The sequence below is a fragment of the Acomys russatus genome, chromosome 19, assembly GCF_903995435.1.
Source record: "Acomys russatus chromosome 19, mAcoRus1.1, whole genome shotgun sequence".
Taxonomy (NCBI): Eukaryota; Metazoa; Chordata; class Mammalia; order Rodentia; family Muridae; genus Acomys; species Acomys russatus.
Window position 1 is genome coordinate 3,480,383 of NC_067155.1, and position 104,041 is coordinate 3,584,423.

The following is a 104,041-nucleotide window of genomic DNA, read 5'->3' on the forward strand; positions in this document are numbered from 1 at the left end:
CCTTGGCTATCCTGAACTCACTTTGTAGTTTTTTAAGATTTCTTTCTCTGCCAGGCATTATAGATGGTTGTGAACCACCATGTGGTTGCTGGGAATTGAACTCTGGACCTTTGGAAGAGCAGAGCAGACAGTGCTCTTAACCACTGAGCCATCTCTCCAGCCCCAGATCCCAATCTTAACTGCAACTGCAGCGGGCCTTGCATAGGGCTATAACCTACAAGGAAAAGGTGACTAACTCTTCAACTTTAAAGAGCAGTTCGCTTCGCGGAGACGAAAGTGCGAATGTATTTGGCCTACAGAGGCTCCCGTAGCGAGGGGGCGGAGCCCGGAAGGGAGCAGGATGGCGGCTGTGCACAGTGACAGCGACGAGGACCTGGTCAGCTATGGGACCGGCCTGGAACTTCTGGAGGAAGGTGCGGGTCCGATGTCCGGCGGAGTCTGCGGGGCGCAGGGTGGGAGGCCAGCACATGGGCGCCAGAGACAGCTCGACGGGGCTTGCTCGCTGTGGGCACAGGGAACCCGCTGGGGAGGCGTGTGCACCGTGTTCTCGGGGGCAGAGAAGGACAGGGAGGGGTGGGAGATGCAAGAATGACTAAGCAACTTGGGTGTGATGGAGGGTGGTCAGGCAGTCTCTGGCCACGAGGGAACATTTGCACTTACCTTGATAGTTAAAAAAAAATTCAGCCCCGGGAGATCTAGGGAGAAACGCTTGAGATAGGAAATCCCTAAAGTAGGAGCCAGTTTAGCAGTCGAGGGACGGTCAGGATAAGTGGATGGCACTTGCAATGGTAAGGACGTGTGTGTGAGTGTGTATGTGAGTGTGTGTGCGCGCACGCAGCTGTGGATGGACCCTAGGGCCTCCTGCTTGCTAGGCTAGCTGAGCTACATACCAAGCCTCAAGGTTTTTTGAGACAAGGTCTCTCTGTGTAGCCTTGGCTGTCCTGGACTCGCTCTGTAGACCAGGCTGGCCTCGAACTCACAGAGATCCGCCTGCCTCTGCCTTCTGAGTGCTGGGATTATAGGTTTGCCTGTCACACATCACATATGTCTTAGTTCGTTTGAGACAGTCTCGTGTAGCCAGACGAGCCTCAAACTTTTGAGTAGCTAAGACTGACCTCGATCTCCTGCCTCCACCTCCCAAGTGCCAAGATGACAGGCATGTGCTCTGTGTGGTGCTGAGGCCGAAACTCAGGCTTTTGAGCATGTTAGGCACGCGTTCTACAACTGAGCTCTATCCCCAGTGTGAGCAGTTGTAATCATTGGAAATGCTTGCCAGATCCCGGCTCTCCCCTTACCCTCTGCTGACCAAAGAGAGAGAAAGGCTAGTCTCTGGACAAGTTTTTGTATGTTTGAAGGTTGCTCGCGTGTTTCCTCAGAGAAGTCTGTTTTATACTCACCACCCTCACTTCTGTAAAAAATTCAGTTTGAAATTCCCTCCCTGCAACCCTAATTGTAGAGTTGTCTCTGAGGAGGGCAGACTGTGAGATGGCGCAGGGCTGTCACAGCTATGACCCTAATTCTAGGCTGTTTCTTCAGTACAACTAAGGTCACATCAGTTTTCTTGGCAAACACAATGCCTTATGGATATAAAGAATCAGGTGATAAGCCTCCCGAGTGCTGGGCTTAGTTTTATTATTTCTGCATATGTATGATTATATGTGGGGAGGGCTGCCAAAAGAGGATGTTAGATCTCTTTTTTTTAAAAAAAAAATATTTATTTATTATGTATACAGTGCACATTAGGTCACATTATAGATAGTTGTGAGCCAACATGTAGTTACTGGGAATTGAACTCAGGACCTCTGGAAAAGCAGTCAGTGCTCTTTACCGCTGAGCCATCTCTCCAGCCCCCGGATGTTAGATCTCTTGAGCTTTATTTACAGGCCGTTGTGTTGTCTGATGTGGCTACTAGGATCCAAATTCAGGTCCTTTGGAAAAGCCGAAAGTGCTCTCCCCGCCCCTTGGTTTTTTTGAGACAGGGTTTCTCTGTGTAGCCTTGGCTGTCCTGGACTCGCTTTGTAGACCAGGCAGGCCTCGAACTCCCAGCAATCCACCTGCCTCAGCCTCCCGAGTACTGGGATTAAAGCCGTGTGCCACCACGCCCGGCCTGAGCTCTTGATTGGTGAGCCATCTCTCCAGCCTCTCTGGAAATACTTGGTAACTTCAGCTTTAGAAGTTTGGGGACTTCCTCCCTCTTTCCTCACTTCCCTTCCATGGAACCCAGCGCCTTCCGCGTGCAGATTTCACTAACACTGAGCTACATTATGGTCCCCATACAGTGCTCTCCAAATACTTTGAAGTTCCTGCCTGCGTTTTTACGGCCCAGCTAGACCAGTAATCACTCTTATTCTGACTTTCAAGTTGCACTGTCAGGTCAGATAAATTTAATTAAAACCCTAATGAAAATTGCTGGTCCCAGCTGGGCATGGTGACACATGCCTGTAATTCCAGCACTGGGGGAGGCAGAGGCAGGCGGATCTCTCAGTTCGAGGCCAGCCTGGTCTACAAAGTGAGTCCAGGACAGTCAAGGCCACACAGAGAAACTCTGTCTCAAAAAAAAAAAAAAAAGAAAGAAAAAGAAAAAGAAAAAAATCAAAACAACAACAACAACAACAAAACCAAACCAAAACAAAAAACCCAAAGCCAAAACCAAAATAACAACAACAAAAATGGCCCTGACAGCAGGATTATTATTTAAGTATTAGCTGGGGAGTTTAGCGACTGTGATGGGGAAGGAAGAAACCCACAGGACTTTTCTACTCTTCCTTAGACAATGTCACCTCATTTTCCAGTTCTCAGCTCCAGCCCCCCTGGACAGACTCATTTTAGGGCTATTATCCTTCTCCTCTGTGCTTCTGACTATGATGCTCAAACCTACCTCGGCGTCTCCCAATGCACACAGCCTGTCACAGACCCTGCAAGCGCCACGCACGGTCAAAGGCCTTGTACGGTCAGCCTTTTCTTCTGCCTCCGTCCCGCACTTCTCCCTGCTCCTCTCCTTTAACTGAACTGCCTTAAGATAGCTGCCATGTTGTGTTTTGGTTTGGTTTGTGGGGAGGGGGATTAAATCAGGGCTCTGTGCATGCTAAGCATTCGTTAGTCTAGTTAGGATCCCTCTCTGCCCCAAGCCCAGTCCCGCCTTATCAGACCTCCCATTTGCAGATGGAAGCTAATGCTTCTGTTGCGGCTTTACCTGCAGCTAACAAGATCCTGCTCCTTCTGGGGCCCTTCACACCGGGAGACCACGCGCGCGCGCGGGTCTCTGCGGGCTCTGTCTTTTGGCTTTTTCTGTCAGGGTCTAGAAGCAGGCTTCTTCCATGGGCGAGGCTTCTGGGCACTTCCGGTGGAGGAATACGTAAGGAACAACTTGGGCGGGAGCTCTAGCTGGGGAGAGAGAGTTGAAATCTCCCGCAGCTTTTGTGCTATTAGCTGTGGACCTCGGGCGCTTACTTAATAAGCACCCTTTACCAAGGTATGCTCAACGAAGCAACTTATAGGCCGCCCCCGATACGGGAGGAAGTGGCTGTTATTAGTGGCGGTGATTACAGTCGGCCCGTGCTAAAGTGCCACCTCCTCTCTGGAGTTTTCCCATCACCCTGGATAGAGATGGCACCATCTCCTCAGGAGTCCCGTGGGCCCAGGTGGTGGCTCTCATCACCTGCCGCCACCAGTCCCACTTAGCTGTCTGCAGATGTTAATCTCTCCTTCCAGATGAAGAAGGCTGCAGGAATTGCACCCAGCGCTGGCAGGAAAGCCCTCCCTCGCCTTAGCTCAGGGCTTCTCAGCCGCAGGCGATGGGCAAGAGGGGGCAGGGGAGCAGGTCTGCCACAGATGCTGCTAAACACCCCACGGCACTCAGGGCATCTCCCCACGAGCAAAGGATCCCACAGAACAACCTGTCAGTAGTGCTGAGACTGAGAAATCTGGCCAAGCCAGGGATCGTGCCTGGCACACACCAGTTAATGGAGTGCGGTGCACTAAGTTTTTCAGATGTGGAGAAAATTGGGGTTGGGGGTGTAAGTCACTTGGCAGAATGCTTTTCCCGGCGTGCCTGAAGCCATGTTATCCCCAGAACCACATAGAGCCAGCCTGGCGGCTCATGTCTGCAATCGCAGAGCGCAGGAGGTGGAGTTGGAAGGGTCAGAAGTTCAAGGTCATCCTTGGCTACATAGTAAGTGTGAGGCTTGGGGTTCATCCTGGGTACACGGGACCCCGGTTTTGTTTTTGTTCTTGTTGTTTTGCTTTTTAAAGAGAAGAAAACAAAATGGTGAAAACCCTGCATTGTGAGGCCCTGGTAGTTGTAGCTCAGTGTTTTAAAGTAAAAAAGGCACCATGGCTAGTATTAGCTGAGCCTTGCTATGGTAAGGCTTTGGGCGTGACTTGTTTCTTGACGCTGAGAGTGGAGCCTGCCCGGCATCTTGCATGGGAGGCAGATGCTCCTCCAATCTGTTACTCAGTGAGACCTACCACAAGAAGATGGCTTCCATCATCGAGCTAGCTTCACAGTTTTTTTTTTGTTGTTGTTGTTGGTTTTTTTTTGTTTTTTTTTTTTTTTAGCTTCACAGTTTTAAAAGCCAAGCTCTACAGAGATTACGTCCTTTGCCCAAGAACACAAAACGCATAGGTTGTGCCACAGGAGGACGTGACCTCAGGTTACCTGGTCTCTTAGTATAGCTCTCTTTACTTGGTAGGGAAATTGGGACATGGTGGAGCAGCTTGTGAGACAGCATCTCCTGTTAGCCCAGGCTGACCTCAAACTCTGCAGTCCTGGTACCTTAGTCTCCCAAGTGCTGGGATTAAAGGCATGCACCACCATGCCTGACTTTTTCCTTTTTTTTTTTTTTAAACTTAAAATTTTTAAAAATTTTAATATTTAAAAATGATTGTGCTGGGGCTGGAGAGATGGCTCAGTGGTTAAGAGCACTGGCTGCTCTTCCAGGGGTCCTGAGTTCAATTCCCAGCAACCACATGGTGGCTCACAGCCATCTGTAATGGAATCTGATTCCCTCTTCTGGTGTATACAAAAACAGAGCATTCATATACATAAAACAAATAAATAAAAATCTTTTAAAAATGATATACACACACACATACATCCATACTTTTTTTTGTCATACATACGTTTGCCTTTATTGGAAACAGCAGGCAGACGGATAAGTGTAGCAATGGTAAAAAATTAATTTACAAAAGCAGGGACTTTGTGAGCTTCCTGGTGGGTACCCTTGCGGACTCAGACATAGATGCTGACCCAGAGCAGGAGGAACAGGACTGCAAAGCCCATGAGGAGTGAGGCCACCAAGGAGACGAGGAGCTCTTTGTAGATGTCGCGTGTGTACTTGGTGGAGGTGACCTCGTAAACAAAGAACCAGGCGATAAAGAACAGCCGGGGTCACCGGGCTGGTACACCTACTCATGGCCTCGACCTCCATTTTGCCCTGCACTGGATAAACCACCGCTCTGCCACCGGAAGATTATGTTTATATTACGTCAAAGCTTTAACCTGAAAACTCTGCCCTTCCTCAGCTCTCTCAGGAATGACTTTTTCATTAATTAATTTTGTTAAAAGATAATAAGAATCGGTTTAATTGATGAAGTCATGGCTATCCTGGTCCTTAGGAGATACCTCACTCGTGAACAGAATGCTAAGAGCAAGAGTGGCAGCGCCAGCTAGCAACTTAAAAGTGTTTCCTGTGTGGTCCTCCTGCGGAGTTCCTCACAAGCGTTGTCTAACTTGCACACACAACTTTGAAATGCCTAGTGGCTTGTTTGTTTCTTTTTCTTTTCTTTTCTTTCTTTCTTTCTTTTTTTTTTTTTTTTGTGGTTTTTAGAGACAAGGTTTCTCGGTGTAGCCTTGGCTGTCCTACAACTCGCTCTGTAGATCAGGTTGGCCTCCCTGAGTGCTGGGACTAAAGGCGTGTGCCACCACCGCCTGGCGGTTCGTTTGTTTCTGCCATCGGGTCTTTAGTGCAGTCAGCCCTCCCTGTCTTACCTTCAGGAGTGCATGGAGCACACACATGCGCAGTCAGACGTTACTACTGTGAATGCCGGGGCCGCGAAGGCATAGAGAGGCTCAGCTGACTGAAGTCCACACTAGTAAGAGTGCAGTTAGCGTTGGAGGGCACGGAGCACTGTGACTAATCTCAGGCCCCTAACTGACCACAAACCTGCCTCCTGCTCCAAACAGTTGTGGATAACAGGTATGTGCCACCACACCTCCTCGATTCTTTCTACATCTTTTTTTTTTTTTTTAAGATTTATTTATTTATTATGCATACAGTGTTCTGCCTGTATGTGTGCCTACACACCAGAAAAGAGCTCCAGATCTCACTATAGATGGTTGTGAGCCACCATGTGGTCGCTGGGAATTGAACTCAGGACCTTTGGAAGAGCAGCCAGTGCTCTTAACCACTGAGCCATCCCTCCAGCCCGATTAAGGAAACCTGAAGGAAAAGGGTGCTAACTGAAGGGAGTATTGTAGAGTCGGAGATGTTCTAGAAGAGACACAGACGTGTCCCTTTTCAGGATTGGGGGTGTAACTCAGGGTGACTATATAGCTCTGGCTGGCCTTACGTAGATAGCTCTGGCCTTGAATTCATAAACACCCTCCTGCCCCTGCCTCCTAGGTGCTGGGATTAAAAGTGTGTGCCACCATGCCCAGGTCCAGTATAATTTTAGAAGTATAAGCTGGGCGGTAGCACTTGGGAGGCAGAGGCAGGTGGAGCGCTGTGAGTTCGAGGCCAGCCTGGTCGATAAGTCGAGTCCAGGACAGCCAAGGCTAACACAAAGAAACCTTGTCTCGAAAAACCAAAAAAAAAGCCGGGTGTGGTGGCGCATGCCTTTAATCCCAGCACTCGGGAGGCAGAGGCAGGCAGATCGCTGTGAGTTCGAGGCCAGCCTGGTCTACAAAGTGAGTCCAGGATGGCCAAGGCTACACAGAGAAACCCTGTCTCGAAAAACCAAAAAAAAAAAAAAAAAAAAAAAAAAACCAAAAAAAAAAAAAAAAAAAAAAAACCCAAACCAACCCCCCCCCCAAAATATATATATTTGTATTTGTGTATATATGGGGTGATGTGCTATATGGACTGGGGGTCCGTGTGGGGTGTCCTCTGTTGCCCTCTACTTCACCTCAGCTCTGCCTCCTCCTCCAGCGCTGGGCTTGGAGAGGTCCACACTGGATTTTACACAGGTGCTAGGATCTACACAGCAAACATGCCCTAATTTGGCTTTTGTGATTACACTTAGGAAAAGCAGACCATTTTTATCTTGTGTGTGTTCATGTGTATGTGTGTGAGTGTGACCACGCATGTCCCATGGCATGAATGTGGTGGACAGGATGACGTCGGGTGTCAGTCTTGGCCCTCCACTTCCTTTGAGATGGGGATTCTCTGGCTGGGGCTCCTGTGCACACCGGGCTATCTGGTGCGTGGGCTTGCGGGGATTTTCCTGTGCCTCCCTGCCATCTTGCAGGAGGAATGTTGGGGCTGCACACATGAGCTCCTGCATCTGGCTTTATGTGCGTGCATTAACTACTTCTCTGTTGCTGTGATAGAATACCATCAGAGTCCATATGGTGGGGGTGGGCCAGGGCATGGCAGCAGACTGCCAAAGCACGAGCCAAGAGATCACATATCAGTAGCAAACACAAGCAGGGTGAGTAAACCGGAAGTGGGGTGAGTTTATGAACTTTCAAAGCCTGCCCCAGTGATGGACTTCCTCCAGCAAGGCCACGCCCACCCCCAGCCCCAGACCAGGGTTTCTCTGTGTAGCCCAGCGTGTCCTGGAACTAGCTCTGTAGACCAGGCTGGCCTCGAACTCACAGGGATCCACTTGCCCCTGCCTCCCGAGTGCTGGGATTAAAGGAGTGTGTTTTAAAGGTTCCAAAACCTCCCTGAATAGTGCCACCACCTAGGGATTTGATACTTGAATGCCTGACCTGTCGGAGGGGTAGGGGTGTGGTGGGGAGGGGGAATGGAGGGGTGGGGCACAACTCACCACAGTGAGTTCTGGGGATCTGAACGTGGGCTCCCACGCCTGTATGGAAGGAGTCTACCCCCTGAGCCATCCCTCCAGCATATTCCTTAGCTTCCAAAACCATTTTATAAACTATAAGCTACTAAAGTCTTAGAACAGCGACTTCAATGAAATGGTTATACACAGAGTTATAAGTGAGAAACAATTCACTATGTTTAAGAAATACCATTTTTGGGCTGGAGGGATGGCTCAGCAGTTAAGAGCACTGTCTGTCCTTCCAGAGGTTCCAAGTTCAATTCCCAGCAACCACATGGTGGCTCACAACCATCTATAATGAGATTTGGTGCCCTCTTCTGGCTTGCAGGTGTACATGCAGGCAGAGCACTATATACATTAAAAAAAAAAAAACACCAAAACACATTTTCCCTAAATTCTTTCTAACTCATCGTATCCCTCTCTCTTTTTTTCATTCACTTTTTTTCCCCAGGTGAAAGACCAAAGAAACCCACCCCTCTTCAGGAGCAGACTGTCAGAGATGAGAAAGGAAGGTATAAGCGCTTTCACGGCGCCTTCAGTGGCGGCTTCTCTGCAGGCTACTTCAATACGGTCGGCTCGAAGGAAGGTAGGCACCTGTGGAAGCCAGAGGGCTGCTCAGACGTGTGCTCAAGCTCCCCCTCCTGGGTCCTGTTGTGTGACCAGGTCTCACCACGTAGCTCAGGCCTGCCTGGAACTCAGATCCTCCTGCCTCAGCCTCCTGAGTGCTGGGGTGACAGGCGTGAGCCTCCACGTCCAGATCTCCTCTTGCCTTGACAAAATAAAATTGTGGAAACATCTTGGTGTACACTCCGTAGGACACAGGACTAGGTGCTGTTGGCTGCAGCCTGAAAGCGAAGAGCTTTTCTTCCACTCAGTGGAGGGTGGAGAGACTCCAGCAGGGTGACTAAAGCCAGACCGTGACTGCCATCTCATTTTTGCTTTGCCCTAAGTACCCTCAGGCCGACTCCCAGCTAACCACTGACCTCCTCTGACTCATCCTCAAAGGGCAGGTGTCACAGGTGTTTGAAGATGAGGCACCTGGGGTCACAGAGGTCATGTAGCACCAGAACTGCCCAGGAGTCACCTGACACAGCGCTGCACACCAGCTGCTGCTTGCTCGTGACCTGGAAACAAATAAAATGTCGCACTATATAGTATAATCAATTCTATAATTAAAGGAATACATGTTGTTCTCTCATCTTTCTTTTTCTTTGTTTCTTTTTTGTTTTTATTGTTGTTTTGTTTGTTTTTTGAGTCAGGGTTTCTCTGTGTAGCCTTGGCTGTCCTGAAACTCACTCTGCAGACCAGGCTGGCCTTGAACTCAGATCCACCTGCCTCTGTTTCCCCAGTGCTGGGATTAAAGGGGTTCTCTTTTTTTTTTTTGAGACAAGGTCTCACTATATAGACCAGGCTAACCCAGAACTTGCTATGTAGAACTTCCTGTAGGCCGTAGATCCATCTGTACCGCCCAGTTACCTGAACTTTTTTTTCCCTGAGAAGCTGGGGCTAGAGCCCAGGACCTCACTGCAGGCTAAAGCAGGCTTCTACCACCGAGCTATAGCCCTCGTCTGGGCTGCCCAGGGAGTTCTAGGCTGGCCAGGCCTCGATGATGAGAGTCCATCTCACTGAACAGACAAGAAATGAAATACCGTCTGGGATCATAATAGTGTAAATTCCTCTCCTTTCAGGATGGACGCCCTCTACCTTCGTGTCTTCAAGACAGAACAGGGCGGACAAATCTGCTCTTGGGCCTGAAGATTTCATGGATGAAGAGGTGGGTCAGGCCTTGACGCTGTGTCCTTGGTTGTGGCACCTTCTACACTTTCTGGCCTGTGCCGACGCTCTGTCTCTGAGGTGTTTGCCCTGGTGGCTTCTCCATCACTCAGATGTCTGTCCTGGGAACAGAGGGACAGCTTCTGAAGTCAGGAATGTCACGTAAAGGCAAATGTACTTGGAAAACTCCAGTTGTCCCTAACTCAGCATCCTGTGGTTTTTCACAGTGACCCTGAAGCATCCTGTGGTTTAAGGGACAGTGAGCTGGCTAAAATTCAACTCCCATGAACTTAAGACTTAGGCATGGAAAAAAAAAAGACTTAGGCATGGATTCACCCAAGAGCACAGCCAGTCATGTACATTACACCAAGCTGTAAGCTACCAGGAGGAGGAAAATGAGGCCTTTAAAACCAAAAACCAACCCTTCCCTCCTCCGAAAACAAAACAAAACAAAACCAAAAAATACTCCCCTAGGTCTTGCCATGTAGCTTAGGCTGGCTCTGAACTTGCAACCCTCCTCTTCCAGCCTCCCCTAGCTCTAGGACCACGGGCAAGTGCCACCACATATGACTTCTCTCCCTCTTTAAATTTTTATTATTAGTGCGTATGGGAGTTTTGTCTGCACACCAGAAGAGGGTATTAGATTGCAGTTATAGATGGTTGTGAGCTGCTGGATGGGTGCTGGGAATTGAACCCAGGACCTCTGGAAGAACAGCCAGTGATCTTAATCACTTTCCAGCCCCTAGACCTCTCTCTCTCTCTCTCTCTTTCTCTCTCTCTTTCTTTACATATCTATAGGAAACTGATCCCTTTATTTAAAACTTTGCTGTGTGTGTTAGTACAAGTGGATTTGTTGTGGGTGGTAGAGCAAGTACATGTGTTGTGTGTGTGTTAGTACAAGTGATGTGTGCGTTATTATATGTGCATTTTTGTGTGTGTTTGTATATGTGTGTTAGTACAAGTGCATTTGTATTTGGTGTGTGTGTATATAAATGAACTAATTCTGTTTAATTTTCTTCTTTGGAGGATCTTAGTGAATTCGGAATTGCGCCTAAAGCAATTGTTACCACAGATGATTTTGCTTCCAAAACCAAAGACAGAATACGGGAGAAAGCCAGGCAGCTGGCAGCTGCTGCAGCCCCTATTCCTGGGGCGACACTGCTGGATGACCTCATCGCACCAGCCAAGTGAGACGGGCTTTATTTCTGGCACCAATGTTTTGCATGTGTGTGGGGCTATCTTTCTCAGGGAGAGATGCTGTCTGACTGGAAATCTACGTGAAAAAGGGGTTTCACCCAGAATGTCTCCCTTTGTCATTGCAATGGAAGGCTGTCAGGAATTGGGGTGGCTTTCCTCCCTCGCCTTTCTCACAGCTCTTGTGGCTTCTACCCGGCCTGCACCCTCCCTTTCCCTCCCCCCTCCCTCCTTCCCTCTCTTCCCCCTCCCCCTTCCCCATCTTCTCCCCCTTCTCCCTCCCTCCTCTCTCCCTCCCTCCCTCCCTCCTTCCCTCTCTCTCTTCCATCCTCATCCCTGTCTCCTTTTTCTGTCTCCTCACCCTCAGCTTAAGGACGGTTTTATTAGAGTTTAAAGATACATCCCCCTCCCCACAGCAAGGTGTAGGGCTCAGCGGGAGAGAATAGGGAAGCCACGCCCTGAGAGGTAGCTTGGATGGCGCGCGCGCGCACGCACACACACACACACACACACACACACACACACACACACACACACACGGCAGGAGGGGAGCCTAGGGGAGCCTTCTAGAAAGAACAAGGAAGACCAAAATGTTGGAGAGGCCCAAAGTGCTCAGGAGAGAACGCTCAGAGGAGAGAAGAAAAGAAGTTAAGCTTTTCCGATTAAGTAGGCAGACTGACGAAGCTGCATGGCTGTCACCCAGCTTTGGATTTCTGTCTACTTTGTCCCATGCTCCTGGGTATGTGGCTGGATCAGACTTTCCTGGTGTCCCTGGGCCACACCTCCTTGACAAGGACTCTGCACTGCCAAGAGTCTCTACAGGCCCAGCTCAAAGGCCCAAAGAGGCACACATGTGTCTCCCCTACTTTGGATGTGCTCCCAGGCCCAGGCAGCTGTGGCTGGCCCGCCGGCTTGTGCCATTGTCCTAGAGACGAGCACAGACAAGATGCAGACAAGGCGGAGGAGCCAGGTCACAGCTGGTCGCTAACGTGTAGTCACTGTCGGTGTTTGCACGTCCCGTCTAGGTTGTCTGTTGGCTTCGAACTGCTAAGAAAGATGGGTTGGAAGGAAGGACAAGGAGTCGGTCCTCGAGTGAAAAGAAAGCCGCGCCGACAGAAGCCGGGTGAGCCTCACTGTGGCCACTGCTATAGTGCACGTTTGGTTGATTGGTTTAGTATTTTGTGTGAGACAGGATCAAAGTCTGCCATTCAGGCTGCCTGGGACTCCTTGTGTAGCCCAGGCTAGCCTCTCAAACACATGATTCTACTGCTTCAGCTACCTGAGTGCTGGGATTTATAGTAATGTGCCCTGTCCTTTAACTACAGCATAGTTTACCTTTGTTTGTTTGTTTTTCGAGACAGGGTTTCTCTGTGTAGCCTTAACTGTCCTGGACTCGCTTTGTAGACCAGGCTGGCCTCAAACTCACAGTGATCTGCCTGCCTCTGCCTCCCTGAGTGCTGGGATTAAAGGCGTGTGCCACCACAGCTCGATCTATAGTTTATCTTTTTAATTTGTAAATTTTTTGTTTTGTTTTGTTTTTTGAGACAGGATTTCTCTTTGTAGCCTTGGATGTCCTCGAACTCACTCTGTGGACCAGGCTGGCCTCGAACTCACAGAGATCCATCTGCCTCTGCCTCCCAAGTGCTGGGATTAAAGGTGTGCACCACCCACCACTAACTGACATACAGCATAGTTTTAAAAATAGGGTTTATTTATTAGTAGCTGGGCATGGTAGCACATTCCTTTAATCCCAGCACTTGGGATGCCGAGGCAGGTGGATCTCTGTGAGTTGAAGTCCAGCTTGGTCTACACAGTTCCAGGACAGTACTATACAGTGAGACCCTTCCTCAATTATTTCATTTTTGTATATGTGTGTTTTTCTGGTGATTCTGTGAGTGCCACGTTATGCAGGAGCCATGGGAGGCCAGAGGAGATCCTTAGAGCCCTTGGACCTGGAATCAACAGATAGTTTTGAGCTACCATGTGGGTTCTGGGAATAGAACCCACGTCCCCTGCATGAGTAACAAGGGCTTTTAGCCACTGAGCTGCCTCTCCAGCCCCACAGCATCGTTTTGAAAGCTGCATATGCCTAGAAATAGACTGCTGAATCAGGTGGCATACACACATCACGTAACTTCTGGAACCAGGTCCACACCCTGATGGAGAGCGAGGCTCTGCCTCAGTGGCTTGGCTCAGTGGGTCAAGGTGCTTGCTGCCAAGCCCAACTGCCTGCTGCCTTCCAGCCACACCTTAGCTGAATCAGAGGCGCAGTTCAACGCCATTACTTCCCCCTCCTCCTCCTCCTTACTTATTTCTCTGTATTGGGGATTGAACGTGGGGCTTTAGCTACACTCTCCTCCCAGTGTAACATGATGATTTTCTGTTCTTTCCTTGCCCCCTGTGTCCCCAGACTGTGAGTAAACTCTAGTAGTTTCCTTTGGGCCCATGCAGTACATTGTTGGACAACAGGTGGGTCAGGCTCGTCATCCACCTGCGACGCTAAGGCGACAACACCTTTACAAGTGTGCCTCCGAGCAGTGTCAGTGACTTGGGGTTTCTTCTTAGTTGCTCATGACTAACGCCCTCGGGATCTCTCTTGTAGATCCTGGTGTTAAGATCTATGGCTGTGCGTTGCCGCCTGGAGGCTCTGAAGGGTCCGAGGTAGGTTACGGTCCCGTGTGCTACGTCAGGATGCAAGTAAAGCTCAGTGGTAGAGCCTCGCGTGTGCAGAGCCTTGGCTTTGATTTCTCCCACTGACGGACAATAGCAAACTGCCAGGCAGTGATTACCAGTGCTTACTGGTGATTAAGTCCTGGGCAGGCTGAGGCAGAAAGAAAAGTCTCAAGGTCTAGACGAGCCTGAGCCATAGAGTGAGATATAGTGGGATGGCTCAGTGGGGAAAGGTGCTTGCTGCCAAGCCTGACTGTCTGAGTGCAATCCCTGCGACCTGTGATAAAAGGAGAGAACCAGCCTTTACTCCCAGCACTCGCACTTGGGAGGCAGAGCAGGCGGATCGCTGTGAGTTCGACGCCAGCCTGGTCTACAAAGTGAGTCCAGGACAGGACAGCTAAGGCTACATAGAGAAACCTTGTCTCCAAAAAAAAAAAAAAAAAAAAAAAAGGGTGGGGGGGGGTGGGGGTAGGGAGAACTAGCTCCCATAAATTGTCCTTTAACTGCTACATACACTGCATGGCGTGGCTGCCCGTGTGCACACACAATTACACACACACACACACACACACACAAATAAATAAATAAATAGGGTAATACAAATACAGTGCAGTAACAACAAAGACCCAGACAGACAAAACACCCAAGCAAACAGATAGATAGATAAGTAAATAGCAAGGTCATAAGCAACTTTAGAAATCTGCTAGATTCTGCTGTCATAAACTGTCCATACCCTAAAGGTGTCCTTACTATGATGGCTGATATAGTCAATGACAGGCTAGCTCCATTAATAGCCTAACTCTCTTCTTATTTATTGGGTGACTGACTGATCAGTTGAGACGAGGTCTCACTATGACTCACTATGGCTGATCTGGAACTCACTCTGTAGACCAGGCTGGCCTTGAGCTCACAGAGATCCACCTGCCTCTGCCTCCTGAGTGCTGGGATTAAAGTTATGCGCCACCATGCCCCGCCTGCTTCTACAGATTTATGTTTTGTGGTGGATTTTAAAACTATGGCCTTGCATGCTAAGCATGTGCCGTACCTTTGAGCCACACTCTTGCCGTTGTTTAGATTTCTTTAATTTTTTTTTTATTTAGTGTATTTGTGCATGTGCCTGCAAGTCTGTCTGTGTATGCAGGTGCCCACCAAGGGCAGAGGAGGGTGTCAGACGCCCTGGAACAGAGTTAAAGCAATTGTGAGCTGCCTGATGTTGGTGCTGGGAACTGAACCCAGGTCCTCTGCAAAAGCAGCGCATGCTCTTAACGGCTGAGCCGCCTCTCCAGCCTGTTTGGAACAGCGGTTCTCAACCAGTGGGTCAAGACTGGGGCTCGAACAACCCTTTCATAGGGGTGGCATATCACACATTTACATTATGATTTGTAACACTAGCAACATTATAGTCACAAAGTAGTTTTAACTAGTGTTAATAGTAAGTAGTATTTATTTATTTTTTTCTTTTTTCTTTTGTTTTTTTTTTCCGAGACAAAGTCTCTCTGTGTGGCCTTGGCTGTCCTGGACTCACTTTGTAGACCAGGCTGGCCTCGAACTCACAGCGATCTGCCTACCTCTGCCTCCCGAGTGCTGGGATTACAGGCATGCGCCACCACGCCCGGCTGGTAGTATTTAACAAAGAAATAATTTTGTAGCTGGGGGTCAGCACAACACGAGGAACTGTGTTAAAGGGTCACAGCGTTAGGAAGGTTGAGAACCACTGATCTAGAGTCTCACTATGACGTTGCTTTTGTTAGTATTGTTTCTTCCGGGATGGGATCTGGCCATTCACGGCAGCGGAAATGGGAGCTTGGCAACTGTTATGTTTGGAATTAATCACTGACCTCTAAACGAATTGACACCCATGGTGACTCACCTTCCCTCCTCATCAAACATTTGAAATAGGATGAACAGGATGACTACTTGCCCGACAGTGTGACTTTTGCTCCTAAAGACGTCATGCCTGTGGATTTTACACCTAAAGATAACGTACACGGGCTGGCCTACCAGGGCCTGGACCCCCGCCAAGCTCTGTTCGGCACTCCAGGAGAACACTTTAATCTTTTTGGTGGAGCATCCGAGGGGACCAGCCATCTTCTTGGAGACGTTGGACTGAGTAAAGGAAGAAAATTGGGCATTTCTGGTCAGGTAAAAGTTTCTTACTGTAAAAGCAGAAACACGGATAAATACGGACACTTCCCATGTGAGATTAGCCCAGGGCAGACACTTAGTTCTTCAGTGAGGTCTTTGAAGTTCTGTCCCGTCTCCCCACAACCCTCTCTTTCTCTTTGTCTCTCTCTCCCTTTATCTTTCTTTTTTTTGTCTGCCTCTCTCTGCCTGCCTGCCTGCCTGTCTCTCTTTCAGTGCTGGGCTTGCCTAGTAGTGTATGTAAGGCCCCAGGTTCAAGCCCCCTCACTGGAAGAGAAAGAAACAGAGTGAGAAAACGTCTCTCGGGGCGTTACATACACCGGGCAGGTACTCTTCCATATGCCAAGCCCCAGACTCTGTTTCCCCAAAGGTCCTTCCTGAAGGGCACCTGTGATGCTTGCCTTCCTAATCCTAACGGTGGTGCCCAAGAGCCTGTGCCTAGTTCTCGGTGGAACCCCATGTTCCAAGCCTGGCGAGGCCAAGCAGAAAAGCCCCTTTCCAATGCTTTGATTTGGTCTAATTACAATCTGGGCCCGGCAGGGTGGCCCAATAGATAAATAAAGCTGCTTAGCGCTGAGCTAAATTTCCTCTTGCTACGAGCCCCTGGGTCATTTGACCTAGAGGTTTTTGTACTTTTGGAAAGATAGGGAGCTTTCAATTGCCCACCTCCTCAGATGGATTCACAGGTTCCTAAAAAGAAAGCGGGCCAGCGTGGGGTTACACATCTTTAATTCCTATACTTGGGAGGTAGAGCCAAGTGCATCTCTGTAAATTCCAGGTCAGCCTGGGCTACATAGTGAGATATTATCTCAAAGGGAAGAAAAAAAAAATGGTTGGTTACTTTGTTTCATTGCCTTTTCTTTCTTTGCATGGCTTTCCTATCCTTCCAACAAAAAATAAACTTACTGCAAGCTGTTTCTCACAAAGTCTCCAGACCTTGGTCACACTGACCAGACAGACAGATGTATCGGCCATTCTCTTGTCAGCGTCCTGTTCCTATGTGTTTGGTGCCACGTGCTGTTCCTCATGTCTCTGGCCGTGCTTGTGCTGGGGCTGGGGTGTGTGCCTATGCGAGAGGGGCATTCGCTTCCGGTCACTGCGTGCCTGTACACCCAAGGCTCTTCTACCCTGGGGCTCCATTCACCTCTCTCTCAGTGATCCACAAGCGCTATGAGTCTGCTGGGTCCTTTCCTCAACGCAGCCCAGCCCTGCAGCGCAGGCAGACCCTCCAGCCTGTGAGCTCTGTCTGAAACCATGTGTTCTGCAGGCTTTCGGTGTGGGTGCCCTGGAAGAGGAAGACGATGACATCTACGCCACAGAGACTCTATCCAAGTATGACACTGTGCTGAAGGACGAGGAGCCTGGGGACGGCCTCTATGGCTGGACAGCTCCCAAACAGTACAGAAACCAGAAAGGTACCTGCTGTAGTACTGGCTGTCGGGCCTCAGGGAGAACGGGCTGAGGGTCTGGTGCTGGAGTAACAGACTCTGTAGAGTTATCAAAGATACTGAAAGGGGCTGAGAGACATCAGGGGTTAGGGGTACTGGCTGCTCTTGCAGGGCCCTGAGTTCGGTTCCCAGCACTCACATGGTGGCTCACCGCAGTATGTAACTCCAGTTCCAGGGGCTCTCGGGCTCGCTCTCTTCTGGCCGTCACAGGCACCAGGCACACACATGGTGCACATATATACATCTAGGCAAAACAGTCACGCGCATCAAATAAAACTGAATAACTTAAAAAAACATGAGGGTGCTGGGGGGTGGTGGCGCACGCCTTTAATCCCAGCACTCGGGAGGCAGAGGCAGGTGGATCGCTGTGAGTTCAAGGCCAGCCTGGTCTACAGAGTGAGTCCAGGACAGCCAAGGATACACAGAGAAACCCTGTCTCGAAAAAACAAAACAAAAAACAAAAAACCATGAGGGTGAGAAACATTGGAAGCTGGTAGAGTGGCTTGTTCTTGTAATCCTAGCACTTGGAAAGCTGAGGCAGGAGGATTGCCCTGAGTATGAGGCTCGCCTGGGTTATACAGTGAAGCCTAGGCTTACCTGCCCTGCAGTGTATAGGATATAAGAAAGCAGTTGGTTGTAAGCCACAGGTAAAGCCAGCAGTGGGGGTGGGGATGCACCAGGGAGCTGGAGAGGCTTGGGGCAGGCAAGGAATGAATCCGTGGCCTGGTGCCATGCCGTGGTCAGACGGCAGTGGGGACTCAGAGTTCAGGGAACTGGTAGGTGGCCAGATTCAGCCGATTTAAACAGCAGCTCAGAGGACCAGGTCTGGGAACATGTGACAAGGCCAAGAGCCCTTAGCACAGCAGAGCTTGGCTTAACCTGTCTCCCGCTTCAGGCCTCACATGGGGCTCTTGTCTGCAGTCAGACATGGTCTCCCACCTCACTGTTTTCGTAGTTAAGGTCTAACTCTGTAGCCCAGGCTGGTCTCACAGCTGGACTCCTTCTGCCTCTGCCTCCCAGGCGCAGGAATTACAGATGTGATTATTATCATCGCTGGTGTCTCTCAACACAACTGGAACTCATGCCAGAGTCCGTGACGGTTCAGATCCCATGGTTGAGCTGGCATCCTAGCCTCGCTTTCTAGAAATGGTGCAGGAAGTGGACAGGGTGGAAACCTGGGAGCGTCTCATACAGAGTCAGTCAGCACAGTGGCCCTAGACTCAGTCCCGGTCCCCTCCCCTCGCCCAAAAGATAGATAATTTCACAGATTATAAAATAGAAGTGTTGCTGGGCACGGTGGTGCATGCCTTTAATCCCAGCACTCGGGAGGCAGAGGCAGGTGGATCTCTGTGAGTTCGAGGCCAGCCTGGTCTACAAAGCAAGTCCAGGACAGCCAAGGCTACACAGAGAAACCCTGTCTTGGGAAAAAAAGTGTTATTGTATTATAATTAATAGTTGTGTGCTGATTATTTTTCTCTTTTTCTTTTTCGAGACAGGATTTCACTGTGTTATCTTGGGCTGTCCTGGACTCGCTTTGTAGACCAGGCTGGCCTCAAACTCACAGCAATTCACCTGCCTCTGTTTCCCGAGTGCTGGGATTAGTGTGCTGATTTTTTTATGTTACATAGCTAATGTGTTGATACCATCAACAGTGTGCCATGTTGATTATATAATACTGGAAAGTACTAATTACTAATTGAGCGTACTCTAGAAACTGATGGGAGAATGGAATTGATAGTCGTTATCTTAATTATATCAGTAACCCTAGTAGTTCATGTCAATCAGCTACATTACCAACATACCACTCTCTGCCTTACAGTGGTTGGTGGTTCGCAGTAACATGTACACTAGTCTGCTTTCCCAGGCAAACCTTTCACTTTGCCTGAATAGAGTGCCTTTGTGCTGCTGATGGGTGCTGCAGGAATCCTCAGCCGAGCCTTCCTGTGATGGGAGCTCCTGTCGCACAACCAGCTCTTCCCTCCTGCCACAAACCCTTTCCCGGGGCCACAAACCCTGCAGGGCTATGAGTTTGGGGCTGGCCTATTTGCCTCTTTTTTTAATTTTTTGTTTTATTTATTTCTTTTGGTTTCCTGAGACAGGGTTTCTCTGTGGAGCCCTGGCTATCTGGGAACTCACTCTATAGACCAGGCTGGCCCAGAACAGAGATCCACCTGCCTCTACCTCCCAAGTACTGGGATTAAAGGCGTGCACCACCACATTCAGCTAGTCTCTTTTTTAAATTTGCATATATATATATATATAATTTTCTCTGAGACAGGTTCTAATGTTTGCTAGCCTTGGCTGTCCTGGACTCTCTTTGTAGACCAGGCTAGCCTTGAACTCACAGCAATCTGCCAGCCTCTGCCTCCCGAGTGCTGGGATTAAAGCCGTGTACCACCATGCCTGGCTTCCTGCACATATTCTTTTCTTTTCATTTTATCCAATCTCTGCAGTTGACTTTAAAATTTTTTTCTTTCAGCAATTAGTGAGGCTGAAATGACTCTTATGTGCACCCCTCTGCAGAATGTCTTGCCAAGGGCCTTTGTCACAGTTGCGTGTGCTGCTGGACAGTCCCCTGCTCAAGTCAGAGGGCGTTGGTCACTCGGTTTCCTTCGTTTGTGGTCTTTATCTATCTACTGTTAGCATTTCTTTTGCAGCAATACGTTGTCCTAGGGTGAGATCACAGCTGACCTGGTTGTGTTGCCTGGGAGCCGTATTTGGGCTGTTGCTAAGGAAACTAGGAGACAGCCACCCTGGGGGCCCTGTGTGAGAAATGACCTTTGCAGTTGGGACTTTTCCTTTGACACTCTGGTGGGCTCTTCTTGAGAACTTTCACTCCACAGAGCTCCCCAGGTCGCTTTCTTTGGTGGGGAAGGAGGGACAGCTTTGTGGGGTTATTTTAGCTCGTGCTTTTAGAGGTTGCAAGCCAGTCCTTGGGCTCCTGGCGAGGTGACACATCATGGCGGTAGGCGCCTGTGCAGCTGCTGTCATCTGAGGTCCTTGCTTTGAAGCATGCATGCTGGGTGCTTGTCCCTGGGACGCAGCTGTCTGGGTGGCAGCGCGGGGCAGTTTGGGCCGAGCCTCACTGTGTCAACAAAAGTGTGAGGGCTTGAATGCCATTGTGTCCCCTAATGTCCCTTCCCAGTGAGGTCACCCGGGGTGCTGTTTATGTTCTGGAGGATAAGAAGTCTTTTGTCTCACTGTAATCATCTCAATTTCCGGAATTAATCAGTGATGTCATTTTGTAGAAGCAGAGAGAGATCTCCGATATGTTGGCAAAATTCTGGAAGGATTTTCGTTGGCTTCTAAACCTTTATCTTCAAAGAAGGTAAGAAAATCTTTACATTAAAATTATTTTCCTGGTCTGGTTGCTATAGTGTTTTTAAAAAAAATTTATATATTTTTATTTTAATATTTATAATATTAAGTAATTAATTGAGCTATATCAATGCACTTATGGAAATTTGATATTTCTTTATGCATATTCTCCTGTTAATAATTTTTTTTAGAAGAAATCTCAATGTGATGGTACAGGGTCTGTAATCCTAGCTCTTGGGAAACTGAGGCAGGAGAATCATATTCCGAGCCATTCCGGGAAACTGACTAAGACCCTGTTTTAGAAAGCGGGAGGAGGGCTTCACACAGCTCAGCCAGGAAAGTACTCAAGACATGAGTTCAGTTCCCAAGCCTATGTCAGAAAAGCCGCTGTGCTGCTGAACTTGTCGTCCGGTGTGCGGAGGCAGGAAAGGGAAACTTCCAGACGGGCACAGGACACGGAAAAATTCTTCCTTAGAAAAAAAAAGGTGCGGGCCGGAGATACGCTGGCTCAGCAGTTACAAACACTCATACTGCTCTTCCAGAGGACCCAGGTTCGAGTCCCAGCACCCACATGGCAGCTCACAGCTGTAACTCCAGTTTCAGGGGATCCCGTCCCCTCTTGTGGCTTCTTCTTCTGGCTCTAGACATACATGTGGTGGTGCACAGACATACATACAGGCAAGACACGTACATGCAAGTACTTCCCCGGCAAAGGCGATTTAGGGAACTGCAAACTCCTGGCTCTGCTGGTAAGGACGGGACACAGACGCGGCTATGGTGGAAGGTTCTCAGGCCGGCGCTGGCACCTGGGACCGAGCACTTCTGCTGAGGTTCAGAGGCGGCCTGCTTCCCACTTCCAGGGAACCTCTAGTTCTAGAAGGCAATGTTCAAGCAACTGCTAATCTATGCTTGTTATACCAAGAGCAAGGAGACCGTTCAGTGGCTACTTAAATACTGAGTAGATGGTACTCACCTTTAATCCCAGCACTCAGGAGGCAGAGGCAGGCGGATCCTGCCTGAGTTTGAGACCAGCCTGGTCTACAGAGTGAGTTTAAGGACAGCCAGGGCTACATAGTGTAATTCTGTTTCCGAAAAGGGGCTGGGAATGTGGCTCAGCAGTAGAGACTGTGTTCAGTATGTGCAAGGTCCATCACCCCCAAATAACAGCGACACTCTTGCTTTCCTCTTAACTTTGCTGTTCTGCAGTCACTAATGACTTCAGGATCATAATCCTGAGTTTTCACAGATGTATGTACACTTGAGTTTTGTCAGCTTTCCCCTCTGTCTCTTACGCTGAGGTTTGAGTGGAAGGCCGAATGCATGCTCAGCAAGCACTTTACCACTGAGCGACACCCTAGTCTGTCTTTGTTACTTTGTTCTGTTGTTGTTGGGGTTACTAAGGATTGATCCCAGGGTCTTGTGACTGCTGTGCAAATACTGTAACTGAGCCACATCCTCCGCTCTACTCAGTGCCTGAATTAAAAAATACCTCGAAGCGGGGCGGTGCACGCATTTAATCCCAGCACTCGGGAGGCAGAGGCTCGTGAATCGCTGTGAGTTTGAGGCCAGCCTGGTCTACAAAGTGAGTCCAGGACAGCCAAGGCTACACAGAGAAACCCTGTCTCGAAAAACACCAAACCAAACCAAACCAAACCAACCAAACAAACAAAAAACCCTTGCATAAAGAGGTACAGTTGGGGTGGGAGGCTCAGTGTTTACGAGTACTTGAATTTGGGTCCTAGCACCCACAAATACCCATAACTCGAGCTCCTAGGGGTCCACGTCCTCATCTGGCCTCTGGCACACCTGCACACATGTGCACAAACGCTTACACAACAGATACCCACATTCACAAGTAAAACAAAACAAAACAAAAAAAGGTCTGAAGTCTCACTCTGGAAGTGAACCATAGCCTGAACATAGAATATTTTTTCCCCTGAGACAGGGTTTTTCTGTGTAGCCTTAGCTGTCCTGGACCAGGCTGGCCTCGAACTCACAGAGATCTGCCTGCCTCTGCCTCCCGAGTGCTGGGAGAGTTTTGGTTTTAAAACTACCTAATTTCAAGGTTTTGTTTTTTTTTTTAATTTTCGAAGTGTTAAATCAAACACTTGTAAATGTTTTGTCTTACAGTGGGCTGGGTCTGCACGTGGGGCAGGACACTGTGCTGTACCTTCCATATTTAGTGTTCCCATCCTGGGAAACATAAATATCAGCAGGGGTGATGTTGGCAGTGTGAGCCCATCGGGACAGTACTTCTGGGGACAGTATTTCCGGTGTGCGTCAGGGGCCAGGCTGCTGCAGCCCCTCCCGGCCGTGGCCCCGGGAGGGGCGGGGCAGGCTTCATGGCGCTGAAATCATGGTTCTTTTCTTTATTGAGCCTTTGTGGTCTTGCAGCCTGCATTTCCTGACTTTGATTTTGTCTGGTTTTGTTAAGATGTACCCACCCCCTCAGCTGCCCAGAGACTACCGGCCAGTGCACTATTTCAGACCCGTGGTCGCCCCGACGTCCGAGAATGCTCACTTACTTCAGGTGTTGTCGGAGTCGGCTGGGAAAGCGGGAGCAGACGTGGCGGCTGCGCACAGTAGGCACCAGCTGAACGCCTCCAAGCGCGGGGAGTTGCTGGGAGAGGCGCCTGTTCAAGGTGTGTGCCCGGAGGAGGAGGCAATGCACAGCTGTATCTCCCGCTGATGTGTATGGATGCAGTTTGTGTTCTTAAACCGCAGGAGCAGTGCCGTGTGTTGTAAACAGCGTATACAGGTGTACACAGAGTTTGTTTATTATTATAACTCGGTGAATTGTTCTTTTCTGCCCCTCCCCCCTACCCCCCTTTAAAGCCTCATGTAGCCCAAGACGGCCATAAATTAATAATGTAGCCAAGGATGGTTTTGAACTCTTGGTCCTGCTGCCTCTGCCACACAAATGTCTCAGTTACAGGAGTGCCTCTCAGGTTATTTGTTTTGTCTAAATATTTGTTATTTAAGTTTAATCCCAACATTTGGGAGGCAGAGGCTGTGAGTTCAAAGCCAGCCTGGTCTACAAATTGAGTTTCAGGACAGCCAGGGCTATAAAGAGAAGCTTGTCTTGAAAAACAGCAACAAAAATAGTGTGTTTGTGTGTGTGTGTGTCTGTGTGTCTGTGTCTGTGTCTGTGTGTGTGTGTAGATCAGAAAAGGCTGTTGGATCCCCGGGGGCTGAAGCTGTAGTTGGTTCTGAGCTGCCTGTGTGCACATTGGGTGTCTACAGGAGTGACTACTGAGCCACCGCTCCATCCCCACTTTTTATTTATTTAATTTAATTTTTGTTTTTGGTTTTTCGAGACAGGGTTTCTCTATGCTATCTTGTCCATCCTGGACTCGCTTTGTAGACCAGGCTGGCCTCGAACTCACAGCCATCCGCCTGCCTCTGAGTGCTGGGATTATGGGCATGCGCCACCACCACCGCCTGGTTCTCATCCTCACTTTTAAAAACACATTCTCATCATTCATTCATTCATTTATTCATTCGTTTGTTTATTTTGAGACATGGTCTTTCTACATAGTCCTGGCTATCCTGGAGCTTGCTGTGTAGCCCAGGCTAGCTTTATTTTTTTTTATTTTTATTTATTTATTTAATTTTTTTTTTGGTTTTTCGAGACAGGGTTTCTCTGTGTAGCCTTGGCCATCATGGACTCGCTTTGTAGACCAGGCTGGCCTCGAACTCACAGCGATCCGCCTGCCTCTGCCTCCCGAGTGCTGGGATTAAAGGCGTGCGCCACCACGCCCGGCCCAGGCTAGCTTTAAATTCACAGAGATCCTCTTGCCTCTGCCTCCGGAGTGCTGCTGTGCCTGGCCCCCCCTCTTTTGTGTTTGTTTGTTTGGTTTTTTTTTTTTTGAGATGGGTTCTCACTAGGTACACCCCACTAGCCTAGAATGATTATTTGTTCAATCAGCCTCTTTAGTCCTGGGGTTATAAGCATGCACTGCCTCATTATGCTCCTTCACATCCTTAAAGATGCTTTATTATGCTCTGTGTGTGTGTGTGTGTGTGTGTGTGTGTGTGTGTGTGTGTGTGTGTATGTGTGTGTCTACATGTATGAACCACGGTGCCTGTATGGAAATCAGAGGGCAAGTTTTGTTTTTTGGTTTTACCAGACAGGGTCTCTCTGTGTAGCCTTGGCCATCCTGGACTCACTTTGTAGACCAGGCTGGCCTCGAACTCACAGCGATCTCCCTGCCTCTGCCTCCTGAGTGCTGGGATTAAAGGCGTGTGCCACCATGCTGCTGTTTGCTTTTTGAGACAAGACCTTAGTCTGTAGCCCAGGCTGGCTCTGAACTCATGCCAGTCTTGCCGCAGCCCTCCCCACCCCAAATGCCAGAATGGCCTGCGCGCTCCATCGCTGTTCTTTGCAGCTGTCCTCTGATATCTCAGTAGGGACAGGAGGGCCCTTACCTGCATCGTCCCTCAAAGCCTGGGCCACTGCCTGCTGTGGAGCTGATGCCCAGTGAGTGTGTGTGATATGAGTGCTCAGTGGGAGGCCCATGGAAGCCATGACTACAGCCACCTGCGGTCCAGAGGCCTCATCCTGGGCGTGGAGCACAAGGCTCTCCGTCTTCCAGCCATTCGCTCTACCTCGGAGTTGTACTCATAGCCACCTCCTTTTTAATCAACCATCCCATTGTTGTGTAAATATATAGTTCATGGGACATATAGATATTGATGAAACAGTAACATAACCCTTATCTCTGATTATATACACTCTGTGATAGTGACTGTGTATACCAAAAAGGTAAATCTGTTTTTCAGTTTTTTGGTTATTGCTTTTCTTTAGGGCCAGCTACCTCAGTGTTGGAGTTTCTGTCCCAAAAAGACAAAGAAAGAATCAAAGAAACGAAGCAGGCAACGGACCTGAAAGCGGCGCAAGCCAAGGCCAGGAGTCTGGCCCAGAGCGCTGCAGGCAACAGAGAGCAGGTCTCCACACCGGGCCCCAGCCACAGCTCATGGCACCTGGCCCTGGGCGCCGGGACAGCCAGCCCACGAGCCAGCAACTTCAAGCCTTTTGCCAAAGACCCAGAAAAGCAGAGACGATATGAAGAGTACTTGACGCACATGAAGAAGGGTCAGAAAGGTGGGTGCAGCCTCTCTGTGCTTCTCCCAGGTCGAAATGCCCTGAACCCTAGCACACAGCCTTCCCTAACCCCAGTTCTGGGGGATCCAATATGTTCAGGGTGCACAAACATGCTTGCAGGCAAAAACTTCATAAGGTAAAATAAACCTGAAAAAAGCAGAAACATCTTATTTTATGTATTTTTTTAAATTTTAATTTATTTAGGGGCTGGAGAGATGGCTCAGCAGTTAAGAGCAATGTCTGCTCTTCCAGAGGTGCTGAGTTCAATTCCCAGCAACCACAAGATGGCTCACAACCTTCTATAAAGTGATCTGATGCCCTCTTCTGGCCGGCAAGTGTACACGCAAATCGAGCACTGTATACATAATAATTAATAAATAAATCTTTTTTAAATTTTTATTTATTTATTATGTATATAGTGTTCTGCCTGCATGTAGCCTGCAGGGCAGAAGAGGGCACCAGATCTCGTTACATATGGTTGTGAGCCACCATGTGGTTGCTGGGAATCCTACTCAGGACCTCTGGAAACCAGTGCTCTTAACCTCCAAGCCACCTCTCTAGAGCAGGAGAAACATCTTGTGACAGAAAGAGTAAGTAATATTGACTGGAGGTAGCATCCAGAGCCCTCCACCTCCATAAACCCAAGGGTCTTGGAGGAAGTACGTGCACAGCACAGTAGTGTCTTACTTGATGCGTTCCCTCAAGCACCATGCTCCCCTGGGGTGAAACAATGCCTTGTTTCCCTCACCACAGATGCTCTGGACCGGTGCCTGGACCCCAGCATGACTGAGTGGGAGCGGAGCCGAGAGCGGGAAGAGTTTGCTCGCGCAGCCCAGCTGTATGTGTCATCCAACTCTACCCTGTCCTCCAGGTTCACGCACGCCAAAGAGGAGGATGACTCAGACCAGGTGGAAGTTCCTCGGGACCAAGAGGTCTGTCGCCGTCACGCGCCTTCCTGGTGAAGTTCACTTTGCATTTCTGCAGTTGTAGGGATTGAGTTGAACCCAGGCTTTCACACACGTTATATACATGGTCTACCCATCAGCCTGCACTCCCAAGCTCTCCAGGCAATTTTATTTATCAATTTCTTTTATTTGTGTATGTGTATTTATGTGGATGCGTGCACTGTGTGTTCAGGGACATGTGCATGTGTGTGTGCATACATGTACATTGTAGAAATCATGGGTCAACATAGAATGTCTTTCTCAGTTACTCTGTAACTTATTTTAATTTTTGAGACAAGGTCTCAGCTGGGCGTGGTAGCCCATGCCTTTAATCCCAGCACTTGGGAGGCAGAGGCAGGCGGATCTCTGTGAGTTCGAGGCCAGCCTGGTCTACAGAGTGAGTCCAGGACAGCCAAGGCTACACAGAGAAACCCTGTCTTGAAAAACCAAAAAAAAAAAAAAAAAAAAAAGAGAGAGAGAGAGAGAGAAAGACAAGTCTCATGTAGGCAAGCAGCCTGGAACTCTTGTTCTCCCTGCCTCAGGCATCCAAGTGCTGGGCTTACAGGTGTGAGCCGCCACACCTGCGCTCACCTTCCTGTTTTGAGACTGGGTCTGTCCCTGGGCCAGGAGCTCACTGACTCAGCTAGGTGGGCCAGCCGGCGAGCTGCAGGGGTCCCCCCCTCCTCTCCCCCAGCTGGGATTCCAGACACAGGCTCTTGCACCCAGCATTGACGTGTGTCCTTGGGATCTGAATTGAGGCCCTCAGGGTTACGTGTCAAGCTGACTGAGTCATCTCCCCCAGCCCCTCCTAGTGACTGCAAAATTTAAAACGCCATGTACGTAAGTCTTACATCAGCGAGAAGGTCAAAACCTAGCGTAGGAGAGTAAAATGTGATGTTTCCTTCTTAGTTCTTTAAGCACCCCAAACCCTTCGATAGCTCAAGACCTGTGTTTGTTTGTTTGTTTTTGATGGATATGCAAGGGAATGAAGTTCAGCATTTTACTTTTTTGTTGGTTTTGTTTGTTTTTCAAGACAGGGTCTCTCTGTGTAGCCTTGACTGTCCTAGACTCACTTTGTAGACCAGGCTGGCCTCGAACTCACAGAGATCGCCTTTCTGCCTCCCAGTGCTGGGATAAGAAATTCAGCATGAAAAAAAAACCCATATATTTATATTTATTTTATATACATGAGTGTTTTACCTTCATGTTTTGTGTGTGTGTGTGTGTGTGTGTGTCATGTGTGTGCCTGGTGCCCTCAGAGACCAGAAGGTATTCGATTCCCTGGAACTAAAGTGACAGATGGTTGAGCCATCCTGGTGTTGGGAATCAAACCTGGGTCTTCTGGAAGAGCAGCCAGTACTGAGCCATTGCTCCAGCCCTGGCGTTTTTTATTTTCATTGTTTGGAGCCGTGGTCTTGCCATATAGACCAGGCTGGTTTGGAATTCGCTAGGGGGCAAGGATGACTCATAAGAGTGTCTCCTGGCATAATTTAAAAAATAATTTTAGTGTGCCGGGCATGGTGGTGCATGCCTGTAATCCCAGCACTCAGGAGGCAGAGGAAGGAGGATCTCTGTGAGTTCGAGGCCAGCCTGGTCTACAGAGAGAGTTCCAGGACAGCCAAGGATACACAGAGACACCCTGTCTCAAAAATCAAAACAAAACCCAAAAATAAACAAGAAAACCCTTCAGCAATGTGTATATTGACATGTGAGTAATTGCATGTGAGCGCAGGTGCCCACGGAGCCCAGACAGGGTTTGGGTCCCCTGGATCTGGATGGACAGGCAGTTGTAAGCTGCTGGACTCCGTTGAAAACAGAAGCCGGCTCCTGTGCGAGACTGTGCTGCCTTAACTGCCGAGCCGTCTCCAGCCTGAAGGGCGACACCTTTAACATAAAAGGCCGATGAGGTCAGTTCTCTGACAACACCACACAGAACGCCTCTGTCTTCCTAGAATGACGTCAGTGACAAGCAGTCGGCTGTGAAGATGAAGATGTTTGGGAAACTCACCCGAGACACGTTTGAGTGGCACCCGGACAAGCTTCTGTGTAAGAGGTTCAACGTCCCCGACCCGTATCCAGGGTGAGTTGGGTCAGCCTGCCCCTACAGCAGTAAAACCTAGAACCACTCCATTAAAGCTCATATAAGGGGAGCGATTCTTAGATTTATTTTATGTGCTTTGCCTGCATGTGTGTCTGTGCAGCCTGCGCTTGCCTGGCATCCTTAGGGCATGGGAGAGGGCATCGGTTCCCCTGGGCCTGGAGTTCTAGATGCTTGCAAGCTGCTGTGGGGGTGCTGGAGCTGAGGCTGGGGCCTCTGCAAGAGCAACAGGTGCTCTTAACCACTGAGCCATCATCTCTCCAGCTCCCTTGAAGCTCATTTTATATGCCCTCACAGTCCCTTTTTCTAGAGGAACTTAACTTCTAACTGTTGGGAGTGGCAAATTTTGCATATTTACTTTACCTACCTTTCTTGTTTCTTTCTTTCTTTCTTGTATTTTTGTTCATGTGTATGTACCTCTGTATGCGTATGTGATGATTCAAGGTGGACAAAACAGTGTCAGATCTGCAGGTAGTTGTGAGCCACAGGACATGGGTGCTGGGAACCCAACCTGGTCCTCTGGAGGAGCAGTAAGCACTCCTAACTGCTGAGCCATCTCTCCCGCCAGCACCCCCCCTTAACTGCTGAGCCATCTCTCCCACCAGCACCCCCCTTAACTGCTGAGCCATCTCTCCCGCCAGCACCCCCCACTTAACTGCTGAGCCATCTCTCCCACCAGCACCCCCCCTTAACTGCTGAGCCATCTCTCCCGCCAGCACCCCCCCTTAACTGCTGAGTCATCTCTCCTGCCAGCACCCCCCCTCTTAACTGCTGAGCCATCTCTCCTGCCAGCACCCCCCCTCTTAACTGCTGAGCCATTTCTCCTGCCAGCACCCCCCCTCTTAACTGCTGAGCCATCTCTCTCGCCAGCACCCCCCCTTAACTGCTGAGCCATCTCTCCTGCCAGCACCCCCCTCTTAACTGCTGAACCATCTCTCCCGCCAGCACCCCCCCTCTTAACTGCTGAGCCATCTCTCCTGCCAGCACCCCCCCTCTTAACTGCTGAGCCATCTCTCCTGCCAGCAACCCCCTCCTAACTTCTGAGCCACCTCTCTCGCCAGCACCCCCCCCTTAACTGCTGAGCCATCTCTCCCACCAGCACCCCCCCTTAACTGCTGAGCCATCTCTCCCACCAGCACCCCCCCCCTTAACTGCTGAGCCATCTCTCCTGCCAGCCCCCCCTTAACTGTTGAGCCATCTCTCCCGGCCCCCCCCCCCCCCCCCGGTCCCCCGTATTTTGATTCATAGGTCTGTGCTTGCCACATATATTTTGACTTTATTGCAGCCTCTTAATCCATTTGTAAAATACAAATACAGGTAAACTTTAATCCATGTCTTAATGACTTCATGGGCCGTCTTTTTAATGTTGCTCACACATTTTACTTTAAACATGTTATTCACAGCTGGACATAGGGGCGCCTGCCTTTGATCCTACCACTTTTTAATTTTTTCTTTTTGACTTTTTGTTTTTTGTTTTTGTTTTTGTTTTTCAAGACAGAGTTTCTCTGTGTTAGCCTTGGCTGTCCTGGATTTGCTTTGTAGACCAGGCTGGCCTCGAACTCACAGCGATCTGCCTGCCTCTGCCTACCGAGTGCTGGGATTAAAAGTGTGCATGCGCCACTATGCTCAGCCGATCCTAGCACTTTCAAGGCAGAGGCCAGAGGATCTCTGTAAGACTGAGGCCAGTCTGGTCCACAGTGGGAAATCCAGGACAGCCAGGCACTGGGGAGATATTGTGTCAAACAACAACAAAACATGTTTGTGTTTCTTTTCCCTTCGAGTGTCTGGGAATGTGCTAGGACCAAACACAGGGCCTTGGCACACACTAATCAAGCTCTCTGTCACTGGGCTGCCTCCTCTGCCTGACGCCTGTGTTTAAATTCTCATTATAAAATGTCAGAGACGAGGCCGGGCGTGGTGGCGCACGCCTTTAATCCCAGCATTCGGGAGGCAGAGGCAGGTGAATCGCCGTGAGTTCGAGGCCAGTCTGGTCTACAAAGCGAGTCCAGGACAGCCAAGGCTACACAGAGAAACCCTGTCTCGAAAAAAAAAAAAAAAAAAAAGAAAATGTCAGAGATGGCTCAGTGGTTCAGAGCACTGGCTGCTCTCACAGAGGACCAGGTTTGATTCCCAGCACCCACATGGCTGCTCACAACCAACTGTAACTCCAGTTCCAGGGGATCTGATGCCCTCGTCTGACCTTGGGACCATAAAATGATTAAATCAATTAAGAAACACAAGTTTAGCGTCTTCTTATTTGATTAAAAAACACTCTCAGAAAGCATATACTGTAGAATTACCTTGTCTGGAAAATTTAGTTACATTCTTTAGTGGTGGAACTTTCCTTTAGTGTAAAGTCATTTTTGAAGTTAAAAGTTTTAGTTCTTATTCCTTTTTTTTTTTTTTTTTAAGACAATGTCTCACTGTGTATCCCTACTTGGCCTGGAACTTTCTGTGTAGACCAGGCTGTCCCTTAACCCTCAGAGATCCACCCATTTCTGCCTCTTGTGCGGTGGGATTAAAGGCTTGTGGCACCATGCCCGACAGTCCTGACTAATAGAAAAATCTCTAGGGTTCTGAAGTCAGGCAGTCTGCCTCCCTGAACCACTCTAAGAAGGAAAAAATGTCTTGAGACCCTGTGGCCCCAGGAGAGCCACTGAGAGAAAGTGAGCCTCATAGAAAACGAGCTCCTCCGAGCTATTGTTATTAAAATCTCATCTTTCTTCCTTCTTACCCTGCACCCCAGCTCAACCATAGTCGGCTTACCCAGAGTAAAGCGGGACAAATACTCCGTCTTCAACTTCCTGACCCTCCCAGAGCCAGCCCCTCTGCCCGCTGCTCCAGGACCCAGTGAAAAAGCCCCGCAGCAACAGCAACGGGCTCCGGACAGTGAGTACAGCCCCCTGGGACCTATGTACTGACCAGGTCTCAGCCCGTCTTCAGCTAGAAGATCCGAGTAAGGGGTAGTTCAGCCCTAGGTGTGAGCGCAATGCAGATTCCCCCTCCACCCCCCACCCCGCTTAAGAATTGCTCATACTGGGCTGCGGGGTGGGAGTGGGGGCTGGAGAGATGGCTCAGTGGTTAAGAGCACTGCCTGTTCTTCCAAAGGACCTGGGTTCAATTCCCAGCACCCACAAGGCAGCTCACAGCTGTCTGTAACCCTTTAGAGATCTGACACCCTCACACTAACACACATAAATTAAAATTAAATAAAAAATATTTTTTAAAATTGCTCATACCCGAGCATCAGCGCCCGGCAGAGCAGGCGCTTAGGCCTGTCTGCACCTGCCGCATCCCCAGTACTTTGTGCAGCGCCTGGTCCCTCCAAGGTGTAGCGAGGTGCAGAGCAAAAGAAAGTCCCGTCTTGAAGACCTTGCCTTCTGTTCGCTAATCCCAGGATTCTGTCGGGTTCCTGCCTTTCAGAATCCAGGAAGCCATCACGATGGGACACATCCAAACAGGAGAAGAAAGAGGATTCTATTAGTGAGTTTTTAAGTCAGGCTAGATCAAAAGTTGGACCACCGAGACAAGAGTCCAGCGCCCTAGGAAACAAAGAGCAGATTCCGGAGCCACGTCCGGAGCCACGCCTGGAGCCACGCCCAGACAAGGTATGGGGGCCACTGCTGTCTCTGTGGGGAACTGTGGCCCCGCCCTTGTCTATGTGTTTGCTTTGTTTGTTTGTTTGTTTTTGAGACTGGGTTATATGTGATATGTTCTCTACTTCGTAGCCCGGGTGAGCAAACCTTTGCTGTGCAGAGCAGTGTGGTAAGAAGACAAGGCTCCGCCAGGTGGTGGTGGCCCAGGTCTATAATCCCAGCACTCGGGAGGCAGAGGCAGGTGGATCGCTGTGAGTTCGAGGCCAGCCTGGTCTACAAAGCGAATCCAGGACAGCCAAGGCTACACAGAGAAACCGTGTCTTGAAAAACCAAAAAAAAAAAAAAAAAAAAAAAAAAAGAAAGAAAAAGAAAAAAAAGTCAAGGCTCTGTGGGGCAGACAGCCTCTGCTACACCCCCACCCCACCCCCCTTATTTAGGGATAACCATTTTCCAGAACAGCTTTGTTTATGGAAGCAAACAGCAGATTTGTCCCACAGGCTTTACCTGGCTGGTGCCCATTAGGCGGATCCACAACACAATCAAAGCTCTAACTATGTGAGAAAAGACTATAGGCTTCCGTCTAAGCTCTCGCTTAGCATAAACCATAGAAACCAAAGCCGATGTATTCACATGCGCAGGTAAAACTTTCCAAATAATAAGTGTTCGTTTTGAGGAGAAAATATACCCTGCAGTCCTCTGCTTTTTTTTACTTTGCATTTTGCACATATGTAGGTCAGAGGGCATTCTATGAGGCTGGCCTCTCTCCATGTGGGGCTCAGGGACTGAACTCAGGTCAGCAGGCTGGGCAGCAAGCACCTTTGCCCTCTGAACCATCTCCTGAGCCTGATTTGCCCTTTGAGATAAGACTGTGTAGAAAGGCTGGCCCTGAACTCTTCATCTTCCTGCCTCAGTTTCCCAATGCTGGGAAGACAGACATGTGACCACCACGCCCAGCTCAATCTTTTTACTTTAATGTGTCAATATCATTATTTTTAAAGTGAGTTTCTTGTAAATAGCATGTTCTTGTGTGTTATTTAAGATATTTTTTGGTAATCTTACATTTTGAGTACTTACATTAGCATGATTTTTGTTTTTGTTTTTGTTTTTGTTTTTGACTCAGTTGTCCATTTATCATATATGTAATTTCTTTTCCTTTTTTCATATTCAATTCTGGTTTTGTTTTGCTTTAAAAAAATTTTTCCAGTCAGGGTTTCTTTTTTTTTTTTTTTTTTTTTTTTTTTTTTGTTTTTTCGAGACAGGGTTTCTCTGTGTAGCCTTGGCCATCCTGGACTCACTTTGTAGACCAGGCTGGCTTTGAACTCACAGCGATCCGCCTGCCTCTGCCTCCCGAGTGCTGGGATTAAAGGCGTGCGCCACCACGCCCGGCTCCAGTCAGGGTTTCTCTGTGTAGCCTTGGCTGTCCTGGACTTGCTTTGTAGACCAGGCTGGCCTTGAACTCACAGTGATCCTCCTGCCTCTGCCTCCCGAGTGCTGGGATTAAAGGCGTGCGCCTCTACGTCTGGCTCACTCCTGGTTTTGGAGGCAGTCTCATGTTGCACAGGCTGGCTCCAATACCCTGTGTAGCCAAGACTCCAATTTCTAATCCTCCTGCCTCCAACTCTTGAGTGCTCAAATTCCAAGTGAGGACCACCATACCTGGCCTGTGTTCATACTCTCTCTTTTAAAAAAAAAATCTATTCATCTTTATTTTATGTGCACTGATATTTCTTAACCACTGATTCATCTCTCTACCCCCTGTGTTTACTCTCTTTTCCCTTTTCTTTCTCTTCTCCTGCTTTCTCTTTTAAAGACATATTTTTTTCCTGAGACAGAGTTTCTCTGTGTAGTCCTGTGTGTCCTGGACTCACTTTGAAAGACATTTATTTAATGTATATGAGTACCTTAGGTGCATGCACACCTGCGGGCCAGAAAAGGGCACCAGATCACATTATAGATGGTTGTGAGCCACCATGTGGTTTTGGGAATTGAACTCAGGACCCCTAGAAGAGCAGATGGCGCTCTTAACCACTGAGCCATCTCTGCAGCCTTTCTCCTGCCTTCTTCTGAATTATTTGAGTAATTATTAGTATACCACTTTACCTATTTGTTATTATTATTTATTTTTTACTTTTCTTTATGTATATTTGTATGTGTACGTATATGCTACACATATGCTGAGACCCATAGAGGTGAGGTGGGGACACCAGATCTCTAGAGCTGGGGTTCCAGGCAATTGTGAGCCGCCCTATTGGTGCTGGGAACTGAACTCAGGTCAGCTGCACAGCCAAGGGCTCTTACCTGCTGAACTCTCTTTCCAGCACCAATTTATTGGATTTTGTTTGTTTGTTTTCGAGACAGGGTTTCTCTGTGTAGCCTTGACTGTCTGGACTCACTTTGTAGACCAGGCTGGCCTTGAACTCACAGAGATCCGCCTGCCTCTGCCTCCCCAGTGCTAGAATTAAAGGCGTGCGCCACCACCACCCCGCTGCAATTTATTGTTTTTAAAACTCTGTCTCTTAGTATATTTCTTTTGTTTGTTTGTTTTGTTTTTTGAGACAGGGTTTCTCTGTGTAGCTCCAATTGTCCTGGAATTCGCTCTGTAGACCAAGATGGGCTCGAACTCACAGCGATCCGCCTGCCTCAGCCTCCTGAGTGCTGGGATTAAAGGTGTGTGCCACCACTGCATGGCTTTCTCAGTGTTTCTTAGGATTTGCTCTGGGGAGTATAGTATCTGCATCTTCTCAGAGTCTTGTGAGAATTACTGCTTCACCACTGGACATACCGCTGCCTTCTTCTTCTTCTTCTTTTGTGTTTTTTCGAGACACGGGTTTCTCTGTGTAGCCTTGGCTGTCCTGAACTCACTCTGTAGACCAGGTGCCTTGAACTCACAGTGATCTGCCTTCCTCTGCCTCCCGAGTGCTGGGATTAAAGGAGTGCGCCACCACGCCCGGCTTGTTCCCCCCCCTTTTTAAAAGATTTGTTTATTTATTATATATACAGTGTTTTGCCTGCATGCCAGAAGAGGGCACCAGATTTCATTACAAATGGTTGTGAGCCACCATGTGGTTTCTGGGAATTGAACTCAGGACCTCTGGAAGAATAGTCAGTGCTCTTAACCGCTGAGCCGTCTCTCTAGCCCCTTGTGCCCTCTTTTATTTTTTTTAATTAATTAATAAATTTATTTATTTTTTAATTTTTTTGTGCCCTCTTTAATGTGTACTGTGTTTTCCGTGTACACACGCTGAAAACTATCCCATGATGCCATGTTTGTTTTCAGCCGTTACGCATATGTAAAGAAGCCAATGGAGATCCCAGCATTTTGCTTACTGAGCTGTTTACTATTTCTATTCCTTCTCCCTCCCCGAGGCCCCGTGTTTCCCTCCCCGTCCCTCCTGAGGACCCACCCCGAGCATGCTTTTCAGGGCAGGTGGGACAGTTTATCCCCTCACATTTCTCACCTCGGAATGGCATGTATTTTGTCTTTATTTCTGAGAATTGCTTGTTTTTGTTAGGTACACAATTTTTGCTGACAATCCTTGGGAAGCTGTAGCTGTAGCTCCTCAGCTCACGCTGCAGAGCCGGGCTTGAACCCAGAGCCTCATACATGCTAAGCACGCGCGCTGCCACTGAGCTGTGCTCAGACCCTGCTTGTTTGTCCATTCCTTTCATGTGTTAGTTTTCCATTGATGAGAGACTAACAATACATGAAGAGAGTCTCATTTCTCTGGACTCACGGTTTCAGACGGTTCAGCCTATGGCCCCTCCCTCTCTGACCCTGGGTGTCATGCAGTGGGAGTTCATGGGACAGGCGGCTCGCCTCCCGGCAGCCAGGAAACAGAAAGGAGGGGGAAGAACGGGGTTGGGGCGGGTGAGGTGAGGGAGAGACAAGGAAAGGGGTGTGGGAGAGATGTGGGGAGGTCCAGAATAAGAGAAAACCTCCCAGGATCCACTTCTTCCAGCTGCGTGACAGACCCTAAACTTTCTACCAGTTTTCAAAATAGCATCAGTAGCTGGAACTAAGCATTGAACACCAATAGGGGGTGTTTCTCATTCAAACCATGGTGGCCCTGGGACTCTATGACAGAATCATTAAGACCTTTTGATAGCATCCCACAAGTTTCTGTTTATTTTTGTTTGGTTTGGTTTGGTTTTGGTTTTTTTGAGACAGGGTTTCTCTGTGTAACCCTGGCTGTTCTGGACTCCTTTTGTAGACGAGGCTGGCCTTGAACTCATAGAGATCCCCCTGCTTCTGCCTGTCCACATGCTGGGATTACAGGTGTGCGCCACCACACCTGGCTTGTTTATTTGTATTAATCGCCCTCTTTTTTTTTTATTTTTTTATTTTTTTCTCCCTCCTTTTTCTCTCCTTTGGTTCAAGTGGTGCATTTTTCTGAGCTGTTTTCAAGTTAGTAGAAACTTTGCAGTGTTGTGGTCACTCTGCTCCGGAGTAAGACAGTGAACTCTGTTCCTTGGGGTGCAGGCCTCTGCTGCGTTGCCCAGCTCCCGGGGCCACACAGGCCTCTAGCCTCCTGCTTCCTGTGGATGAGGTTATAAAGACAGACCACAGAACTCCATCACCAGCTCAGCAACGACTCCACACCCTCTGGTTTTTTTTTCTTTTTTTCTTCTTTCTTTTTTCTTTTTTCTTTTGGTGTTTTGACACAGCATTTCTCTGTGTAGCCTTGGCTGTCCTGGACTCACTTTGTAGACCAGGCTGGCCTCGAACTCACAGCGATCTACCTGCCTCTGCCTCCTGAGTGCTGGGATTAAAGGCGTGCGCCACCACGCCCGGCTGACCTTTTGATTCTTATATTTTCTATCTCTAAAATAACTATTTCCCTTTATTTCTTTGAAAGACGTTGTTGTTGTTGTTAAGACAGGGTTTATCTATGAGGCCTCGGCTGTCCTGGACTCATTGTAGACCAGACTCATGTTGAACTCACTGATATCCTCCTGCCTCTGCCTGTCTGAGTGCTGGGATAAAAGGCATGTGCCACCACACCCCACTTCTTGAAAGAGTTTAATGAAACTTTTTCATTTATTTCACCTTATTCTTGGAACACAGTTCTAGTGACTACCTACAGAAGCGAGTGCAGTGGCACACACCTTCAATCCCAGTACTCAGGAAGCCGAGGCAGGCAGATAGCTGTGAGTTTGTAGGAATTCTGGGCCATCCAGGGCTATAGAGAGAGCTTCTCTTGTCTTTAAAAAAAAAAAAAAAAAAAAAAGAATATCTGATAAATCCAACATTTTTGTCATTTCAGTATCTGTTTTTCATGTTGTGGTCTCCTCAGTTGTGCATAACTGCTCTGGTTTCAGCTCTGTTGCTGTGACACACGCAGCATGAAGGAGGAAAGGGTTTGTTTGGCTGACACTTCCGGTCTGTCCACTGTTGAGGGGACACTAGCCACGCCCACCACCGAGAGCAGAGAGAGTCAATGCAGCCCAGCTTGCTCACTGCCCTGTGGTTGGCTGGCGTTTTCTGCTCCTACACAGTCAGGGCTGTTGGAGAGCAGGCTGTCTCCTTCACACCTTTGCTCTGAGCTCACTGAACTGGGCTTGTGCCAAGTCACCGCCTCCTCCTCCTGGCCGTCTCAATGCTCATCCTAAGCAATGGCCAAGGGAGGCCTGTGGCGTTTTAACCCTGTGTCCCGGCTTCCTTCTTGCTGTGTGGAGAGGGCACCAGTGCTCTCCTCAGCACTCCCCCACTGCTTTTATTTGCTTTTCTGAGAAAGAATCTCCACTCTGTGGCTCAGGCTGGCTTCAAATGTGCAATCCCCCTGTCTCCACCAGTGCTGGGGACTGCATTGTGCCACTACAACTGGCTTCTTGATTAACTTAGTATTGGACACTGAAGGCCTGCATGGACTCTCGAAACTCCGTGGAGGCATTGTTTGCAGCTTCATCTCTCCGGGACCTCTGTAGGTCTGTTAATTACCAGTCTCCAAGAAGCATATTCTAGAAGGAGCCCACAAGGGGAAAGTGCTACATGCTTAATGAGACACTGGTGGTGGATCCTTTTATTTGTTTTTAAGATCTATTTATTTGTTATGTATATAGTGTTCGTCTGCATGTGCACCTGCAGGCCAGAAGAGGGCACCAGATCACATTATACATGGTTGTGAGCCACCATGTGGTTGCTGGGAATTGAACTCAGGGCCTTTGGAAGAGCAGGCAGTGCTTTTAACCTCTGAGCCATCTCTCCAGTCCCCTGAGCCGTTTTTTTTTAAATGTGTCTTACCTGCATGCCCATCTGTGCACCACATGCCTTGGTGCCTGCTGAGGTCAGAAGAGGACCTCTGATCCCCAGGAACTGGAGTTAAAGATGGATGTGAGCCTCCATGTGAGTGCTGGGAATCGAACCCAGGTCTTCTGGAGGAGCAGCTAATGCTCGTAAGCACTGAGCCATCTGTCCATACCCCTAAAGCCGGTCTTAATTACGTTCTCCTGGGTGCGGGTGTGTTTCAAAGCATTGAGTCCCTTCCCTCCTGACTCATTTCTCTGTTAATGCAGACTGAAGACAAAGATGTGGCCGCACAGGCGGGTGGGGAAGGGGGCCGCCCTTCCATGGATTTATTCAAAGCCATCTTTGCCAGTTCCTCTGATGAAAAGTCCTCCTCCTCAGAGGAAGAACAAGATGACAGCGAGGAAAGTCAAGAGCACGCTGAGGAGGCCAGCTCTAAGCATTCCCAGGAGGCAGCTGTGGAGGAGACTTCTGTGGCCCATGGTAAGGCCGCCTCCCTGACTTGGGTGCTAAGGTGCAGACTTGTTTGTGGTGAGACAGGCTCTCAGGAAGTCTGACCTTGACCTTACTGCTGCTGGCTTGCAACCTCCCATCCTCCTCCCAGGTCCCGGGGCTGCAGGGGTATGCCACATTGGCTCTGCACCCTTAAACTAGGACAATTGACAATGCACACATGCACACCTAGGCCAGAGATCACACTCTCTCTCTCTTGGTTTCTCAAGACAAGGTTTTTCTGTGTAATAGCCCTGGCTGTCCTGGAACTCTCTTTGTAGGCTAGGCTGGCCTCAAACTCACAGACTCCAGATCAGTCTCGAGTTCAATTCCTAGTATCCACATGGCTGCTCACAGCTGTCTGATGCCATCTGCTGGTGTGCGGAGAGAGAGAGAGAGAGAGAGAGAGAGAGAGAGAGAGAGAGAGAGAAAGAAACAGAGAGAGAGAGAGAGAGAGAGAGAGAGAGAGACAGAGAGAGACTGATCTCATGCTGGGCGTGGTGGCGCACGCCTTTAATCCCAGCACTTTGGAGGCAGAGGCAGGCAGATTTATGAGTTTGAGGCCAGCCTGGTCTACAAAGTGAGCTTTTTTTAAAGCCCTCCCCTCTCTCTGTGTCTTTCTGCGTACCAGAGGACGGCATCAGACATAATGTGAGCAGCCATGTGGGTACTGGGACTTGAACCCAGGACCTTCTGAAGAGCAGTGAGTGCTCTTAACCACTGAACTATCTCTCCAGCTCCCTACCTTGCTTTTTGAGGTGAAGTCTCACCAGAACCAGGGACTCATTAAGTTGCTAAACAGCCTGGCTATCAAGTCACAGATACCCCCCCCCCATGTCTCCTGGCATGGAAATTACAAGCACATGCCACCACTTGGCTTTTTGTGTGGGTTCTGGGCTCAAACCCAGGTGCTCTTGCTTGTGCGGCAGGCATTTGGGGACTGAGCAATCTCTCGTGCCCTTTGTCATTCTATTTTAATTTGTGTGAGCAGAGTCTTAGGTGTTGGGCCTTTTAAAATCTAGTTTAATAAATAAATATATATTTTTTAAAAGATTTGTTTATTTATTTATTTATTATGTACACAGTGCTTTGCCTGCATGTACACCTGCAGGCCAGAAGAGGGCACCAGATCTCATTCTAGATGGTTGTGAGCCACCATGTGGTTGCTGGGAATTGAACTCATGACCTCTGGAAGAACAGACAGTGCTCTTAACCTCTGAGCCATCTCTCCAGCCCTCTGATGTATATTATAAGGATAGTTGTGTTTGATAATGTTGATTTCCCAATTTAGCTTAGTTAAGAATTGAAAAAGTATAATTTTTCTTTAAGGTGTTTTGTTTTTTGTTTATTTTTTTGGGTTGGGGATAGAACTCAGTATCTTGATTGCACAAGATCTTTTCTCTACCTGGTTGGTGGAGGTGTTAGGCTTCTGGAAATGTGTTTGGTCCCGAGGTATGTGAGGATGTTGAGGTTCTACTGTAGGGAAGGGAGTATGCTTCGGTCGGCTCTAGAAGGCCTGGCCTGACACACTAACCCTTGGGAAGAGGGTCTGCTCTCACTTCCTGGACTCCACACTTGCCCACAAGTCTGGCTTGCTTGTTCCATGCACCACCTTGTGTGGCCCAGACATAAAAAGAGAGGCCACCTGAGGTAGGAGAACTTTGGGATGCTGGAGCTGTGCCAGTTTCCATCCGCGTCTCCAGAGGCTCTCTCTGCCCTTGTCTGTCTCTCTGTCCCTGTCCTCTGTCTGTGGTACACCTGAGTATAAATCCTTTTTTTTTTTTTTTTTTTTTGGTTTTTCGAGACAGGGTTTCTCTGTGTAACCTTGGCCATCCTGGACTCACTTTGTAGACCAGGCTGGCCTTGAACTCACAGCGATCCGCCTGCCTCTGCCTCCCGAGTGCTGGGATTAAAGGCGTGCGCCACCACGCCCGGCCTGAGTATAAATCCTGAAGGCCCTTAACCAGGGTGTCACACAAGGATATGATACAGTATTTATTTTTAGAGGATTGCAATATTGGTTCCTGTTTTTTCCCCCTGTGGGCAAAACCATTATTGCTTTTAATTATAAAGTCATGTATACTTGAAGTTTAAACCTAGGCTGGGCATAGTGGTACATGCTTTAAACCTCAGCACTTGGCAGAGGCAGGTGGCCCTCGGGCAGTTAAAGGACAGCCTTGTCTACATAGTTCCAGGACAGCTAACACTGAGCCCCTGTTCCCCCCAAAAATGTTTTTTAAAAAAAGTATAGGGCTGGCAATATAGCTCAGTGATACAGTGCCTGCCTCCTATGTACAGGGAACTGGCTTCAATCCCCAGCACCACATAAACTATATGGGGCCCAGAACTGGATGCACTCAGTTACATAGTTAGTTCCAGATTACCCTGGCCTACGTAAGATTGTTTCAAAAAAATGAAAGCCAAAAATGGTATAGAAAGGTGGAAAACGTGTAAAACAACCACTCTTCGCACTTTGCTGCGTGCTGTCCATTTCATGCCTGCTGTGTCTGAACATGGAATAGTCTGTTTACCTTTTCTGAGTAGCTGGCTTAGAATGAAAAGATTTCTGTGGTTTCACCTTTTTCCTCTGTGGTTAGTATATTTCCCTTGAGGTGGCGGGGTGGGACATAGTCTGCCCTCTCTGTTGGCAAGTTTGTATCTTCTCAGATGGGCTACAGTTGCCTCACGTGGGCGACCTGTCAAGCCGCCGTTTTGTGGGGTCTAGTGTGGCTGAGCCCCCAGTCTTAGCCTTCCTGATGGGGTGGGAAGGTGTCCAGGAAACCCACAACTCCGGGGCCTGGGAAGGTAGCCCAGCTCTGAAGTGGGCCAGTGTCCTAAGGGAAGGGTGTCCTAAGACACCAGAGCCCAGGAAATACACAGCCCTGAGAGGAGGCGTCCTGAGCAGAGGTGTTACAGCTCTGGGGATGGGGTGGGGGGTCACCCCAACCCCTGAGGAGCTGAGGAGCCTAAGTTCACTCCTTTGCTTCTTCTCTTCTGGGCTTCTTGGCTTCTTCCAATGAGAGAGTCACAGCAGGGAGTAAATCTCTTTAAGAGAGATTTATTGGAGGGACGAATCCAGAAGAGGAGGGGTGAATCCAGGAGTGGCTGCTTCTGCTCCTGGGAGAAGGCAGCAGAGAAGTGGGCAGACACAGCCTTTATACAGGAGACTTTAGGGGGAGGAGCTTTCTGGGGCAGAGATCTCCAGAGTGAGGATTGGTGAGATATCAAGTCCTGAGTATTAAATGTAATGTTAATCCCAGCACTCGGGTTCGAGGTCAGCCTGGTCTACGGAGTGAGTCCAGGACAGTCAAGGCTACACAGAGAAATCCTGTCTCGAAAAACCAAACAAAAGCCCCAAAATCAAGTCCTGAGTTTTGGGGGAAGCTTAGGGATTGGTGGGTTTTTTGCTCAGCCTTTTTACCTAAAATTACCATAAATCTGGGAGGGGTCCCACTGAGGGCTGGGGATAGCCAGTGTGGCCAGTTTGACAGTTGAGAGGTGTGAGGGAGGGGCCTGTTAGTTCCTGCCCTGAGGGATTTACACAGACTTGAACTCTAAACAAAACAACTTTCCTTAACTAAACTATGAACTCATACTTAATGGGTCAGATTTCTAGTTCTGATCCCCACCCCCCCCCCCCCCCACCCCGCCCCAGTGTCACACTGTGTAAAGCTCCGTGACTCAGGGGAATGGCTAATTTATACATTGTTGCCACAGAGATCACAGAGATGGTGCCGGTTCTCACAGACTGGCTCAAGCTGACACGCCTCCCTCCCTGGGTTCATACCCCGAGGCCTGAGGTGCTGCTGCTTTCTCTGTGGCATCTAGGTTTCTCCACGTCTCTGATCTCAGGTCCTTGTGCTGTGGAGATTTAGCCTCAGCTGCTACGGAACCCTGAGGTGTAGAGAGGCCAGCAGCACACCCCGAAGATGCGAGCACCCCTTCCAGGGACCACAGGGTGCGGCACCCGGGGGCGCTGAAGAGGCGACACCCAGGGAAAGACTGAGGGGGAGCCCAGAGGCAAACTTGAAGCTGCCCAGCCTGGCTGCTGGAGCTCCTCAGCAGCGGGGCGTGGGGTAGGGGGACGGACACTGGGATGGGGAGCAGGGGGAGGTGGGGGTGATACTTTCCTGCAGCGCATACAAAGGGAGTCTGGCAGGAAGGGCTTTCCCTGAGGTGAACAGCCAGCACCCAGTACCAGTGGCTTTGAACATGGCCATTACCATGTGCTCAGCACTGGCTGTTTCCACGGAGTGATGAAAGGTCACTGTTGGTGAACATGGCCATTACCATGTGCTCAGCACTGGCTGTTTCCACGGAGTGATGAAAGGTCACTGTTGGTGGCAAAAGACGCCAAGACCCAAGCGCATCAGCGTGAGGCAGATGGATGAAATCAATCCGCTGGTGTTTTTCAGCTGCCGAGCCGGAGCCGCGTGAGCCAGCAGCCCCCTTCCCCATCCAAAAGGTGCACATCGATGAACGAGAGGAGTTTGGGCCTCGGCTGCCTCCCGTCTTCTGTCCCAGTGAGTCCAGAGCACATGTCTGTAGGCCACCCCTGCAAGGGAACCGGGCAGCAGCGTCCCTCCCACACGTCTACCTGTCCCCGCACCCACCAAGTGTTCACACGGTTCTGATTTACAGTCACAACCTGCAGTGCACTGAGCGCCCAAGGGACAGTGTTTCTTTACACTATCGAAGCTCTAAGTCCCTTTCCTTCTCAGCGTTGAGGTGTTAATGTCACAATTCTAAGCATCTTAAATGTTGTCATTTTACAGGCTGCTATGACACAATAGCCCTAGCACTCAGGACACTGAGGCAGAAGATCACAAGGTTGAGGCTAGTTAAGCCCTGCCTTTAATCCCAGCACTCGGGAGGCAGAGGCAGGAGGATCACTGTGAGTTCGAGGACAGCCTGGTCTACAAAGTGAGTCCAGGACAGCCAAGGGTACACAGAGAAACCCTGTCTTGAAAAACCAAAAAAATCACTTTTGGAAATGAAGGACTAAATGTCAGGCATGGTGGCGTACGCCTTTAATTCCAGCACTTGAGAGGCAGAGGCAGGTGGATCTCTGTGAGTTCGAGGTCAGCCTAACTTAGAGTTTCAAGACTGTCAGGGCTACCTTCTCTCAGAAAAAGAAAGGTTTTGAGGGCCAGGCTAAAATGATAGAGTGGCCCAGTTAGATAAGCCGCAGCGGGTCCCTCTGCCCGCCGGGGTGTTCCCTATAGCAGTCCCACCCAAACACTGGCTCTGCTGCACACCCCAGCCAGCGAGGAGGGACTCTCTCTCTCTCTCTCTCTCTCTCTCTCTCTCTCTCTCTCTCTCTCTCTCTCTCTCACTCTCTCTCAGCTTAGGTTCATGGTTGCTTGCCTCCAGGTTGCTGTTAGCACTTGCTAGCTGAAGGATTCTATGGTTCACTTATGCCCATTTCCCAGAGTGCCCTCAACATCTATAAAACAGTGAATAATAGTAGCTTGGTGGTGCATGGGTTATTTAGGGGATGTGGGTTTTCAAAAAGTAGCATTAAAAAAAAAAAAAAACAACTTTGGGGAGGTGAAAAGTTGAAATATCCAACTAGCAGTAAGATCAGAAAGTTGCAGAGCGCTTAAAATGGTTAGTCCTCGCTTTCTCCCCATCGCTCATGTGTGTATTACACCTTCTCTCCCAGATACGCGCCAGACGCTCGACATACCTCACAAAGCAAAACCTAAGAAGAGCAAAGACAAACACAAGAGCAAGAAGGAGCACAGAAGGCGGAGAGAGAAGGTGAGCGGCTCCCTCGAGGGTCCTGGAGAGCCCCAGAGAGAGGAGCTCCTGGCCACCGGGCTGGGCACATGCTAGCTTTGTTTTTCTCCCCAGAAACTTTATTTTCTTTTAGAGCAGCAAACTTTGAGTAGTTGAACTGAAAGAAAGGGAGGGGGGAAGGAAGGAAATCAATCTATGCCCTGTCTATCCATCTATCCATCTATCCATCCATCCATCTATCCATCCATCTATCCATCCATCCATCCACCCATCCATCCATCCATCCATCCATCCATCCGTTCATCCATCCATCCATTCATCCATCCATGCTTCCACCCATCTATACATCTAATGTAGGATTTGGGGCTGGAGAAATGACTCAGTGGTTAAGCGCACGGTTGTTTTTGCAGAGCGCCTGGCTTTGGTTTCTGGTACCTGGTTTATAACTGTCTGCACCAGTTCCAGGGCATCTGATGCCCTCTTCTGGCTCCCACAAGGCACTGCAGGCATGTGGTGCACAAGACATACACACAAACTGGGTAGTGGTGGCGCACGCCTTTAATCCCAGCACTTGGGAGGCAGAGGCAGGCGGATCACTGTGAGTTCGAGGCCAGCCTGGTCTACAAAGTGAGTCCAGGACAGCCAAGGCTACACAGAGAAACCTTGTCTCAAAAAACAAAACAAAAAAAAAAAAGACATACACACAAGCAGAACACCCATACACATAAAAATAAAGAAAAAAATTTAAAGGATTTGATGTACCTTATAGCAAAGGTTAAACATTAAATAAGTAATAAAACTGTCCCCAATCACCTCATTTTACCACAGACTAAACTCTTGGTCCTTAGTGGCCATTTGAAGGGAAGGAAACTTGAGAAGAAGGCGTGGATTGCAGTAGAAGTCTCCTCTCTTGTTCTCCTGGTGTTATTATGGCTTAGAACCTACAGTCTTGCTGGTGTTAGTGGCAGGTACCCGTGTGTCCCAGCCTAGCAGCAGAGTGAGCAAGAAGCCGCGGCACTCATGGCTACAGGAGAAAGGCAGGCCTGAGGATGGAGTGAACGTTCACAGCCAGTGTTAGAAAACCAAATCCATGTGTTGTTACTCTGGCTCCTCCGTGACTTCTTTCTTCTCTCTGCCGTGCCCCATGCTCACCCTGCCACGTAGTTTCAAAGGTATTCAACAAACTAGCCAGGTGCATAGGAGGATGGGGGCAGAGAGTCATGGGGCTGCCCTGCCTGCATCTATGTGCCTCTGCTGTGTCTACTGTTGACAGGTTGGGGATACCAACATGTACACAGTTTTAACGTGTCACAGCTGCTAGCACCATTAGGCCAAAGCACACTCCAAAGGATAGTTTTAAAGCTTTTGAATAAAATTATAAAAAAAAGTTTTGTAGGCCGGGCATGGTGGCACACACCTTTAATCCCAGCACTCAGGAGCCAGAGCCAGGTGGATCTATGTGAGTTCAAGGCCAGCGTGGTCTACAAAGTGACTCCAGGCCAGCCAAGACTACACAGAGAAACCCTGTCTCAAAAAAAAAAAAAAAACAAAAAAAAAAAAAAAAAAAGAGGAACTTTGTTTTTTAATAGTTCCAGCAACTAAACACATGCTTGATGTAGAATTTTTATTTTGTTTTTTTTTTTTTTAAATATTTATTTCTTTATTATTATATATACAGTGTTCTGCCTGCATGTATACCCACACACCTGGAGAGATCACCAGATCTCATTATAGATGGTTGTGAGCCACCATGTGGTTTCTGGGAATTGAACTCAGGACCTTTGGAAGAACAGTCAGTGCTCTTAACCTCTGAGCCATTTCTCCAGCCCTTATTTTGTTTTTATATATGACAAAGTGCTACTTTTTTGAGCCAAGTTCCTAGCCCTTCTCAGGCTAAGCATTTTGCTGCTGAGAAATACCTCACTGGGGATTCTAGGCAGGGGCTCTACCACTGAGCCATACCCCAGCCCCTCACTAGGAGATTCTAGGCAGATGCTCTCCACTGAGCCACGCCCCAGCCCCTCACTGGGGGATTCTAGTTAGGAGCTCTACTGCTGAGCCACACCCCAGCCCCTCACTTGGGGATTCTAGGCAGGGGCTCTACCATTGAGCCACACCCCAGCCCCTCACTGGGGGATTCTAGGCAGGGGCTCTACCACTGAGCCACACCCCCAGCCCCTCACTGGGGGATTCTAGGCAGGGGCTCTACCACTGAGCCACACCCCCAGCCACTCACTGGGGGATTCTAGGCAGGGGCTCTACCACTGAGCCACACCCCAGCCCCTCAGTGGGGCATTCTAGGCAGGAGCTCTACCAATAAATTCTACCCCACACTCCTGGGTTAGCTGTGTGTGTGTGTTTTCATGTATGTAAAGCTGTGTGTGCTTGAATGTATATATGGAGGTCCGAGGTCAACATCAAGCATCAGACTCAATCATTCTCCACCTTTGTTTGTTTGTTTGTTTTTGTTTTTTTGAGACAGGTCTTTCAATATAGCCCTGGCTATCCTATAATTTACTCTGTAGACCAAGCTAGCCTTGAGCTTGCAGAAATCCCCCTGCCTCTGCTTTCTCAGTGCTGTAATTAAAGGTACATGCCATCATACCTAGCCCCTCAACCTTGTTTTCTGTGACAGGCTCTCTCATTGAACCTGGAGCCTGCTGCTGCTGGACTGGGCAATAGGCCTGCGCCACCACACCTGTTGTTTAAGGCTCGGCTCGAGCTTGGTCAGTCAGCAAGACTTTCACCCTCTGAGCTCCTCCCAGCCCCCACCCCTCTTCCTTTCATCGAGCCAGTGAGGGACAAGCCTATTGTTGCTCTCACTTTCTAACCCTCCTTTTTCTTCTTTTTTTCTAGAAAAAGAAACACAAGAAGCACAAACACAAAAGTAAACAAAAAAACAAGAAACCAGAAAAAAGTAGCAGTTCTGAGAGCACGGACAGCAGCGACAGCGGGAGCGAGGAAGGAGGGACTGCAGACCTGTCCCCCCAGGAGCTGCTGAGGCGGTAGGCCCCAGGGGAGGGTGGGCTGGGATGGTAGGCCCGCGGTGGGGTGGGGGAGTTGGAACGGTAGCCCCCCCAGGGCTGGCTGGGCGGGCTGGGATGATAGGCTGGGTGGTGGTGGTGGGAGGGGTTGGGGAGGGGGGGACTGGGGCAGTAGGCCCAGGAGGGTGGGCTGGTCTGGTCTTCTCAAAGGCTTTTTGAGTTTTCAGTATGCTTGCTTTGAACAGTGTCAGAAATGAGACATTTGACTTGGGGTGGTGGCACTCACCTGTTACCCCAGCTCTTGGGAGACAGAGGCAGGAGGATTTCAAATTTGGGGACAATATGGGCCACATGGTGTGACAATATGTCTCAAAACCCCAAAGTGGGGGGTAGAATAGAAACAAAGAGAGAGAGAAAAAAGGCTTCAGGCCCAACAGCGAAGGCTTCCTTCCCCATGTGAACCTTCCCTACCAACTCTCAAGACTGCTGTACACACACACACACGTACACACACATATGCACAGTCAGATGTATGTGCATATTCACACAGAAGTTGAAGTTATTTTTATATAACTGTTTTTGTTTCTCTTAGCTTCTTTCTTAAGCTGGCTATCACACAAATAATTGAGACTCTTTTATATTTGCTTTAAAATAGCTTTACAACACAATCTTGAGGAGTTTATGTCTGTTCTTAACCCTCTGTGCTGTTTTGCCTTCCTCCCAGCAAACATCCCAGTGCTACTTGCACTTTGTAGCTTTCCTCGGCTCCAGCTCCGTCCTCCTGATCTTGCTTGCACCTCTACCCAAGCTCCATTCTCCCCCTCTTCCTCCTCCCCTGACCAGCAGGAAGTCCAGCCCTATTCTCTCTCCTGCTCAGCAATTGGCTGTAAGCTGCTTTGTTGACATACCAGGGAACAATTGGGGAGCAGTGTTTACCCAACATTGAGACAGAAATCAGAGTTTAAACTACACAGTTACCTTATTCCTAAACACACATGCACATACAGTCACACACACAGACACACACACACGTGCACACAATCATAGATATACATGTAATCATATACACAACACAATCTTAAAACCACTACTACATATGTAAACCATCAGGAACACACATGCATAATCACATACATGCATGCACTTACACACATAGAAGCACAGTCATTCAAACACATACAACAAACACACATGCAGTCATAGATACATGCAATTACTTACGTATATTAAGTACACATTACTGTCCTCTTTTAATTTAATTTTATTTTTTTGGTTTTTCAAGACAAGGTTTCTTTTCTCTGTGTAGCCTTGGCTGTCCTAGGCTCACTTTGTAGACCAGGCTGGCTCCCAACTCACAGCGATCCACCTGCCTCTGCCTCTCAAGTGCTGGAATTAAAGGCGTGTGCTACTATGTCCAGCTGCTGTCCTTTAAAAAAATTTTTTTCTGTCCATTTTTAATATATATATTTCAAAGATTGATTTATGTGTATGAGTGTTTGCCTGCTTGTTTGTGTATACACACACACACACATCTATCTGTCTGTCTGTCTGTCTATCTATCTATCTATCTATCCATCCTATCTATTGTGTGCATGCAATGCAAACAGAGGCCAGGAGGGGGCGGAGGATCCCTTGGAGCTAGAGTTACAGTGATTGTGAGCTCAGTGCCAGCACCGCAACCTGAACCCAGATCCTCTGCAAGCGTAGCAAGTGCAGGGAACTGCCCACCCATCTCTCCAGCTTCCTCTCCCACCCCCCTTTTCAGACTATAACACGCATGGCCTCTACTCCAGTTCCCAGTAGAGTTCTTGCTACCCTCTGAGAGCTCATGAGCACAGTCCCTTCCTTTCTGTTTGCATTCTGGTCTGTAAAGCTCTCCTTGCAGCCTGCTAGGCTTTCTCGATCTGGCGGCTCCGAGCTCTTCCTAAACTAGTTCTAAAGGCCTGTGAGCCCCACGGTAAGGAGCCTCACTTCTTGGTAGCAGTTTTCTGTTACTTTTTTGTTTTGTTTTTCAAGACAGGGTTTCTCTGTTGTAGCCTTGGCTGTCCTGGACTCGATTTATAAAGCAGGCTGGCCTCAAACTCACAGCGATACCCCCTGCCTCTGCCTCCTAGGTGACTGCAAATTCAGCCAAGTTAACAGTGGGAATTAGCCATCACTCCCGTTGATTGGCTCCGCTCACACCCGGTATCATCCTCTTAGCTGGGCTGACCTGGGATTCACTGTGTAGCTCAGGCTGACCTGAAAGCCACTAGTGACTCTCCTGTCTTGCCCTCTAGAATTCTGGGATTGCAGATGTGAGCCAACAACCCTGGCTCCGGTATTATCTTGACCAGGGCTGCACTGCTGTGGGAGACTTGCTCCTGCCCAGGGGTCACATGGATGGAAGCTCCTCAGTGGGAGTGTGTTAGGGTAGACAGAAAACACAGGCAGGTGGCTGTGTGCTGACTGACATGAAAAAGTTATGTAACCCTGTGAACGGTTTGGCGGTACACTTGAGAGGTGGAGGCAGGAGGGTCAGGAGTTCAAAGTCATCCTGACCTGCATAGCAAGTGTGAGGTCAACCTGAGCTACAGGAAATCTTATCACAAACAAACAAACAAAGACAAGGGAGAGACCTGAGTGGCAGTGTATGTAGTAAGTACTGTTGGTGTGGAAGACTCACCCTGAGGCCTCAAGATAGCTCTAAATGCACCTGTGCTTTCAACCACCTAACAAACCCAGGATAAGCAACTGTAAAGAGAAAAGGCACCGCTGGGGCTCTCAGTTCAGAGTGTCCATTCCATGCTCAGATGTCCCATTTGATGGGGCCCAGGAGACCACCACACACCACGGTGGGGAGGTGGACCAGGACAGAAAGGAAGAGCCTGGGGTCCCACTGTCTGTTTTAAGAGCTAAAAAGCCTCCTCAGGTGACCTAAGGCCTCCCACTGTGTCCCACCAGAGAGCCCCTTGTGGGAGGGCCTCACCCCTGCTGTGTGGGTTCTGGAGGGCAAACACAGGTCACACTTGGGAGCAAGTGCTCTCACCTTCTGAGCCATCTTGTCACTCTTCTCTTGTCCTTTTAAAAGATAATATCTTACTATTTAGGCCAGCCGGCCTTGAGCTCAGTCCTCTGTCAGACCCCTCACTACTAGGATTATCAATGTACACAACCATGCTCCCCCCACCCCCTAGCTCCTGTTAGACTTTAGTTGTATTGAAAGAAATCATGTTTAATTCACCCATGTGTAGCCGGGCGTGGGTGCACGCCTATAATCCCAGCACTCGGGAGGCAGAGGCAGGTGGATTGCTGTGAGTTCGAGGCCAGCCTGGTCTACAAAGCGGGTCCAGGACAGCGAAGGCTACACAGAGAAACCCTGTCTCAAAAAAAAAAAAAAAATTCACCCGTGTGTGCTTTCCCCCTCTGTATTTGCAGCTAGCATGCATGCCAGCACTGTACCACTGAGCCATCTCCCCAAGCCCTAATGGAATTGCATGAGCTCTCAATGCCTGGCTTAGGAGATGCTTCTGTGTTACCTAGGTAACAGCAGCTGGTTGGTCCTCTGCTGTGCCCTGTCCTTTATGTAAATGAAACATGGAGGGTTGCCTGCCCTTCCCTTGGTTTGCTCCCAGTGAAGCCCGATTCTGAATGGAGTAGCCATGGATTTCCTTTGCAGTTGTCTCTTCTTTTTTCCTATCTTTTTGTGATAAGATCTAGCACATTCTGGCCTGGAACCTGTGATCTTCCTGTCTTAGCCTCCTGAGTGCTGGGATTACAGGCATGTACAGCCATGCCAGCACCTCCTTAATTGTGTTATCAAACTGAAGTTTCCAACTGATGGCTCCAAAGCTTTGGGCCCTGCAGTGAACACGTTTTTGTTCCTTTCCAAAAGTCATGTGACAGATGAGGTGAGTGTATGGAGCTGGCATCAGAAGTCGCTGTTAGAAATGAGTCCTGGCTGGGTGGTGGTGGCACATGCCTTTAATCCCAGCACTTAGGAGGCAGAGGCAGGTCGATTGCTGTGAGTTCAAGGCCAGCCTGGTCTACAAAGTGAGTCCAGGACAGCCAAGGCTACACAGAGAAACCCTGTCTCGAAAAACCAAAAAAAAAGACTGGAGAGATGGCTCAGCGGTTAAGAGCACTGACTGCTCTTCCAAAGGTCCTGAGTTCAATTCCCAGCAACCACATGGTGGCTCTCAGCCATCTATAACGAGATCTGGTGCCCTCTTCTGGTGTGCAGAACACTGTATCCATACAAAATAAATAAATAAATAAACTTTTAAAAAAGAAAAAGAAAGAAAGAAATTAGTCCTAGATCGATCAATTGTGGTGGCAAACACCTTTAATCCCAGCACTTGAGGCAGACATAGGCAGATCTCTGTGGGTTCGAGGCCAGCCTGGTCTACAAAGTAAGTCCAGGATAACCAAGGCTACACAGAAAAACCCTGTCTAGAAAAAAAAGAAAGAAATTGGTCCTGAGGCAAAATGTGGGTCAGCAGGTCTTTCTGTGTGCCCTGGAAATAATGGAAGGAACCGTTTAAAATGAGCATTAAGCAGCTAGAGAGATGGGGAGCAGCACAGCAAGCAGCTCACTGCTGCCTAGAACTCCATTTCTCTGGGATGAGCCGTCCTCATCTGGACACTGAGAGAACACCTGCACTCATATGCATGCGCGCGCGCGCACACACACACACACACACACACACACACACACACACACACACACAAAATGTAGAAGTGATTATATTAAATCTTAGAAAAGAAAATAAGGATTGAGGCCAGGAGTGGAGACTCACTTGTAATCCCAGCACTTGGGACGCGGCAGGAAAGGCTGCTGGGCATGGGAGGCCAGCCTGGGCTAAGTGTGGAGATGTGGCACTGAGTGTCTGATTCCCGTCTCTCTTCCTCTCTCCTGTTTCCTTCTGCAGACTCAAGTGTCTCCCGCTAAGGAGGCAGTAACGGAGCCCTGCCCTGGCCCATCTCAGACTGGAGTGTCCATGACAGAAGAGCATTGATTTCCCCAGCTCATACATTGTACAGACTGTATTTATATGTAAATTCCTGCTGTAAAATAATTTTTTAAACCTTGACATTTCAAAGGCTGCCCTGAAAGGTTGCAGAAATTGACTTCTATTTTTAACTTAATTTCATGTTAGAGGGTAAAAAGACTGAGCAGTTTAATTAAAGTGGCAGTTTTTTTTTTCTATGTGCTTCTTGATTTCTTTGGGAATTTCCTGGATACTTTAAAAAGGAGAGAAGACTGAAGGCTTTCCTCTGCCTTTGACATGAAGATAACTGAGTCCAATAAGGACAGCTGGGACTGTAGAGGAGGCAGTGGAGGAGGAGGCGTTGAGAGAGTCCTTCTCCTGTGGGTGGGGCCTGGAGCTGTGTTCAGACTGAGCAGGGCAGTCTGAGTCTCTAAAAATGTCTACCCCTAAAAACGATCTCTTGCATTTTGGACACATGAGGAAGGAGACCCATGCACAAAACCAGGGACCTGAGCCGGGCGTGGTGGTGGCACACACTTTTACTTCCAGCACTTGGGAGGCAGAGGCAGATGGATCACCGTAAGTTCGAGGCAAGCCTGGTCTACAAAGTGAATCCAGGACAGTCAAGGCTACACAGAGAAACCCTGTCTTTAAAAAAAAAAAAAAAGCATGCTTTGTTGAACCACACAGACATGAGAAGGCTCTATTTTCACCCTAATTCCATCCAGTCTTCTTTTTTTTTTTTTTTTTTTCCCTTCTGCCTGTAACTATCATTGGAATTGTAATGAATCTTTCCCATATAAACATACCAATGGTCTAACTCTGGTAGCTGTATCCTGTTCCAACTAGGTCAAGCCATAACTTAGAGACTTGTCAAACTACTAGACACAAACCAGGTGTGCTATGAATTCCTACCCAGGCAAAGGACAGAGACTGAGCTGTGACAGGGAGCCAGGACAGCACCACGGTAAGGTCTCTGATTTTGCGCCTCATTCTCCTTCCTCGTGTGTCCCAAATGCCAGAGATTTTTTTTTTTTTTTTGTTTCGAGACAGAGTCTCTCTGTGTAGCCTTGGCTGTCCTGGACTCACTTTGTAGACCAGGCTGGCCTCGAACTCACAGAGATCCACCTGCCTCTGCCTCCCGAGTGCTGGGATTAAAGGCGTGTGCCACCGCGCCAGGCCACCAGAGATGATTTTTAGGGCTAGTGGTACTTTGTGTGGGGAGACATCTTCTAGTCCCTTACCCCGCCCCCTTTCCTCTTGGCCTCCTCTCTCTCTTTCCCTCCCTCCCTCCCTCCCTCCCTCCCTCCCTCTCTCTCTCTCTCTCTCTCTCTTTCTCTCTCTCTCTCTCTCCTTGTTATGTAGCCCAGGCTGGCCTGGAAAGGAGCAATCCTGCCGGAAGTCATGGCCTGCACGTGCATCCGAAGGATTCAGCACGGGTGTGGGGCGCGTGGTGCCACCGTTCCCCTGTGGCTGGCCTGTGGGGCAGGGCAGGCTCCAAGATGGCCTCGCCACCAGTCCCCCGGAAAGCCTCGGGGGACGCCAGGAAAGGTTCTGCGGGGTCCTGGAAGGGTTCAGGAGAAACTAGAAAGGGCTCTAGAGACAGCAGGAAAGTGTCTGATGAGACGAATGACTCAGAAGAGGTCCCGAGGGATCCTGGCCAGGCCAGGAAGCGTCCTCATGGCAGGAGGAAGAGCTCCTCACGGAAGCGGTCTGTTGGGCCCACGAAGTCGAGTTTTAGCGAGGACAGAAGGGTTTCAGCCGATACCAGGAGGGTTTCCGATGATACCAAGAGGGTTTCCGACGATACCAGGAGGGTTTCCGACGATACCAAGAGGATTTCCGCCGATACCAGGAGGGTTTCCGCCGATACCAGGAGGGTTTCCGATGATACCAAGAGGGTTTCCGCCGATACCAGGAGGGTTTCCGATGATACCAAGAGGGTTTCCGCCGATACCAGGAGGCTTTCCATACATACCAGGAAGGTTTCCGACGATACCAGGAGAGTTTCTGTCGATACCAGGAGGATTCTCGACGAAACCAGGAGGGTTTCAGCCAATACCAGGAGAGTTTCTATCGATACCAGGAGGATTTCCGACGATACCAAGAGGATTTCTGACGATACCAGGAGAGGTTCAGCCAGTACCTGGGGAGATTCAGCTGATAGCAGGAGAGGTTCAGCCAGTACCTGGGGAGATTCAGCTGATAGCAGGAGGCCTTCGGCCCATACCAAGCGGGGTTCCAGTGAGAACAGGAGGAGTTCAGAAGAGGACAGGAGCAGTTCGTCCTCCATCTTTGCCAGTGTGCGACCCAACAAGGTGCCCTGGGTTACCCTGATGAGAGCCTTGGGTCGGTTCAAGCTGTCCCTCCCAGATATCCGTCGGGACCACATGCTGACCTCCCGCGACCCCTTGGCCCTAGAGAATGAACTTCCGCCACGTGTGAAGCAGCACAAGGCAGTAGTGACGAGACTGTGGGGAAACCACCAACCTCTCTCCAAGGTCAGAGCTACCCAGCAAGGTCAGAGGACCGGGGGTGGGGGGTGGGGGGCTCCCCAGCCACCTGGGTGAGACTCTGCATCCACTCTGCATCCACCTTCCTCCCACCTGCGGGCCCTGTAGAGGGCAGAGGTGCAGCGCCCCCTGGGGGACACGCATGGTGCCTGCAGCTACCCGTGACGCCTGCCCCCTTTGGTAGCCAGTGCCTTACCCTCGACAGTCCAAACCTTTTTACATCCCAGAGTCCCCTGCGACTATGACTTCATCCTTCCTCCACCTTCCTGGAAGCGCGGAGGGAACCCTTTTGTCTCCTTTCCTCCGTCCATTCCTGCTTTGTCAACTCAGCCTCTTAGTCCTGGTATGCCCCTCCCCCATGACTCTTAGCTGTGGGAGGAACAGGGTAAGGGGTCGGGCTGTTTTCATCTCATCCCACCTATCTTTGCTTTTCAGCTTTATTGTTATAACTCCGGTATCACACAATCAACTGAGCAAGGCATACATTGGACAGTGTCTTCTTTTAGCGTTTTCACGTTGTTGAAACGTTGCAACTTTTGAACATTACAGTCACCCCCACTTTAAAAAAAAAAAGGTTACCGATTATCAGTTATTTAGTTATTTCCTGTTTTCTTACAACCCACGCTCTAACTCTGGGCAGCCACCGTTCCTGCTTTCTGATTTGTTATTTTAGACAGTAATAGAATCTAGTGATAGGCACTGTGTGTGCAGGCATCGGAGGTGGCTTCTTTCCCTTAACGTAATGCTTTCAAGGTTATCCACACTAGAGAATCTGTCAGGTCTTTAATTGCCAAATACTAGTCCCTTGTATGGCTTTGACATTATGTGTATATATATATATACACACACATCAGGGTTTTTCCAGGCAGGGTTTCTCTGTGTGGCCTTGGCTGACCTGGACTCACTTTGTAGACCAGGCTGGCCTCGAACTCACATTGATCAATCTGCCTCTGCCTCCCGAGTGCTGGTATCAAAGGTGTGCGACGCCACACCTGGCAGTTTTAACTCACATTTTGTATTTTACGTGTATGAGTGTTTGCCTGCAGATGTGTGTGTGTGCATCATGTGTGACAGAGCCTGCAGAAGCCAGAAGAGAGCGTCTGACCCCTAAAGTGGGACTTACAGATACATGGTTATGAGTTATCACATAGGTGCTGGGAATTGAACCTGAGTTCTCTGCCACCTCTCCAGTCCCCGTAGGTTCAACTTAAAAAGATTTATCTTTATGAATGTCTACATGTGTGTCTGTCGGTGTATGCCAAGTGACTACAGGTGCCTGACAAGGAGTGAAGGGGACATAAGATGTTAACTTTTATAGGGCTGGAGAGATGGCTCAGTGGTTAAGAGCGCCACTTGCCCTTCCAAAGGTCTTGAGTTCAATTCCCAGCAACCACATGGTGGCTCAAAACCATCTATAATGTGATATCGTGCCCTCTTCTGGCCGGCAGGTGTACATGCAAGCAGAGCACTGTATACATAATAATAAATAAATCTTAAGGAAAAAATACTTAAAAAATTTTTTTAAAAAGATGATGCCTTTATAAGTAGCTGTGAGCCACCCAGAGTGGGTGCTAGGAACCGAACTTTGGTCATCTGCAAGAGTAAGAAGCAATCTATTTCTTTTTCTTTTTATGTGCATTGGAGTTTTGCCTGCATGTATGTCTGTGTGAAACTGCCAGATTGCCTGGAACTGGACCACGTGCTGACCACCCGCGACCCCTTGGCCATAGGGACGGAACTTCTTGTGAGCTGTCACGTAGGCTCTGGAAAGTAACCCCACTCCTCTGGAAGAGCAGCAAGTGCTCTTAACTGCTGAGCCATCTTTCCAGCCCACACCCTCAGGAAGCACTAGTTGTTTTGCTTTTCACCCCCACCACCACCCCACCACCCCACCCCCGCCCCAAGACTGTCTCACTATGTAGCTCTGGCTGTCCTGGAACTCACTGTGTGGATGAGACTGGTTTCAAACATACACAAATCCACCTGCCTCTGCCTCCTGAGTGCTGGGATTAAAGGTGTGCGCCACCACACCCAATGCAAGAAGCAAGCACTCTGTTGCAATGTCTCTCCAGTCCCATGTTTAACTTAAAAAAAAAAAAAATATATATATATATATATATATATATATATATATATATATTATTTATTTTATGTATATGGATGCTCTGTCTGCAAGCATGCCTGCCTGCCAAAGAGGCCATCGGATCCCTATATGGTTGTGAGCCACCATGTGGTTGCTGGGAATTGAACTCAGGACCTCTGGAAGAACAGACAGCGCTCTTAACTGCTGAACCATCTTTCCAGCCCATGTTTAACTTTTTAGAGAACTGCCGAACTGTTTTTCTGGAGTGGCTCCACCTTTTTTTTTTTTTTTTTTTTTTTTTTTTTAACACTCAGCCTAGCAGTCTGTGAGGTTCTATGGGTCCACAGCCCTTCCCACACGTCCTAAGCCGTCCACACCGGTGCGTATGACACGGTATGACTCTGAGGCTCTGGTTCCTGTCTCCCTGGCGAGGAACGACGCCCTCTGTCACCATCTGGATGTCTTTGGAAGAGTCATCTACTCGGGCCCTTGGCTCACTCATCGGTAGAGTGCTTGCCTGCCTGCTGTGCACCGGCCCCGTGTCGCCATGAAGCGAGAGCAGTGAGTGGTACAGGCTAGTAATCTCAGCACCTCAGCGGCAAGAGGCAGAAAGATCAGAAGCCGTAGGTGCAGCAGATAACGCAGCGGATAAAGAAAGACCCCAGACCCAGATCCCGCACCTGTGCCCTGGCTGACACCCGCCCGCCCCTTCAGCCCCCGCCCGCACTCTATTTTGTTGTTGTTGTTGTTGTTTTGTTTTTGGAGGCAGGGTATCTCTGTGTAGCCTTGGCTGTCCTGGACTCACTTTGTAGACCAGGCGGGCCTCGAACTCACAGCGATCCGCGTGCCTCTGCCTCCCGAGTGCTGGGATTAAAGGCGTGCGCCACCACGCCCGGCCCCCGCCCCCACTCTAAATAAACGTAGTGAGAGAAGGAAATTCAAGGCTGTCCCTGGCTGCATATCCAGTCTGAGGCCAGCCTGGGCTACATGAGACAACCTCAATTTTAAAAAAGAAAAACAAAATGAGGGGAGGGCACTGTGAGGATGACTCGGTAGTTAGAGCGCTTGGAGTGCAAGCAAGGGGACTAGAGTCTGGACCCCGGGCCTCTCAAGTGAATGCTGAGTGGGCGTGGTAGCGCGCCTGCAGTCTCTTCTCTGGGAAGGAGTAGCCGGGATGTCTGGATCAGGCTGGCTAACCACACTGGCCCTGTCTGTTTGATCGGGAATCTTTGATGAAGAGACCTGGCCTCAAAGACTGAGGTAGAGCATGGGGAAAAATACCTGGTACCAGCCTTGAGTCTCCACGTACACACAGATACACACAGACACACACACACACACAGACACACACACACACACGGCATACCTCCCACGCACGTGAGTCTGCGTGCATGCTAGTGCCACACATGCAAGCAAAGAAGAAAACAGCATAACGTTTGTCTTTCCTCATTGAATTCTGAGGTTTTTCAGGCATCCTAAATACATGCCCCATAGGAGAAATGTAATTGTTTTATTTATTTATGTATGTATGTATTTGCTTTTTTAAAAATATTTTTAATTTAATTTTAATTTGTGTATGTTGGTGTGAGGGTGTAAGATCTTGGAGTTGCAGACAGTTGTGAGCTACCATGTGGTTGCTGGGAATTGAACCCTGGTCCTTGGGAAGAGCAGGCAGTGCTCTTAACCACTTAGCCATCTCTCCAGCCCTTTATCTGCTTTTTGAGGCAAGGTTTCTTTGTGTAACTTTGGCTGTCCTAGAACTCGCTCTGTAGACCAGGCTGGCCTCGAACTCACAGAGACCCACCTGCCTCTGCCTCCTGAGTGCCAGGATTAAAGGCCTGCACCACCAGCACCTGGCCTACCTGGATTTTTCTGTTTTGTTTGTTTGTTTGTCTTAAGATTTATTTGTTATTATGTATACAGTGTTCTGCCTGCATTCTGCCAACACGCCAGAAGAGGGCATGAGATCGCATTATAGATAGTTGTGAACCACCAAGTGGTTGCTGGGAATTGAACTCAGGACTCAGTGCTCTTAATCTCTGAGCCATCTCTGCAGCCCCTATTTGTTTTTGAGACAAGGTCTCTTACTAGGACCTGCGGCTCCCCAGCCCAGCAGTTTGGCTAGGCGGGGTGGCCAGCCAGCACTAGGGGTTCCCTGTCTGCCTCCTCAGTGCCGGGGATTAGTATCGGCAGACACCACTGGCTTTTTCTGTGTGCTCCATGGGTCCTCCTTATCAGCATGTGTCTCAAGGACTTTGCTGACTGAGCCAGCCTGTAGCCATCTTTGTTTTGGCATTCATATAAAGATTAGTCAACTTTCAGTGTTTCTGAGTCTCAATTATATTTAATTGAGATACATGACTAGTTTTAGCTTTTTTTGTTTGTTTGTTTGTTTTTATTTATTATGTATACAGTGTTGCATCCTCATGTACACCTGCATGCCAGAAGAGAGCACCAGAACAGATCTCGTTATAGGTAGTTGTGAGCCACCATGTGGTTGCTGGGAATTGAACTCAGGACCTCTGGAAGAGCAGCCAGTGCTCTTAACCTCTGAGCCACCTCGCCAGCCCCTAATAGTTTTAGCTTTATGTCATCACTATACCAGAAAATGTGAGCCCTCCATCGATGTCCTTTTTTTTTTTTTTTTTAATATTTTTATTTAATTTTAATTTATGTGCATTGGTGTGAGGGTGTCAGATCTTGGAGTTACAGACAGTTGTGAGCTGCCATGTAGGTGCTAGGAATTGAACCTGGGACCTTTGGAAGAGCAGACAGTACTCTTAACCACTGAGCCAACTCTTCAGCCCCATCGATGTCCTTTTAAAAGACTGTTTTGGCAATTGGGATCTTTTCCCTCATTTTATTTGTTTGTGTGCGTGTGGGTGTGTGAGTGTGCCTGTATACATGCCATGGCATGTGTCTGGAGGTCGGAGGACAATTTGTTAAGCTGGTTCTCTGTTCCTACCATGTGGGCCTGAGGGATTGAACTCAGATCACAGGGCACCTTTACCCTTTGAGCCATGCCACCTACCCACAGTTTGGGTCTCCTTGAATTTGCACAAAAGCTTTACGATCAGCTTGTCAGCTTGCCTGCCGAGATGGCTCAGTGGTTAAGAGCATGCACTGTTCTTCCGGGGGACCTGAGTTCAGTTCCCGACACCCATGTTGGGCGGCTCACAACCGCCTGTAACTCCCCAGCCAGAGCATGCAGTGTCTTCTTCTGGCCTCTTTGCACACGACACGCACACAGAAATATGAGTAAAAACTACAGCCTGGCGTGATGACACACGCCTTTAATCCCAGCACTGGGAAGGCAGAGGCAGGCGGATCGCTGTGAGTTCAAGGCCAGCCTGGTCTACAAAGTAAGTCCAGGGGCCAAGGCTACATAGAGAAACCCTGCCTCGAAAAACCAAAAGTAAGCAACATAAAAATAAAAGCACACAGAAAAAGATCAGCGTGTTGCTGTCTACAAAGACCTCCTACCACGCTGGGATCTGATGGGGTCATGCTGGATTCCAACGTATGTCATTTTGGGAAGCTCTGCTGTCTTAGCATTGTTACGTCTCCTCATTTATGGTTGTGGTGTGCCCTCCCGTTGTTTAGTTGTTTAGCTCTTCTTTGGCTCCTTTCGGCAGCGTTTCATTATTTTCAGGGTTTCTACCTGCCGTTTTTGTGGTGGGGGTGTTTCCGTGTTTATAAGCACCATCGGTGTCGCATGTTGTCCCCGTTTCAACCGGTTGTATCCATCCTTTCTTTTAGATCCCATATAAAATCCTGGTCGGGCACAACCACATGGTGAGCTCCTGCCACTTCTGTATGGATGACACGAGGCTCCTCAGCTCCTCCTACGACTGCTCGGTGAAGCTGTGGGTAGGTGGCTGGACGATAGGGCTTCCCAGGGTGCAGACATGGCCCACGCTTGGGCTCATCTGGCGGAGAACGCTCTGGCACCGCGTTCACCCGGACAGGAACCCACCCTAGGGCTGAGTCCTCTGAAGGAGCACAGCACAGGGACAGCCAGCCTGTGGCTCTGGACACAGTCGGGGCTCGGGGTGAAGACTACAAGTCCGACAGCCCCGAGGTTTGCGGGGAGGGTCCTGGTTGTTCCTGGGCTCTACTTGGGAATCACTAAACTGTACTTTATTCTCCTTAGTTAAAAACTTATTTTAGATATATTATATAATGTGTTCATGGGTATTTTTGCCTGCATACCACATGTGTGCAGTACTGACAGAGGCCAGAAGGGGGCATCAGGTTTCATCCTGGAAATGGAGGGTTGTGAGCTCCCATGTAGGTGCTGGGAATTGAGCCCAGTTCCTTTGGAAGAGCAGCCAGTGCTTTTAGCTGCTGAGTCATCTCCACAGTCCTAATTTAAAATTTTTATATCTTCGTTTTGTTTTGTTTTGTTTGTTTGTTTTTGGTTTTTTGAGACAGGGTTTCTCAGTATAGCCTTTGATGTCCTGGACTCATTCTGTAGACCAGGCTGGCCTTGAACTCACAGTGATCCACCTGCCTCTGCCTCCCGAGTGCTGGGATTACAGGTGTGCGCCACCACGCCCGGCTCTTCTTTTTGTTTTTATGAGGCAAGGTTTTGGTAATTAATCCAGGTTGGCTTTGAGCTCACAGCCCTCCTACCTCAGCCTTCCACATACAGGAACTGGGTGAACTGTGATTTCTCTGGGTCCCCTTTCCATCTGAGAAACTCAATTTTTGTATACTAATCTTGTATCCTACCATTGCCTTAAGCTGTTTTTGTCTACTCTGTTTTCATTTTATTTTTATGTGTATGTGTGTGTGTGTGTGTGTGCCATGTGCATACAGGTGCTCTTGGAGACCAAGAGGGCATTGGACCATCTGGAACTGTAGTTTAGAGGCAGTTGTGGGCCTGCCCAATGTGGGTGCTGGGAATTGAACTTGGGTCCTCTGGAAGAGCAGAAAATGCTCTTAACCACTGAGGCCTTTCTCTGGTACCCTGCTTTTTTAAATTCCCATATAACATTCTTTTTTTTTAATTTGTATGTGTTATTTATACAGTATCCTGCCTGCATATGCTCCTGCCTGCCACAAGAAGGCACCAGATCACATTATAGATGGCCGTGAGCCACCATGTGGTTGCTGGGAATTGAACTCTGGATCTTTGGAAGAGCTCTTAACCTCTTAACCTCTGAGCCATCTCTCCAGCCCCCCCCCCCTTTTTTTTAACATTTGTTTATTTATTATTATGTATACAGTGCTCTACCTGCACATACACCTGCAGGTCAGAAGAGGGCATCAGATCACGTTATAGATGGTTGTGAGCCACCATGTTGTTGCTGGGAATTGAACTCAGGACCTCCGTAAGAGCAGTCAGTATGCTTAACCTCCGAGCCATCTTTCCAGCCCACTAAAATTCTTAATGGACTTGAACACACTGTGAGTTCCTGACACTTCTGTTATATCCAGGCCGTGGGTACTCACAGAGGAGCCATGGGAGCCAGGCCTGGGACCTGCCCCAAGGGATGGAGGAGAGAGGCAGGGCTGAGGCAGAGCAGTGCCAGGAAACCAGGAACAGGGAGCGCTGTCCAGGCAAGGCCATAGAGAGGCAGTGTCCACTCTGCTCCCAGGACTTGGTGTTGGTGTCCAGCAGGCCCTCAGATCTGTATGGCAGGGATGACAGAGAAGACGAAGCAGGGGTGGAGGTTGACACTGACCACCAAGGGGCCCCCCGCGAGGATGCGCAGTCCTGGGGTTTGCTGTCTTCCGAATTGAGTTGAGGAGGGCAAAGTGGAAAACTGTCAAGACCGGTTCAGGCCCTCATCCTACAAATGGCCTAAGAGGGGGACGCCTTGTCATCTGTGAGTGCCAGGGCCCAGGCTGATCACATCAGAGGGTTTGGAACTATCCCAGGTCAGCTCAGACCCCGTATTGGGGACCCACCGGCTGTGTGACCCTGGGTGGCTTATACATCTCTCGAGAACCTCTGAACTGCCACAGCCTCAGAGGAGCAGCTGTGTGCTGGGGCTGTACCGAAGCTGCCCTCCCCCATCTCTGACCCCAGTGTCCCACCTCCCTCCCTCTGTTGCCCTCACCCACCTCTGACCCCAGTGTCCCCCATCTCCCTCCCTCTGCTGTCCTCACCCACCTCTGACCCCAGTGTCCCCACTCCCTCTGCTGCCCTCCCCCGTCTCTGACCCCAGTGTCCCCCTCCCTCCCTCTACTGCCCTCACCCACCTCTGACCCCAGTGCCCCCTCTCCCTCCTTCTGCTGTCCTCACCCACCTCTGACCCCAGTGTCCCCCCTCCCTCCCTCTGTTGCCCTCACCCACCTCTGACCCCAGTCTCCCCCCTCTCCCTCCCTCTGCTGTCCTCACCTACCTCTGACCCCAGTGTCCCCCCTCCCTCTGCTGCCCTCCCCGTCTCTGACCCTAGTGTCCCCCTCCCTCCCTCTACTGCCCTCACCCACCTCTGACACCAGTGCTCCCCCTCCCTCCCTCTGCTGTCCTCACCCACCTCTGACCCCAGTGTCCCCCCTCCCTCCCTCTGCTGCCCTCACCCACTTCTGACCCCAGTGTCCCCCCTCCCTCCCTCTGCTGCCCTCACCCACCTCTGACCCCAGTCTCCCTCCTCTCCCTCCCTCTGCTGCCCTCACCCACCTCTGACCCAGTGTCCCCCCTCCCTTTCTCTGTTGCCCTCACCCACCTCTGACCCCAGTGCCCCCCCTCCCTCCCTCTGCTGTCCTCACCCACCTCTGACCTCATCGTCCCCCCTCCCTCCCTCTGCTGCCCTCACCCACCTCTGACCCCAGTGTCCCTCCCTCTCCCTCCTTCTGCTGTCCTCACCTACCTCTGACCCCAGTGTCCCCCCTCTCCCTCCCTCTGCTGCCCTCACCCACCTGACCCCAGTGTCCCCCCTCCCTCCCTCTGCTGCCATCACCCACCTCTGACCCCAGTGTCCCCCCTCCCTCCTTCTGATGCCCTCCCCCGTCTCTGACCCCAGTGTCCCCCTTCCCTCCCTCTGCTGCCCTCACCCACCTCTGACCCCAGTGCCCCCTCTCCCTCCCTCTGCTGTCCTCACCCACCTCTGACCCCAGTGTCCCCCCTCCCTCCCTCTGCTGTCCTCACCTACTTCTGACCCCAGTGTCCCCCCTCCCTCCCTCTGCTGCCCTCACCCACCTCTGACCCCAGTGTCCCCCCTCTCCCTCCCTCCGCTGTCCTCACCTACCTCTGACTCCAGTGTCCCCCCTCCGCTGTCCTCACCTACCTCTGACCCCAGTGTCCCCCCTCCCTCCCTCTGCTGTCCTCACCTACCTCTGACCCCAGTGTCCCCCCTCCCTCCCTCTGCTGCCCTCACCCACCTCTGACCCCAGTGTCCCCCCTCCCTCCCTCTGTTGCCCTCACCCACCTCTGACCCCAGTGCCCCCTCTCCCTCCCTCTGCTGTCCTCACTCACCTCTGACCCCAGTGTCCCCCCTCCCTCCCTCTGCTGCCCTCACCCACCTCTGACTCCAGTGTTCCCCCTTTCCCTCCCTCTGCTGCCCTCACCCACCTCTGACCCCAGTGTCCCCCCTCCCTCCCTCTGCTGCCCTCACCCACCTCTGACCTCAGTGTCCCCCCTCCCTCCCTCTGCTGCCCTCACCCACCTCTGACCCCAGTGTCCTCCCCCCCACCCCCCTTCCCTGCTCCCTCCCTCTGTTGCCCTGTGGACATCCTTGCTCTCAGAGCCCAGGATCTCACCGCTGGGGAAATTTATCGCTTTCTCTGGGACCCATAAAGCCTTTCCTTTCTTTCTTTCTTTCTTTCTTTCTTTCTTCTTTCTCTTCTTCTTCTTCTTCTTTGTTGTTGTTGTTTTGTTTTGTTTTTTTGAGACAGAGTTTCTCTGTGTAGCCTTGGCTGTCCTGGACTTACTTTGTAGAACAGGCTGGCCTCGAATTCACAGCGATCCACCAGCCTCTGCCTCCTGAGTGCTGGGATTAAAGGCGTGCACCCCCAGGCCTGGCTTGCCTTTTCTTTCTTTAAAAAAATAAAATAAAATAATAATTGGGGCTGGAGAGATGGCTCAGCAATTAAGAGCTCTGCTTGCTCTTCCAAGGGGCCCGAATTCAATTCCCAGCAACAACGAGGTGGCTTACGACATCTGAAATGAGATCTGGTGCCCTCTTCTGGCGTGCAGGTGTACATGCAGACGGAACACTTTATACTTAAATCTTTTTAAACTTTTTTTAAAAAAACAATCGATTTTTGTTTTATTACACTGGCATTTTGATTGCATGTACGTCTGTGCGAGGACTTTGGATCCTCCTGGAACAGGAACTACAGACAGTTGTGAGCTGCCATGAGTGCTGGCGATTGAACCCAGGTACTCGGAAAGAGCAGCCAGTGCTCTTATCCACTGAGCCATCTTTCCAGGCCCCCTAAAGCCTTTTCTAACCCACAGCGGTTCCGAAGCAAGGGGACAGGTAACGGTCCCTGTGTGCATTTTGCTGTGCAGTCTTCAGGTTTTTTTCTGTTGACCCAACAGAAGGGTTCATGCACGTTTGGGCTGAAAGGCTTGGTCTCCATCAATGGGTGTCTGCTTGTTTCTTTTGTTCCTTTCTTCTTGTTCTGTTTTGCTTGTTTTGTTGCCCTCACACACGTGTACTGAGCATGTAAAGAATTGAGAGCACACAGAAATACCGAAAAGGTACCCGTCATAAATCTCATCGCTACCCATTGCCACACCCCCTCGGTTTTCCTGACAATTAGTGCTCTCCCTCCTTCCAGACCCGACTAGAGCTCCGCTGGGGTCAGGGACAGAGCACTCGTCTAATATGCACAAGGCCCTTATAGGTTCCATACTCAACACGAAAATAAAATTAAAAACTTCCCAGAAAATTACCTGATCAGTCTTTTGCCCCTCAAACTCTCACGTCACAGGTGGTGGAATTTCCAAGGGCCAAGCACACACACACACACACACACACACACACACACACACACACACACACACACACACACAGAGAGAGAGAGAGAGAGAGAGAGAGAGAGAGAGAGAGAGAGAGAGAGAGAGAGAGAGAGAGAGAGAGAGAGAGAGAGAGATAACAGACAGACAGAAACAGAGAGAGAGAGAGCAAGCGAGCTGCCTGGAGCCCCTGTCCGTGGCTGCTGTTACTCCTTTTGGCCACATGGTGGCACTACCGAACACACAATCGGCTCAACTACCGGGAATGGGTCCACTAATGCTGGTCTTAGCATGTAGCTCAAAGTCCCATGGGGTTTTTTTTCTGTTTTCCTCTAGAGCAGTGGTTCTCAACCTTGCTAATGCTGCGACCCTTTAACAGAGCTCCTCATGTTCTGGTGACCCACAACGATAAAATTATTTTATTGCTATTTCATAACTGTAGTTTTGCTACTGTGATATAAAAAAAAAAAAAAACAATATCCGTGTTTTCCAATGATCTTTTTTTTTTTCAGTTGAATTGCATGTTTTTTTTCTTTTTTTTTTATTAATTTATTCTTGTTACATCTCAATGTTTATCCCATCCCTTGTATCCTCCCATTCCTCCCCCCCCCCCCTTTTCCCATTATTCCCCTCCCCTATGACTGTTCCTGAGGGGATTACCTCCCCCTATATATTCTCATAGGGTATCAAGTCTCTTTTTGGCTACCTGCTGTCCTTCCTCTGAGTGCCACCAGGTCTCCCCCTCCAGGGGACATGGTCAAATGTGAGGCACCATAGTACGTGAGAAAGTCATATCACACACTCTCCACTCAACTGTGGAGAATATTCTTCCAATGATCTTAGGTGACCCTTGTAAAAGGGTCATTCAGCCCTAAGGGGGGGTCGTGACATTTCTCCTACCCCCCAACCCCCGCCAGGTTGAGAGTCACGACTCTAGAGAACTGCACCAGCCAGGGAGACTAGATCCCAGGTGTTCAGCACTAACCTTTCTCCCCAGCCTAGGACACCAGCCTGAGTGTGCCCTGCCTTGCCCTGCCCTGCCCTGCCCTACCCTACCCTGCCCTGCCCTGCCCTGCCCTACCGAGTTCCACTTTGGAAACTCCCAGATGCCCTTAATCTTCCACCGACCTTAGAAAAGGGACTGCACGTGGCCACATACCTTAGGGGACAGACATCGGGGAATTTAGAATTCACAACAAGCCTGGGGCCACCAGCTTCGTAAAGGCCACTGGTGAGGCGACATCTGGCGATCCACCTGCCTCTGCCTCTCAAGTGCTAGGATTAAAGGCCTGCGCCACCATGCCCGCCTCAGGCATGGGATTATAATAAAACACATTATTGAGGGATAAATTCTGTGAAGCCCCTTTGGCGATCCTGGGTCCACACCTCTTGTCGCCAGGGCCCGTCTGTGACTGGAGCTGTGTGTGTCGGGGGAAGGTTTCCTGAGGATGCTGTGGGTGACAGAGTGTCCCTCGGACACTGCCAAGCCCCAGAGCTTTGCTGTAAGGCAGGCTAGGGACCTGCTGCCGCCCCGACTTCATGACTTGCATACCTAAGCCTTGACTGCTGTCTCTCCTTTCTTCCCCCATTGATTTGAGGACGCTGCGGATGGAACCGTGGTTTGGGATTTTGAGCCACGCCCCAAAGCTCCCGTCTTAGGATGCAGCATCACGGCTGACAACAGAAGGTGACGTCTGGTCTCTTTTACACTGCTTGGGAAAAGTCAGGGTCTGCAGGTCAGCAGGTGGGCCCTACGGGGAAACAACAGGTGTTTGTTTGCTTGTTTAAGCAAATATACAACCACATTTCGCTGTGTGGGCCTCGGTGTTTTAGTGTGCTCTAAGAACCAAGTGGATGTAACAATGTAACAACATTCTGAAATTTTTAATTGCTTAAAATAGAATACTTACTATAGTTAGGAACCGTGAATGAATTTCTGCATTTTTACTTATTTTTTTAAAGATGTATTTATTGCTGGGCGGTGGTGGTGCATGCCTTTAATCTCAGCACTTGGGAGGCAGAGGCAGGCAGATTGCTGTGAGTTCCAGGCCAGCCTGGTCTACAAAAGCAAGTCCATGACAGCCAGCCAAGGTTACACAGAGAAACCTTGTCTGAAAAAAAAACGGAAAAAGAAAAAAAAAAAAAGAGAGAGAGAGAGAGAGAGAGAGAGAGAGATGCATTTATTTATTATGTATACAGTGTTCTGCCTGCAGGCCAGAAGAGGGCACCAGATCTCAGAAGCCATCTCTCCAGCCCCCTGAATTTTTATTTTCTTCCTTCTTTTATTGTTTCTTCTTCTTCTTCTTCTTCTTCTTCTTCTTCTTCTTCTTCTTCTTCTTCTTCTTCTTCTTCCTTTCTTCCTTCCTTCCTCGTCCTCTTCTGCTTCTTTGTTTGAGACAATACCTCACTCTGTAGAACAGCCATGCCCACAACTCACTAGGCAGCCCAGCCTGCCTCCAACTTGCAGCAGTCCCCCTGCCTCAGCTCCTCCAGGTACTGAGATGACAGACACAGGCCATGAACTTTCGCTTGGTTTTCCTCACAGAGTGACTTTTTTTGTGGTCCCACGAAGCCCATGGCAGCCGCAACAGACCTTAGTGATCTAGTCTGGGCCCTTGTCTTAGTCAGGGTCACGTCTGCTGTGACAAAAACGCCACAACCAAAAACCAAGTTGGGGAGTAGGGGGAAGGGCTGATTTGGTTCTCGCTTCCACATTGTAACCCATTGTAGTAAGAAGTCAGGACAGGAACTCAAGTAGGGCAGGAACCCAGAGGCAGGAGCTGATGCAGAGGCCATGGAGGCGGCTGCTTCCTGGCTTGCTCAGCCTGTTCGCTTACAGACACCAGAACTACCAGCCCAGGGATGGCACCGCCCACATCAATCACTGATTAAGAAAATGCCTCATAACCCAACCTTTTTTTTTTTTTTTTTAAGATTTATTTATTATGTATACAGGATTCTGCCTGCATATATGCCTGCAGGCCAGAAGAGGATACCAGATCTCATTACAGGTGGCTGTGAGCCACCATGTGGTTGCTGGGAATTGAACTCAGGACCTTTGGAAGAGCAGCCAGTGCTCTTAACCTCTGAGCCATCTCTCCAGCCCCTATAACCCAATCTTAAGGAGGCATTCTCTCAATTGAGGCTCTTTCTTTTCAGTTAACTCTAGCTTTTGTCGAGTTGACATAAAAATTAACCAGCACACTCCTTATTTTTTTATTAAGATTTATTTATTTATTTTTATTCTATGTGTATGAGTGTTTTGCCTATACTTAAGTGCATGTTCTGTGTGGACCAGAAGAGGGTGCCAGATCCTCTGGCTCTGGATGACTGTGAGCCACCATGTGCATATGAGAACTAAATCTAGATCTTCTGTAAGAGCAGCAGATGCTCTTAACCCCGAGCCACCTCTCCAGGAAACCGGAGAGCATAAGACTGCCCGAGCTGCCTTCTGGGAAAGCTCACGGCTCTGGAGGGCGGAGCAGGCACACGAGGCAAGGGGCTTCAGGCTGCATTGATTTACTTAAGCGCACTCGCACAGGTAGGGGATGGGCCTTTAACAGACAAAAGAATCTGCTTTAAAACGGACTCACTGGAGCCAGGCGGGCGTGGTGGCGCACGCTTTTAATCCCAGCACTTGGGAGGCAGAGGCAGGCAGATCTCTGAGTTCGAGGCCAGCCTGGTCTACAGAGTGAGTTCCAGGACAGTCAGGGCTACACTGAGAAACCCTGTCTTGAAAAACAAACAAACAAACAAACAGCAACAATAAAATGGCTTCACCGGACACATGGCTCAGAAGGAAGCTTGATTCCCAGTAGCCATGTCTGGTGTCTCACAGCCTCCTGTAACCCCAGCTCCAAGGGACTCTGATGCCTCTGGCCTCTGCAGGGACCTGAAGTCACACACACATAACCATATACAGATACACACCTCTGTGTTAAAGTTATTTTTATAAAACGGTGTTTGTTTCTCTTAGCTCACACACCTCCGCATAATTTCTTTCTTCTTTTTCTTTTTCTTTCTTTTTTTGTTTTTGTTTTTCAAGACAGGGTTTCTCTGTGTAGCCTTGGCTGTCTCTGTGAGTTTTATAGGCCAGGCTGGGCACCTGCCTCTGCCTCCCGAGGGCTGGGATTAAAGGAGTGCGCCACCATGCCCAGCACACTTCCACATAATTTTAATCGATAAAAAGAAACGGATTCATTGAGCCAGAGGATGATACAAGTTAAAGGCAGTGTCTAGTTGAAGCTTCTCATGGGGGTTTTTCTTATAACAGACAGAGCTACGTACGTTAGTCAGAGCTGTTGTCACTGGGACAAATCCTGAGACGAACAACTTCAGGGCAGAAAGGCTTGCTCTGGCTCATGATTCTACAGGTGACACGGCTGTTTCTGGCCCATGGTTAGAACATAACGTCATGACAGGACGGTGCCGCGTGGCAACAGCGCTCATTTCTTAGCCGTCCTGAAGGGGAGACCCAGGAATTATGAACAAGGCAGTGACCGGGGTCATCCTTATGAGTTGCAAAGTTCACCTGAAAAGAAAACAGTAAATGACAGAAGATAACGTATATCTATATTTTTCTTGTTTCTATGTTATGTGCACAAGTGTTTTGCCTGCGGTTATGTAAAGGAACCGCATGTGTGGAATGCCTGTGGGGGCTGGAGCTATAGACGCTGGGAGCCACCACGTAGGTGCCGGGAACTGAACCGGGGTCCTCTGGAAGAGCAGCAAGTGCTCGTAACCACTGAGCCATCTCTCCAGGCCCTGAAGTGATCTCTTTATAACCCAAAGTGTAGGAGACTGTTTTCGAGTGTCTGGGGGTAATCAAGACAGCGGTATCAGAGTGGTGCCATTCGTTGGCTACCGTTCTCAGTGAGGACGCACAAGTTGCCAGTGTGGCTCACAGAGAGTCTCTGGAAAGACCAATTGGTCCTAAGTTATAAAAAGGAGGGAGAATCCCCATAGGAACCACAGGCTCTGGTGAGTATCGCTCAGATGCAATGTCTGTTCCATTTTTTTTTTTCCCTAGGCTCGTCGCATCGTCTTATGACAAAACCGTGAGAGTGTGGAACGTTGAGACAGGTCAGCTTTTGGTACGTATGCCCTGCCCCAGTCAGGGTGTCACAGTGCAAGACTATGACTGGGGCTTAGGGGGCTTTGGGCTGGACCTGGGATTTGGGGACAATGACAGAAGCCCCAGGTCAAGTGCTGTTCTCAGACCCACAGGAAGAAGCCAAGAGTGAGTTGGGCATGGCGCCCCAGGTTCCCCTTCGAGCCACTTGGACTTGGGACTTGATGAGGCAGGAAGTAGGGCCGAGGCCACAGAGCAAAGGCTGTGTGGCCGGTGAGCCAAAGCTTTTTAGGCCTTTCCCAATCCTTGTCTCTGCCCTGGGATTCCTTCCTTCTGTGGTTACCAAGTCTGGGCGGTCTCAGCTCAGCTCAGAGGTCCTCTGTCACCCCCTGTCCCAACCCTTGCTACTCCCACCTGACTTCTGTGCTGCTCTCTCTTAGCGAGTCTTTGCCACCTCCCTCTCTCTTCCCTTCCTTAAGGACAGCCTTTCTAGCCGGGCGTGGTGGCGCTCGCCTTTAATCCCAGCAGTCAGGAGGCAGAGGCAGGTGGATCGCTGTGAGTTCGAGGCCAGCCTGGTCTACAGAGTGAGATCCTGTCTCCAAAAACACAAAACAACAACAAAACCGAACGCACGCCTTTCTAAGTCGGTCCGGTGGAGGAACACACCTATAACCCCAGTGCTTGGGAAGGCGGAAGCAGGAGGTGCTCGTTTTCAAAGCTAGTCTGGGTTATGTAGCGAAATCCTCTCTTTCTCTCTCTCTAAAACAAAATAAAAAAAAAAAAAAGAAAGAAAGAAAGAAAGAGAAAAGGAAAAGGAGACTGGAGAGAAGGTTCAGCAAATTGGAGCACTCGTTGCTCTTGCAGAGGGCAGAGGACCTAGATTTGGTTCCCAGCCCCAGGAGATCGGGCGCCCTCTTCTGGCCTCCACAGGCATTGCATGCACATGGTACACACACATACACGCATACATACATACATACATACATACATACATACATACATACATACATGCTAATCCCTGGTACACATAAAATAAATAAATCCTCCTAAAAGAAGGAGGCGAAGCAACACCCCCGAATAGCCGACCTTTCTCTTTAGTGCAGAAGCCAGTACACTCACTGTAAACGTTTTCACAGGTTAACATATTGCTGTCTTTTCCTGTTTACCTTTGCTTCTGTTCTGTGCTGTCTTGCCTTGCTCTGAAGCCCAGGCTAGCCTGGAACCCACGGTCTTTCTGCCTCAGCCTCCCAGGGGCCAGCCTTACCGCGTGCACCCACCACAGCTGACTTTTTGTCACTTTGCTACTCAGTGTGCAGGACTTCACAGCACAGATGGGCGAGGCCCTGCCTCACTGCCCCCGGAATAAGGGCTGTTTTATGTGTTGTCTGTGTGTGTCTACCTGTGCGCACAGGCTGTGGCGTGTATATGGAAGGCAGGGGATAGGGGGTGGAAGTCAGTTCTCTCCTTCCACAGTGTGGGTTCTGAGAATCGAATTCAAGTTTTTCAGTGTATAAAGCTTTCTAGCCGGGCATGGTGGTGCACGCCTTTAATCCCAGCACTTGGGAGACAGAGACAGGTGGATTGCTGTGAGTTTGAGGCCAGCCTGGTCTATAAAGTGGGTCCAGGTCAGCCAGGGCTACACACAGAGAAACCCTGTCTCAAAAAACCAAAAACAAAAAAAAAATGCTTTACCCCCTGAGATATTGCACCTGCCCAGCTGACGTAGCTAATGCTAAGGGGAGATCTTATATGTTTACTACTGTTGTTGTTTTAAAATTCCTGTCTCATCTGGGCGTGGTGGCGCACGCCTTTAATCCCAGCACTCTGGAGGCAGAGGCAGGTGGATCGCTGTGAGTTCGAGGCCAGCCTGGTCTACAAAGTGGGTCCAGGTCAGCCAGGGCTGTTACAAAGAGAAAGCCTGTCTCGAAAAACAAAACAAAACAAAACAAAAAACAAAAGAAAAACAAAACAAAGAAAAAATTCTGTCTCTGTCTCATCTGTGTGTGTGTGTATGCGTGTGAGTGTGCCTATGTGTACATGTGTGCATGTGACCGTATGTATATGCATGTATGTGTGTGCATATGCATGCCAAGCTGCACTCTTGCAGTCAGGGTTGGTTGAGCTCTCTCTCTCTCTCTCTCTCTCTCTCTCTCTTTCTTCCAGGGATCCTTTACATGCATTATGGGGGCATCAAGCTCTGGTCCTCAGTTTTCATGGCACATACCTTACGTACCGAGCCATCTCCCTAGCTCTGCACCTATCCACGCACACAATTATGATTGGTTGATTGGTTTTATGTGTAGGCATGTGCGAGTGCAGGTACCCCTGAAGGCCACAGGAAGATGCCATATCCCCTGGAGCTAGAGTGATAGAGGGTTACGAGCTGCTTGATATGGGTGCTGGAAACTGAACCCCACGAGCAGCGGGTGTGTTTACCCATCTCCATAGTCCTACACACACACACACACACACACACAGAGAGAGAGAGAGAGAGAGAGAGAGAGAGAGAGAGAGAGAGAGAGAGAGAGAGAGAGAGAGAGGTTTTGCTATCTCTTCAGTGTATACAGCTAGGTCTCATTGCTAAGGTAAGCTGTGTAGAAAATACAAAGCTGAAATCTATCCAGAAAGCTGTGCCTGGGCATTCAAGGAGGAGCCGCTGCCTCCCACCCTCACATGCCAGGTGTCATACACCTAAAAGAATTAGCCAATGTGGCAGGTAAACAGTGGCACTGCCATGGATTTTTTTTCCCCATGATTTTGAACATTTTTTTTTCCCAAATCTTTTTTCTGTTGTAATTTTCCCACTGTTGTCCCCGGCCAGTGTTTCTATGTCAAGTGTCTTCCTTTTTCTTTTTCTTTTTCATTTTTTAATCCTTTAATTTGTTTACTTTTGTTGCACAAGCCACTCTTGACCGTGGCCAGCATTAGGGGCGAATGAGAGCTGCTTGACAAATGGCTCCAAAACTTGGTTGCCCTAAACAACCAACATTTTAATTTATTTAATCTTTTTACACATTTTTTATTGAAAAATAAAATCATTCATATTACATCTCAATTGCTATCCCATCCCGTGCATCCTCCCATTCCTCCCTCCCTCCCGCTTTCACCCCATTCCCCTTCCCTATGACTGTGACTGAGGGGCACCTCCTCCCCCTGAGTATGATGCTAGGGTATCAAGTCTCTTCTTGGTAGTCTGCTATCCTTCCTCCGAGTGCCATTGGGCCTCCCCATCAAGGGGACATAGCCAAATATGGGGCACCAGAGATCGTGTGAAAGTCAGCAGCCAACATTTTATTTAGGGTGTTTCTGGCTCCGGTCTCTCCTTAAGTCACGGTGACAATGTCATCTGGAGCTACAGTTGCGTTAGGGCCTCCCACTGGGGCGGAAGGATCTCCTTCCAAGACGTGCTCACCCCCACGGTTGTTGGCAGTAGGCTTCTTCTGTTCATATCCTTGTGGGTCCCCAGGGTCACGCGGAGCTATGTGTGTGTCTTTAGGACAAAATGGTTAACTCTCATGGCTCATGCGATCCAAGAAAAAACAAATCCCCGCCCCCACCCCCACCCCCGCCCCGACTTCCTTCCTCCCTCCCCTCCCCTCCCTTTTGCTTCCCCTCCCCTTCTCCGAACCTTCACTGTCTCTTTTGAGATAGGATCTCATTTGTAGCCCAGGTTGGCTTTGAACTTGCCACCCTCCTGCGTCAGCCTCCTAAGTGCTGGGATTACCCATGCGCTCCAGCACACCCAGCTTCAGTGCAGTGCCACATGGTCCCTTCTGCCCCACCCGATCCATCAGAAGCGAGCTCTGGGTGTGGCCGCCCTGAGTAAGGCGGCAGCTAGGCTCAGTGTGTTGGAAGAAATCCGAGGGAACATCTAGAACCGGGGACTGCTGAGCAGAGACGCTGTCCTCTCTGGGCCCTGCCTTATTCCAGTGGAAAGTCAGGCACGATACCTTCGTAGTGTGCTGCAAATTCTCTCCGGATGGGAAGTACGTGCTGGCGGCCTTGGACGTAGATCGCGGGATCTGCCTAATGGATCCAGAAAACATCACCACCGTGATCCACATCAAAGGTGAGGCTGCCAGGCTCACCACGAAGAGCAGCAGGGCCTTACCACTCCATCAGCAGGCACCTCCATCTGGTTCCTATGGTGAAGCTGCCAGGGTCAGGACCACATCGTGAGCCCCGCACGTGCTCTGGCATGCCAGCAGTCGCAGCACGTGGACGGTGGAGGCAGGATTTCTCCACGTTATTCCTCATACCTATATGGTGACTTTGCAGTTATCACAAAGTGAAAATTATATTTTTAAAAAAACTCTTCATTGTTTAAACACACACGCACGTGCACACACGTCAATATGTAAATACTTCTAGGAATTATTTATGTATTGAGGGGATAGAATCCAAGGCTTTGGGGAGGCTGAAGAGATGGCTCAGTGGAACACACTGACTGCTCTTCCAAAGGACCCGGGTTCAATTCCCACCACCCACATGGCAGCTCACAACTCTCTGTAACTCCAAGATTTGACACCCTCGCACTCACAGATATACATGCAGGCAAAACACCCATGTACATAAAAAAAAAAAAAAAAAAAGAATACAGGGCTTTGCAGGTGCTAGGCAGACGCTCTACCCATGAGCCACACCCCAGCCCCTCATTGGGGGATTCTAGGCAGGTGCTCTACCACTGAGCTACACCCTAGCCCCCTCACTGAGGGATTCTAGGCAAGGGCTCTACCACTGAGCCACACCCCAGCCCCTCACTGGGGGATTCTAGGCAGGGGCTCTACCACTGAGCCACACCCCAGCCCCTCACGGGGGGGATTCTAGGCAGGGGCTCTACCACTGAGCCACACTCCAGCCCCTCACTGGGGGATTCTAGGCAGGGGCTCTACCCCTGAGCCACACCCTAGCCCCTCATTGGGGGATTCTAGGCAGGTGCTCTACCACTGAGCCACATCCCAACCCCTCACTGGAGGATTCTAGGCAAGGGCTCCACCACTGAGCCACACCCCATCCCCTCACTGGGGGATTCTAGGCAGGGGCTCTACCACTGAGCCACACCCCTAGCCCCTCACTGGGGGATTCTAGGCAGGGGCTCTACCACTGAGCCACCTAGCCCCTCACTGGGGGATTCTAGGCAGGGGCTCTACCTCTGAGCTACACCCATGAGTCTTCCCCTTGAGGTCACCTGTCACTGTGCTTGTGTGTAGATCATCATAAAAGGTCCATCACATCATGCTGCTTTGACCCTGACAGCCAAAAGGTGGCTTCTGTGTCGATGGACAAGTGTATCAAGATCTGGGATATCACATCCCAAGCCACGCTGTTTACCATACCCAAGTGAGAAGGGTTCCCAGGGAGGGGATGGGGATGGGGATGGGTTTTGGTGTGGGCGGCAGCATCCTGCAGCAGGAAGGTGGGAGAGGTGTCTCTCTCCATTCCCTCCTGTATTGCACATACAGGCCAGTGTTCCAGTGGAGGCATCTCCGGGATGTCCCAGGAGGCCAGAGAGAAGCCAGCAGATAGGGTGGGCTAGCCAGGGTTTCAGATGCATTTGTTTCAGGGTGAATTCTTACCAGCAAACAGGTCCAGAGCCTCCATAAAAATATATGAAGCTCAGGGCTGGAGAGACGGCTTAGCGGTTAAGAGCACTGGCTGCTTTTCCAGAGGTCCTGAGTTCAATTCCCAGCAACCACATGGTGGCTCACAACCATCTATAATGTGATCTGGTGCCCTCTTCTGGTGCACAGGTGTACATGCAGGGCAGGGCACTGTGTACATAATAAATAAATCTTTAAAAAAAAAAAAAAAAGCTCAGGGTCAGGAGTGGTTGTGCACGCCTTTAATCTCAGTGCTTAAGAGCACAGAGGCAGGGGAATCTCTGTGAGCCAGAGCTGCATGTTGAGACACCACCCCCATGACCCCCACCACCCCACTACCCGCCCAACCCCCCCACTCCCCATCTCAAAACAGCAGCAACAAAGAATTGAAGTTCAGCTAGGCATGGCCACACATACCTGTAAGGGTGGGGAGGCAGAGAACAGAGAGGTCAAGGCCAGTCTAGGCAACATAGTGAGACGCTTGTCTTAAAAAAAAAAAAAAAAAAAAAAAGGCCAGGTGGATCGCTGTGAGTTCGAGGCCAGCGTGGTCTACAAAGCGAGTCCAGGATAGCCAGGGATACACAGAGAAGCCCTGTCTCAAAGGGGGGGGGGGGAGGAAAAAAAAAGACTGTAGAATGGGAAGCTCTCAAGATCCAGGTGACCCTTGCTGGCGGCCAGCGGCCACTGTCTTATGTGTGAGTCCTCTGCTAGTGTCAAGATCACAAACTGTGTCCACACCTGTCACCCTGACTGGCCCTCTCAGGTCCTCTCTCCAGGGCTAGCAGCCCAGGAGCATGGACCTCTGGTTTCTCTCCTTTCGAAATGAGCGGAGATGCAATTGGATGAGATGACAGGAAGACGGTTGTTAGTGCGTGCTGCATCACGTGGTGTGAGGTTTAGGGGGACACTGAGGTAGGAGGCTGTGCACCCTCCCCTACTTTCCACTGCCCCTTAGAGCCGCTCTGTGCAGGCACTGAGGAGCCGAGGCAGGCAGAGGCTGCAGAGTACAGGCTGTGGGCAGAAGCCCTGATCCAACCCTATGGTGACGGCAGCGGGCAGTTTAAAGTCAGTTGAAATGTGTGCCAGGGAAGGTAGCTTTTTAGCAAGCAAGTGGAGAGGCAGACCTCTCAGACCGTCAGCCCCTGGGCTGGGCTTCCAGGAATATGACCTCTGGGGTCACGCAAGAGATCACGATCCATCTCTGGTCCTATGGACGTTCAGTGTCCCTTCCTAGCAGTTACAACCTCGCTCCCGTCTGTCACCGATCTGTCACACCCATTTCAAATAAGCTTAGAGGCCGGTGAGACGGCACAGCCACTGGAGGCGCTGGCTGCTGAGACCAGTCACCTGAGTTCAGTCCCCAGGACCCACATGGTAGAAGGAGACAGCCAATTCCTGCCAGTTGAACTCTGATCAGCCGCATTCATTGTATTTTACACACACACACACACACAGGTACGCCAAATAATAAATGTAGAAAAAAAGGAAAACACCAAAAATGAGCCAAGTAGTTTGAGCAAGATGACATTTTCATTATTTATGATGAAATGCACGCAACATAAACTTTGGTCACATTTTTTTTTTTTTTTTTTTTTTTTTTTTAGTGCACAGTTCACTGAATTCATGACATCCGCAGCATTTTGCAACCTTTGCTATCTATTTCCAAAATGCTTCACCACGCCAAAGGGAAAAGCGCATCCATTAAGCAATGACTTCCCGCCCCTACAGCCCCTGGGAGCCCTGACTCCACGCTCGGCCTCTGTGCGTGTGCCGACTTTGGATATTTATATAAATGAAATCATGCTTGTCCTCAAGTGACTGCCGCCTTCCATTGAGGAGCCTGAAGAATCATCCCTGTTGTAGGGCATAGCATGACTTCGTTTCTTTTTGTAACTGCATAGTGTACTCTATTACACACAGACACACAGACACAGACAGACAGACAGACAGACAGACAGACAGACAGACAGACCATGTTTGGCTTATTAGCCTGTTGGTAGACACTTGATCTGTTGTTACATATCTGTCTGAGTCTCTGCCTTCAGTTCTTCCGGTAAATAACTTGAGAGTGGAAATGGTGGGTCATAGGGCAGTACTGTGTTCATGCTCAGCTGTTTTCATTTTAAGAAAGTTACGTGCTATTTTATGTGTATGGGTGTATGTGAGTGCACTCCATGTGTACGGTTCCTGTGGAGGCCTCTTCTGGGCTGCCGAAGAGGGTGTCGCATCCTGTGGAACTGGAGTTACAGACAGTAGTGAGCTGTTAGCTCCGTCACCAGAAATTTCAAGAGAAGGGATATCTGCCTTTGCGTGTATCCTTCCTCCATGCTGGCTTCCGGTCTGTTGTCCTGAGTCCCCTGTGTGCATTATTCCTGTTTACTTAGAAAAAGACTCTTGAGCCGATCTTTAAAACAAACAAGCAAACAAACGTTTTTGTTGTTATTGTTTTGTTTTTTGAGACAGGGTTTCTCTGTGTAGCCTTGGCTGTCATGGACTCACTTTGTATACCAGGCTGGCCTCGAACTCACAGCGATCTGCCTGCCTCTGCCTCCCGAGTGCTGGGATTAAAGGTGTGCGCCACCACGCCCGGCTGCTTCTTTTATTTTAAGCCTGGTCTCACTGTGTTGTCCCAGGCTGGCCTCGAACTCACTACGTAGTGAGGCTCAGTCTGGGCAACTGCAGCTGGACCATGGCATATAGCAATCAGAGGATCTCTACTCCCCCGTGGGAGGTGGCGTCCCCTCTCCACCCAGGGCCCTGTCAGCAGTGCCCTCCGGGCTCCCTGGAGTGGAATCGTGTGCAAGCATGCACCCCGCCCGTGTTTCAGGGCACACACCAATGCCATCTCAGACTGCTGCTTCACCTTCAGCGGCCACTTTCTGTGTACCTGCTCCTGGGATAAAAACATAAAGATATGGAATGTCCACACGGGGGAGTTTCGAAGCCGCGGAGCCTGTGCGACGCTGATGAAGGGCCACGAGGGCTGCGTGAGTTCCTGCTGCATTTCCAGAGACAGTGAGTGACCAGCATGCACAGGGGCCCCTTCCCCTCCCCTCCTCTCCCTCCCCTCCTCTCCCTCCCCTCCTCTCCCCTCCCTTCCCCTCCCCTCCCTTCCTTTACCTTCCCCTCCCCTCCTCTCCCCTCCCCTCCTTTCCTTTACCTTCCCCTCCTCTCCCCTCCTTTCTCCTCCCTTCCCCTCCCCTCCTTTCACCTCCCCTCCTTTCCCTTCTTCTCCCCTCCCCTCCTCTCCCTTCCCCTCCTCTCCCCTCCCCTCCCCTCCTCTCCCTTCCCCTCCCCTCCTCTCCCTTTCCTCCTCTCCCCTCCTCTCCCCTCCTCTCCCCTCCCCTCCCTTTCCTCCTCTCCCCTCCCCTCCCTCCTCTCTCTCCCCTCTCCTCCCCCTCCCTCCCCGCCTCTCTCTCCCCTCCCCTCCTTTCCCCTCTTCCCCCTCCCCTCCTTTTCCCTCCTCTCCCCTCCCCTTCCCCTCCCTTCCCCTCCCCTCCCCTCCCCTCCCCTTTCTTTGTGGGTAGCATCCTGAGTGTTGGGATCACAAACGTGTGCCAACATGAAGCCAGATTCACTCTCATTTACCAAACTAATGCTGGAGGAGAGCCTTTGTGTGGATTTCCCTAGGTACAGAAAGGAGGTGATTCCCTGTGATTGTAGCAGGGAGGGTGCTGTCCTCCAACCCCCTTCGCCCCAAGCCAATAAAGGAATTCGCAGACACACGCTTTCCAGTGGCAGGAACCCCATCTCAATGTAAAACATTGTTCAGATCGCCTTAAAATGGTATTTCTCAAAGTGTGCTCTTTAAAACCATTTGCTTGTTGAAGTGCAGTTTTCTTAGTCTCACACGAGACCAACAGAATTTGGATCTTTGGCGGGGGCTGCAGGATTCTGCATTTTAATAAGTTCCACTAGGATCCTATAACTTACAAGAACCTCCGCCTCCGTAAAGGAAGCACTTTCCAACATCTGCAGTTCTGTAAAGTTTTAATCCTGAAGGATGCTTAAGCACGCCTTCCCACTGCGTGCGCGTGGTCTTGCACACCGAAGCCAGTGGTCCTGCCTCACCCACAGCCTTGGGATTCTCCCTTCCAGGAGGCAAGGGCGGGCTCGTGTGTTTTCCACCCAGCCTGGCTCTGGCCACTGGCCTTCCTCAAGGAAAAGTGAATTTCTGCCGGGTGATGTCAGCACCGAGTCCCAGGGAAGGCTCCCATTGGCTCTGCTCGGAACACACGCCCATCTCTGAGCCAGTCACGGAGCAGTGGATGAAAGGCTCTAGTAGGCCCAGGATTGGGGCGACTTTCTGCCTTCAGAGTTAGAGGTGAGGGTTAGTACCCTCTAAGCCAGAGGTACTGAGAACAAGAGGGAAGTTGGGATGCTGCCGCCAAGCAAAGTGATGTGGAGGAGAAGAGAGCCAATGGCAGGAAGCCATCGTCAGACATGAAGGTGCACCTAGGGACCGTTGAGGGAAGTAGCTCTTCAGAAGCCAAATATATGCATACACACGCACTGACACACACAAAAACACACACACCGCTCTGCAGAGAAGTGGGCTTGCCTTGTGTACGTGTAGGAGACTCAGGTCCCCCAGCCATTACACCCGTGATCAGTGCGTGTTTTAAGAACCACCAAGGGCTTTCTGAACACCCTCCTGCTCCAGAAGCACACTCTATCATTTTTATTTATGTATTTGTGAGTGTGATGGTGCACGCGGAGGCAGGTGGATCTTTTGTGAGTTTGGGGCCAGCCCGGCCAACTCAGGTTATAACAGTGAGGCGTGCTTCCTAAGAACAAAACACCCTGTTGGGTGATATACTTAGTGTCACTCTGTGTATGTGTCCGTACACACACACACACACACACACACACACACACACACACACACACACACACACACGGAGGCCAGGGATATCAGATCCCTGGAGCTGGAGTTGCAGGCAGTTACGCACTGCCTGACATGAATGCAGAGAACTGAACCCAGGTCCTCTGCAGGCTCCCTGGTGCTTGCTTGCTTGCTTTTTCCCCCACTTGGGTTTTGCATTGTTTTTTTGTTTGTTTTGGTTTTGGTCTTGGTTTTTTGAGACAGGGTTTCTCTGTATAGCCTTGGCTATCCTGGACTCCCTTTGTAGACTAGGCTGGCCTCGAACTCAGGTCGATCCACCTGCCTCTGCCTCCCAAGTGCTGGGATTAAAGGCGTGCACCACCACGCTCGGCAACACTTGCATTGTTTTTTTTTTTTTTTTTTTTTTTTTGGTTCTTTTCAAGACAGGGTTTCTCTGTGTAGCCTTGGCTGTCCTGGACTAACTTTGTAGACCAGGCTGGCCTCGAACTCTCAGCGATCTGCCTGCCTCTGCCTCCCTAGTGCTGGGATTAAAGGCATGCGCCACCACCACCACCCAGCCCCTCTTGCATTGTTTTAAACAGAGGCCTTGGGGCAATTGAGACAGCCCAGTGTGTAGAGATGCATATTGCTAAGTCTGATGACCTGAGTTCAATCCCTGGTGTGTCCACATGGAAGAGAGAATGGATACTCAAAAACTGTCCTTTTACACACACACACACACACACACACACACACACACACACACACACACGTGCACAATACAAGGCCCGCTCTGTAGCCCAGGTTAGCCCCAGACTTATGACCTCGCTGCCTCCATCCCCCAGTACTGGGATTACAAAGCACTCAGCACCATGTCTGATGGGAGCACAGACTGGCAGGGCCTTGACACCCCCCCCCCCCCGGCACCTCTCTTGGGAGCAGTGCGGCTCAGTAGGTGGTGATATGTTGACGTCATAGCTGTATGGAGCATAACTGCCCTGAGTAACACAGGAATGGAAATAGCTGACCGGGCGTCTCGGAGCCACACCACCAGGGGGTCCCAGTGTCTTCAGCATAAGCCCTGGCAGTGCCTTACAGATGCCAGCTCAGCCTGCTTCAGCCTTACCACAAAGGGGAGGGAGCACTTGACAGAGGGGGAGAGCTCTGCACCCACTCCCCCCCCTTTGTATTTCAGGCTCCTATCTCATTTCCGGTGGGTTTGACAAGACTGTGGGTATTTGGGACGTAGGCGATGGCTACCAGAAGTTGTCACTGAAGGTACAAGTGCCTGCACAACATAATGAATCTAACTTTGTGTGTCGGGTTGGGGCGGGGGGTGGGGTGGGATGGGCTGGTTAAGATCTTGCTATGTAGCCCAGGTTAGCCTCAAACTGCTATGTAGCCCAGGTTAGCCTCAAACTCATGATCTTTCTGTTTCAGCCCCCTTAGAGCTGAGACCATGGGTGTGGTCTGCCACACCTGGTGGCTTGGCATCTGAAAATGAGGCCAAGACAAGTGAGTCTGGCCTAGATGCCTCCTAAGGGTACCGACACCTCTGTGGGGGAAAGACAAAAACATCAGTAAATGAACCAACAGCAGTGATGACAAGGAGAGAAATTAATATGGTGATGATGTGACAGAAAGAGGCTTAGGGACTGACCCACGGTGGGTAGGCGGTGTGCCGGGCGGCATGCTACCTAGAGGGGGCACGCGATCTGAAATCTCCACGGCAGTGAGAGACTTGACAAGCCAGGACCTCAGGGAAAGGCACGCTAGAGAGATGAAACAGCAAAGCCCAGAGCTAGGGAAGAGTCCAAGAAGAGCAGAGTCTGATGCCATCCTGGGCCCTTGCCCAGCCGCAGGCCTGCTGCCACCAGCAGAGGAGGCCTGCATCCGAGGGTCTCTGTGGTTAGCAGGGTATTAGCCAGCGTGGCAAGAATCTAGGGCTGGGGGTGGGGTGGGGGCGCCGGAGAGATGGCTCAGCGGTTAAGAGCACTGGCTGCTCTTCCTGAGGTCCTGAGTTCAAGTCCCAGCAACCACATGGTGGCTCCCAACCATCTAGAATGTGATATGACGCCCTCTTCTGGCCTGCAGGTGTACATGTAGGCAGAGCACTGTATACATAATAATAAAATACATCTTTAAAAAAAGAATCTAGGGCTGGAGACCAAGTGCTCGGTAAGGGTTGCCTTTGGCGCTCAGTGTTTACACCCGTGACTTCCAGCCTCTGAGCCCTCATGGACCAGCTCCCCCAACCCGTGCCCCGCCACCCCCCATCGTCCACACCTTCTCAAGTGGCACATGTTCATACCACCCGCTACCCCTGACCCCCCCACTGCCAAGGCTGGTCTGTCTAAGCTGAGTTCTTCCTGAGATGCCAAGACAGAGGGAGTTTCCACGTCAGCGAACGGCTTCACGCTGAACGCTGACCCCACAGCGCTTAAAAATCCCCCTGTCCCCTAACAGGATTGTTCTAGACCCACCTCTCTGCTGTCTTTCTCTTCTCCCTCCGTTGCGTGGAGAATGAAAAGATAAGCCTTTTGTTCTGAACGTCACCGTCGTGTCCACGCGCTGCGCCTGTGGAGACACAGGGGCACAGTGAGCCCGTGGAAGTCGGAGGACGTGCCTGTGGCTGTGGCTGTGGGTTTCGCGCCTTCCACTTTTGTGCCGGTTCTAGGGATCGAACTCAGGTCTCCAGGCTTGAGCGATGAGTGCTTTGCCCGCTAAGCCCGACTCGCCCTAGCCTTCCACTAAGCACTGCGACCCACGGAGCTTCTTCCCCGTGACCCTGGTCGCTTGCCACACTTCCCATAAGTGAAATGGCAGAGACGGTAAAGATGCTGAGGTGGAGCCCTAAGTCATAAATGGTGCCCGCCTCCTCAGGATAACGTAGCTTAAGCTGCTGTGGATGACTCTGTAGTCCCTTGAGGCCTAAAGACCCTCCCTGGGTAGAGCCTCCCAGAGGTGTTTTCTAGAGCAACAGGTGCAAGCGAATACCTGGGGCCGTAGCTGGGGTGTGGTGATGCGGGCCTTTAATCCCAGCATTTAAGAGGCAGAGGCAGGTGGATCTCTTGAGTTCGAGGCCAGCCTGGTCTACAAAGTAAATCCAGGACAGTCAAGGCTACACAGAGAAGTCCTGTCTCAAAACAAACAAACAGAACAAAACAAAACAAAACAAAAAAAACTGGGACCAGATAGAAATATCGTCTCTTATTTCCTTCCATTCTGCTTAAAAAAAAAAAAAAAAAAAAAAGCCATTCACAGTGCCCTGATGTAGGCACACGTGACTCGTCTTCATGGCTTGTATTCTGCCTTAAGTGTTAATGGAAGCCATGGGTGTGTGACAAGCCAGCAACACGGGCTTGCTGTCTTTATTGTTTCTATTGCTTTGATGGAACATTTCTGCCAGGTCTCTGTTAAAGTATTTCTTCTTCAGGGCCATGATGACTGGGTGACGGACGTTGCTATTAGCAACAACAAGAAGTGGATCCTCTCCGCTTCCAAGGTAAAAGCCACCAAGCTTTGGCAGACGACATTATCTTCCACATTTGTTAGAGCTTGAGCTAGTGGAAGGGGCCGGGCCAAGTATGCAGTCCGGACTTGGGGTCGCACGCCTGCAATCCCAGCATTCAGGAGGCTGAGGCAAAAGAGGAGGGCTGCTGAGATGGTTTATACTTAGGGAAAGGCGCCTTCCACCGAGCCTGGCTACCTGGGTTTGATCCTCAGGACCCACATAGTGGAAAGAAAGAACTGACTCCCAAAAGGTGTACTCAGGGGGGCTGGAGAGATGGCTCAGTGGTTAAGAGCACTGCGTGCTCTTCGAAAGGATCCTGGTTCAATTCCCAGTACCCACATGGCAGATCACAACTGTCTGTAACTCCAACATCTGACACCCCTACACCAACACATGTACATAAATTAAAAAAATAAAAGGTGTACTCAGATCTTGTAGCACGCTCCTACCCACTAGTCTCCAATAAATAAACAAATAAAAGGTTTGGGTCTTTTTGTTTGTTTGATTGATTTTTTTTTTCAAGACAGGGTTTCTCTGTGTAGCCTAGGCTGTCCAGGATTCGATTTGTAGACCAGGCTGGACTCGAACTCACAGAGATCTGCCTGCCTCTGCTTCCCTGAGTGTTGGGATTACAGGCGTGCGCTGACATGCCTGGCTTGCTTTTGTTTTTATTTGTTTGTTTGTTTTTACAACATAGGGTTTCTCTGTGTAGCCTGCGTGTCCTGAAACATGTTTTGTAGACCAGGCGGGCCTAGAGCTCACAGAGAATAAAGGCACGAGCCACCACTCGTGGCTCACATAAAAAAAAAAAAAAAAAAGATTAAAAAAAAACCACACACACAAAACAGGACTAGGTAAGTGACAATTGGAGTAATGGACAACAGGGGCTGTTTGAACAAATAAAAAATTGTGATATAAAATGTCCTTACGTTGTCATAATATTGTAATAGAATAAACATTACATAATACTATATAGTATTATGCATACTGTATTGTGATTATATGTTGTATATTAATGTGATAGGAGAGAGGCAGGCTTCCGTCTGACCGGGACTTAGCCTTTTGGTTGGTAGAAGTGGTGGTGGTGGGTGGGTGGGTGGGTGAGTCTGTCTGCCCGTTGGGAGATCCCAAAGGGCTTACCAGTAGTCACAGAGCCATTAGATGACGTCAGAGGCAGGTCACGAGGGGCTGTTAGAGGTGCTAGAGATGGCCTGTGATGATCCGGGGCTCTGGACTTGCAACATTCCAACCTCTCCATTTAAATTCTAATCAGTTAATGAGCCGCGCAGAAGGCTTAGTGGAAGGTGTGTCTCCCCCCAGCCCCCATGCACAGTGTTGTTTGCTTTCCTGGAATGTTGGATAGATAAAATTTACAGTCCGTAGCCTTTTCAGACTGACCTCTTTTGCTCAAGAATATATGTTTTTGCATCTTCCATCTCTATGTCTTTTTTTTTGGGGGGGGGGCTCCACAGCTCACTTATTCTGAGCTCGAAATGCTACCCCATTGCACAGCTGTGCCCCAGGTTTTTGTGTAGCTCAGGCTGGCTCTGAGCTCCAGCTCCTCTTGCCTCTGTTTCCCATGTGCTGGGACCACAGGTGTGCGTGTACCATCTCCCACACCTGGTTTATGCAGTTCTGGGGACTGGGTCTAATGCTCTAGTGGGAGCAGAGCTAGCTACCCACAGTTTTATAGTGCTCTGTTTTGCTTTGTGTTGGGTTTTGCGTTTGTTTGTTTTTGCGACTCCTGGTTCTGTTTAACCTGTTGTAGGACAACTCCTTGAGACTATGGAATATTGAAGAAATTGACAAAATTCCTTTGGTATCGGAGAAAAGAAAGACCATGGGCTTCAACGTCAAGCAGGTTGGTTTTGGGTGAAAGTAAGCCCGTGAGGACTGGAGAGATGGCTCAGAGGTTAAGAGCACTGTCTGGTCTTCCAAAGGTCCTGAGTTCAATTCCCAGCAACCGCATGGTGGCTCACAACCATATGTAATGAGATATAGCGCCTTTTTCTGGTGCGTAGGTGTACATGCAGGCAGAACACCGTATACATATTAAACAAATCTTAAAAAAAAAAAAAAAGTAAGCCAGTGAACCTTCACCAGCTCTGCTTATTCTCCGCCCCCCCCCCAAGCAAACATTTACTGGGCCCCCAGGGACACAACTGCAAAGCAAAAATGGAACCCCAGCCTTGTGGGTGCTTAAATTCTAAAAGGTGAGACAAGTGGACAGATACAAGGAAATATACGTGGTTGCATGGTAAAGCAATAACATTTGGGGGGAAAAACAGGCCTTTCACTCCTAACTTCTGTTTATTTTATTTCACTTAAAACTTTTTATTATTTATTTATTTATTTTTGAGATAGCATCTCACTGTGTAGCCCTAGCTGTCCTGGAACTAGCAACGTAGACCAGGCTGACATGGAACTTACAGAGATCCTCCTGCCTCAGTCTCCCGAGTGCTATGATTATAGGTGTGCTCCCTAGCTCTGTGTGTGTGTGTGTGTGTGTGTGTGTGTGTGTGTGTGTGTGTGTGTCTGCTATGTGAGTGCAGATCCCCAGGAGCTAGAGTTGCCAGCAGCTGTGAGACACCTGACACAGGACCTCTGGAAGAGCAGAAAGGGCTCTGAACCTCTGAACCGTCTTCCCAGCTCTGTGACGCTGTAAAAGGCAGCCAGGGTAGGTCTCTTGGTTTGGTTTGTTTTTCAACACAGGGTTTTCTTTGTGCAGCCTTGGCTGTCCTGGACTCTCTTTGTAGACCGGGCTGGCCTCCGCCGAATTCACAGGAGAGCCACCTGCCTCTGCCTCTGAATGCTGAGATTAAAGGTGTGCGTGCCCTGCTGTCAGGGTAGAGATCTTAGTGAGACACAGGCAGCAGATGTGTCCGACTTGAAGGGGCTTGTGGAGTGGGGGGAGGGGGCAGGTATTAAGGGGAAGTTCCCAGCAGCGGGAACAGCCAGGGCAGGCCCTGAGGCATCAGTAACTCTGAGTGAGGTGGGGGCTGTGAGGCTCTATGGAAGGGGCGTGGCCCGAGGGTGGGGCAGTCCGTAGAGGAGTGGCCAGACCCCTCTGGAAGTGTGCTGTACTCCAGCTGTAGACAGCCTGACTGAAGCCCCGCCCCCTTCCCCCATGTTCCACTTGAAAGGCTCAGAAACCCTTGATTATTTGGTGCAAGGGCTAGGTGGCAGGGTTGGCACACCAGTTTCACCAGGACTGGCCTCAGAGGCAAAAGGCGTGGCCACGCCACCTCCAAGTTCTCCAAAGCTCTGGCTGGAAACCACAGCGAATGTGAGAGCAGCACTGAGGATACGGGCAGGAGACCCTTGTCTTTGTGGTTGGCTGGTTTCTTCGGTGCTTGTGGCCGTGTTAGTCCACAGACTCTGGAAGGGACTGGCTATAGAGAGATGAGATCATCCCTCCGCCCGAACTCCCCACCCCACCCCACCCCACCCGCATATACTAGCTGGCCTAGGAGTGGCCGCCTCCATGAGTCCAGTTGATCTGGTGTGAGAAGCAAGCTGCAAAGGAAGGCTGGTCAAGTCTCCAAGTTTAAAGAAGTCTAACAGAACTGTAGCTAAAATAAAGCTACTGAGCCAGGCAGTGGTGGCGCATGCCTTAATCCTAGCCTTCCGGGAGGCAGCGGCAAGCGGATCTCTGTGAGTTCGAGGCCAGCCTTGTCTGCAAAGCAAGTCCAGGACAGCCAAGGCTACACAGAGAAACCTTGTCTTGAACCCCGCCCCCCCCCAAAAAAAGCAACTGTGTTTCGCTTGTTTCAAACTCACAGGAGAAACCTCAGCACGTAGGTTTCTCAGGTCTGTGTCCAGCACAGGCTTCCGAGGGCCCTGAGTTCTTAAGGGGAGCACAGTACAGGAGAACGAGGTGCCAGGGTACACACTTGATACCTTGCAGATTTGTGCGTGTGTGCTGGGATTCCCTGAGAGGCCTCTGGCATGGCCTGAGAGCCTCCCACCCCCACCCCCACTCGACTCAATCGCTGGCGAGCATCCATATCTGCTGGGAGGAGTTTCGGGAGGAGGAGACTCGGACCCCACAGGAGCTGGTTGAAATCCTTGTCTGGAGCTGAGAGAGGTGCTTCCTTCTTGGAGGCCCAGCACTTTGGAACTTGAGGCTGGAGGATTGTTACGAGATTTAGTGAGGTATTGTCTCCGAGCACTAAAAGATAAATACATAGGGACTAGGGAGATGGCCTAGCGGCTGAAAGCACCTGTTGCTCCCACAGAGGACCGGGGTTTGAGTCTAGCACCCACAACCATTCCTAACTCCAGTTCCAGGGGGATATGATGCCCTTTAAAAACAGACAAACAAGCCAACAAATAATAAATAAATGCCCCGTTTCTCTCAGAAATCTCGTCTGCTGGCCAGGTGGCACATTACCTATAGAACTAGTTACTCGGGGCTGGAGAGATGGCTCAGCGGTTAAGATCACTAGATGCTCTCCCAGGGGTCCCGAGTTCAGTCCCCAGCAACCACATGGTGTCTTACAACCATAGGAAATGAGGTCTGATGCCTTCTTCAGGTGTACAGAGCGCAGAAAGAGCACTCATACACAAAATAAATAAATAATATTAAAAAAAAATAGCTGCTTAGAAGGCTGAGGCAGAAGGGTTTAAGTTAAGGCTTGCTTGGGATATATATATTGAGACCCTGTCTCAAAATAAAACCAGATCATTGGGCCAGGCGTGGTGTCGCACACCTTTAATCCCAGCACTGGGGAGGCAAAAGCTGGTGGATCTCTCTGAGTTTGAGGCCAGCCTGGTCTACAAAGTGAGTCCAGGACAGCCAAGGCTACACAGAAAGACCCTGTCTCGAAAAACAAACAAACAAACAAACAAACAAACAAAAGAGAAACCAAATCCTTACCTAAGGGCCTTGCTTCCTTCTAACTCTGTTGTGGACATCAGGCATCCTCAGCATATCCAAGGAGTCAGGACACTCCTGGATCCCACAGTTTCCCTCTGGACCACTCTGTCCAGAGAGCACTGGGCAAGGGCCGGGCAAACCCCGACTTCCTCCTCCCCAGCATGCAGCTGCATGAGAGGGCCAGCCTGGGGTACCCTCTTAGCTTTGAAGGGAGAGGCTGGGCAGAAGCCCATGTCTGATGCTTCCATCCTGCCTTGGGAAATTTGTGGGTTGAGAGACTCCAGAGAAGGAAGGGCTCGCCTCGGCTCAGTCCAGGCTAGCTGCTGGTGGGCCATGGGATCCCACGCTCACAGCCTGATCTCCTTTCTGTTTCTCGAAACTATGACACGGCAGTGCACGCATTGCAGCCAGCTCTTCTCCGCCTTCGAAAGCGACGACGCTTCTAAGCTGCCCAACCGGTGTATGTTCTGCCAGAGAGAGAACTTATCACCCAGCTCTTCCTCCTCGTCCTCACAGGAGAATAGGGAAAACTGATGGCTGCCGGGGTCGGGGGGCTGGACCCTTCTAGTAACTTGAGCATCAGGCCACCTGCCACCCGCTGCTTGCAGTGTTCTGCGGGGCCTCCCATCTGACTGCACCCATCAGACAGAGGCAGGGCCAGCCCCCCCTGCTCCCCACGCCCCCCCGCCCCCGCCGCCTAGACGCTCATCATGGTACTGCCTCCTTGTGCCCTCTCCCCCCCGCCCCCCCCCCCGCCAACCCTTCAGAGTTGAGCATGTTTAATTTTAATAGAGAAATAAATCTAGCTTCCCTTGGAAGACAAGTGTTGGGGGTGGGGTGTGGAAGCAGTTAACTGTTTCTGGACTTTCTACCCTGGCTGCTCATCGGTCTCATTTTCGCAACTGGGACGCGCTGGTCAAGGGAAGATGATGTGTGGGGCCCTGCTCTGTGGACGAGGACGGCAAAGCATCGTGACTGTCACGGATTCAATACGGTTCCTCCCTCCCAGGTTCAAGGGCTAGGTAGGAGCTCGGTCCTCTCTGTAATGGTGCGGAAGGGTCTTCCTCAGGTGGCGGTTTCCATCCTCCTCGTGCGTTTGAGTGTTTTGTATGTGCCTCGTGTGTACGCAGTGCCCTCCGAGGCCAAAAGATGGTGACCTGAGTCTTTTAAAAATATTTATTTATTTGTTTATTTTTGGTTTTGGGAAGATTCTCTGTGTAGCCCTGGCTGTCCAGGACTCGCTTTGTAGCCCAGGCTGGCCTCGAACTCACAGCAATCCGCCTGCCTCTGCCTCCCGCGTGCTGGAATTACAGGCTCGAACCTGCATCTCTTCAGCACACCCCTAGACAGGTTTGAGAGCTCTTTTCATCATTAAGATGCCGGTGAGTGCTCTTCACCACCTTCCTCAGCGATGGACACCCAGGTTATCACGTTTCTGTGCATTCACGTTGCATTCATTTGTGCATAGATCGGTTCAGCAAATGAGTCAGTCTCCTGCCGGAGTAAGGCCAGAGGAGTGCACGGCTGGCTGGCACGGTAACCCCAGAGTGACTAGGGGAAAGCCTGGATTCGGGGGTTGGGGGGCCTTGACTCGCACTAAGGATCCCTGTCTCTCTCTGGTTCCAAAAGTTATGGGCCTGGGCTGGCAAGGATGGCCGCAGCTCACTAAACGGGAAACCCACGAAACTAAAAGCAGCCCGGCCGCACTGGGGTGGGGGTGTCTCTGGGGCTCTTGCGGGCTGCGCTGAGATTCCCAGAGCCATCCTCAACCGACAAGCGCGACCCGGAGAAGACAGAGCTCAAAAGGTGGTGCTACCGAGACCGGAAACCACCCCGCCCACTCCACGAAGCCTATCAGACCCCCCCCCCCCCGCCGCCGCCCCAGCTCCTTTCTGGCTTCGGGTGGTTGCACAAGCGAGGAACTGCAGTGCGCATGCGCTCCCCTGCCAACACAAAAAACCCCGTGCACGCATGCGCAGAACTCACGAGTTCACTAGAAATGGGAACCGGTTTCTCGCACTGCCGAGACGGGCGGCGCCGTGGCTTAGTTGGTTAAAGCGCCTGTCTAGTAAACAGGAGATCCTGGGTTCGAATCCCAGCGGTGCCTCGGCTCAGTGTCTGCGCAGTTCGGATACTTTTTGCATGGCTTTTGCGAGCGCTCTTACTGGAAGTCTCTGTCGGGGATGAGACAGTTTAGCTGAGGACATTTTCGGGTTCCCTACTAGCCTTTACCTCTTAAGGTCGACAAAGAGCTGTCCCCTGAGTGCTCTCACGGGGGCGGGGGGTGACGAGTCTCCACATCCTCTTTCTTGGCTTCTCTAAACCTCGAAATGATTGAAAAGATTCCTGGATAGCCGGACTCCATTTCTCAGCAGGGCCCTCACCCCACCTGATCTGGCGATTTCAGGTTTTTGTAAGGGCCATCACATAGTCCTAAAAGAAAATACAGGCTCTACCTTTCCTGATAACAAGCACAGGGAATTCCAGGAAGTACCCCAACCCATGCTGAGATCTCAGCCTCCAACAAATGGCCTTTAATTATGCCTCTGGCGCCATCCCCTTCACACATAGGATAATTAAATACGGCTTTCCTTCCTGTGAGAAAGGCCCCATGTTACTAAGGCACTGTGTGTGTCACTGGCACTCTTAGCCTTAGCGAATCAGACACATTCTCCCTAACTGCCCAGGGTTTATAAATCCCTAATTCACACGCAAAGTTGCCTTTGATTTCTCACTCATGACCAACTGAGACTCCATTTCTTGGGAGGGAGGGGACCGCCGCTGGATGCCCGGTGCTCAGGCAGCAATGGCGGAACTGCCTTTGCAGCCACTGAGGCCCTGATCCACCACTGCTGGGGACATCTCGCCCCTGTCTGCCTGCAGGGTTTCGGGTGTCTGTCTATATCCTCCAACCTGCTGGGCTTAGGATGCAGACCTGTGGGACCCAGGCCCGAGGGATCCAGAGCTGAGGGACCCAGAGCTGAGGGACCCAGACCCGAGGGACCCACACCCGTGGGACCCAGACCCGAGGGACCCAGACTCGAGGGACCCAGACTCGAGGGACCCAGACCCAAGGGACCCAGACCCGAGGGACCCAGACCTGAGGGACCCAGACCTGAGAGACCCAGACTGGCGCCTGGGAACCACAGAGGAGAAACAGTGACACTACAAGCAATGGTCGGGCAGGTCCAGGGTCTGCCGCGCTCTGACACACGGGAGCTGTGGGAGGCAACGACACGATGTTTTGCCGGTGGAAAAATGTCAAGGACATTTCTCAACCACGTTTTAAGGGTGATATTTGTATGTCCCAAATTACTCAATTCTACAGGTGGATAGGTGTGCACCGAGACAGACAAAGAAAAACAGAGACACACACAGAAAGACAAGAGATATGCAGAGAGAGAGAGAGAGAGAGAGAGAGAGAGAGAGAGAGAGAGAGGGAGAGGGAGAGGGAGAGGGAGAGGGAGGGGGAGAGGGAGGGGAGAGAGAGAGGGAGAGGAGAGGGAGAGAGAGGAGAGAAGAGAGAGAGAGAGAGAGAGAGAGAGAGAGAGAGAGAGAGAGAGAGAGAGAACATCCCTGATGATTATGCTGGCTGTAGATGGAACCCAGGTCCTTATATGTACATACTCATTAAATGTTCTACCACTGAGCCACACCCCAGCCCCTCACTGTGGCATTCTAGGCAGGAGTTCTACCACTGAACCACACCCCAGCCCCTCACTGGGGGATTCTAGGCAGGGGCTCTACCACTCACCTATAGCTATAGCCCTTGATATTTTGAGACAGGGTCCCACAACGCATCTCAGGCTAGTCTTGAAGTGACTACATAATTGAGGCTGGGCTTGAACTTAAAATCCTCCTGGCTTGGTCTTGCCAGAGCTGAGATTGCAAGACTGTGCTGTCATACTCAGCAAGTATAGTTTTGAGTGGTAGAGATGTGGCTCATTTGAATTAAGGTGAGCCTTAAGAGATGATGTGTGGCCAGGCGTGGTGGCGCACACCTTTAATCCTAGTACTCGGGAGGCAGAGGCAGGTGGATCTCTGTGAGTTTGAGGCCAGCCTGAACTACAGAGCGAGTCCAGGACAGCCAGGGCTATGCAGGAAACTCTATCTCAATAAATAAATAAATAAATAATTTTACAAAGGTGTGTGTGTGTGTGTGTGTGTGTGTGTGTGTGTGTGTGTGTGTGTAAATACTGGATTTGGGAGACTTCTTATGAGAATGTTAAAATAAAAATATTGAATTATTAACTTGGAAAAATGAATTTGATTATATGTTGAAATGACACTATTTGAGCACTTTTGTCTAAAGTGTATCATTAAGTTTAATTAATTTTATAAAGACTTATTATAAGTGTTTATATAGCTGAGCGTGGTGGCGCACACCTTTGATCCCAGCACTCGGGAGGCAGAGGCAGGTGGATCGCTGTGAGTTCGAGGCCAGCCTGGTCTACAAAGTGAGTCCAGGACAGCCAAGGCTACACAGAGAAACCCTGTTTCGAAAAACCAAAAAAAAAAAAAAAAGGGTGTGTGTAAGTAAGTGTATATAAGTGTGTACAGGTGCCCACAGAGGCCAGAAGAGAGTGTCAGACCCCACTCCCTGACACCCCCACAGCTGGAGACAAGGTGGTTGTCTGACATGGCTGCTGGTTCTGAACTCAGGTCCCCGGCAAAAGCAGAAGCAATTTCACCAGTGGGTTCTCTCTCTCGTTCCAATCTCTCTTAACATTTTTGTTAGTTTGTTTGGGTATTGGTGATTAGATACGATGCTAAGCCCTGACTCTATCACAGAGCTGCACCGCAGCCAGGCGTTTGCTGCAGCTACTTCCCTGCAGCGTCCCACATGTGGTCCACGCGGCATCTCCATGACGGTCCTGGATGGAGAGCGTGTGTTAGCAGTGCCCGCACGCAGCGCGTCTACGAGAACTCTGCCTGAGCCGCGGGGTCATTCACTGCTGTGTTTGCTCTTCTTCCGCCCCTTGACTGGGCTCATGGCTTGTTTGGTGCAGCGAACATGCAGTATGGATGAAACGACAGTAATGGAAACGCAAAAGCAGAGCACCGCGACCATTTCCAAGTGAGCTATGCTGGCATGACACCAGGAAGGTTCGTGGCAAGGCTCAGACTCTGATTTCTTTTATGATTATTGTTAATTACATGTGTGTGTGTTTGTCCGTGTGCAGAGGTGTGCATGTGAAGGTGGGTGGGGGCACCAGATGCCCTGGAAGTAGCTGCAGTTACAGGTAGCTGTGAGCCATATGACATGGGTGATGGGAACTGAACTCTGGTCCTCTGAAAAAATAGAAAGTGTTTTAACTGCTATGCTTCCTGTCTACCATGCCACCCCTTCCTTCCTTCCTTCCTTTCTTGTTTTGTTTTTCGAGACAGGGTTTCTCTGTGTAGCCTTGGCTGTCCTGGACTTGCATTGTAGACCAAGCTGGCCTCGAACTCACAGAGATCCACCCACCTCTGCATCCTAAATGCTGGGATTAAAGGCGTGTGCCACCACATCCTGGCCTTTCTTTCTTTCTTTCTTTCTTTCTTTCTTTCTCTCTCTCTTTCTTTCTTTTCCTCCTCCTCCTTCTCCTCTTCCTTCATTTTGTTTCATGTAGTCCAAGCTAGCCTCAAAGTTTCACTGCAGTCTATAGGTAAATCTGGCCTTGAACATCTGATTCTCCTGCCTCCACCTCTAAGGGCTGGGGTTCCAGGTGTGAGTCACCACACCTAGCTCAGTGTCTGGTTTTCCATCAGCTTCCTGCCTCTTGTATGCGAAATCAAGCACAGACTAAACCTGGGCCTTACCGTCCCCTCTGAGGCCCATTCCAGCTCACCTGTGTGTGGCTGCTACTGATGTCATCACTCGGAAGGCTGAAACAGAGTTTGAGAAGTTAGTCCCAGGCTAGCCTGGGCTACAGAGTGAGACTATGCCACAAACAAACAGCAGTGACACATGGCATGAAAAAAGATAAAAACTGTTCTCTCTCTCTCTCTCTATATATATATATATATATATATATGTGTGTGTGTGTGTGTGTGTGTGTGTGTGTGTGTGTGTGAATTTGTATATATGTTCACATATACATATACATAATGTACAAAATTTCCCAGGCAGCAGGATGACTCTAAGTACTTTGTAACAGGGACACAGACCTTAGCATAACTGACTCCATGATGGAAGAACCATTCAGACTATAAAACTCAGCACGTAGACAGCACCACCTGCCAAAACCAAAACAAAGACCTAATCCATCAAAGCCAACTGTTCTGGGCAAGTCTCTAAATGTACTAGCCTTGCTTTTCGGCTTCTGTAGTTCCGCTCCTGCCTGCCTGATCTTGTTAGCTGAAGCATGTCAACTCAGGACATGGTTTTTGAGCTTAAAAACTGACCCCAAGGAAGGCTCGGGGCTACACTGGGATCCAGAACACCTAGTGTAGTCACCGGCGGCCTAAGAAAGACTTCTATTGGCTTGAGGATGAGTTGCCGTCTCTGGTGGGTACCACACAACACTGTCAGGTCGGTGATCAATACTAACCATTGAAGCCACAGTGGCCAGGGCAAACCGCACTGTCTTCACTGTGGGCTTTGACGAGTGAGGAGAAATCTCTCTAATTTTCCCTGTGCAAGACTCTCACCAGGAGAAGATGCTCGGAGGACACAGGATATATATACATACACACACACACACACACACACACACACACACACACACACACGTATATGTCTGTCTGTCTGTCTGTCACAATGAGCCTTCCCAGGGCCAGAAAAATAAACTTGTCACAGAAGCTGTCCCAGTTTTTCCTTAGAGATTTAATTACTATTGCTGCCGTCGCTGTCATGGTCCCTACAGCTGACCCACCCACATCCCGGGCCCTGTGAGCTCACAACAGTTCTTGGTGGGCTCATTCTCTGCCCATCACCCCAACTTTACAACCTCGGGGCCATCTGAAGCCACATGTCACAGGCAATAGAATTGATGTTGGCTCTTGCCAACAGAATTAAGGCAAACGGGAATGCTTCTCCCCTTTAGCAATAGGGAGAAAAGTGAAAAAAAAAAAAACTTAAAGAAAAATAAAGAACCCTCTTGAAATGGATGGACTGTTGCGTGGCAAAACTTTTTCCTGGGGAGATGCAACACACACACTCCCAGACAGGGGGCCATGACGGACTGAAGTAAGGACATCACTGAAATCCATTTTGGTGGACCAATGAGTTTTATTGGAGTTTCTTACAGGAATACGGGTGAGGGGTTACTTACAGGAGCAGGAACGACTTAAAAACAACTGTATCATCAAAGTCCACCTCAGCTCACAAAAGCTGGGGACCCGGAGCTCACTGTACAGCCTAAAGGCAGCTCAACAGGTTGGAGAGTGTCCTTTCCAAGTGGCTCCATTGGTCTGACACTCTTCCACGCAGTTGGGCTGCTTTCTGCTTCTTCAAGGCAGCTGGTCTGATCTCGGAGTCCTCCGTAGCTTGGCTTGTTAACGCTTGGTAAAGAGGTGGAGGTTAATGAATCTGATCAGCTTCAGGGACTTCCTGAAGTGATTTGATTTGTTTGCCTTTCTGTGTAAGGAGTTCGCATGCAGAATGCAATGTCTCAGTCTTGGAGGAAATGGCTACACAACATTTCCCCCATTTCTTCTTCTTCTTTTTTTAAAAAAATTTATTTATTTATTACTATGCATACAGTGCTGTCTGCATGTACCCCTGCAGGCCAGAAGCATCAGATCACATTATAGATGGTTGTGAGCCATCATGTGGTTGCTGGGAATTGAACTCAGGACCTCTGGAAGAGCAGCCAATCCCCTTAACCACTGAGCCATCTCTCCATCCCACCCCCATTTCTTTTAAAAAAGGTCTCTTTATGTAGTCCTGACTGTCCTGGAACTCACTCTGTAGAACAGGCTGCTTTTGCACTCACAAGAGATCCACCTGTTTCTGCCTCCAGAATCCTGGGATTAAAGGAGTGAATTACTGTGCTTCTTGGCTTACTGCCCCTCTCCTTTAAAATTTTTTTTTATTGTTATTATTTTAATGTAACTTCTTTCGTGAAAAGCTCAGAATTCAAGTGTGGGGGAAGGAAATCCAGACTCTCTGGGTAGACTTGATGACATCAGTCTGCACTCTGTCCCCTCGGTGCCAGGGACACTGCTGAGGTCTTGGCACGGTGCTCCCTATGGAGAATGGACTGTGTTTCTCTGCTGAGTGACACCTCACTGTTTTTTTTTTTTTTTTGGTTGTTATTTTAGATTTAGGAGCTGGAAGAATACCAGGGAGCTTTATGGCACAATTATTTTGGCTGCCAAAGTATTAACAATTCACTAATTGTAAAAAAAAAAAAAAAGGTATCCTGGAAACCCTTTGAGGAGGGAGTGAGTCAAGCCTGTAGCCGAATGTGCTGTTCCCAGACATCTAAGGAGGCACATCTTTCTGTGGGGGTTTGTTGTTGCCTTGTTTGTTTTTGAGGCAGACTCCTGCTACACAGACACGGCTCTCAGGGAAATAGACCAGGCTGGTCTCCAACTCACAGAGACACACCTGCTTCTGCCTCCCAGATCCTGGGGCTAAAAGGCACATGTGTGCCACCACGCGCTGTCCTCAGCCTATGTCTGAAGCCCTGTTTCCCTCTGAACAGATCACACCAGGTTGAACCACACATCTCAGGAAGGCAAATGGGAATATATTGTGGGGAGCCATGCCAAATTCTGCCACGTCAGAAATCCCGTGCTTAGGCTGCAAGCTGTGACCTTTCAGCTGCTGAGCTCTGCTGGAGGTGGTCTTTGTGTTCCAGGCCATCCTTGGACTATTTACCTTTGAAGGAAGTAGGGAAAGCCCTACTGAGAAACACCTGGAGGGTTAAGAAAGTTCTTACAGAGTATGGTGTTCCTCTTCTTGGGAGCTAGGGAGAGAGGGATCAGAAGAGATCCTATTGACCTTACTATATAAAGTCTTACTCACATTAAAGAGAAACCTGGATCAGAAATTTCCTGACTTGATTTGTTATTTCTCGTGTCTCTGTGTCCTACTTTCTTTTTTTGTTTGTTTTGTTTTTGTTTTTTTTTTTTTTTTTGTTTTTTTTTTTTTTTTTTGAGACAGGATCTCTCTGTGTTGCTTTGGCTGTCCTGGACTCACGAACTCACAGTGATCCACCAGCCTCTGCCTCCCGAGTGCTGGGATTAAAGGCGTGAGCCACCATGCCCGGCTTTTTTTTAAAAAGATGTATTTATTTATTATTATGCATACACTGCTCTGCTTGCATGTACTCCTGCACGCCAAAAGAGGGCGCCAAAGCACATTACAGATGGTTACAAGCCATCATATAGTTGCTGAGAATTGAACTCAGGACCTTTGGGATAGCAGGCGGTGCTCTTAACCACTGCGCCATCTCTCCAGGCCCCTATACCCTACTTTCAATCTCCACTCCCTCTATCAGGTGAACCCTAATTCGATTTTTCCCGCGGGCTGGGACCCAACAATATATGCTTTGTGGACGTCTGTGGTCTTCCCAAGTTGAAGGTCTGTGCCAACCCTGCATTGAGGAAGCTTGATTAAGGCACGCACGCCGGGTTTTTAATTATCCATTGCTCTCGCACAGTTACCGCAGCAAAGCCTCATGATTTGCTTTACCGTGATACTTGCTTCATCGCACTGCTCTGCAACAGGGCATTAGAAATACCAGTATTCGCCAGGTGTGGTGGCGCACACCTGTAATCCCAGCACTCGGGAGACAGAGGCAGGTGGATCACTGTAAGTTCAAGGCCAGCCTGGTCTACAAAGTGAGTCCAGCCCAGCCAAGGCTACACTGAGAAACCCTGTCTCGAAAAACAAAACAAACAAACAAACAAAAAAAAAAAAAAAAAAAAAAAAAAAAAAAAAAAGAAAGAAAGAAAGAAAGAAAAGAAAAGAAAGAAATACCGGTATTCTACAAAGACAAGGTAATCCCCCAGTCACCAAGAAACTGAGACCGCTTTGGGCTCCAAGGGATGGAGTTGGAACAGACCCATCCAAAGGTGCCACCTGGTGATGTACATAACACTGACAGGAAAACTCCAGGGGCAGTTAAGTTCCATGAATGCACTGCTTTCCAGGCAGGACAGGAGCTAAAAGGGAGGGTGCAGACCTTTGTGTGCGAATGAGGAACTGCTGGCTGAGTCCATTTCTGTAAACAATGTGTTTACAAGCATTTTCTTTTTTCTTTTTTTTAAGATTTATTTATTATGTATACAGTATGCATCAGACCACATCATAGATGGTTGTGAGCCACCATGTGGTTGCTGGGAATTGAACTCAGGACCTTTGAAAGAACAGCCAGTGTTCTTAACCTGTGAGCCATCTCTCCAGCCCCCAAATTTGGGTCTTATGCAAGATCAGTGGTGCTCTCAACTACCGAGACACTTCTATGGGCTTGTAATTGAATTTTTAAAAAGATGTATTTATTTTAATTTTATGGTTATGAGTGTTTGCCTGTATGTATGTATGTATGTGCACCATGGGCATGAGGTACCCAAAGTGGCCAGAAGAGGGCAGTAGAGCAGCAACTTCTGACCCATCACTCCAGTCCCTTTCAAATGAAACACAAAAGTAGAAAGGGGTCTCAGTGGGGGAGATAAGGAGGTATAAAAAGGAAAATAAGAGAAGGTAATTGGGAGAAAAAAACCACACATTGCATATTTTCTCATTTATATACATTCTTTTATGTATATATTCAGGAGTATTTGGGAGACAAGGGGACTGGTGAAAAGCGGGGACAGGGTACGAGAAAAGATAATAGAGGGTGAATATAAGCAGGGTACAATGCTATGCACACATGGTAATGTCTAGTGTACATATTGTTTTGTATGCTAACTCAAGAAATTAATTTTAAAAATAGGGATGACTGGCTGGGCGTGGTGACTCACGCCTTTAATCCCAGCACTCGGGAGGCAGAGGCAGGTGAATTTCTGTGAGTTTGAGGCCAGCCTGGTCTACAAAGCGAGTCCAGGACAGCCAAGGCTAACACAGAGAAACCTGTCTCGAAAAACAAATAAAAATAAAATAAAAAGATTGCTGAAATAATATTAGCAAAGATTAAAGTGTTGCTTGTGAGTGGTCCTTTTTTTTAACTTCACAAACAACAAACAAATGTCACGTCTGTATCCAGTGAGCTCATTCGGGCTAGCCTGTGAACCTTAGAGTCCGCGTATACCCTCTTCCTGTATAAAACGAAACAAACAAACAAAAAACAAACAAAACACGGTGTCTTGTCTCCTTGGAAGCTGCCTCCTAGCTGCTGCCAAGCATTTCTGTCTGGCAAGTTTAACTTAGAAGCAAATGTCTGGTTTCTGATCCCTTCACCCACAGCTACTCCTAGAACTCCCGACTTTCCAAAGGCGATGCCACTGCCTTCCATGGCCACTAGGGGGAGTCTGTGTGCATTCAGGGAGGAGGACAAGCCTCTGGGGTGATGGATGCCCCAGCTTGCCATTGGCAAGGACCAGACAGCCCGTTTCCCTGCAGCTGTTTCTCACCTTTGCGATCCCAGCTCCCAGCTTCACATCCCAAGAGGAGTACTGATGACGCAGGCCCAGGAGCAGGGGTTGGTAGGCCCCTTCATTCGCTTCTCAGCAGGGCAGGGCTTGTGAGGTGCACTGGACTGTATTGACTCTTTCCTAAATCAACAACACATCAGTGACCAAGGTTTCACCACAGTTCCAAGTGCTTCAGCAAGGCCAGGGGGAGGTTCTTGACTGACGTGACAACAAAGGCCTCTGTACCCGTGTGTCTGTGTGTGTGCACACATGTGCATACCTGCATGTGTGCATACACATTTATATGTGTGTGTGTATATGTGCATACACATTTGTGTGTATGTGTGTGTGTATGTGTTTGAATAGTGTTTTAAAAACATTTCCTCCCTTTATCCAAGCCTATATTTAAAAATTACTATGCAGAGCCAGGAGGTGGTGGCGCACGCCTTTAATCCCAGGACTTGGGAGGCAGAGACAGGTGGATCGCTGTAAGTTCAAGGCCAGTCTGGTCTACAAAGCGAGTCCAGGATAGTCAAGGCTACACAGAGAAACCCTGTCTCAGAAAAACAAAACAAAACAAACAAAAAAATTACTGTACAGTATCGAAGGAAAATTGATTTTATTGCTGCTGGTCTGTAATGATGGAGCTCAGGGAGATGGTTCCTTGGGTAAAGGTGCTTGCTGACGAGTGTGATAACCTAAGTTTGATCTGCCAGGACCCACAGAGTTACCCTCTGACTCCCAATGTGTGAACCATAATACATGTACACAAAATAAATAAATGTACTAAAACATGTAACAGATAACAATGGTTTTAAGAGTGTGACTAGACGTGCCTGGCCATGGATGTGCCTGCAGATAAACATGGCTAGATGGGTGGACTGTGGCCAGGGCGCCTCCCACACTAACCACAACTCCACCCTCTCTACCCTGGAAGACAGAGATACCAGGCACCTGCCCTAAGTATCCAGGAGGCTATTCTACTCACAGAGCTCCCATGGAAATGTCGCTATAATCATATACACTGCTAGTTTGCTTTTAATATTTTAACTTTACAATGGTGGTAAGATAAACACAATATGACACCATTTTAAACTTTTTTTTTAATATAAAGTGCTAGTAATGAAGCCAGGATCTTACACATGCCAGCCAGGGAGGGGCTCTCTCACTGAGCCATGCCCCAGCCCTGACTGGGAAATTCTAGGCAGGTGCTCTATCACTGAGCCACACCCCAACCCCTCACTGGGGGATTCTAGGCAGGTGCTCTACCACTGAGCCACACCCCAGCCCCTCACTGAGGGATTCTAGGCAGGTGCTCTACCTCTGAGCCACACCCCAGCCCCTCACTGGGGGATTCTAGGCAGGGGCTCTACCACTGAGCCACACCCCAGCCCCTCACTGGGGGATTCTAGGCAGGGGCTCTACCACTGAGCCTCGCCTCCAGCCCCTCACTGGGGAATTCTAGGCAGGGGCTCTACCACTGAGCCACACCCCAGCCCCTCACTGGGGGATTCTAGGCAGGGGCTCTACCACTGAGCCACACCCCAGCCCCTCACTGGGGGATTCTAGGCAGGGGCTCTACCACTGAGCCACACCCCAGCCCCTCACTGGGGGATTCTAGGCAGGGGCTCTACCACTGAGCCACACCCCAGCCCCTCACTGGGGGATTCTAGGCAGGGGCTCTACACTGAGCCACTAAACTGTAGTGTTTAGCACTAAACTGTAGACCTTTAGCACCATTTAACCATTAAACACACACACACACACACACACAACTAGGCTGTGTAGATAGAGTAACACAACCACTGACACTATCAATTTCTAGACCTCTTCATTTTTCCCAAACTGAAATTCTGGCCTCATTAAACAAAATTTCCCCATCCTCCCAGCTGTCACTCTGCTCTCAGCCTGCGTGGGTTTCACTACTCCAGGAACTTCATGTGGATGAAATCATATAATACCTGTCCTTTGTGATTGGCTTGTTTTACCTGCAGAACGCTCTGCCAGATTCGTCCGTGTGGCACCGTGGAGAAGAATGTCCATCTTTCTAGAGACTGAGTGAATATTCCATCACGCGCTAATGCATGCCACGTCATGTCTGCTCCTTCATCTGCCAAAGGACGCGCGGGTTGCTTCCACGCTTTTTGTTTTGCGGCAAGGTTTACCTGCATTAGCCTTGGCTGTCCTGGACTCGCTTTGTAGACCAGGCTGGCCTCGAACTCACAGCAATCCGCCTGGGTCTGCCTCCTGAGTGGGGGGATTAAAGGCGTGCGCCACCACCGCCGGGCTGCTCCCATGTTTTAGCAATGTTCTTGTGGGCTGTGGACTGTTTAGCCTTGTTCACTCAGATGCTGATTTCTCTACCCCACTCTCTGGTTTCAATCCTGGACATTGCACTGTGATGTTTATTC

General features: G+C 49.7%; 2 protein-coding genes and 1 non-coding gene across 3 annotated transcripts; all 3 read left to right on the forward strand.

Annotated features, from left to right (window-relative positions):
- The first annotated feature begins 306 nt into the window (after positions 1-306).
- Gpatch1 (G-patch domain containing 1) lies at positions 307-52,949 on the forward strand. Its single transcript, XM_051162191.1, has 20 exons — positions 307-413; positions 8,459-8,593; positions 9,696-9,781; positions 10,807-10,967; positions 12,000-12,097; positions 13,577-13,635; positions 15,544-15,786; positions 17,054-17,201; positions 20,483-20,562; positions 22,987-23,194; positions 25,360-25,656; positions 26,410-26,588; positions 28,553-28,680; positions 31,445-31,587; positions 32,122-32,306; positions 38,808-39,021; positions 43,446-43,553; positions 44,696-44,793; positions 47,629-47,777; positions 52,667-52,949. Exons 1-20 carry the CDS (start codon positions 341-343, stop codon positions 52,695-52,697), a joined length of 2,823 nt encoding a protein of 940 aa, XP_051018148.1. The 5' UTR covers positions 307-340; the 3' UTR covers positions 52,698-52,949.
- Positions 52,950-54,228: 1,279 nt separating this feature from the next.
- Wdr88 (WD repeat domain 88) lies at positions 54,229-90,659 on the forward strand. The gene is made up of 12 exons (XM_051161806.1): positions 54,229-54,689; positions 54,858-55,227; positions 61,082-61,192; positions 67,835-67,923; positions 71,266-71,329; positions 75,238-75,376; positions 76,518-76,647; positions 79,735-79,922; positions 82,928-83,010; positions 85,169-85,237; positions 87,015-87,107; positions 90,519-90,659. Exons 1-12 carry the CDS (start codon positions 54,229-54,231, stop codon positions 90,657-90,659), a joined length of 1,938 nt encoding a protein of 645 aa, XP_051017763.1.
- A 1,499-nt stretch (positions 90,660-92,158) lies between these two features.
- Trnat-agu (transfer RNA threonine (anticodon AGU)) lies at positions 92,159-92,232 on the forward strand. The gene has a single exon. It is a non-coding gene; the product is annotated as a tRNA-Thr (tRNA).
- Positions 92,233-104,041: the final 11,809 nt, after the last annotated feature.

Excerpts from the sequence above, each read along its gene's own strand:
- Gpatch1 (XM_051162191.1), top strand. The coding sequence starts at position 341 with ATGGCGGCTGTGCACAGTGACAGCGACGAGGACCTGGTCAGCTATGGG. Across the intron at positions 9,782-10,806 it reads AAGATTTCATGGATGAAGAG|GATCTTAGTGAATTCGGAAT; the intron begins GTGGGTCAGGCC and ends TCTTCTTTGGAG. Across the intron at positions 20,563-22,986 it reads AACCTTTATCTTCAAAGAAG|ATGTACCCACCCCCTCAGCT; the intron begins GTAAGAAAATCT and ends GGTTTTGTTAAG.
- Wdr88 (XM_051161806.1), top strand. The coding sequence starts at position 54,229 with ATGGCCTCGCCACCAGTCCCCCGGAAAGCCTCGGGGGACGCCAGGAAA. Across the intron at positions 75,377-76,517 it reads CACCGTGATCCACATCAAAG|ATCATCATAAAAGGTCCATC; the intron begins GTGAGGCTGCCA and ends GCTTGTGTGTAG. Across the intron at positions 87,108-90,518 it reads TGGGCTTCAACGTCAAGCAG|TGCACGCATTGCAGCCAGCT; the intron begins GTTGGTTTTGGG and ends ATGACACGGCAG.